Genomic DNA, 144,179 nt, shown 5'->3' with positions numbered 1-144,179 from the left:
TGTAATGAATGAGTTGGGGACAGTGAATAAGTACCCACTGTGATAAATGAGTAACTGACAGTAAACAGAATTCCACTGTGATGAGTGAGTAGGTGACTGTGAACTGGTTTCTAGTATGGTGAATGAGTGGGTGAAAGTGAAGAGCATCCCACTGTGGTAAATGAGTGGCTGACGGTGAAGAGGTTCCCACTGTGATGAATGAGTCAGCGACACTGAAAATGTTAGTCCTGTAATGAATGAGTGGGTGACAGTGAACAGGTTCCCACTGAGATGAATGAATGGGTGAGAGTGAACAAGTTCCCACTGTGATGAATGAGTGGCTGACAGTGAACACGTTCCCACTGTGATGAATGAGTCGGTGACAGTGAACTAGTTCCCATTGTTGAGAATGAATGGGTAACAGTGAACAGGTTCCCACTGTGATGAATGAATGGGTGACAGGGAAGAGATTGCCACTGTGATGAATGAATGGGTGGCAGTGAACAGGTTCCCACTGTGATGAATGAATGGGTGACAGGGAAGAGATTGCCACTGTGATGAATGAATGGGTGGCAGTGAACAGGTTCCCACTGTGATGAAAAAGTGGGTGACAATTAACAGGCTGCCACTCTGATTAGTGAGTGAGTGACGGTAAAAAAAGTTCTCATTGTGGTGATGGAGCGGGTGACAGTGAACAGGTTCTCATTGTGGTTCATATGTGGTTGACAGTGAACAGGTTCTCACAGTGATGAATGTGTGGGTGAAAGTGAACAGGTTTTTACTTTGGTAAATGAGTAGGTTACAGTGAACAGGTTCTCATAGTGATGAATGAGTGGGTGACAGTAAACAGGTTCCCACTGTAATGAATGAGTTGCTGACAGTGAACAGGTTCACACTGCAATGAACGAGTGGGTAACAGTAAACAGGTTCTGCCTATAATGAGTGAGTGGTTGAAAGTGAACAGGTTCCCATTTTGATGAATGAGTGTGTGACAGTAAACAGGTTCCTCCTGTAATGAATGAGTGGGTGAAAGGGAACGGGTTCCCACTGTGATGAAAAAGTGGCTGACAATAATCAGGTTCCCCTTGTAATGAATGAGTGGGTGAAAGTGAACAGTTTCCCACCGTGATGAGTGCGTGTTGACCATGAACAGGTTCCCAATGTAATGGAAGTGTGGGTGACAGTCAACAGGTTCTCACTGTGATGAGGGAGTGGGTAACAGTGAACAGGTTCCCACTGTGTTGACTGAGCGGGTGACAGTAAATTGGTTCCCATTTTGATGAGGGAGTGGGTGACAGTGAACAAGTTCCCACTGTGATGGGTGAGCGGGTAACAGTGAACAGGTTTTCACTGCGATTCGTGAGTGTGTGACAGTGAAGAGGTTCCCGCTGTGATGAGTGAGAGGCTGACAGTGAACAGGTTCTCACTATGGTGAATGAGTGGTTGAGAGTGAACAGGTTCCCACAGCGGTGAATAAGTGGCTGACAATGAACAAGTTCCCACTTTGATGAATGAGTGGTTTACAGTGAACAGGCTCCCACTTTGATGAGTGAGTGGGTGACAGTGAACAGGTTTCAACTTTGGTGAGTGAGGGGTGACAGTGAATAGGCTCCCACTGTGATGAATGAGTGGCTGACAAAGAACAGGTTCCCACTGTGATTAAAGAGTTGGTGACAGTGAACAGGTTCCCACTGTGATGTATAAGTGAGAGTGAACAAGTTCCAGCTGTGCTTAGTAAGCTGCAGACAATGAACAGATTTCTACTGCAGTGAACGAGTGGGTGACAGTGAACAGTTTCCCACTGTAATGAATGGGTGTCTGACAGTGAACAGTTTTGCAGTTTGATGAATGAGTGGTGACAGTGAACAGGTTCCCCTTGTAATGAATGAGAGGTTGACAATCAACAGGTTCCCATTGTGATCAATGAGTGGGTGACAGTGAACAGGTTCCCACTGTGTTTAATGAGTGGGTGAGGGTGAACTGGTTCCCACTATGGTGAAAAAGTGAATGACAGAGAACAGGTACCCACAGTAATGAGTGAGTGGTTGACAGTGAACAGGTTTCCACTGTGATGAATGAGTTGGTTATGGTGAATAGGTTTACACTGTGACGAATGTGTATATGACAGTGAACAGGCTCCCACTGTGGTGAATAAGTGGGTGGCAGTGAACAGGTTCTCATTGTAATGAATGAGTGGGTGAGAGTGAACAGGTTCTCACAGTGGCGAATGAGTGGTTGACAGTGAACAGGTTCTCTCTCTGATGAGTGAGTCAGTGAAAGTGAACAGGTTCCAACTGTGGTGAGTGAGTGGCTGACAGTGAACAGGTTCCCATTGTGGTGAATGAGTTCCTGACAGTGAACAGTTTCCCACTTTGATGAATGATTGGGTGACAGTGAACACGTTCCTTGTATGATAAATGAGTGAGTGACAGTGAATACGTGTTTACTGTGTTGAACGATTGTGTGACAGTGAACAGGTTCCCACTGTGGTGAAAGAGTGGCTGACAGTGAACAGGGTCCCATTGTGATGAGTGTGTGGGTGACAGTGAAACAGTTCCTCCTGTAATGAATGAGTGGGTGACAGTCAACAGTCTTCCACTGTGAAGAATGCGTGGGTGACAGTGCACAGTTTTTCACTGTGGCGAATGAGTGGGTGAGAGTGAACAGTATTTCATTGTAATGGGTGAGTGGGTGACAGAGAACAGGTTCCCACTGTGGTGATTAAGCGGGTGACATTGAGCACATTCTCACTCTAATGAATGAATGTGTGACAGTGTACAGGTTACTCCTGTTATGATGAGTGGGTGACAGTGAACAAGTTCTTACTGTGGTGACTGAGTGAGTGACAGTGAACAGGTTCCCACTGTGATGAATGAATGGGTGACAGTGAACAGGTTCTCACTGTCGTGAATGAGTAGGTATGAAAGAACAAGTTTCCAGTTTGGTTAGTGAGTGGGTGACGGTGAACATGTTCCCACTGTAAAGAGTGTGGTGGTGAGGGTGAACAGATTCCCACTATGGTGAATAAGTGGCTGACAGTGAATGGGTACCCACTGTGATGAGCGAGTTCGTGAGAGTGAACAGGTTCCCACTGTGATGAATATGTGGGTGACAGTGAACAGGTTCCCACTGTGAAGAGAGAATGGGTGAGAGTGAACAGCTTCCCCCTCTGGTGAATTAGTGGGTAACAGTAAACAGGTTCCTCCTGTAATGCATGAGTGGGTGACAGTGAACAGTTATCCAATGTGGTGAATGAGTGGGTGAAAGATAACAGGCTTTCACTGTGATGAGTGGATGAAAGTGAACAGGTTCCCACTGTGGTGAGTGAGTGGGTGACAGTGAACAAGTTTTCACTCTAATGAATGAGTGGGCGACAGTCAACTTGTTCCCACTGTGAAGAATGAGTGGGTGACACTGAACAGTTTTCCAATGTGGTAAATGACTAAGTGACAGTGAACGGGTTCCCACGGTGGTGACTGAGTGGGTGACAGTGAACAGGTTCCAACTGTGATGAATGCGTGGGTGACAGTGACCATGTTCTCACTGTGGTGAATGAGTGGGTGGGAGAGAACAGCTTCCCACTGTGGTGAGTGACTGGGTGACAGTGAACACGTTCCCACAGTGATGAGTGAGTTCGTGAGGGTGAACAGATTCCCACTGTGGTGAATAAGTGGCTAACATTGAAAGGCTAACCACTTTGATGAGTGAGTTGGTGAGAGTGAACAAGTTCCCACTGTGATGAATAAGTTGGTGACAGTGAACAGGTTCCCACTGTGATGAGTGATTGGGTGAGAGTGAACAGGTTTCCATTGTGATAAATGACTGGGTAACAATGAGCAGGTTCCCACTGTGATGAGTGAGTGGGTGAAAGTGAACAGGTTCTCATTGTGGTGAGTGAGTGAGTGAAAGTGAACAGGTTTCCTCTGTGATAAATGAGTGGGTTACAGTGAAAATGTTTCTCTGGCAATGAATGAGTGTGTGACGTTGAACAGGTTTCCATTGTAATGAATGAGTGGGTGACAGTGAAGATGTTCCCACTGTGGTGAATGAGTGGCTGAGAGTGTACAGGTTCTCACTGAGGTGACTGAGTGGGTGAGAGAGAACAGTTTCCCACAGTGATGAATGAGTGATTGACAGTGAACAGGTTCCCATAAGGATGAGTGAGTGGGCGACAGTGAACAGGTTCCCACTGTAATAAGTGAGTGCATGACAGTCAACCAGTTACCACTGTGATGAGTAAGTGGGTGACAGTGAACAAGTTCCCAATGTGTTGGATAAGTGGGTGATAGTTTCGCTGTGATTAGAGTGTGTGAAAGTGAACAGGTTCCCACTGTGATGAATGAGTGATTGACAGTGAAGGGGCTCCCACTGTAGTGAATGAGTGGGTGACAGTGTACAGGTTCCAACTGTGATGAATGAGTGTGTGAAAGTGAAGAGGTTCCCGCTGTGATGAATGAGTGGCTGACAGTGAACAGGTTTCCAATGTGGTGAATGAATGGTTGAGGTTGAACAGGTTCCCACAGTGGTGAATGAGTGGCTGACAATGTACAGCTTCCAACTGTGATGAATAAGTGGGTGATAGTGAACAGGTTCCCACTGTGATGAAGGAGTGGCTGATAGTGAACAGGTTCCCATTGTGATGAGTGAGTGGATGACAGTGATAAGTTTCCCACTGTGGTGAGAGTTTGGGAGACAATGTATAGGTTCCCAGTGTGATGAAAAATGGGTGACAGTGAACAGGTTCCCACTGTGATGAATCAGTGGGTGACAGTGAACTGGTTTCCACTGTGATGAGTGAGTGGGTGACAGTGAACATGTTCCCATTGTGATGAATGAGTGGCTGACTGTGAACAGGTACCCAATGTGGTGAATGAGTGGGTGAGAAAGGACAGGTTCCCCTGTGGTAAGTTAGTTTGTGAAAGTGATCAGGTTCCCTCTGTGATGAGTGAGTCGGTGAGAGTTCACAGGTTCCCACTGAGATTAATGAGTGGCTGACAGTGAAGGCGTACCCACTGTGATGAGTGAGTGGGTGAGAGTGATCATATTCCCGCTGTGCTGAACGTGTGGGTGACAGTGAACAGGTTCCCACTGTGATGACTGTGTGGGTTAGAGTGAAGAAGTTCCCAATGTGGTGAATTAGTGGGTAAGGGTGAACAGGTTCCCACTGTGATTAGTGAGTGGGTGACAGTGAACAGGTTCTCACTGTGATGAATGAGTGGGTGACAGTGAACAGGTTCTTACTGTGATGAGTAAGTGGGTGACAATGAACCGGTTTCCACTGTGATGAGTGAGTGGGTGACGGTGAACAGGTTTCCATTGTGATGAACGAGTGGAAAACAGTGAACAGTTTCCCACTGTGATGAGTGAGTGGGTGACAGTGAACAGATTTCTACTGTGATTAGAGAGTGGGTGACAGTGAACTGGTTCTTACTGTCATGAGTGAGTTGGTGACAGTGAAGAGTTTATCATATTGATGAATGAGTGGGTGACAGTAAACATGTTCCCACAGTGATGAGTGACAGCGTGACAGTGAACGGGTTCCCACTATGATGAATGAGTGGGTGACAGTGAACAGGTTGCCACTGTGGTGAATGAGTTGGTGAGAGAGAACAGGTTTCCACTTTGATGAGTGAGTTTGCTGAAAGTGAATAGGTACCCACTGTGATGAGTGAGTTGGTGAGAGTGAACAGATTCCCACTGTGGTGAATGAGTGGGTGACAGTGAACAGATTCCCATAGGGATGAGTGAGTGGGCAACAGTGAACAAGTTCCCACTGTGATGAGTGATTGGGTGACATTGAACAGGTTCCCACTGTGATGAGTGAGTTGGTGACAGTGAACAGGTTCTCACTGTGGTGAGTGAGTGGCTGGCAGTGAACAGGTTTACACTGTGATGAATGAGTTGCTGACAGTGAACCGTTTCCTACTGTGGTGAATGTGTGGGGACAGTGACTAGGTTTCTACTGTGTTGGATGAATGGGTGGCAGTAATCAGGGTCCTCCTTCAATGAATGAGTGGGTAACAGTTAACAAGTACTGACTGTGACGAATGAGTGGCTGACTGTGAACAGGATACCACTGTAATGAGTTAGTAGGTGGCAATGAACAGGTTTCTACTGTGGTGAAGGAATGAACAGGTTCCCACTGTGGTGGATTATTGGGTGAGAGTGAACAGGTTCCTGCAGTGATGAGTGAGTGGGTGAGTGTGAACACGTTCCTACCGTGGTGAATGGGTGGGTGAGAGTGAACAGGTTTCCACGGTAGTGAATGAGTGGCTGACAGTGAACATGTTCTTAGTGTGATGACGGATTGGGTGACAGTGGAGAGGTTCCCACTATTGTGAGTCAGTTGCTGACAGTGAACAGGTTCTCACTGTGCTGAATGGGTGGGTGAGAGTGAACAGGTTGCGACCATAGTGAATGAGTGGCTCACAGTGAACAGGTTCCCAATGTGATGAGTGAGTTGACAACAGTGAACATATTCCCACTGTGATAAATGAGTGGCTGACAGTGAACAGGTACCCCGTGTAATGAATGTGTGGGTGGTAAAGAACAGGTTCCAACTGTAATGAATGAGTGGGGGACAGTGAACAGAATCCCACTTTGGTGAATGAGTTGGTGAGATGAAACAGTTTCCCACTGTGATGAGTGAGTGGGTGACAGTGAAGAGTTTCCCACTGTGGGGTGTGTGTAGGTGACAGTGAACAGGTTAACACTGTGATGAGCAAGTGGCTGACAGTGAACAGGTTCCACTGTGGTGAGTCAGTGGCTGACAGTAAACAGGTTCCCTCTGTGGTGATTGTGTGGCTTACAGGTTACAGGTTTTTACTGCAGTTAATGAGTGGGTGAAAGTGAACTGGTATCCACTATGGTGAATGAGTGGCTGACAGGGAACAGGTTCCCACTGTGATGAGTGAGTGGCTGACAGTTAAAAGTTACCACTGTGGTGAATCAGTGAGTGACAGTGAACAGGTTTCTCCTGTGGTGAAGAAGTGTGTGACAGTGATCAGGTTCCTTTTGTAATTAATGAGTGGGTGATAGTGAACAGGTATCCACAGTGATGAATGAGTGGCTGACAGTTAAGAGGTTCCCACTGTGATGAGTGAGTGGGTGACAGTGAACAGGTTTCTACTGCACTGAAAGAGTGGGTGACAGTGAACTGGTTCCTCTTGTAATGAATGAGTGGGCGACAGTCAACAGGTTTCTACTGTGATGAATGAGTGGGTGACAGTGAACAGATTCCCACTGTGGTGAATAAATGGGTTAGAGTGAACAGGTTCCTACAGTGATGAGTGAGTGGGTGAGCATGAACAGATTCCTACTGTGGTGAATGTTTGGGTGAGAGCGAACAGGTTCCCACAGTAGTGAATGAGTGGCTCATAGTGAAAATGTTCCCACAGTGATTACGAAGTGGTCGACAGTGAAAAGTGTTCCCACTGTTGCAAATGGGACTCTGATAGTGAACAGGTTCTCACTATGCTGAATGGGTGGATGAGAGTGAACAGATTCCCACAGTAGTGAATGAGTGCTCGCAGTGAAAAGGTTTCCACTGTGATGAGTAGTTGGTGACAGTGAACAGGTTCCCAATGTGATGAGTGAGTTGCTGACAGTAAACATGTTCCCACTGGGGAGAATGAGTGGGTGACAGTGAACTGCTTCCCACTGTGGTGAGTGTGTAACAGTGAACAGGTTCTCAGTGTGATGAATGAGAGGGTGACAGCGAGCTGGTTCCAACTCTGTTGAATGAGTGGCTGACAGGAAACAGGTTCCCATTGTGGTGATTGGGTGACAGTGAACACGTTTCTACTGCAGTGAACAAGTGGGTGACATTGAACAGCTTCCCAGTGTGGTGACTGAGAGGGTTACAGTGAACAGGTTCCCATTGTGATAAATGAGTGGCTAACAGGGAACAGGTTCCTACTGTGTTGAATAAATGGTTGGCAGTAAACAGGTTTCTACAGTGGTGAATGAGTGTGTGACAGTCAAAAAGTTCCCATTGTGGTGAATGAGTGAAAAGGTACCCACTGTGATGAATGAGTGAATGACAGTGAAGAGGTTTCTCCTGTAATGAATGAGTGGGTGACAGTGAACCGGTTCCGACTGTGATAAATGAGTGGGTGACAGTGATCAGTTCCCATTGTGGTGAATGAGTTGGTGAGAGTAAACAGGGTCCCACTGTGATGAGTAAGTGGGTGATACAGAACAGGTTCCCACTGTGCTGTGTGAGTTGGTGATAGTGAACAGGTACCCACTGTGATGAATGAGTGGGTGACAGTGAACAGATTTCTGCTGTGGTGAATGAGTTGGTGAGAGTGAATGGTTTCCTACTGTGATGAATGAGTGGCTGAGAGTGAACAGGTTAGCATTGTGGCAAATGTGTGAGTGAGAGTGAACAGGTTCTCAATGTGGTGAATGTGTGGCTGATAGTTAACAGGTTCCCACTTTGATGAGTGGGTGGTGACAGTTAACAAGCTCCAATTGTGATGAATGAAGGGGTGACAGTGAACAGGTTTCCTCTGTGATGAATGGATGGGTGACAGTGAACAGGTTGTCACTGTGGTAAACGAGTGCGTGAGAGTGAACAGGTTCCCACTGTGGTGAATGCGTGACTGACAGTTAACATGTTCTTACTATGGTGAGTGAGTGGATTACAAGGAAGTTTCTTGCTGTGATGAATGAGTATGTGACAATTAATAGGTTCCCAGTGTGATGAATGTATTGGTGACAGTGAACAGGTTCCCACTGTGATGTGTGAGTGGGTGACAGTGAACAGGTTCCCACTGTGATGAATGAGTGGGTTACAGTGAACAGGTTCCCACTGTGACGAGTGAGTAGATCACAGTAGTCAGGTCACTATAGTGATGAATGAGTGGATGACAGTGAACAGGTTTTCACTGTGTTGTATGAGTGGGTGAGAGAGAACAGGTTCCCAATGTGGTGAGTGATTTGGTGACAGTGAACAGGTACCCACTGTGATAAGTGAGTTGGTGAGAGTGAGCAGATTCCCACTGTGTTGAATATGTGTGTGACAGTGAAGGGGTTCTTACTGTGATGAGTGAGTGGGTTAGAGTGAACTGGCTCCCACTGTGTTGAATAAGTGGGTAACAAAGAAGAGGTTCCCACTGTGATGAGTAAATGGGTGACCGTGAACAATTTCCCACCATGAAGAAAGCGTGGGTGACAGTGAACAGGTTATCAGTGTGATGAATGAGTGGGTTACAGTGAAAAGGTTCTTACTGCATGGAGTGAGTGGGAGACAGTGAAACTTCCCACTGTGATTAGTGAGTGGGTGACAGTATACAGGTTCCATTGTGATGAATGTGGGACACAGTAAACAGGTTCCCACACAGATGAGTGAGTGGGTGACAGTGAAAAACTTCCCTCTGTAATGATTGAATGGGTGACAGTGAACAGATTCCCACTGTGGTGAATGAGTAGGTAAGCGTGAACAGGTTCCCACTGTGATGAGTGAGTGCATGACAGTGAACAGGTTCCCACTGCGATGAGGGAGATGCTGACAGTAAACATGTTCCCTCTGTGGGGACTGTATGGGGGACAGGTTACAGGTTTCTACCGCTGTCAATGAGTGTGAGACAGCTAACTGGTTTCCACTGTGGTTAATGAGTGGCTGAGAAGGAACAGGTTCCCACTGTGATGAATGGGTGGCTGACAGTGAACAGGTTCTTACTGTGGAGAATGAGTGGGTGACAGTGAGCGGGTTTCTACTGTGGTGAAAAAAAGGGTGACAGTGATCAGGTTTCTCCAGTAATGCATGAGCGGATGACAGTGAACAAATTTCTACTGTGCTGAAAGAGTGGGTGACAGTGAACTTGTTCCCAGTGTGGTGAATGAGTGGCTGATTGTGAACAGGTTAACACTGTGATAAATGTGGGACACAGTGAACAGGTTCCCACACAGATGAGTGAGTGGGTGACAGTGAACAAGTTCCCACTGTAATGATTGAGTGGGTGACAGTGAACAGATTCCCACTATGGTGAATGAGTGGGTGAGTGTGAACAGGTTCCCACTGTGTTATGTGAGTGCGTGACAGTGAACAGGTTCCAACTGTGATGAGTGAGATGCTGACATTAAACATGTTCCCTCTGTGGGGACTGTATGGAGGACAGGTTACAGGTTTCTACTGCTGTCAGCGAGTGTGAGACAGTTAACTTCTTTCCACTGTGGTTAATGAGTGGCTGAGAGGGAACAGGTTCCCACTGTGATGAATGGGTGGCTGACAGTGAACAGGTTCTTACTGTGGCGAATGAGTGGGTGACAGTGAACAGGTTTCTACTGTGGTGAACAAAAGGGAGACAGTGATCATGTTTCTCCTGTAATAAATGAGTGGATGACAGTGATCAGGTACCTGCAGTGATGAATGAGTGGCTGACAGTTAAAAGATTCCCACTGTGATGTGTGGTTTGGTGACAGTGAACAGGTTTCTACAGTGGTGAATGAGTGGTTGACAGTTAACAGGTTCCCACTGTGGTGAGTGAATGACTGACAGTGAACAGTTCTCCACTATGATGAATAAGTGGATGACAGTAAAGAGGTTCCTCCTGTAATGAATGTGTGGGTGAGAGTGAACAGGTTCCAACTGTCATAAATGAGTGGGTGACAGTGAACAGGTTCCTCCTTTAATGAATGTGTGGGTGACAGTGAAGAGGTCCCCACTGTCATAACTGAGTGGGTGACAGTGAACAGATTCCCAAAGGAATGAATGAGTCTGTGACAGTGAACAGGTTACAACTGTGATGACTGAGTGGGTTACAGTGAAAAGGATCCCACTGTGGTGAATGAGTGAGAGATAGTGAAAACTTTTCACTTTAATGAATGAGTGGGTGACAGTGAACATGTTCCCACTGTGGTGAATGAGTGGCTGACAGTAAACAGGTTCACACTGTGATGAGTGAGTGGGTGACAGTGAACAGGTTCCCACTGTGATGAGTGAGAGGCTGACAACGAAGAGGTTCCCACTGTGGTGAATGACTGAGTGACAGTAAACTGATTCCCGCTCTGGTGAGTGAGTGGGTGACAGTGAACAGTTTCACACTGTGGCAAACGAGTGGCTGTCAGTGAACAAGTGTTTACTCTGGTGAACGAGTGGGTGACAGTGAAAAGATTCCCACTTTGGTGAATGACTGGCTGACAGTGAATAAGTTACCACTGTGATGAATGAGTGGCTGACAGTGAAGAGTTTCCCACTGTGATGATTAAGCGGGTGAAGGTCAACAGGTTCCCACTGTGAAGAATGAGTGGGTGAAAGTGAAGATGTTCCTTTTTTAATGAATGAGTGGGTGATAGTGAACAGGTTCCAACTGTGATGTATGTGTGGATGACAGAGAAGAGGTTTCCACTGTGGTGAATGTGTGGGTGACAGTGAACAGGTTCCCACTGTGGTGAATAAGCGGGTGAAGGTGAACAGGTTCCCACTGTGAAGAATGAGTGGGTAAAAGTGAAGAGGTTCCTTTTTTTAGTACATTAGTGCCTTACAGTGAACAGGTTCCCACTATGATGAATGTGTGGATGGCAGAGAAGACATTCTCACTGTGATGAATGAGTGGCTGACAGTGAACCGTTTTCTACTGCAGTGAATGAATGTGGAAAGTGAACAGGTTTCTACTGTCTTGAATGAATGTGTGATAGAAATCAGGTTCCTCCTGTATTGAATGCATGGGTGACAAGGATCAGGTACTGAGTGTGAAGAAAGAATGGCTGACTGTGAACAGGTTCCCACTGTGATGAATGAGTGTGTGGCAGTGAACAGATTTCTACTGCGGTGAACCAGTGGTTGACAATGAATAGGTTACCACTGTAACGAATGAGTGGCTGACAGTGAACAGGTTTCCACTGTGATTAATGAGTGGGTGATAGTGAACAGGTTCCCACTGTGGTGAGTGATTGACAGTGAACAGTTTCCCACTATGATGAATGAGTGGGTGACAGTAAACAGGTTCCTCATGTAATGAATGTATCGGTGACAGTGAATAGGTTCCCACTCTGGTGAATGAGTGGGTGACAGTGAACAGGTTCCCAAAGGAATGAATGAGTTTGTGACAGTGAACAGGTTCCAACTGTGATGACTGAGTTACAGTGAACAGAATCTTACTGTGGTGAATGAGTAAGTGACAGTGAACAGCTTCCCACTGTAATGAATGAGTTAAAGACAGTGAACAGGTTCCCACTGTGATGACTGAGTGGGTGACAGTGAACAGGTTCCCACTGTAGTGCATGAGTGGCTGACAGTAAACAGGTTCGCACTGTGATGAGTGAGTGGGTGACAGTGAACAGGTTCCTACTGAGATGAGTGAGAGACTGACAATGAACAGGTTCCCACTGTGGTGAATGAGTGGGTGACAGTAAACTGATTCCCACTGTGGTGAGTGAGTGGGTGACAGTGAACAGTTTCACACGTTGGTAAATGAGTGGCTGACAGTGAACAGGTTTCTAATGCAGTGAATGAGTGGGAGACAGTGAACAGGTTCCCAATTTGGTGAATGACTCACTGACAGTGAATATGTTACCACTGTGATGAATGAGTGGCTGACAGTGAACAGGTTCCCACTGTAGTGAATGAGTGAGTGACAGTGAGCAGGTTCCCATTGGGAAAAATGAGTGTGTGAAAGTGAAGAAGTTTCTTTTGTAATGAATGGGTGGGTGACAATAAACAGGTTTCCACTGTGATGAATGTGTGAATGACAGAGAAGAGGTTCCCACTATGGTGAATAAGCCAGTGAAGGTGAACAGGTTCCCATTGTGAAGAATGAGTGGGTGAAACTGAAGAGGCTCCTTTTGTAATGAATGAGTGGGTGACAGTGAACAGGTTCCCAGCGTGATGAATGTGTGGATGACAGAGAAGAGGTTCTCACTGTGGTGAATGAGTGGGTGACAGTGAACAGGTTCCCATTGTGATGAATGGGTTGATGACAGTGAACAGGTTTCTACTGTGGTAAATAAAAGTTTGACAATGAACATGTTCCCACTGTGGTGAATGAGTGGCTGGCAGTGAACAGATTCCCACTGTGCTGAATGTGTGGGTGACAGTGAACATGTTCCTCGTGTAATAAGGGTGGGTGACAGTGAATAAGTACTCACTGTGATGAATGAGTGGGTGAAAGTGAACAGGTTCCCACTGGGGTGAAAGAGTGGGTGAGTGAACTGGTTCCCACAGTGTTGAGTGAGTGGGTGAGCATGAATAGGTTTCTACTGCAGTGAACAAGTGAGTGAGAGTGAACAGGTTCCCACAGTAGTGAATAAGTGTCTCAGAATAAACATGTTCTTACTGTGATGACGGATTGGGTGACAAGGAATAAGTTCCCACTGTTGTGAATGAATTGTTGACAGTGAACAGGTTTTCACTGTGATGAATGGGTTGGTGAGAGTGAACAGGTTCCCACCATAGTGAATAGGTGGCTCACAGTAGCAGGTTCCCAATGTGATGAGTGAGTTAATGACAGTGAACCCATTGCCACTGTGAAGAGTGAGTGGCTCACAGTGAACAGGTTCCCACTGTGGTGAATGAGTGGGTGACAGTGAATAGGTTCTCACTGTGATGAATGAGAAGGTGACAGTGAACTTGTACCTACAGTAGTGAATGAGTGTCTCATAATGAACATGTTCTTACTGTGATGATGGATTGGGTGACATTGAACGGGTTCCCACTGTTGTGAATGAGTTGCTGACAGTGAACAGGTTCTCACAGTGCTGAATGGGTTGGTGAGAGTGAACAGGTTCTCACCATAGTGAATTAGTGGCTCACAGTAGACAGATTCTCAATGTGATGAGTGAGTTAATGACAGTGAACCGGTTCCCACTCTGAAGAGTGAGTGGTTGACAGTGAACAGGTTCCCACTGTGGTGAATGAGTGGGTGACAGTGAACAGGTTCCCACTGTGGTGAATGGGTGACAGGAAATAGGTTCTCACTGTGATGAATGAGAGGGTGACAGTCAACTTGTACCCACTGTTGAGAATGAGTGTCTGACGGTAAACAGGTTCTCATGACTGAGTGGCTGACAGTGAACAGATTACTACTGCGGTGAACGACTGGGTGGCATTGAAAGGCTTCCCACTGTGGTGAATGAGTGGGTGACAGTGAACAGGTACCCAATGTTATGAAAGAGTGGCTGATGGTGAGCAGGTTTCCACTGTGATAAGTGAGTGGGTGACAGTGAACAGTTTCCCACTGTAATGAGTCAGTGAGTGACAGTGAACTGGTTCCCCCTGTGATAAATGAGTGGGTGACAATGAATAGGTTCCCACTGTGATGAGTGAGTGGGTGACAGTGAACATGTTCCCACTGTGATGAATGACTGGCTGACAGTGAACAGGTTCCCAATGTGGTAAATAAGTGGGTGAGAGAGAACAGGTTCCACCTGTTGTGAGTTAGTCTGTGACAGTGATCAGGTTCCACTGTGATGAGGGAGTAGGTGAGAGTTCACAGGTTCCCACTGTGGTAAATGAGTGGCTGACAGTGAAGGGGTAGCCATTGTGATGAGTGGGTTGGTGAGAGTGAACAAGTTCCCACTATGATGAATGTGTGGGTGACAGTGAACAAGTTCCACCATGACGACTGAGTGGGTGGGAGTGAATAGGCTCCCACAGTGGTGAATTAGTGGGTAAGGGTAAACAGGTTCCCTCTCTGATGAGTGAGTGGATGACAGTGAACAGGTTCTTACTTTTTTTTTTTTTTTTGAGATGGAGTTTTGCTCTTGTTGCCCAGGCTGGAGTGCAATGGCGTGATCTCAGCTCACCACAACCTCTGCTGCCTGGGTTCAAGTGATCCTCCTGCCTCAGCCTCCTGAGTAGCTGGGATTACAGGCATCCACCACCATGCCCGGCTAATTTTTGTATTTTTGGTAGAGACAGGGTTTCACCATGTTGGCCAGGATGGTCTTGATCTCTTGACCTCGTGATCTGCCCGCCTAAGCCTCTCAAAGTGCTGGGATTACAGGTGTGAGCCACTGTGCCCAGCCACAGGTTCTTACTTTGATGAGTGAGTGGGTGACAGTGAACAGGTTCCCATTGTGATGAGTGAGTGGGTGACAGTGAACAGGTTTCCATTGTGATGAATGAGTGGGAAACAGTGAATAGTTTCCCACTGTGATGAGTGAGTGGGTGACAGTTAAGAGGTTTCCACAGTGATTAGTGAGTGGGTGACAGTGAACAGGTTCCCACTGTCTTGAATGAGTTGGTGACAGTGAACTATTTATTATATTATTAATGAGTGAGTGACAGTGAACAGGTTCCCACTGTGGTGAGTGAGTGACTGACAGTGAACAGGTTCCCACTGTGAGGAATGAGTGGGTGACAGTGAACTGGTTCCCACTGTGGTGAATTAGTGGGTGAGAGAGAACAGGATCCCACTGTGGTGAGTGAATTGGTGACAGTGAATAGGTACCCACTGTGATGAGTGAGTTGGTAAGAGTGAACAGATTCCCACTGTGGTGAATGAGTGGGTGACAGTTAACAGGTTCCCACTGTGATGAATGTGTTGTTGACAGTGAAGAGTTTCACACAGTGATGAGTGAGAGGCTGACAGTAAACAACTTGACACTTTGGTGACTGAGTGGCTGACAGTGAACAAATTTCTATTGAGCTGAAAGAGTGGGTGACAGTGAACTTCTTCCTAATGTGGTGAATGAGTGGCTGACAGTGAACAAATTTCTATTGATCTGAAAGAGTGGGTGACAGTGAACTTCTTCCTACTGTGGTGAATGAGTGGCTGACAGTGAAGAAGTTAACACTGTGATGAATGAGTGGCTGACAGTGAACCGTTTCCTACTGTGTAGAATGATTGACAGTAATCAGGTTCCTCCTGTAATGAATGAGAGTGTGAACAGTGAACAGTTACCGACTGTGACGAATGAGTGGCTGACTATGAACAGGTACCCTCTGTGATGAGTGAGTGTGTAGCAGTGAACAGGTTTGTATTGTGAACGACTGGGTGACAATGAACAGGTTCCCACTGTGCTCAATGAGTGGCTGACAGTGAACAGGTTCCCACTGTGGTGAATGAGTTGGTGACAGTGAACAGGTTCCTCCTGTATTGAAAAGTGGGTGACAGTGAACAAGTTCCCACTGTGGTGAATGTGTGGGTGAGAGTGAACAGGTTCCCACAGTGATGAGTGAGTGGGTGAGGGTGAACAAGTTCCTACTGTGGTGAATGAGTGGGTGAGAGTGAACAGGTTCCCACAGAAGTGAATGAGTGGCTTACAGTGAACATATTCTTAGTGTGATGACGGATTGGGTGACAGTGAACAGTTTCCCACTGTTGCGGATGAGTTTCTGACAGAGAACAGGTTCTCAATGTGCTGAACATGTGGGTGAAAGTTAACAAGTTCCCACCATAGTGAATGAGTGGCTCACAGTGAACAAGTTCCAAATGCGATGAGTGAGTTGGTGACAGTGAACAGGTTCCCACTGTGATGAGTGAGGGGCTGAGAGTGAACAGGTTCCCACTGTGGTGAATGAGTCGGTGACAGTGAACTGCTTCTCACTGTCGTGATTGAGTGGGTGACACTGAACATATTCTCACTGTGATGAATGAGAGTGTGACAGTGAATTGGTTCCCACTGTGGTGAATTGAGTGTCCGACAGTAAACAGCTTCTCACTGTGGTAACTGAGTTGGTCACAACGAACAGGTTTCTACTGCAGTGAACTAATGGGTGACACTGAACCACTTCCCACTGTGGTGAATGAGTGGGTGATAGTGAACATGTTCCCACTGTGATGAAGAAGTGGCTGACAGTGAACAGGTTTCCATTGTTATGCATGAGTGGGTGACAGTGAACAGTTTCCCACTGTGTTGAGTTAGTTGGTGACAGTAATTAGGTTCCCACTGTGGTAGGTGAGTTGGTGAGAGTGCACAGGTTCCCACTGTAGTGAATGTGTGGCTGACAGTGAAGGGGTGCCCATAGTAATGAGTGAGTGGGTGAGAATGAAAATATTTGCACTGTGATGAATGTGTGGGTGACAGTGAAAAGGTTTCCACTTTGATGATTTAGTGGGTGAGAGTGAACAGGTTCCAACTGTAGGGAATGAGTGGGTAAGGGTGAACTGGTTTTCACTGTGATGAATGAGTGAGTGACAGTGAACAGGTTCTTACCCTGATGAATGAGTGGGTGACAGTGAACAGGTTCTTACTGTGATGAGTGAGTGGGTGACAGTGAACTGGTTCCCATTGTGATGAGTGAGTGGGTGAAAGTGAAGAGGTTCCCATTCTGATGAATGAGTGAAAGGCACTGAACAGGTTCCCACTGTGAATAGTGAGTGGGTGACAGTGAACAGGTTCCCAATGTGATGAGTGTGTGGGTGATAGTGAACAAGTTCCCACCATTGTTAATGAGGTCGTGAGAGAGAACATGTTCCCACTGTGCTGAGTGAGTGGGTGACAGTGAACAGGTATCCACTGTGATGAGTGAGTTGGTGAGAGGGAACAGCTTCCCACAGTGGTGAATGAGTGGCTGACAGCGAACAAGAACACACTGTGATAAGTGAGTGGGTGAGAATAAACGGGTTCCCACTGTGATTAATGCATGTGTGACAGTAAACGGGTTCCCACTGTGATGAGTGGGTGAGAGTGAACCGGTCCCCCTGTGGTCAGTGAGTGGGTAACAATGAACAGATTTTCAATGTGATGAGTGAATGGGTGACAGTGAACAGGTTCCCACTGTGGTGAATGAGTGGCTGACAGTGAAAAGGTTCTCACTGTGCTAAATGGTTGGGTGAGAGTGAAGAGGTACCCACTGTAGTGAACGAATGGCTGACAGTGAACCGGTTCACACTGTGGTGAGTGACTGGAGGACAGTGAACATGTTTCTACTGTTGTGAAAGAGTGAGTGACAGTGATAAGGTACCTCCTGTAATGAATGAGTGGATGACAGTGAACATGTTCCCACTGTGATGAATGAGTGTGTAACAGTGGACAGTTTCCCACTGTGGTGAATGAGTGGTTGAGAGTGAACAGGTTCTCACTGTGGAGAGTGAGTGGTTGACAGTGAACAATATCTGACTGTGATGAATGTGTGGTTGACAGTGAACAGGTTCCTCCTGTAATGAATGGGTTTGTGACAGTAAACAGCTACCCACTGCAATGAGCGAGTGGGCGACAGTGAAGATGTTCCCACTGTGGTGAATGAGAGGGTGGCAGTGAACATGTTCCCAGTTTGATAAATGATTGTGTGACAGTGAACATGTTCCCACTGTGATAAGTGAATGGCTGACAGTAAACAGGTAACCACTGTGGTGACTGGGTGGCTAACAGTGTGCAGGTTTCTACTGCAGTGAACAAATGGGTGACAGTGAACTGTTTCCACTGTGGTGAATGAGTGGCTGACAGTGAACAGGTTCCCACTCTGGTGAATGAATGGTTGACAGTGAACAGGTTTCTACTGTGGTGAACGAGTGGGTGACACTGATTAGGTTCCCCCTGTAATGAATGAGTGGATGACAGTGAACAGGATACCACTGTGATGTGTGAGTGGGTGACAGTGAACATGTATCTACTGTGGTGAATGAGTGCTTGACAGTTAACTGGTTCCCACTGTGGTGAATGAGCAACTGACAGTGAACAAGTTCTCACTATGATGAATGAGTGGGTGACAGTGAACAGGTTCCTTTTGTAATGAATGGGTGACAGTGAAGATGTTCCCTCTGTGATAAATGAGTGGGTGACAGTGAACAGGTTCCCACTGTGGCAAATGAGTGGGTGAGAGGGAACAGGTTCCCACTGGGATGAGTGAGTTGGAGACAGTGAACAGGTAACCACTGTGGTGAATGAGTGGGTGACAGTGAACAGTTTCCCAGTGAAATGAATGAGTTTGTGACAGTGAAAATGTTCCCACTGTGATGACTGAATGGGTGATAGTGAACACTTTCCCACTGTTGTGAATGAGTGGCTGACAGTGGACAGGTTCTCACTTGTTGAATATGTGGCTGAGAGTGAATAGGTTCTCACCGTGTTGAATGAGTGACTCAGAGTGAACAGGTTTTTCACAGTAGTGATTGAGTGGCTCACAATGAAGAGTTTCCCACTGTAACAAGTGAGTGGGTGAGAGCAGACAGTTTCCCAGTGTGATGACTGAGTGGCTGGCAGGGAACAGGTTTCCACTCTGGTAAATGAATGGGTGACAGTAAACTGGTTCCTATCATGGTGAGTGAGTTGGTGACAGTGAACAGATTCTTACTGTGATGAATGAGTGGGTGACATTGAACAGGTTCTCGTTGTGATGAATGAGTGTGTGAACAGTGAACTGGTTCCCACTGTGGTGAACAAGTGGCTGATAGTAAACAGGTTTCCATTGTGATGACTGAGTGGCTGACAGTGAACAGCTTTCCACTGGGGTGAAAGAGTGTGTGAATGAGTGGGTGATAGTGAATTCCTTCCAACTGTGGAGAAAAAGTTGGTGAGTGAACAGGTTCCCACTGCAATGAATGAGTGGCTAAAAAATGAACAGGTTCTCAATGTGGTGAATGAGAGGGCAACAGTATGCAGGTTGTTACTGTGATGAATGCATGACTGACAGTGAAAAGGTTCCCTCTGTGTTGAATGTGTGGCTGACAGTGAACAGCTTTCTACTACAGCAAACGAGTGGGTGACAGTGAAAAGGTTGCCACTGCGGTGATTGAGTGGCTGATTGTTAACAGGTTTGCATTGTGGTGAATGAGAGGCTGGTAGTGAATAGGTTCCCACTGTGGTGAATGAGTGGGTGACAGTGAACCACTGCCCACTGAGATGAATGAGTGAGTGACAGTAAACATGTTCCCACTGTGGTGAATGAGTAGGTGAAAGTGAACAGGTTCCCACTGTGGTGATTGTGTGGCTAATAGTTAATAGATTCTCACTGTGATGAGTAAGTATGTGACAGTGAACAGGATGCCACTGTGATAAATGAGCACATGACAGTGACCAGGTTCCCACTGTGATGAATGAGTGGGTGAAAGTCAGCAGGTTCCCATTGTGGTGAATGAGTGGGAGAGAGTGAAGAGGTTTGTACTGTGGTGAATGCATGGCTGACAGTGAGCTGATTTTCATCGTGGTGAGTGAATTGATGACAGTCAACAGGTCCACACTGTGTTGAGTGAGTAGCTGACAATGAACAGGTTCTCAGTGTGATGAAAGAGTGAGTGACAGTGAAAACGTTCCCACAGTGATGAGTGAGTGGGTGACACTGAACAGGTTCCCACTGTGATGAATGAGTGGGTGACAGTGCACAGGCTCTTACTGTGATGAGTGGGTGGGTGAAAGTGAAGAGGTTCCCACTGTGATGAGTGAGGGGTGACAGTGAACAGGCTCCCACTGTGATGAGTGAGTGGGTGACAGTGTAGAGATTCCCACTGTGGTTAATTAGTGGGTGAAAGTTAACAGGTTCCACCGTGTTGAGTTAGTGGGTGACAGTGAAAAGGTTCCCACTGTGGTGAATGAGTGTGAGAAAGAAAACAAGTTCCCTCTGTGATGAGCGAGTGGGTGACTGTAAACAGGTTCACAATGTGATTAGTGAATGAATGACAGTGAACCGGTTTCCACTGTGATGAATGAGTGGATGACAGTGTACAGGATCCTCCTGTAATGAATGAGTGGGTGACAGTCAAAAGGTTCCCACTATGATGAATGAGTGGGTGACAGTGAAAAGGTTCCCACTATGATGAATGAGTGGGTGACAGTGAATAGTTTCCCACTGTGGTGAATGAGTATGTGAAACTGAACAGGTTCCCACTCTGCTGAGTGAGTATGTGAAACTGAACAGGTTCCCACTCTGCTGAATGAGTGTGTGAAAGTGAATAGGTTCCCACTATGATGGTGAGTGGATGACAGTAAAGAGGTTCTCAATGTGGTGATGGAGTCGCTGACAGTGAACAGGTTACCAATGTGATGAATGAGCGGCTGACAGTGAACAGGTTCCCACTGTGTTGAATGAGTGGGTGGCAGTGAAAAGGATTCTACTGTGTTAAAAGAGTGGGTGACAAAGACCAAGTTTCCCCTGTAATGAACGAGTGGGTGACAGTGAACAAGTACCCACTCTGATGGATGAGTGGTGGACAGGGAACAGGTTTCCACTGTGATGCGTGTTTTGGTGACAGGAAACAAGTTTCTACTGTGGTGAACGAGTAGGTGGCAGTGAACTGGTTCCAGTGTGATGAACAAGTGGCTGACAGGGAACAGATTCTCACTGTGCTGAATTAGAGATTGAGAGTGAACAGGTTCCCACAACAGGGAGTAAGTGGCTCACAGTGAAGAGGTTCCCACTGTGATGAGTGATTAGGTGACAGGGGACAGGTTCCCACTGTGATAACAGAGTGGATGAAAGTTAACAGGTTAAGACTCTGGTGAATGAGTGGGTGACAGTGAACAGGTTCCCACTGTGGTGAGTGAGTGAATGATGGTGAACAGGATCCAACTGTGAGGAATGAGTGGGTGACAGTGAACAGGTTCTTGTTTTCATGAAGGAGTGGGTGGCAGTGAACTGGTTCCCACTGTGGTGAATGAGTGGCTGACAGTAAACAGGTTTCCACTGTGATGCGTGTATCAGTGACAGTAAACAAGTTTCTACTGCGGTGAACGAGTAGGTGACAGTGAACTGGTTCCCACTGTGATGAATGAGTGGCTGACAGAGAACAGATTCTCACTGTGGCGAATTAGAGATTGAGAGTGAACAGGTTCCCACAACAGGGAATAAGTGGCTCACAGTGAAGAGATTCCCACTGTGATGAATTATTAGGTGACAGTGGAGAGGTTCCCACTGTGATAACAGTGGCTGAAAGTTAACAGGTTAATATCCCCTTTATCATTTTCAATAAAAATGATCATTTTCAATAGAAAATGATAAAGGGGATATCACCACCGATCCCACAGAAATACAAACTACCATCAGAGAATACTACAAACACCTCTATGCAAATAAACTAGAAAATCTAGAAGAAATGGATAAATTCCTTGACACATACACCCTCCCAAGACTAAACCAGGAAGAAGTTGAGTCTCTGAATAGACCAATAACAGGCTCTGAAATTGTGGCAATAATCAATAGCTTACCAACCAAAAAGAGTCCAGGACCAGATGGATTCACAGCCGAATTCTACCAGAGATAGAAGGAGGAACTGTTACCATTCCTTCCGAAACTATTCCAATCAATAGAAAAAGAGGGAATCCTCCCTAACTCATTTTATGAGGCCAGCATCATCCTGATACCAAAGCCGGGCAGAGACACAACCAAAAGAGAGAATTTTAGACCAATATCCTTGATGAACATTGATGCAAAAATCCTCAATAAAATACGGGCAAACCGAATCCAGCAGCACATCAAAAAGCTTATCCACCATGATCAAGTGGGCTTCATCCCTGGGATGCAAGGCTGGTTCAATATACACAAATCAATAAATGTAATCCAGCATATAAACAGAACCAAAGACAAAAATCACATGATTATCTCAATAGATGCAGAAAAGGCCTTTGACAAAATTCAACAACATTTCATGCTAAAAACTCTCAATAAATTAGGTATTGATGGGACGTATCTCCAAATAATAAGACCTATCTATGACAAACCCACAGCCAATATCATACTGAATGGCCAAAAACTGGAAGCATTCCCTTTGAAAACTGGCACAAGACAGGGATGCCCTCTCTCACCACTCCTATTCAACATAGTGTTGGAAGTTCTGGCCAGGGCAATTAGGCAGAAGAAGGAAATAAAGGGTATTCAATTAGAAAAAGAGGAAGTCAAATTGTCCCTGTTTGCAGACGACATGATTGTATATCTAGAAAACCCCATTGTCTCAGCCCAAAATCTCCTTAAGCTGATAAACAACTTCAGCAAAGTCTCAGAATGCAAAATAAAAGTACAAAAATCACAAGCACTCTTATACACCAATAACAGACAAACAGAGAGCCAAATCATGAGCGAACCCCCATTCACAATTGCTTCAAAGAGAATAAAATACCTAGGGATCCAACTTACAAGGGACGTGAAGGACCTCTTCAAGGAGAACTACAAACCACTGCTCAATGAAATAAAAGAGGATACAAACAAATGGAAGAACATTCCATGCTCATGGGTAGGAAGAATCAATATCGTGAAAATGGCCATACTGCCCAAGGTAATTTATAGATTCAATGCCATCCCCATCAAGCTACCACTGACTTTCTTCACAGAATTGGAAAAAGCTACTTTAAAGTTCATATGGAACCAAAAAAGAGCCCGCATCGCCAAGTCAATCCTAAGCCAAAAGAACAAAGCTGGAGGCATCACGCTACCTGACTTCAAACTATACTACAAGGCTACAGTAACCAAAACAGCATGGTACTGGTACAAAAACAGAGATATAGATCAACGGAACAGAACAGAGCCCTCAGAAATAATGCCGCATATCTACAACTATCTGATCTTTGACAAACCTGAGAAAAACAAGCAATGGGGAAAGGATTCCCTATTTAATAAATGGTGCTGGGAAAACTGGCTAGACATGTGTAGAAAGCTGAAACTGGATCCGTTCCTTACACCTTATACAAAAATCAATTCAAGATGGATTAAAGACTTAAACGTTAGACTTAAAACCATAAAAACCCTAGAAGAAAACCCAGGCATTACCACTCAGGACATAGGCATGGGCAAGGACTTCATGTCTCAAACACCAAAAGTAATGGCAACAGAAGCCAAAATTGACAAATGGGATCTAATTAAACTCAAGAGCTTCTGCACAGCAAAAGAAACTACCATCAGAGTCAACAGGCAACCTACAAAATGGGAGAAAATTTTCGCAACCTACTCATCTGACAAAGGGCTAATATCCAGAATCTACAATGAACTCAAACAAATTTACAAGAAAAAACAAACAACCCCATCAAATAGTGGGTGAAGGACATGAACAGACACTTCTCAAAAGAAGACATTTATGCAGCCAAAAAACACAAGAAAAAATGCTCACCATCACTGGCCATCAGAGAAATGCAAATCAAAACCACAATGAGATACCATCTCACACCAGTTAGAATGGCAATCATTAAAAAGTCAGGAAACAACAGGTGCTGGAGAGGATGTGGAGAAATAGGAACACTTTTACACTGTTGGTGGGACGGTAAACTAGTTCAACCATTGTGGAAGTCAGTGTGGCGATTCCTCAGGGATCTAGAACTAGAAATACCATTTGACCCAGCCATCCCATTACTGGGTATATACCCAAAGGACTATAAATCATGCTGCTATAAAGACACATGCACCCATATGTTTATTGTGGCACTATTCACAATAGCAAAGACTTGGAACCAACCCAAATGTCCAACAATGATAGACTGGATTAAGAAAATGTGGCACATATACACCATGGAATACTATGCAGCCATAAAAAATGATGAGTTCATGTCCTTTGTAGGGACATGGATGAAATTGGAAATCATCATTCTCAGTAAACTATTGCAAAGACAAAAAACCAAACACTGCATGTTCTCACTCATAGGTGGGAATTGAACAATGAGAACACATGGACACAGGAAGGGGAACTTCACACTCTGGGGACTGTTGTGGGGTGGGGGTGGGGGGACAGATAGCATTAGGAGATATACCTAATGCTAAATGACGAGTTAATGGGTGCGGCACACCAGCATGGCACATGTATACATATTTAACTAACCTGCACATTGTGCACATGTACCCTAAAACTTAAAGTATAATAATAATAATAATAATAATAAAGAAAAGCTTTCCACAGTGGTGAAAGAATGGGTGAGAGTGAACAGCTTCCCACCGTGGTGAATGAGTGGCTGTCAGTGAACAGGTTCCCACTGTGATTACTGAGTTTTTGAGAGTGACAGGTTCCCACTGTGATGAATGAGTGAGTGACAGTGAACAGGTTCACATTGTGATGCAGGAGTGGGTAACAGTTAAATTGTTTCCACTGTGGTGAATGAGTGGGTGAGAATAAACAGGTTTTCACTGTGGTGAGTGAGTGGCTGACAGTCAACAGGTTCCCACTCTGGGGATTGAGTGAGTGACAGTGAACAGGTTCCCAGTGTGATGAGTGAGTGGGTGAAAATTAATAGGATCCCAGTGTGATGAATGAGTGGGTGACAGTGAACAGGTTCCCATGGTGATGAATGAGAGGTTTACTGTGAACAGGTTCCCAATGTGAAGAATGAGCAGCTGACAGTGAACAGGTTCCCACTGTGATGAGTGAGTGAGTGACAGTGAATAGGTATCTACTGTGATGAGTGAGTGGGTGACCGTTTAAAACAGTTTCCCACTGTGAAGTGTGAGTGGGTGACAGCTAACAAGTTACCGCTGTGATGTGTGAGTGGGTGAGAGTGAACAGGTTCCACAGTGGTAATTGAGTTGGTGGCAATGAACAGGTTTTCACTGTGGTGACTGAGTGGGTGACAGTGAACAGGTTGCCACTGTGATGAGTCAGTGGCTGACAGTGAACAGGTTCCCACTATGATGAATAAGTTACTGACAGTAAAGAGGTTCGTCCAGTAATGAATAAGTGGGAGACAGTGAGCAGTTTCCCATTGTGGTGAATGAGTGGGTGAGAGTGAAAAGATTCCTAATGTGGTGAATGAATGGCTGACCATGAACAGGTTCTCACTGTGATGAGTGAGTGACAGTGAACAAATTCCCGCTATGATAAATGTGTGGGTGACAGTAAACAGATTTCCACTGTAGTGAAGGAGTGAATGACAGTAAACTGGTTCCCACTGTGGTGAATGAGAGGCTGACTGTAAACAGGTTCCCACTGTGGTGACTGAGTGGCTTACAGTGAACAGGTTTCTACTGTGGTGAATGAGTGGGTGACAGTAAATTACTTCCCACTGTGGTGAATGAGTGGGTGACAGTGAAACGGTTCCCATTCTGATGAATGAATGTCTGACGGTGAACAGGTTACCACTGTGGTGAATGTGTGGTCGACAGTGAACAGTTTCCCACTTTGATAAATTAGTGGGTGACAGTGAACATGTTCCCACTTTGGTGAGTGAGTTGGTGATAGTGAACAGGTTTCTACTATGGTGAACGAGTGGATGACAGTGAACAGGTTCCCAATGTGGGAAATGAGTGCCTGACAGTCAACAGGTTCCCACTGTGGTGAATGAGTGGCTGACATTGAACAGGTTCCCACCATGATGAATGAGTTGGTGACAGTAAAGACGTTCCTCCTGTAATGAATGAGTGTGTGACAGTGAACAGGTTCTCACCATGATGGTTCAGTGGGTAACAGTGAACAGGTTTACACTGTGGAAAATGTTTGGGTGAGAGTGAAAATGTTCCCACTGTGGTGAATGTATGGCTGACAGTGAATGGGTTCCCACTGTGATGAATGAGTTGGTGAAAGTTAACAGGTTCCCACTGTGATGAAAATGTGGGTGACAGTGAACAGGTTCCCACTGTGATGAATGATTAGGTGACAATCAACAGATTCCCACTGTGGTGAAAGAGAGGGTGAGGGGGAAAAGGCTCCTACTGTGGTGAAGGAATGACTGACAGTGAACAGGTTCCCACTATGGTGTGTGAGTGTATGACAGTGAAAAGGTTCCCATTATGATGAGAGAATGGGTGACAGTATATAGATTCCCAGTGTGATGAATGAGTGGGTGACAGTGAACAGGTCCCCACTATGATAAAAGAGTGGGTGACAGTGAGCAGCTTCTCACTGGGATGAATGAGTTGCTGACAGTGAACACATTCCCACTGTGATGAGTAAGTGGGTGATATTGAACAGATTCCCATTGTGATGAGTGAGTGGATGACTTTCAACAGGTTCCTGATGTGATGAGTGAGTGCTGGACAGTTAAGAGGTTACAATTGTTATGAATGCGTGGATGACAGTGAACGGGTTCCCACTCTAATGAGTGAGTGGCTGACAGTGAACAGCTCCCCACTTTGAGAATGTATGGGTGACAGTGAACAAGTGGTTAACAGTGAACAGGTTCCCATTATAATGAGTGAGTGGGTGACAGTGAACAGGTTCCCATTGTGATAAATGAGCGGCTTATAGTGAACGGATTTCTACTCTGATGAATGAGATGGTGACAGTGAACAGGTTGCCACTGTAGTAAATGAGTGGCTGACATGGGACAAGTTCTCACTGTGGTGAATGAGTGGGTTAGACTAAACAGGTTTCTTCTGTAATGAACCAGTGGGCCATGAACAGGTTCCCACTGTGGTGGATGAGTAAGTGACAGTGAACAGGTTCACACTGTGGTGAATGAGTGGCTGACAGTGAACAGGTTCTCACTGTGGTGAATGAGTGGCTGACAGTGAACAGGTTCTCACTGTGAGAAATCAGTGCGTGACAGTGAACTGCTTTCCACTGAGGAGAATGAGTGACTGACAGTGAACATGTTCCCAATGTTATGAGTGAGTTGGTGACAGAGAAAATGTATACACTGTGATGCATGAGTGGGTAACAGAGAACAGGTTTCCATTGTAATTAGTGTGTGGATGACAGTGAACACGTTTCCACTGTGATGAATGAGTGGGTGACAGTGAACAGGTTCTCACTGTGATGAATGAGTGGTTGAGAATGAAGAAGTTCCCACTGTGGTGAGTGAGTGGGTGACATTGATCTGGTTCCCATTGTACTGAGTGTGTGGGTGAAAGTGAAGAGGTTCCCACTGTGATGAATGAGTTGCTTATAGTTAGCGGGTTTCCACTGTGATGAATGAATGGGTGACAGTGAACAGGTTCCAACTGTGGGAAATGAGTGGCTGCCAGGGAAAAGGGTCTCATTGTAATGAATGAGTGGGTGAGAGTGAACAGGATCCCACAGTGGTGAATGTGTGGTTGACACTGAAAAGGGTCTTACTGTGATGTATGTGTTGGTGACCATAAACAGGTTCCCACTGTGATGAGTGAGCGGGGGAGAGTTAACAGGTTCCCACTGTGGTGAATGAGTGGCTGACAGTGAATAGGTTTCCACTGTGATGAATGAGTGGCTGACAGTGAACAGGTTCCCACTCTGGTGAATAAGTGGGTGACAAAGAACAGGCTCCCACTGTGATGAGTGATTGCATGAGAGGGAACAGTTTCCTTTTGTTATGAATGTGTGAGTGACTGTGAACAGGATTCCCACTCTGATGAATGAGTGTGTGACAGTGAAGTGTTTCCCACAGTGGTGAATGAGTGGGTGACAGTGAACAGGTTCCCACTGTGAGGAATGAGTAGCTCACAGTAAAGAGGTTCCCACTGTGATGAGTGAGTGGGTGACAGTGAACATGTACCCACTGTGATGAGTGAATGGGTGACAGTTAAAACTTTCCAACGGTGATAAGTTAGTGGGTGACAGTTAACAAGTTACCATTGTCATGTATGAGTGGGTTAGAGTGAACAGGTTCCCACTGTGGTCATAGAGTGGGTGACATTGAACAGGTTTCCACTGTGGTGACTGAGTGGGTGAGAGTGAACAGGTTCCCACTGTGGTGAAAGAGTGATTGACCATGAAAAGTATCTCACTGTGATGAGTGTGTGGGTGAGAGTGAATAGGTTCCCACTGTGATAAATGTGTAGGTAACCATTAACAGGATCCCACTGAGATGAATGGGTAGGTGACAGTCAACAGGTTCCCAATGTGTTGCATGTGTGGGTGAGAGTGAATAGGTTCGCACTGCGGTGAAAGAGTGGCTGACATTAAACACATTCCCACTGTGGTTAGTGAGTGGGTGAGAGTGAATAGGTTCCCACTGTGGTTATTGGGTGGCTGACAGTGAACAGGTTCCCACGCTGGTGAGTGAGTGGGCGACAATGAATATTTTCCCACTGTAATGAGTGAGTAGGTGACAGTGAACAGGTTCCCACTGTGGTGAGTGGGTGGCTGACTGAGAACAGCTTCCCAATGTGGTGAACAAGTGGGCGAGTGAACAGGTTCTCACTGTGATGAATAAGTGGGTGACAGTGAACAGGTTTCCATGGTGATGAATGAGTGGGTGACAGTGAAAAGTTTCCTCTTGTAATTAATGAGTGGGAGACAGTGAACAAGTTTGCACTGTGATGAATGAGTGGGTAACAGAGAACAGGGCCCCACAGTGGTGAATGAGTGGCTGAAAGTGAACAGGTTCCCCTTGTGGTGAACGAGTGGCTGATAGTGAACAGTTTCCCACTGTGATGAATGAGTTTGTGACCATTAACTGGTTCCCATTGTGATGAGTGAGGGGCTGACAGTGAACAGGTACCCACTGTAATGAATGTGTGGCTGACATTGAACAGGTTTTCATTGTGGTGAATAAGATGGTGACAGTGAAAAAGTTTTTACTGTGAGTGAGTGGGTGACAGTGAACAGGTTTTCACTGTGAGGAATGAGTGGGTGAAAGTGAACATGTTCTAACAGAGATGAAAGAATGGGTGACAATCAGAAGTTTCCCACTGTGCTGAATGAGTGGGTGAGAGTGAATAGGTTCCCACTGTGGTTATTGGGTGGCTGACAGTGAGCAGGTTCCCAAGCTGATGAGTGAGTGGGCAACAATGAATATTTTCCCACTGTGATGAGTGAGTAGGTGACAGTGAACAGGTTCCCACTGTGGTGAGTGGGTGGCTGACTGAGAACAGCTTCCCAATGTGGTGAACAAGTGGGCGAGTGAACAGGTTCTCACTGTGATGAATAAGTGGGTGACAGTGAACAGGTTTCCATGGTGATGAATGAGTGGGTGACAGTGAAAAGTTTCCTCTTGTAATTAATGAGTGGGAAACAGTGAAAAAGTTTGCACTGTGATGAATGAATGGGTAACAGTGAACAGGATCCCACAGTGGTGAATGAGTGGCTGAAAGTGAACAGGTTCCCCTTGTGGTGAACGAGTGGCTGATAGTGAACAGTTTCCCACTGTGATGAATGAGTTTGTGACAGTTAGCTGGTTCCCATTGTGATGAGTGAGGGGCTGACAGTGAACAGGTACCCACTGTAGTGAATGTGTGGCTGACATTGAACAGGTTTTCATTGTGGTGAATGAGATGGTGACAGTGAACAGGTTTTTACTGTGGTGAGTGCGTGGGTGACAGTGAACAGGTTTTCACTGTGAGGAATGAGTGGTTGACAGTGAACATGTTCTAACAGAGATGAAAGAGTGGGTGACAGTGAACTGCTTCCCACTGTGGTGGATGAGTGGCTCACAGCAAACAGGTTCCCAGTATGGTGCCTGAGTGGCTGACAGTAAACAGGGTTTTACTGCGGTTAACGAGTGGGTTACAGTGAACTGGTTCCCACTGTGGTGAGTGAGTAGCTGACAGTGAGTAGGCTGCCACTGTGATGAATGAGTGGCTGACAGTGAACAGGTTCACACTCTAGTGAATACGTGGGTGACAGTGAACAGGTTCCCACTGTGATGAGTGAGTGCATGAGATCAAACAGTTTCCTTTTGTAATGAATGTGTGAGTGACTGTGAAATGGTTCCCACTCTGATGAATGAATGGGTTACAGTGAAGACGTTCACACTGTGGTGAATGAGTGGGTGAAAGTGAACTGGTTCCCAATGTGAAGAATGAATGTGTGACAGTGAACAGGTTCCCAGTGTGATGAATGACTGGTTAAGGTGAACAGGTTCCCAATGTGGTGAATGAGTGGCTAACATTGAACAGGTTCTCATTGTAATGAGTGAGTAGGTGAAAGTGAACAGGTTCCCAATGTGGTCAATGAGAGGGTGACAGTGAAAAGTTTCCAACCATGATAAGTGACTTGGAGAGACTGAACAGGTTCCTACTGTGGAGAATGAGTGGCTGACAGGGAACATGTTCCCACTGTGGTGAAAGAGTGAGAGTGAACAAGTTCCCACTGTGGTGAATGATTGGCTGACATTTAACATGTTCCCTCTGTGATGAATGACTGGGTGACAGTGAACAGGTTCCAGATGAGATGAGTGAGTGGTTGACAGTGAACAGGTACCCACTGTGATGAATGAGTGGCTGACAGTGAACAGGTTCTTACTCTGATGAGTGAGTGGTTGACAGTGAAAAGGTTTCTACTGCAATAAATGTGTGGGTGACAGTGAACAGGTTCCCACTGAGGTGAATGAGTGGCTAAAAGTGAACAAGTTCCTACTGTGATGACTGAGTGTGTTACAGTTTACAGGTTCCCACTGTGGTGAATGAGTGGGTGACAGTGAACATGTACCCACTGTGGTGAGTGAGTGGGTGACAGTGAACAGGTTACCACTGTGATGCATGAGGTGGGGACAGTGAACAGGTTCTCACTGTGATGAATGAGTGGGTGACAGTGAACTCATTCCCACAGTGATGAATGAGTGGCTGACAGTAAGGTACTCACTGTGTTGACTGAGTGGCTGACAGTGAACAGGTTTTTAATGCGGTGAGCTATTGGGTGACAGTAAACTGGCTCCCACTGTGGTGAATGAGTGGCTGACAGTGAATAAGTTTTTAGTGTGATGAATTAGTGACTGACAGTGAACAGGTTCCCACTGTGGTAAATGAGTGGGTGACAGTGAACAGGTTTCCACTGTGAAGAATGAGTGGGTAACAGTGAACAGGTTTCTGGTGTAATGAATAAGTGCATGACATAGAACACATTCCCACTCTGATGAATGGGAGGACGACAGAGAAGAGTTTCCCAGTGTGGTGAATGGTGGGGTAACATGGAACAGGTTCCCACTGTGATGAATGGGTGGGTGACAGTAAACAATTTTCCACTGTGATGACTGAGTGGCTGACAATAAACAAGTTCCCACAGTGGTGACTGAGTGGCTGACAATGTACGGGTTTCTACTGCGGTAAACAAGTGAGTGAAATTGAACTGTTTTCCGCTACTGTGAATGAGTGTCTGAACAGGTTTCCACTGTGATCAATACGCTGGTGAAAATGAACAGGCTCCCACTGTGATGAATGAGTGTCTGACAGTGAACAGGTATCCACAGTAATGAGTGAGTGTGTGACAGTGAACAGGTTTTTACTGTGGTGAAAGAGTTGGTGACAGTGAACAGGGTGCCACTGTGGTGAATGCATGACTCACAGTGAGCAGTTTCACACTGTGATGAATGAGTGGCTGACAGTGAACAGAATCCCAATATGATGAGTGAGTTGATGAGACTGAACTGGTTCTCACAGTGATGAATGAGTGGGTGAAAAAGAACAGGTCCCACTGTGGTGAATGAGTGGCTAACAGTTAACAGGTTATCACTGTGGTGAATGTGTGAATGAGAGTGAACAAATTCCCACTGTGGTGAATGAGTGGCTGACATTGAACAGGTTCCCATTGTGATGAATGAGTGTGTAACAGTAAACACGTTCCCACTCTGATGAGTGACTCAGTGACAGTGAACAGTTTCCAAGTGTGGTGAGTGAGTGGGTGACAGTAAACTGGTTTCTACTGAGGTAAATGAGTGGCTGACAGTGATCAGCTTTGCACTGTGATGAATAAGTGGCTTACAGTGAAGAGGTTCCATCGTGGTGAATGAGTGGGTAACAGTGAACTGGTTGCTACTATGGTGAATCAGTGTCTGACAGTGAACAGGTTTCCAGTGTGATGATTGAGTGGCTGACAGTGAACACTTTCCCAATATGGTGAATGTGTGGGTGACAGTGAACAAGTTTCTACTGTGGTGAAAGAGCAGGTGACAACGAGCAGTTTCCTTCTGTAATGAATGAGTGGGTGACAGTGAACGGGTACCCACTGTGATGAATGAGTGGCTGACAGTGTACAGATTCCCACTGTGATGAGTAAGTTGGTGGCAGTGAACAGATTTCTGCTGTGGTAAATGAGTTGGTGACAGTGAACAGGTTCCCACTCTTGTGAATGAGTGGCTGACAATGCACAGGTTCCCACTGTAATGAATGAGTGGGTGACAGTGAACAGGTTCCTCTTGTAATGAATGTGTGGGTGACAGTGAAAAGGTTCCCATTGTGATGAATAAGTGAGTGACAGTAAACAGTTTCCCACTTTGGTGAATGAGTGGGTGACAGTGAACAGGTTCCAACTGTGATGAATGAGAAGCTGACAGGGAACAGGTTCTCACTGTGATGAATGAGTGGCTGATATTGAACCGGTTCACACTGGGGTGAATGAGTGGGTGACAGTGTACATGTTTCTACTGTGGTGAATGCGTGGGTGACAGTAATTAAGTTACTCCTGTAATGAATAAGTGGGTGACAGTGAACAGGTATTCACTGTCATGAATGAGTGGCTAACACGGAACAGCTTCCCACTGTGATGAGTGAGTTGCTGACAGTTAACATGTTTCTACTGTGGTTAACTAGTGGGTGACAGTGAACTGGTTCCCATTGTGGCAATTTAGTGACTGACAGTGAATAAGTTCCCACTGCAATTAATGTGTGGGTTACAGTCATCAGGTTCCAACTCTAATGAATAAGTGCGTGACAGTGAACAGGTTCCCAGTGTAATGAAAGAATGTGTGACAGTGAACAGGTTCTTCCTGCAATAAATGAGTGTTTGACAGTGAACAGGTTTCCATTGTGATGAATAGGTGGGTGACAGTGAGCTGGTTCCCATTGTCGTAAATGAGTGGGTGAGAGTGAACAGGTTTTCACTTTGATGAATGAGTGGGTAACAGTTAAAATTTTCCCACTGTGGTGAATGCGTGGGTGAGTGAACAGATTCCAACTGTGATGAATGAGTGGGTGACAGTGAACAAGTTCCTCATGTAATGAGTGCGTGGGTGACAGGGAACAGTTTTCCACTGTAATGAATGAGTGAGTGACAGTGAACAGGTTCCCACTGTGGTGAATCAGTGGGTGACAGTAAACAGGTTCCCACGGGGAAGAATGAGAAAGTGACAGTGAGCAGGTTCCTACTGTGATGAGTGACTGACTGACAGTAAAATGGTTCCCACTGCAGGGACTGAGTGGCTGATAGTGAACAGGTTCCTACTAAGGTGAACGAGTGAGTGACAGTGAACTTGTTCCCACAGTGGAGAATGAGTGGCTGAAATACAGGATGTTCTCACTGTGATGAATGAGTGAATGACAGTGAACAGGTTCCCACTGAGATGAGTGAGTGGCTGACAGTGAACTAGTTCCCACTGTGATGAATGAGCAGATGACAGTGAACACGTTCTCACTGTGATGAATGAGTGGGTGACAAAGAACTGATTCCTGCTTTGTTGAATGAGTGGCTGAAAGTAAACAGGTTCCCACTGTCATCACCGTGGGGCTGACCATGAACAGGTTTCGACCGTGGTGAACAAGTAGGTGACAGCGAACTGGTTCCCACTTTTGAGAATGAGTGGGTGACAATGAAATTTCCCACTGTGATGAATGAGCGACTGCAAGTAAACAGGTTTCTACTCAGGTCAACAGGTGGGTGACAGTGAACAGGTTTTCACTGCGGTGAGTGAGTGGCTGACAGTAAGCAGGTTACCACTGTGGTGAATGAATGGCTGACAGTGAACAGTTTCCCACTGTGATGAATGAGTGTGTTACTGTTAACAAGTTCTTCCTGTAATGAATGTGTGGGTGACAATGAACAGGTTCCCACTGTGCTGAATAAGTGGGTGAGAGTGAACAGGTTCTCAATGTGATGAATGAGTGGCTTACAGTGCACATGTTCAAAATGTGACTAGTGAGTATGTGAGAGTGAACAGGTTCCCACTGTGATGAATGAGTGAATGACAGTGAAAAAGTTCCCACTGTGATGAATGAGTGGGTGACAGTCAACAGATTACCACATGGTGACTGAGTGGGTCAGAGTGAATAGGTTCCCACTGTGGTGAATGAGTGGCTGATAGTGAACAGGTTCCCACTATGATGAGTGATTGGATGACAGTGAACAGCTTTCCACTGTGATGAGTGAGTGGATGGCAATGAATAGCTTGCCAGTGTGATGAATGAGTGGGTGACAGTGAAAAGGTTCCCACTGTGATGAATGAGTGGATGGCAGTGAAAAGGTTCCCACAGTGATGATTGAGTAGCTGACAGTTTACAGGTTCCCAATGTGATGAATGATGGACTGACAGTGAACAGGTTTTCACACTTGTGCGTGAGTGGGTGACAGTGAACAGGTTCCTACTATGATGAGTGAGTGGGTGACAGTGAATAGGTTCCCAATCTGATGAATGTGTGAGTGAGAGTGAACAAGTTTCCACTGTGATGAATGAGTGGGTGACAGTGAGCAGGTTCCCATTGTGATGAATGAGTGGCTGACAGTGGGCAGGTTCCCACTGGAGATAAACGAGTGGGTGACAGTGAACAGGTTCCTTCTGTAATGAAGGGTGGGTGACAGTTAACAGGTTCCCACTGTGATGAATGAGTGGGTGACAGTGAATAGGTTTCCAATGTGGTGAATGAGTGGCTGAGAGTTAACAGGTTTCCACTGTGAGGAGTGAGAGACTGAGAGTGAACAGGTTCCCACAGTGATAAATGAGTGTGTGACAGTAAACAGGTTCCTACTGTGATGAATGAGTGGATGACAATCAAGAGGTTCCCGATGTGGTGAATGAGTGGGTGAGAGTGAACAGGTTCCCACTTTGGTGGAATAGTTTGTGAGAGTGAACAGGTTCCCACTGTGGTGAGTGAATGAGTGAGAGTGAACAGTTTCCTACTGTGATAAATGAGTGTGTGACAGTGAACAGGTTCCTACTGTGGTGAATGAGTGGGTGAAAATCAACAGGTTCCCGATATGGTGAATGAGTGGGTGAGAGTGAACAGATTCCCACTCTGGTGAATGACAACCTGACAGTGAACAGGGTACCACTGTGATGCGTGATTGGCTGACACTGAACGAGTTCGCACTGTGGTGAATGAGTGGTTTAGAGTGAATAGGTTGCCACTGTGATGAGTGAGTGCGTGTGAGTGAACAGGATCTCACTGTAGTGAATGAGTGGGTGACAGTGAACAGGTTTCCACTGTGGTGAATGAATGAGTGAGAGTGACCATGTTCCCCCTGTGATAAATGAGTGTGTGAAAGTGAACAGGTTCCTACTGTGATGAATGAGTGGGTGACAATCAACAGGTTCCCGATGTGGTAAATGAGTGGGTGAGAGTGAACAGGTTCCCACTGTGGTGAAAGAGTTGGTGAGAGTAATCAGGTTCCCACTGTGGCGAGTGGCTGATAGTGAACAGGCTCCCACTGTGATGAGTGAGTGCATGTGAGTGAACAGGATCTCACTGTAGTGAATGAGTGGGTGACAGAGAACAGGTTTCCACTGTGCTGAATGAATGGATGAGAGTGAACAGGTTCCCATTGTGGTCAGTGAGTGAGAGTAAACATGTTTCCACTGTGATAAATGAGTGTGTGACAGTGAACAGATTCCTACTGTGATGAATGAGTGGGTGACAACAGGTTCTCACTGTGGTGAATAAGTGGGTGACAGTGAACAGGTTTCCACTGTGGTGAAAGAGTTGGTGAGAGTGAACAGGATTCCACTATAGTGAGTGAGTGAGAGTGAACAGGTTTTCCCTGTGATAAATGTGTGTGACAGTGAAGAGGTTCCTACTGTGATGAATGAGTGGGTGACAATCAACAGGTTCCCGATGTGGTGAATGAGTGGGTGAGAGTGAACAGGTTCCCACTGTGGTGAAAGAGTTGGTAAGAGTAATCAGGTTCCCACTGTGGTGAGTGAGTGGCTGAAAGTGAACAGGCTCCCACTGTGATGAGTGAGTGCATGTGAGTGAACAGGATCTCACTGTAGTGAATGAGTGGGTGAGAGTGAACAGATTCCCACTGTGGTGAATGAGTGGGTGAGCGTGAATAGTTTCCCATTGTGGAATGAGTGGCTGTCAGGGAACAGGTTCCCACTGTGGTGAATTAGATGGTGACAATGAATATATTTCTACTGTGGTGAACGAGTGGGTGACAGTGATCTGGTTTCTCTTGTAATGAAGGAGAAGGTGACTGTGAACAGGTATCCACTGTGATGAATGAGTGGCTGACAATGAAGATATTTCCACTGGAATGAGTGAGAGGGTAACTGAACAGGTTTCTGCTGCGGTGAATGAGTGGGTGAGAGTGAACATGTTCCCACTGTAATGAATGAGTTGCTGACAGTGAACAGGTTCCCACTCTGATGAATGAATAAATGACAGTGAACAGGCTCTTCCCATAATGAATGGGTGGGTGATAGTGAACAGGATCCCACTGTGATGAATGAGTGGGTGACAATGAACAGGTTCTCACTGTGGTAAATGAGTGGGTAAGAGTGAAGAGGTTCCCACTTTGGTAAGAGAATGGGTGACACTGAAGAGATTCCCACTGCAGTGAGTGAGTGTGTGACATGGAATTGGTTTTCACTGTGAAGAATTAGTGGGTGACAGTGAACAAGTTCCTCCTGTAATGAATGAGTTGGTGACAGTGAACAGGTTCCCAATGTGATTAATGAGTGGATGGCAGTGTTGTGGTTCCCACTGTGGAGAATGAATGGGTGACATTCAACAGGTTCCCACAGTGATGAGTGAGTGAATGACAATGAACAGGTTCCCACTGTGATGACTAAGTGACTGACAGTAAACAGATTCCACTCTGATGACTGCATGGCTGACAGTGAAAAGGTTTCTACAGCGATGAATGAGTGGGTCACAGTGAAATGGTTCCCACTGTGGTGAGTGAGTGGCTGATGGAAAACAGGTTCCCACTGTGATGAATGAGTGACTGACTGTGAAAAGATTCCTACTCTGGTGAACAGGTCAGTGACAGTTATCAGGTTCCTCCTGTAATGAATGAGTGGGTGACAGTGAAGAGGTACCCACTAGGAGGAATGAGTGGCTGTCTGTGAACAGGTTCTCCCTGGGATGAGTGAGTGGGTGACAGGGAACAAATTTCTGTTTCGGAGAACGAGTGGGTGACAGTGAAACGGTTAACTTTGGTGAATGAGTGCCTGACAGTGAATGGGTTCCCACTGTGATGAATGAGCAGCTGACAGTGAACAGGTTCTTTTTTCAATGAATGAGTGGGCGACAGTAAACAGAATCCCAATGTAATGATTGAGTGGGTGACTGTGAAGAGGTAACCACGTTGGGGAGTGAGTGGGTGACAGTGAACAGGTTCCACTGTGATGAATGTGTTGGTGTCAGTGAACAGGTTCCTTCTGTAATGATTAAGTGAAAGTGAACAGGTTCCCCTGTGATGAATGAGTAGGTGACATTGAACAGGTTCCCACTGTGATTAATAAGTGGGTGACAGTGAATGGGTTCCCACTGTGATGAGTGAGTCACTGACAGTAAACAAGTTCCCACTGTGGTGACAGACTGGCTGATAGTGAACAAGTTTTTAATGCTGTGAATGAGGGGGTGACAGTGAAATTGTTCTCACTGTGGTGATTGAGTGGCTGAAAGAGAACTGTTTCCCACTGTGATGAATGAGTGGCTGACAGTGAACAGGTTCCCACTGTGGTGAGTGAGTTGGTGACAGTGAACTGGCTTCTACTGTGATTAATGAGTGGTTGACAGGATCAGGTTCCTCCCATAATGAATGGGTGAAATGAACAGGTACCCACTATGAAGAATGAGTGGGGGACAGTGAACAGGTTCTCGCCTGATGAGTGAGTAAGTGACAGTGAGCAGGTTTCTACTGTGGTGAATGGTTGGGTGACAGTGAACAGGTTCTCACTTGATGAGTGAGTAAGTGACAGTGAGCAGGTTTCTACTGTGGTGAACGAGTGGGTGGCAGTGAACAGTTTCCCACTGTGGTGAAAGAGTGGCTGACAGTGAACAGGTTCCCACTGTAATGAATGAGTGGGTAACAGTAAAGAAGTTTCTCCTGTAAGGAATGAGTGGGTGACAGGAATAAGTTCCCACTGTAATGAATGCATTGGTGACAGTGAACAGGTTCCCACCGTCATAAATGAGTGGGAGTGAAAAGGTCCCCACTGTGATGAATGATTGGGTTCAAGTGAACAGCTTCCTACTGTGATAAGTTAGTGGGTGAGAGTGAACAGGTTTCCACTGTGGTGAGTGAGTGGGTGAGAGGGAAGAGGTTCCCACTGTGATGAGTGAGTGTGTGACAGTCAACAGGTTCCAACTGTCAGGAATGAGTGGATGAGAGTGTACAGTTTCACACTGTGATGAATGATTGGGTGCCAGTGAACAGGTTCCCACTGTGATGAGTGAGTGGGTGACACTGAATAGGATCGCACTGTGGTGAGTGAGTGCCTGACAGGGAACAGTTTCCCACTGTGGTGAATTAGTAACTGACAGTGAACAGTTTCCTAGTGTGATGAAAAAGGAGAGACAGTGAAAAGTTTCAAACTGTGAAGAATGAGCAAGTGACAGTGAACAAATTCCTCCTGTAATGAATTATTGGGTGACTGTGAAGACGTTTCCACTGTGATGAATGAGTGGGTGAGATTGAACAGGTTCCCACTGTGATGAGTGAGTGGTGACAATGAATAGGTTGCCAGTGTGATGAATGAGTGGGTGACAGTAAGCAGGTTTCCTCTGTGATGAATGAGTGGGTGACAGTAAGCAGGTTTCCTCTGTGATGAATGAGTGGGTGACAGTTAATAGATTCCTCCTGTAATGAATAAGTTGGTTACATCCAACAGATTCCCAATGTGATGAGGGAGCTGCTGAGAGTGAACAGGTTCCCACTGTGGTGAATAAGTGGGTGACAGTGAAGAGGTTCCCATTGTGATGAGTGAATGGGTGATAGTGAACAGGTTTTCACTGTGGTGAATAAGTGGCTGAGAGAGAAGAGGTACCCACTGTGGTAAATGTGTGACTGACAATGAACATGCTCCCAGTGTGAGAAATGAGTGGGTGACAGTGAACAGGTTCCCACTGTGATGAGTGAGTGGCTGACTGTAAGCAGGTTCTTAATGTGGTGACTGAGAGGCTGACAGTGAACAGGTTTCTACTGTGGCAAATGAGTGGGTGTCAGTAAACTGGTTCCCAACTTGGTGAATGACTGGCTGACAGTGAACATGTTCCCACTGTGAAAACGAGTGGCTGACAGTGAACAGGTTCCTCCTGTAATGAATGAGTGGGTGACAGTGAACAGGTTACCACTGTGGTGAATGTGTAGATTATAGTGAAGAGGTTTCCACTTTAAAGACAGAGTGGGTGACAGTGAATAAGTTCCTCCTGTAATGAATGAGTGGGTGACAGTGAACAGGCTTCCACTGTGATGAATGCGTGGGTGACAGTGAACAGGGTCCCACTGTGTTGAATGAGTGGCTGACACTGAACTGGTCCCCACTGTGGTGAATGAGTGGCTGGCAGTTAACAGGATCCCACTGCGATGAATGAATGGCTGACAGTGAACAGGTTCCCACTGTGCTGAATGAGTGGATGACAGTGAACAGGTTTCTACTGGGGTGAATGAGTGGGTGAGAGTTATCAGGTTTATACTGTAATGAATGAGTGGGTGACAGTGAACAGGTACCCACTGTGATGAATGACTGGCTGACAGTGAACATTTTCACACTGTGATGAGTGAGTGGGTGACAGTGGACAGTTTTATACTGCAGTGAATGCATGGGTGACAGTGAACAGGTTTCCACTGTGGTGAATAAGTGGCTGACAGTGAAGAGTTTCCCACTGTGATGAATGAGTGGGTGACAGTGGAAAGTTTTCTACTGCAGTGAACGAGTGGGTGACAGTGAACAGGTTCCCGCTGTTGTGAATCAGTGGCTAACATGAACAAGTTCCCACTGTGATGAATAAGTGGGTGACAGTGAACCGATTTCTCCTGTAATAAATGACTGTGTGACAATGAACAGGTTTCCACTGTGATTAATGAGTGTGTGACAGTGAACAGGTTCCCACTGTGGTGAATGTGAGGGTTGGAGTAAAGAGGTCCCAACTTAGATGAAAGAGTGGGTGACAGGGAACAGGCTTGTACTATGATGAATGCGTGTGTGACAGTGAACAGGGTCTTACTGTGGTGAATACGTGGGTGACAGTGAACAGTTTCCCACTGTGCTGAATGAGTGGTTGACAGTGAAGAGTTTCCCACTGTAATAAATGAGTGGTTGAGAGTGAACAGTTTCCCACTGTGGTGAATGAATGGGTGCCAGTGAACTGGTTTCTACTGTGGTGAATGAGTGGGTGACAGTAATGGGGTACCTCCTGTAGTGAATGAGTGTGTGACAGTGAACAGCTGTCCACTGTCATGTATGAGTGGCTGACAATGAACAAGTTCTCACTGTGATGAGTGTGTGAGTGAGTCAATAGGTTTCTACTCTGGTGAACGAGTGCCTGATAGTGAACAGCTTTCCTCTGTGATGAATAAGGGTATGACAGCGAGCATGTTCCCACTGTGATGAGTAAATGAGTAACAGTGAACAGGTTTCTACTGCGGAGAACATGTTGGTGACATTAAAAAGGTTCCCACTATGGTGAGTGAGTGGCTGACAGTGAATAGCTTCCCAATGTGATGAATGAGGGGCTGACAGTGAAGAGGCTCCTCCTGTAATGAATGAGTGGGTGACAGTAAACAGGTTCCCACTGTGATGGATGAGTGGGTCAGAGTGAACAGGTTCCCACAGTGATGAGTGAGTTGTTGATAGTGAACAGGTTCCTACTGTAGTGAATGTTTGGGTAAAAGTGTCCTTTTTCCCACTATGATGAGTGAGTAGGTGACAGTGAACAAGTTCCCACTATGATGAATTAGTGGGTGACAGTGAGCAGGTTCCCACTGTGAGAAAGGAGTGGGTGAAAGTGAACAGGTTCACACTGTGATGAGTGAGTGGGTGACCCTGAACAGGCTCCCACTGGGGTAAATGAGTGGGTGAGAGTGAATAGGTTCCCACTGTGAGGAGTGAGTTGATGACAGTGAATGGGTTCCCATTGTAATAAATGAGTGGGTGACAATGAATAGGTTCCCACTGTGAGGACTGTGTGGGTGACAGTGAACAGGTTCTCACTGTGATGAATTAGTGGGTGACAGTGAACAGGTTTTGAATGTGATGAATGAGTGACAGGGAAAAGGTTCACACTGTGATGAGTGAGTTGGTGACAGTGAACAGGTTCCCAGTGTTTTTAGTGAGTGGCTGACTGTGAACAGGTTCCCTCTGTGAAGAGTGAGTGGATGACAGTGAAAAAGTTCCCACTGTGATGATTGAGTGGGTGACAATGAACAGGTTCCCACTGAGGTAAATGAGTGGGTGAGAGTGAACAGGTTCCCACAGTGATGAGTGAGTTGGTGACAGTGTACATATTCCCACTGTGGTGAATAAGTGGGTGAGAGTGAGCAGGTTTCCACTGTGATGAATGTGTGGGTGACAGTGAACAGGTTCCCACTGTGAGGACTGAGTGGGTGACAGTGAACAGGATCCCACTGTGATGAATGAGTGGCTGACAGTGAAGAGGTTTTCACTGTGGTGAATCAGTGGGTGACAGTGATCAGGTTCCTCCTGTAATGAATGAGTGGGTTACAGTGACAGGTACCCACTCTGATGAATGAGTGGCTGACAACAGGTTTTCACTGTAGTGAGTGGTGACAGTGAACAGGTTTCTACTGAGGTGAACGAGTGGGTGACAGTGAACAGGTTTCCACAGTTGTGAATGAGTGGTTGATAATGAACAGATTCCCACTGTGTAGACTGAGTGGGTGACAGTGTACAGGTTCCTCCTGTAATGAATGAGTGGGTGATAGTGAGCAGGTTCCCAATCTGATAAATGAGTGGGTGACAGTGATCAGGTTCCCACTGTGGTGAATAAGTGTGTGGGAGTGAACTGTTTCCCACTGTGGTGAATTTGTGGGTGAAAGTGAACAGGTTCCAACTTTGATGATTGAGTGGGTGACAGTGAACAAGTTCCCAGTGTGGTTAGTAAGTGGGCGACAGTGAACATGTTGACACTGTGATGAATAAGGGGGTAATAGTGAACAGGTTCCCAGAATGTAATGAATATGTGGGGGACAGTGAACAGGTTCCCACCGTGGTAAATGAGTGGCTGACAGTGAACAGGTTCCCACTGTGATGAATGAGTGGAAGACAGTGAACAGGTACCCCCTATGTTGAGTGAGTGGGTGACTGTGAAGAGGTTCTCACTGTGATGAATGTGTGGGTGAAAGTGAACTGGGTCCCACTGTGGTGAATGAGTAATTTACAGTAAAGAGTTTCCCAGTGTGGTGACTGAGTGGCTGATAGTGAACCGGTTTTTACTGCAGCAAATGAGTGGGTGACAGTTAACTGGTTCCCACTATGGTGAATGATCAGGTGACAGTAAACTGGTTCTCACTGTGAAGAATGAGTGGGTGACAGTTAAATGTTCCTCTTGCAATGAAGGGGTGGTTGACAATGAACAGGTTCCCACTGTGATGTGTGAGTGGGTGACAGAGAAGAGGTTCCAACTGTGGTGAATGAGTGGGTGATAGTGAACAGGTTCCTGCTGTGATAAGTGAGTGGGGTAGGGTGAACAAGTTCCCAGTCTGATGAGGGTGTGGCTGACAGTAAACTGGTTCACACTGTTCTGACTGAGTGGCTGATAGTGAACAGGTTTCTACTGCTGTAAATGAGGGGATGACAGTGAACTGGTTCCCACTGTGGTGAATGAGTGGCTGACAGGAAACAGGTTACCAATGTGGTGAATTAGTGGCTGACAGTGAATTGGTTCCCACTGTGCTGAATGAGTAGATGACAGTGATCAGGTTCCTGCTGTAATGATGGGATGGGTGACAGTGAACACATTCCCACTGTGATGAATGAGTGGATGACAGTGAACACGTTCCCACTGTGGTGAATGAGTGGGTGACAGTGAAGAGTTTCCCACTGTGATGAGTAAGTGGCTGACAGTGAACAGGTTTCCACTGAGATGAATGAGTGGGTGAGAGTGAATAGGTTCCCATTGTGATGAATGAGTGTCTGACAGTGAACAGATTCCCACTGTTGTGAGTTTGTGGGTGACAGTGAACAGGTACCCACTGTGGTGAATGAGTGGATGACAGTGAACAGGTTTCCTCTGTGATGAGTGAGTGGCTGACAGTGAAGAGGTTCCCACTGTGGTGAATGAGTGGGTAACAGTGAACAGGTGGTGAATGAGTGACAGTGAACAGGTTCTCAGGGTGCTGAATGTGTTTGTGATAGTGAAATGGTTCCCAATATGTTGACTGATTGTTCAACAGTAACAGGTCACCAATGTGGTGACTGCGTGGCTGACAGTGAACAGGTTTTTACTGCTGTAAACAAGTGGGTGACAGTGAACTTGTTCCCACTGTTGTGAATGAGTGGATGACAGTGAACAGGTTTCCTCTGTGATGAGTGAGTGGCTGACAGTGAAGAGGTTCCCACTGTGGTGAATGAGTGGGTAACAGTGAACAGGTACTCACTGTGGTGAATGAGTAAGTGACAGTGAACAAGTTCTCAGGGTGTTGAATGTGTTTGTGATAGTGAAATGGTTCCCAATATGTTGACTGATTGTTCAACAGTAACAGGTCACCAATGTGGTGACTGCGTGGCTGACAGTGAACAGGTTTTTACTGCTGTAAACAAGTGGGTGACAGTGAACTTGTTCCCACTGTTGTGAATGATTGGATGACAGCGAACAGGTTCTTACTGTGAAAATGAGTGTGTGACAGTGAAAGGTCTTTCGTTTAGTCTCTCAATTCATACAAAACTGCATCCAGGCCATCGCCAATCATTCCATATGGCAGTTGCTGCTTCTAACAACCCCACAGTACTATCAGGTACCCCAAAATCTCCCCATAGCCTAAACTTCTATTCCTCATCCTGTTATACTCCTTCTCACCTTCTCACCTATTATACTCCTTCTCACTCCTTCTCATCTTTATACTCCTTCTCACCTTCTCACCTTTAAGACTAAGCCAATGATGAGCTCCTGGCAGCATCCGGACAAGACCAAGCTTCCATGCAACACCCCTTCCAAATGGCTGTCCAAACATACTTCCAGGCCTGCTTCACCCATTCCTCTAAACCCTAACCTCTTTAGGACCTGTTGTCTCTAAAAACAACCTTCTTCAGGCCTTGTCCTCCAAGATTTTCCCCACCCCCAAAATCAAAGATCTCTGGATTAAAAATCTACAACGCCTGGATTGACAGGTGTCAAATCCTCACCCATGGTGTCCTCAGTCCTACTCATACAAAAATTACCAGCAATATGCATATACAGGACTAGTTCCACATATCTGGCATTCAGATGAACATCCAGGACAATATATGGTCTGTCGTTGGTTGTTAGAAGGCCTAGGACATTTCTCTCTTTGCCAGCCCCAACTTATTCCAGGATACAGGGACTATTGTACTTATTATCTTTCCTGTATAAGGTCTGCAATCAGGACTATTGAACTCTTCCATTCAAAACTCCACTCACACCTTTAGGAAAAAGGGAATATAATAGACTTTTGGCTTCACCCCGGGGATCCTATTTGTAGGATGGAAAATGGAGACAAAAACTTTAGTATATAAAACATTATTCTTACCTTGGCCTAAAAACTCACTGCCACCTACCTAAAAGCTATTATGCTTAATTGCGATTTTTAGAGAATTTATTATATTAGGACAATTCCAAGCTCAAAAATATGCTAGCTGATGCCTTGTTTGCTACACAGAATAGTACCCAAAAACTTTCTAGACCAACTCACTATAAAATTAAATTTTCTTTAGGTGTTCACACCACCCCTAAGTCATGCCTGAAGCAGCCCTGAGAAACTTCACCCCTACCCCAATTATCCTCAGTAAAAACTTACATTTTCTTTATCTTATCTTGTAACTTTATATTTTATAAATAAAAAGACAGGAATGTCAGGCCTTTGAGCCAAAGCTCAGCCATTGTAACCCCTGTGACCTGCACATACACATCCAGGTGGCCTGCAGGAGCCAAGAAATCTAGGGCAGCTGAAAAAACACAAAACAAGTAAAAGAGCTAGTTCCTGCCTCAACTGATTAACCAACGTTACACCATTACACCATTGTGACTTGTCCCTGCCCTACCTTAACTGATCAATCGACCTTGTGACCTTCTTCTGGACAGTGAGTCTTATTATCTCCCCACCATGTACCTTGTGACCCCCTCCTCTGCTAACAATAGATAATAACCACCTTTTACTGTAATTTTCCGTTACCTACCCAACTCCTATGAAGCAACCCCTTCCCCATCTCCATTTGCTGACTCTCTTCAGACTCAGCCCACTTACACCCAAGTGAATAAACAGCCTTATTGCTCACACAAAGCCTGTTGGTGGTCTCTTCACACGGACACGTGTGACAGTCATGAGGGCCCTTCGCAACTGGGCTCCAGGAGGTCAACTTATTTTTGCGATTGTCTATTGATTTCAATAACAAATGTAGAGGAATAGATTGAAATAGAGATTTCTCCAAAACAGCACTGAATGAACACCTCAATAGGCTCACACAACTTGTTCCAGGACTTGGTGATCACTGTTTGTGTCCACGCTCATATAGTTTAAATTTAATATTTAACTTTGCCTCCACACCAGACTATGGAGGATTCACCACCAGACCAAGAAGCAACAGGCTGGACTCCAGAGTTGAACACCACACTCATCAGACTATGGAGGATTCACCACCAGACTGGGAAGCAACAGCTTGGGCTCAAGAGTTGGTCATCCATCCTTGCACAGTTAAGGAGAGGTCTCATGAAGCTTCGGTGTTGTCTGGGGCCCTAGCTCTTTTTGTAATGAGTTGTTTGGTATGAGGCCCAGTCATGAGGGCCCTTCGCAACTGAGCTCAAGGAACACAAAAAGGTCAACTTGTTTTCTTGTGATCGTCTATTGTTTTTCAATAACTAATGTGTAGGAATAGACTGAAATAGAGATTTCTCCAAAACAGTGCAGGATGAACACCTCAAGAGGGCTCACATAACCTGTTTCAGGACTTGGTGTCTATTTTTTGTGTCCATGTTTAATTGAGTTCAAATTTATTATTTAATTTTTCCTCCACAAATTCCTCTGTCTTGATGAATCAGCTCTCTCTGGGCAAAGGGCAAGGGGAACCCCTTGGGCTGTTACACGACCTCTGCCTCCTGGGTTCAATCAATTCTCCTGCCTCAGCCTCCGGAGTAGCTGGGACTACAGGTGTGCACCACCGTGCCTGGCTAATTTTTTGCATTTTTAGTAGAGATCGGGTTTAACTACGTTGGCTAGACTGGTCTCGAACTTCTGACCTCAAGTGATCTGCCCACCTTGGCCTCCCAAAGTGCTGGGATTACAGGTGTGCACCACTGCATCTGGCCCTAAATGATTTCTTTCTATCTCCTATAACAGTTTGAAATTACTTAACGGTTGTTTCAAATAGAAAAAAAATAAAAAGAATGTAGAGAAAAAGAAAATATAAAAAGATAAAAAAATTACAAGAGATTGCAAAATACATATGTAAATCTCGAGGTCAAAAATGACGAATTTGATTTATTTTTAAGGTTTTATTAAAATTAGCTTTAGTATTGATAATATGCTATTACCAAAGTAAAAGTTGATTTTCTCTTGAACGAAAATTTTATGTATTATTAATATGACAGCAAAGTACTTCTGTTCACCTTTTGAATATATTCAAAAAGACTGAGAGTGAAAGAGATAGAATTTTCTCATGTTCTGGGGTGGGCCTGGCTCAGCTCAGGGAGGAAGCCCTGCCTGAAAAGGCTGCAGCTTAGGCTGTTGCTCTTTCTTCACTCAGCCCAGCACCTGATCACATCTTCTGTCACTCAGGGCCTGAGGGGGCGGGACCTTAAGCATTATCCAATCAGGAACCCTGGGCTGGAAACCGTCCAATCAGACACTCAGCTGGAGAGAACAGAACAACTTCTGGGTTTGGCGCGGACTTTGTCTCTTGCTGCAGCAGGAGCTCCAGGTCTCGTCTTCAGTCCTCTGTGTCCTCTGCTCCTAGAGGCCCAGCCTCTGTGGCTCTGTGTCCTGCCGGTATTGGGAGATCCGCAGCTAAGATGCTGGGACCTTCTGGAAGCCTAGAAATGGTGAGGGTGCCAATTGGACATCCCAAGAGAGGGGAGGGACTGGTTGGAATCAGTGGGAAGTGGCTGTGGTGGGATTCAGGCCTCCCCGAAGTCAGCTCCACAATCCGCGCCCTGAGGTGTCCTTGTCCAGCTCAGCCTCAGTCCCATTCAGCCATAAGATGGCGGCTCCGCTGACAGGCAGGCCCCTGGGCACCCAGTCTCTTCCCTGTTCAGTGACTGTGCACTGGCCTGGAGCCCTCTCTGGGCAGCTCTGCACCCGCAGCACGGTGTCTCTCCCAGATTGTGCAGGGACCATGGGAGGGTCATCAGGGGAGAATCTTCTGTCAGGGTGCAGGTTCATGAATGGGAAGAGCTTTGATCCATGGGGTTCACAGCTTCTCTTTTCTCCTATTCAAAATTTGTGGGGCCAGGCGCAGTGGCTCACTCCTTTAATCCCAGCATTTTGGGAGGCCCAGGTGGGTGGATCACTTGGGGTAAGGGGTTGTTAGGACAACCAAGATCCTTTTCAAAGACTCAACTTCCTGGTGATAAGTTGTAAAAGTTGTAAATCAACCACACCGCTTCTTCTTCCCTCTTCTCCCTTTCTCGCAAATCGCGCATTTACCCTATTTGGAAAAAGTCTGGGTCTAAGTCAACCGGGATCAGCTTAGATTGTTTGCTAGTGTTATATTTAAAGCTATTTTATTATTCTAGGCCATCTGGCTGGTACGTCCTAATTGCTTAGCTATCCCTTTGATGGCGTCCTTAGTGCAATTTGTGAATTGTTGCTGATTGTGATAGATATAGTGTATTTAGTTAACTTTTTTATTTATAGTTACCTACCAGAAAAACGTGGATTTAAATTTTGTAGCTATTTGATTTTGTGCTTTAAACTTATTTGGCACGTCTCACAGGACCTTAATAGCACTTACGTAAACCTGAGGATTAAAGGATTTATAAGGAGTTTCCCTTGGCCTGCAGTGTTTTGTTTTTACTTTTTTTAGATTGATGAAATGCCAGGGTGAATGGGTTAGCCAACTGGATTAGAGCACAAGTACTGCTCCAATTATTTGGCAGTGTCCAGTAAAGGTCCTCCACAGTACAACCATACATTTGCTTGGGGATGGCTACGCATGGACTGATGGTCAAGCTCTTGGAAAGGATTGAGCTCTTTGCATCCTTTTATGCTTCCAAGGAACACCGCATTGTCCCCTTGCTGTGAGAGGCACGAAGTAAACTTGGCATCTAGAGGTGGAAGCTGGATTGCCCTCAGGGGCTGACTCTCAGGGTGTTGAATTTCAGGAAATAGCAGAGAGAGAGCTCAGCATGATGGATTATCCGAAGCAATGGGTTTCTGAAAGAGAGGCCCCATACAGTCCATATTTGGTTGACAAGAAGACCATCTGAGTGGAAAGGGGATAATCTGGGCCTCTGGCCTATGGTGTGAACAAGCATAATAATCACTTTTTAAAAAAGTCTAAACAGAATATTTAATCCATTCCAACCAGGCATTTGCATCTTGATATTTTATCTTGATGGCTAAGGTCTGTCTTAGATCTCTTATTTTTACAATAGACACCCTAGTTTTATTATTAGATGTAGGAGCAACCGGTGTGGGATCTAGAACTGAGGCTACTGAAGAAGGGGAAGATGGGGGAATGATGCATATTTTAAAAATACCTAGGGGGTCTTTTCCATTTATGTCAATCCCCATACCATAGAAGCGACTAAGGGCAGGTCTAGAGTTAGTTAAGGTGGAGGTAGTGATAGAGAGAAGGACAGGGTTTCATTGATAAGGCTGACAGTTAGAAGGGGTAGTTCTTTTTGTGAAATAGATGAGGGGTTTTAGATATGCACAAACCTTTTTCCTGGAAGTCCAACTTTGCTCCTGAGTAGTTTAAAGGATGTAGTCCCATTTACTACAAGGTTTCCAGGCTGTAGGAGCAGAAAATTGACGTCTTAGCTACAGGTGATTACAACGATGAGTGCCAGGGGTAATTGTGTCAATTAGAGGACTGGGACATAAATATTTGTGTGAAAAGGCTAGCTGTCATTGATTTTTTACATTTCCACAATGTATGACAGAGCAAGCATTAAAAGCAATGGTCTGAGGTGAGTCAGACTTAGTAACATTAATAAAAAAGGAGTTAGTAAGGGAATAAGGAAAGGAAAGGAAGCAATATAGAAGGTATATGAAAATTAAGCTTTTTTTAAACTTTAACTTAGCAGGGCTTGATCCTAGTATGGTAACCCATGATTCTGATGAGGAATATGTTTTCTTGACTCGGGTATGGTGGGTCCATTCTTTCTCGGCTGTGCAGATGGCAGTCTCAGTAGTTAACAGCATAAGATAGGGTCCTTCCCAGGCTGGCTTGAGTTTTTTCTTTCCTTTCTAGCTTTTGATGAGGACTTGGTTTTCAGGCTAGTGCTGGTGTACTGGAAATTCTAGCGGTGGTACTTGTGTTAAAAGACTTTTAGTTTTGAGGGAAGGGAAAGTGGAAGATAAATTAAGTATGTAATTTCTGCTGCATATCCTGGGGCTTGAGGACCCATGCTGATGGCTCCGGCTCCATTCCTGCTTAGCGCTGTCCAGGGGATACTGTGGCCCTGCCCCCTCTTAAGGTCTTGGCCTTCTTGTGACCTTCACTGTCCCCGCGTGCTGTGGCCTTGGGGATGAGGGGACTTGTGACTTACCCGGCCGCCCTCGGGCCTTAGGAAAGCTAAACATCATTTTATATTTGACAATGATTTTTGTATGATTTTATACCAGATAAGTTAAATTTTACCTTTATATTAATGTGCTATTAATGTTAAACTTAATTTTAATAAAATCTTGTAGACATTGTTTATTCATTTTTAATGTCTGCCTATAAGGTAAAATTTTTATAGACTCTTTTTAACCTTTTATAATTTTTGTTAAAGAGCAGGTTAGTGCTTTAAGAAAAATCTATTGTGCTTTTATTTTAATGTCCAGTTCACAGGAAAACTGGATGATACCCCTTTAACTTTAGCCAATATGTTTTCACACAGAGTTTCCTTTACAATTAATATTTTAAAACTTGCTTAAACCTCTAAAACAAAATGTTTTTTAACCTTTTAATGTAGATAAAAATCCATATTCTTATGCCTCCTTATAATCCTTTTCTTAAAAGTATATTTATTTTTCTTTTTTTTTCTAACTCACTTTTATTTACTTGTTTTTTATTATACTTTAACTTCTAAGGTAAATGTGCACAATGTGCAGGTTTGTTACATAGGTATACATGTGCCGTGTTGGTTTGCTGCACCCATCAACTTATCATTTACATTGGGTATTTCTCCTAATGCTATCCCTCCCCCAGAACCCCACCCCCTGACAGGCCCCGGTGTGTGATGTTCCCCCCCGCCGTGTCCAAGTGTTCTCATTGTTCAGTTCCCATCTATGAGTGAGAACATGCAGTGTTTGGTTTTCTGTCCTTGTGATAGTTTGCTGAGAATGATGGTTTCCGGCTTCCTCCATGTCCTTGCAAAGGACATGAATTCATCCTTTTTTATGGCTGCACACTATTCCATGGTGAAAATTATATTTTATTTTTCTTATGTATCTTGTACATAAACTGTTTTTTTGAATAGTTTTACATTCAGGAGGCCTAATTACTTTTAAATTATATAATATTTCTCTCATAAATTCCCTTTTATAATTTTTCTTATGACTTTCACAATCTTCAACATGTTTTAACTTTCTGCCTTCCTTTTACACTATTTCTTTTCCTAGTTTCACCCTCTGAGTCTTTCTTTGATTTCTCTCTTCCAGTCTCTCTCTTACTTATTATTTCCCTCTATTTCTCTCTCTCTCATTTGTGCTCCTTTTTGTCTCTCTCTCTGTCGTGCCCTGTTTCCTTTTTCCCTCCCGAGTTCTCTGGCGGGGCTGGGCAATGGCATAGGCCCCACCTCTGTGAAAGTGCTGCCATCTGTTTCTCCTGGTTTTTATTTTTTTTCCGATTTCCCTTTTTACTTTCTTTCTTTTTTCCTACACTTAGTTTCTCAGGCTGGGTGTGATTTGTGTGGCTGCAGTCTGGGTGCTGGGCCATCACTGGCCCACAGGCTTGGAAGGTGCCTGGCGCAAGTTGCAAAAATTGTGTCCTTTCACCTACTCTGCTCTACTCCTGCTACTGGTCCCCACCCTCTTTTTCACATAGAGCTGGGCTGGGAAAAGGGACTTAACCCTTGGCATGCCTGGCTGTCTGGCGCTGCGCTTACTGTTTTTGCTCTCTTTTACTTTGACGTCTTCTCCTAGTTTCTTTTTCCTCTCTGTGGTCTTTCTTTTGCCTCTAACAGCCACCTGCTGATTTCCCCCCTCTCCTTCCCCTTCCCCAGGGGAGTGACTGGTGGCAATGGAGCTTAGCATTTTTCTTTCCCCAAGAAGAGGGGAAAGGGAAGTTTTGAATTCTTTTTTTTACTACCAGAGGTTTATGTGAGGTTCACCCCCGCCATGGGGATTTCTCACCTCTTTTTGAGGTTCAATCCCCACATTGGGGATTTCTTACCTCTTTTTGAGGTTCCACTCCCCCAGTGGGGATTTCTTACCTCTTTTTGAGGTTCAACCCTTCCAATGGGGATTTCTTACCTCTTTTTGAGGTTCAAACCCCCCAAATGGGGATTTCTCCCCTCTTTTCAATCTCCAAGATATCCCAGCTAAGGAATATTTCACAGCCCCCCATGGTTTTCTTTCCCTAGACCCGTCTAAGGAATGATTTACCACCCCTGCAGTTTCTCTCCTTGGTATATCCTAACCAAGGAATGTGTTACGGCCCTGCAGCTTTTTCCTTAGTCCCAACCACAAAGGAAATACTTTAGCAGCTCTCCCGGTGTTTTTTTTTTACCTCGGTCTGTGCACAGAGTTTTCTGGTTCATGTGGTATGTGAGAATCCTTTGCTCCTGGTCACTGGTCAGGTTTTTTTTTTTTTTTTTCTGCATTGGTGAGAGTCCAGGTTTATTTGTCACACTGGGTGGGTCTTGACTCCTTATCCCTGAGGCCACTGCAATGAGGCAGAGGAGCACGCTTCCTCATGAGAGAGGATGGGAGACCACACCTGGAGGAGAAGGTATCCCCATACAGGCCAACAAAATTGTTAGAAATGCTTGTTCCCCGGTGCCATAACGAAATAGCACTTGAACATAAGTTTAATTTTATCAGCAAGGCCATTTTTACTTTCTGCAGAAAGGGTACACTCATTAGTAGTTTCATCATGAGAGTACCCTGAACAAAGGAGACAGGGTTGTTTATAACCTGAAGCATCCACCCTACTGCTGTGTCCAGTTTCCAAAGGCTGGAACAGGATCTCATATTCTGTATTTGTCCCAATTGGCTAGCAACTTAGAACTTTTTAAAAGAGGCAAAGGCAGACGAGAACAAAGGAAGGAGGAAGTACTTGTGGAATGCTGAGAAAGGTAAAAACACCTTCAAATAAGGAAAAAGAACAGGCTATGGCCTAATGCTTGCTTGGACCAGTATAAGCATGTCCAGGAAATATTTAGGCTAAATTGTGGGAGTTAAGAACATAAAGTATATTGATTTCTTTATTACAGCTATCAGATATTTGAGAATGTTAGCACAGGTTTTTGAATAAATTTTGCTTTTTTTAAGTATTATACTTTAGTTCTAGGGTACGTGTGCACAATGTGCAGGTTTGTTACATATGTATACATGTGCCGTGTTGGTTTGCTGCACCCATTAACTCGTCATTTACATTAGGTATTTCTCCTAATGTCATCCCTCCTCCATCCCCCCACCCTATGACAGGCCCCGGTGTGTGATGATCCCCCCCGTGTCCAAGTGCTCTCATTGTTCAATTCCCACTTATGAGTGAGAACATGCAATGTTTGGTGTTCTGTCCTTGCGATAGATTGCTCAGAATGATGGTTTCCAGCTTCATCCATGTCCCTACAAAGGACATGAACTCATCATTTTTTATGGCTGCACAGTACTCCATGGTGTATATGTGCCACATTTTCTTAATTCAGTCTATCAGTGATGGACATTTGGGTTGGTTCCAAGTCTTTGCTATTGCGAATAGTGCCACAATAAACATACATGTGCATGTGTCTTTATAGTAGCATGATTCATAATCCCTTGGGTATATACCCAGTAATGGGGTTGCTGGGTCAAATGGTATTTCTAGTTCTGGATCCTTGAGGAATCGCCACACTGTCTTCCATGATGGTTGAACTACTTTACACTCCCATCAATAATGTAATAGCGTTCCTATTTCTCCACATCCTCTCCATCACCTGTTGTTTCCTGACTTTTTAATGATCACCATTCTAAATGGTGTGAGATGGTATCTCACTGTGGTTTTGATTTGCATTTCTCTGATGACCATATATCGATACTTCCTATCCATGAGCATGGAATGTGCTTCCATTTGTTAGTGTCCTCTTTTATTTCTTTGAGCAGTGGTTTGTAGTTCTCCTTGAAGAGGTGCTTCATATCCTTTGTAAATTGGATTCCTAGGTATTTTATCCTCTTTGTAGCAGCTGTGAATGGGAGTTCACCCATGTTTGTCTGTTATTAGTGTGTAAGAATGCTTGTGATTTTTGCACATTGATTTTGTATCCTGAGACTTTGCTGAAGTTGCTTATCAGCTTAAGGACATTTTGGGCTGAGGCGATGGGTTTTCTAAATATACAATCATGTTGTCTGCAAACAGGGACAATTTTTTTTTTTTTTGGAGATGCAGTCTCTATTGCCCAGGCTGGAGTGCAGTGGCACAATCTTGGCTCACTGCAAGCCCGCCTCCCAGGTTCACGCCATTCTCCTGCCTCAGCCTCCTGAGTAGCTGAGACTACAGGCACCTGCCACCATGCCTGGCTAATTTTTTTGTATTTTTAGTAGAGATAGGGTTTCACCATGTTAGCCAGAATGGTCTCGATCTCCTGACCTTATGATCCACCCACCTCGGCGTCCCAAAGTGTTGAGATTACAGACGTGAGCCACCGTGCCTAGCCAAACAGGGACAATTTTGACTTCCTCTTTTTCTGATTGAATACCTTTTATTTCTTTCTCTTGCCTGATTGCCCTGGCCAGAACTTCCAACACTATGTTGAATAGGAGAGGTGAGAGAGGGCATACCTGTCTTGTGCCAGTTTTCAAAGGGAATGCTTCCAGTTTTTGCCCACTCAGTATGATACTGGCTGTGGGTTTGTCATAAATAGCTCTTATTATTTTGAGATACATTCCATCAATATCTAGTTTATTGAGAGGTTTTAGCATGAAGTGCCTTTGAATTTTGTCAAAGGCCTTTTCTGCATCTATTGAGATAATCATGGAGTTTTCGTCTTTGGTTCTATTTATGTGATGGATTATGTTTACTGATTTGGATATGTTGAACCAGCCTTGCATCCCAGGGATGAAGCCAACTTGATCATGGTGGATAAGCTTTTTGATGTGCTGCTGGATTAGGTTTGCCAGTATTTTATTGAGGATTTTTGCATTGATGTTCATCAGGGATATTGGTCTAAAATTCTCTTTTTTTGTTGTGTCTCTGCCAGGCTTTGGTATCAGGATGATGCTCTTGTCATAAAACGAGTTAGGGAGGATTCCCTCTTTTTCTATTGATTGGAATAGTTTCAGAAGGAATGGTACCAACTCCTGTATGTACCTCTGGTAGAATTCAGCTGTGAATCTGCCTGGTCCTGGGCTTTTTTTGGTTGGTAGGCTATTAATTATTGCCTCAATTTCAGAGCCTGTTATTGGTCTATTCAGAGATTCAACTTCTTCCTGGTTTAGTCTTGGGAGAGTGTATGTGTTGAGGAATTTATCCATTCTAGATTTTCTAGTTTATTTGCATAGAGGTGTTTATAGTATTCTCTGATCATAGTTTGTATTTCTGTGAGATGGGTGGTGATATCCCCTTTATCATTTTTTATTGCATCTATTTGATTCTTCTCTCTTTTCTTCTTTATTAGTCTTGCTAGTGGTCTATCACTTTTGTTGATCTTTTCAAAAAACCAGCTCCTGGATTCATTGATTTTTTTGAAGGGTTTTTTTTGTGTCTCTATCTCCTTCAGTTCTGCTCTGATCCTAGTTATTTCTTGTCTTCTGCTAGCTTTTGAATTTGTTTACTCTGGCTTCTCTAGTTCCTTTAATTGTGATGTTAGGGTTTTGATTTTAGATCTTTCCTGCTTTCACTTGTGGGCATTTAGTGCTATACATTTCCCTCTACACACTGCTTTAAATGTGTCCCAGAGATTCTGGTACATTGTGTCTTTGTGCTCATTGGTTTCAAAGAACATCTTTATTTCTGCCTTCATTTCGTTATTTACCCAGTAGTCATTCAGGAGCAGGTTGTTCAGTTTTCATGTAGTTGTGCGGTTTTGAGTGAGTTTCTTAATCCTGAGTTCTAATTTGATTGCACTGTGGTCTGAGAGACAGTTTGTTGTGATTTCTTTTTTTTACATTTGCTGAGGAGTGTTTTACTACCAATTATGTGATCAATTTTGGAATAAGTGTGATGTGGTGCTGAGAAGAAGAATGTATATTCTGTTGATTTGGGGTGGAGAGTTCTGTAGCTGTCTGTTAGGTCCACTTGGTCCAGAGCTGAGTTCAAGTCCTGGATATCCTTATTAACCTTCTATCTCATTGATCTGTCTAATATTGACAGTGGAGTGTTAAAATCTCCCACTATTATTTTGTGGGAGTCTTTCTCTTTGTAGGTCTCTCAGGACTTGCTTTATGAATCAGGGTGCTCCTGTATTGGTTGCATATATATTTGGGATAGTTAGCTCTTCTTGTTGAATTGATCCTTTTACCATTATGTAATGACCTTCTTTGTCTCTTTTGATCTTTGCTGGTTTAAAGTATGTTTCATCAGAGACTAGGATTGCAAGCCCTGCTGTTTTTTGCTTTCCATTTGCTTGGTAGATCTCCCTCCATCCCTTTATTTTGAGCTTATATGTGTCTCTGCACATGAGACTGGTATCCTGAATACAGCACACTGATGGGTCTTGACTCTTTATCCAATTTGCCAGTCTGTGTCTTTTAATTGGAGCATTTAGTCCATTTACATTTAAAGTTAATATTGTTATGTGTGAATTTGATCCTGTCATTATGATGTTAGCTGGTTATTTTACTTGTTAGTTGATGCAGTTTCTTCCTAGTCTCGATGGTCTTTACATTTTGGCATGATTTTGCAGTGGCTGGTACTGGTTGTTCCTTTCCATGTTTAGCACTTCCTTCAGGAGCTCTTTTAGGGCAGGCCTGGTGGTGACAAAATCTCTCAGCACTTGCTTGTCTGTAAAGTATTTTATTTCTCCTTCACTTATGAAGCTTAGTTTGGCTAGATATGAAATTCTGGGTTGAAAATTCTTTTATTTAAGAATGTTGAACATTGGCCCCCACTCTCTTCTGGCTTGTAGAGTTTCTGCTGAGAGATCCGCTGTTAGTCTGATGGGCTTCCCTTTATGGGTAACCCGACCTTTCTCTCTGGCTGCCCTTAACATTTTTTCCTTCATTTCAACTTTGGTGAATCTGACAATTATGTGTCTTGGTGTTGCTCTTCTCGAGGAGTATCTTTGTGGCGTTCTCTGTATTTCCTGAATCTGAATGTCGGCCTGCCTTGCTAGATTGGGGAAGTTCTCCTGGATAATATCCTGCAGAGTGTTTTCCAACTTGGTTCCATTCTCCCCCTCACTTTCAGGTACACCAATCAGACGTAGATTTGGTCTTTTCACATATTCCCATCTTTCTTGCAAGCTTTGCTTATTTCTTTTTATTCTTTTTTCTCTAAACTTCCCTTCTCCCTTCATTTCATCTTCCATCGCTGACATCCTTTCTTCCAGTTGATTGCACTGGCTCCTGAGGCTTCTGCATTCTTCATGTAGTTCTCAAGCCTTGGTTTTCAGCTCCATCAGCTCCTTTATGCACTTCTCTGTATTGGTTATTCTAGTTATACATTCTTCTAAATTTTTTTCAAAGTTTTCAACTTCTTTGTCTTTGGTTTGAATGTCCTCCTGTAGCTTGGAGTAATTTGATCGTCTGAAGCCTTCTTCTCTCAGCTCATCAAAGTCATTCTCCGTCCAGCTTTGTTCTGTTGCTGGTGAGGAACTGCGTTCCTTTGGAGGAGGAGAGACGCTCTGCTTTTTAGGGTTTCCAGTTTTTCTGCTCTGTTTTTTCCCCATCTTTGTGGTTTTATCTACTTTTGGTCTTTGATGATGGTGATGTACAGATGGGTTTTTGGTGTGGATGTCCTTTCTGTTTGTTAGTTTTCCTTCCAACAGACAGGACCATCAGCTGCAGGTCTGTTGGAGTACCTGGCCATGTGAGGTGTCAGTCTGCCCCTGCTGTGGGGTGCCTCTCAGTTAGGCTGCTCAGGGGTCAAGGGTCAGGGACCCACTTGAGGAGGCAGTCTGCCCGTTCTCAGATCTCCAGCTGCATTCTGGGAGAACCACTGCTCTCTTCAAAGCTGTCAGACAGGGACATTTAAGTCTGCAGATTTTACTGCTATCTTTTTGTTTGTCTGTGCCCTGCCCCCAGAGGTGGAGCCTACAGAGGCAGGCAGGCCTCCTTGAGCTGTGGTGGGCTCCACCCAGTTCTAGCTTCCCGGCTGCTTTGTTTACCTAAGCAAGCCTGGGCAATGGCGGGCACCCCTCCCCCAGCCTCGCTGCCACCTTGCAGTTTGATCTCAGACTGCTGTGCTAGCAATAGGTGAGACTCCCTGGGCATAGGACCGTCCGAGCCAGGTGCAGGATATAATCTCCTGGTGCGCCATTTTTTAAGCCCATCGGAAAAGTGCAGTATTCGGGTGGGAGTGACCTGATTTTCCAGGTGCCATCTGTCACCACTTTCTTTGATTAGGAAAGAGAACTACCTGACCCCTTGCGCTTCGCGAGTGAGGCAATGCCTCACCCTGCTTCAGCTCTCACACAGTGCGCGCACCCACTGACCTGTGCCCACTGTCTGGCACTCCCTAGTGAGATGAACCTGGTTCCTCAGATGGAAATGCAGGAATTCACCCGTCTTCTGCGTCGCTCACACTGGGAGCTGTAGACTGGAGCTGTTCCTATTCGGCCATCTTGGCTCCTTCCCTTAATTTAATTTTCTACTGAAATGTTTTATTTTTTATTTTCTTTTGCATACTTTCTATAAATATTATCTTTGTAATCGTCTTGAAAACTGGAGATTACATACATCATAAAGTTAAAGCAATATAAATCTCATAACAACTTCAATTGAATAGAAAAACTATGCCTCTATTTTCCTGTTGATATTAAAATTATTTTATATGTTGTATCTATTAACAGATTTATGAAGTTATATATTATATAAAAAACTTTTAACAGTTTTATGTACCATAAACGGTTTTATGTACATTTTTTTTTTGAGATTGAATCTTGCTGTATTCATTAGGATAGAGTATAGTGGTGCAATCTTGGCTCACTGCAACCTCTGCCCCCTGGTTCAACAATTCTTCTGCTTCAGCCTCCCAAGTAGCTGGGATTACAGATGCCTCCCACCAAGCCTGGCTAATTTTTTGTATTTGTATTTTTTTATTATACTTTAACTTTTAGGGTACATGTGCACAACGTGCAGGTTAGTTACATATGTATACATGCACCATGTTGGTGTGCTACACCCAGTAACTCGTCATTTAACATTAGTTATATATCTCCAAATGCTATCCCTCCCCACTCCCCACACCTCACAATGGGCCCCAGTGTGTGATGTTCCCCTTCCTGTGTCCATGTGTTCTCAGTGTTCAATTCCCACTTATGAGTGAGAACATGCAGTGTTTGGTTTTGTGTCCTTGCAATAGTTTGCTGAGAATGATGCTTTCCAGCTTCATTCATGTCCCTACAAAGGACATGAATTCATCATTTTTTATGGCTGCATAGTATTCCATGGTGTATATGTGCCACATTTTCTTAATCCAGTCTATCATTGTTGGACATTTGGGTTGGTTCCAAGTCTTTGCTATTGTGAATAGTGCCGCAATAAACATACGTGTGCATATGTCTTTATAGCAGCATGATTTATACTCCTTTGGGTATATACCCAGTAATTGGATTGCTGGATCAAGTGGTAGTTCTAGTTCTAGAACCCTGAGGAATGGACACACTGACTTCCACAATGGTTGAACTAGTTTACAGTCCCACGAACAGTGTAAAAGTGTTCCTGTTTCTCCACATCCTCTCCAACACCTATTGTTTCCTGACATTTTAATGATCGCCATTCTAACCGGTGCGAGATGGTATTTCATTGTGGTTTTGATTTGCATTTCTCTGTTGGCCAGTGATGATGAGCATTTTTTCATGTGTCTTTTGGCTGCATAAATGTCTTCTTTTGAGAAGCATCTGTTCATATCCTTTGCCCACTTGTTGATGAGGTTGTTTGTTTTTTTCTCATAAATTTGTTTGTGTTCTTTGTAGATTCTGGATATTAGCCCTTTGTCAGATGAGTAGATTGCAAAAATTTTCTCCCATTCTGTAGATTGCCTGTTCACTCTGATGGTAGTTTCTTTTACTGTGCAGAAGCTCTTGAGTTTAATTAGATCCCATTTGTCAATTTTGGCTTTTGTTGCCATTGCTTTTGGTGTTTTAGACATGAAGTCCTTGCCCATGCCTACGTCATGAATGGTATTGCCTAGGTTTTCTTCTAGGGTTTTTATGGTTTTAGGTCTAACATTTAAGTCTTTAATCCATATTGAATTAATTTTTATATAAGGTGTAAGGAAGGGATCCAGTTTCAGCTTTCCACATATGGCTAGTCAGTTTTCCCAGCACCAGTTATTAAATAGGGAATCATTTCCCCATTTCTTGTTTTTGTCAGGTTTGCAAAAGATCAGATTCTTGTAGATATGGGGCATTATTTCTGAGGGCTCTGTTCTGTTCCGTTGGTCTATATCTCTGTTTTGGTACCAGTACCATGCTCTTTTGGTTACTGTAGCACTGTAGCATAGTTTGAAGTCAGGTAGCGTGATGCCTCCAGCTTTGTTCTTTTGGCTTAGGATTGACATGGCAATGTGGGCTCTTTTTTGATTCCATATGAACTTTAAAGTAATTTTTTCCAATTCTGTGAAGAAAGTCATTGGTAGCTTGATGGGGATGGCATTGAATCTATAAATTACCTTGGGCAGCATGGCCATTTTCATGATATTGATTCTTCCTACCCATGAGCATGGAATGTTCTTCCATTTGTTTGTATCCTCTTTTATTTCGTTGAGCAGTGGTTTGTAGTTCTCCTTGAAGAGGTCCTTCATGTCCCTTGTAAGTTGGATCCCTAGGTATTTTATTCTCTTTGAAGCAATTGTGAATGGGAGTTCACTCATGATTTGGCTCTCTGTCTGTTATTTGTGTATAAGAATACTTGTGATTTTTGCACATTGATTTTGTATCCTGAGACTTTGCTGAAGTTGCCTATCAGTTAAGGAGATTTTGGGCTGAGACAATGGGATTTTCTAGATATACAATCATGTCATCTGCAAACGGGGACAATTTGACTTCCTCTTTTCCTAATTGAATACCCTTTATTTCCTTCTCCTGCCTGATTGCCCTGGCCAGAACTTCCAACACTATGTTGAATAGGAGTGGTGAGAGAGGGCATCCCTGTCTTGTGCCAGTTTTCAAAGGGAATGCTTCCAGTTTTTGCCCATTCAGTATGATACTGGCTGTGGCTTTGTCATAGATAGCTCTTATTATTTTGAGATATGTCCCATCAATACCTAATTTATTAAGAGTTTTCAGCATGAAGGTTGTTGAATTTTGTCAAAGGCCTTTTCTGCACCTATTGAGATAATCATATGGTTTTTGTTACTGGTTCTGTTTATATGCTGGATTATGTTTATTGATTTGCATATGTTGAACCAGCCTTGCATCCCAGGGATGAAGCCCACTTGATCATGGTGGATAAGCTTTTTGATGTGCTGCTGGATTCAGTTTGCCAGTATTTTATTGAGGATTTTTGCATCGATGTTCATCAGGGATATTGGTCTAAAATTCTCTTTTTTTGTTGTGTCTCTGCCAGGCTTTGGTATCATATTGATGCTGGCCTCATAAAATGAGTTAGGGAGGATTCCCTCTTTTTCTATTGATTGGAATAGTTTCAGAAGGAATAGTACCAGCTCCTCCTTGTACCTCTGATAGAATTCAGCTGTGAATCCATCTGGTCCTGGACTTTTTTTGATTGGTAAGCTATTAGTTATCACCTCAATCCCGAGGCTGTTACTGGTCTATTCAGAGATTCAACTTCTTCCCGGTTTAGTCTTGGGATGGTGTATGTGTTGAGGAATTTATCCATTTCTTATATATTTTCTAGTTTATTTGCGTAGAGGTGTTTGTTGTATTCTCTGATGGTAGTTTATATTCCTGTGGGATTGGTGGTGATGTCCCCTTTATCATTTTTTATTGCGTCTATTTGATTCTTCTGTTTTCTTCTTTATTAGTCTTGCTAGTGGTCTATCAATTTTGTTGGTCTTTTCAAAAAACCACCTCCTGGATTCATTGATTTTTTGAAGTGTTTTTTGTGTCTCTATTTCCTTCAGTTCTGTTCTGATCTTAGTTATTTCTTGCCTTCTGCTAGCTTTTGAATGTGTTTGCTCTTGCTTCTCTAGTTCTTTTAATTGTGGTGTTAGCGTGTCAATTTTAGATCTTTCCTGCTTTCTCTTGTGGGCATTTAGTGCTACAAATTTCCCTCTACACACTGCTTTGAATGTGTCCCAGAGATTCTGGCATGTTCTGTCTTTGTTCTCATTGGTTTCAAAGAACATCTTTATTTCTGCCTTTCTTTCGTTATGTACCCAGTAGTCATTCAGGAGCAGGTTGTTCAGTTTCCATGTAGTTGAGCGGTTTTGAGTGAGTTTCTTAATCCTGAGTTCTAGTTTGATTGCACTGTGGTCTGAGAGACAGTTTGTTATAATTTCTGTTCTTTTATATTTGCTGAGGAGTGCTTTACTTCCAACTATGTGTTCAATTTTGGAATAAGTGCGGTGTGGTGCTCAGAAGAATGTATATTCTGTTGATTTGGGGTGGAGAGTTCTGTAGATGTCTATTAGGTCTGCTTGGTGCAGAGCTGAGTTGAATTCCTGGATATCCTTGTTAACTTTCTGTCTCGTTGATCTGTCTAATGTTGACAGTGGGGTGTTAAAGTCTCCCACTATTATTGTGTGGGAGTCTAAGTCTCTTTGTAGGTCTCTAACACTTGCTTTATGAATCTGGGTACTCCTGTATTGGGTGCATAAATATTTAGGATAGTTAGCTCTTCTTGTTGAATTGATCCCTTTACTATTATGTAATGGCCTTCTTTGTCTCTTTTGATCTTTGTTGGTTTAAAGTCTGTTTTATCAGAGACTACAATTGCAACCCCTGCCTTTTTTTTGTTTTCCATTTGCTTGGTAGATCTTCCTCCATCCCTTTATTTTGCGCCTGTATAATATCCTGCAGAGTGTTTTCCAGCTTGGTTCCATTCTCCCCATCACTTTCAAGTACATCAATCAGACGTAGATTTGGTTTTAGTAGAGATAAGCTTTCACCATGTTGGCCAGGCTGTTCTTGAACTTCTGACCTCAGGTGATCCACCCACCTCAGCCTCTCAAAGTGCTGGGCTTACAGGTGTGAGCCACAGCATCCAACTGGAAGTTACTTTTTATCTCACTATTCACAACGTTTCATATCAATACAAAGATTGACACATCTACATATAAATATACATAGGAAGACAAAAACCCACAGAGAATTATATAAATATTTCTATATAAATATTTATGTATACAAAACATATTCCCCAAGCGATATTTTTAACCTTTTAGCATGCTCTAAAGATGCTAATGTAGAATTAATTTTTCCTTCTTTAGCTAAATAACATTTCAGAATGGAACATATCAACAAAGCTCTATCTTCAAGGGCAAGTCCACAGAAATAAGCTGAAAATAAAGTCATGTAACACATCTGTCCAGGACAGTATTTCAGCACCCTGCATTTGGTACATGTTCCGTTCACATGCACCATTTGGCGCCTGTCTTGACAAAGTCACAGTCACCATTTAGATAATTGGATGATTGGATCCACCTGGACTGAGCTACTTGGCTGGTTGAAATCACCAAGGCTGTGCAAATTGGCTGATTGCAATCACCCGGTTTCTGCTCATTTACTTATTTAATTGATCTTGGCTTCAGGGGTAGCATACAGAGATGTCTTCTGACCTACTTTTTTTCTGTGGCTTTTTTCTGAGAGTCGTATGCAGAAATAAACATTACATAGACATAACCATGTGACTCATTTTGTGTGTATATGTTTAATGAGCCACCTATTTTATATCTGTATGTACAGAAAGAAGCCTATAAAATAAACTTGATCAGAGGTTATTTCCATTTTCTTTCCAAACAGGTTAGATAAATTCAATCAGCTACTGAGCTCAGTGAAGATTTATTCAAACCAAGCCATACACCACATTTTTTAAAATAAATGTAAAAATGTGTTTAATAACGTGGCTCCTGGGTGTTTTTAATTCTGGTCTCATTAAACCAGCCCGGTGAGCTTCTTTTCATCTTTCTGGAAACTGCCAGAAATGCTTGACACCAGTGGGCTGAGCCTTCCTCACAAAGATTTGACCTGGCAAATAGAGCCACCTGTGACACTTCAGCGAATGTTCACTATCACCCATTTGAAATGTGGCCAAGTACCATGTACCCTTATATTTGCTTCCATGATCACCACCTGTCTTCTAAAAAGAGACCTAGACTAATATTTTCTTACCATAAATACCCAACTTCTGCCACAAAGACAAAAAGACAAGAGTGTGATTTTACATGGCACACTCTGGGGAATACACACAGTTCTTGTCTTGATGAAAGTTCTAAAGAGAAAGAGTAAGTATTCTCATATTTAGGTTAGAACCTTTGGACTGGGGCTGGCTCATCTCTGACCTTACGTACAACAATAAAAGAAAAGTCAACCCTGATATGGCAGTAAATAACTCCAATGGCCTTAGAAAATTTGTATCATCCAGAAGTGCACAACAAAGTTCAGTGCTTCCTTTGAATATATTAAGTGCAGCAGGATGTATATCAGAGCATTCCTCTATTTCTGTACTATTCTAGAAATAGTATTCTACAGGGAAAATATTTTATGCATGTATGAAAGGTTTTGTATTACTGTTTGTAGCAATACCTATCAATACTTCCACAGTCAACATCTTTATTCTGTATGAATATAAATACAAAGATTGTTACAGCTTCAGATATTTTATATATATATATTTATATATACTTAGGTATATATATATTTATATATACTTAGGTATATATATATTTATATATACTTAGGTATATATATATTTATATATACTTAGGTATATATATATTTATATATACTTAGGTATATATATGAATATATGTACACACCTGGTAGATACATAAACGCAAACTTATATGAATGTGTCTATGTAAATATTAATGTATACATAAAATATTTTCCCACTTTTTAAAATATAGAGCATATACTAAGGATGCAGATGTAGAATTAATTGCCTTCTGTTTTTTTCAATAGCATAACAGAATAAAACATAGCCATACAATGTTGTTTATATAAACAAAAACCTTCAGCTTCAGGTTTCAGGTCTTGTAAATAAGCTGACAGTAAAGCTGTGTGGTACATACTGTCCAGCTTAGCATATAGGGCCCTGCATTTCTTCTTGGTGTGCCTGGGCTATTTATATTTACCATTTTGGGCATGCCTTAATGAATTGGCAGCTGCTAGATAATTGGCTGATTAGGATCACCTGGACTGAGCTAATTAGCTAATTGAATTCACCTGGATTGATCAATTGGCTGATAGAAATCACCTGGGTTAAGCTGATTCACTGATTGAAATCACCTGGGCTGAGTGACTCGGTGGTTTAAAATCACCTGTGCTAAACTAATTGGCTTATAAGATTCACATCAGCTGAGATAACTGGCTGATTAATATCACCTGGAGTAAGTTAGCTGGCTCTTAAAAATTACCTGGGCTAATCAGCTGGGCTGAGCTAATTTGCTGATTGGATTCTCCTGGGATGTGCTAATGGGCTGCTTGGAATCCCCAGAGGTAAGCTAATTGGCTGATTTAAATTATCTGAGCTGAGATAATTTATTCAGAAAAGTTCAACACTTGGCCCAGCCAGTGGCTCATGCCTGTGATCCCAGTACTTTGGGCGGCCAAGGCAGAGGGATTACTTGATGTCAGGAGTTCGAGACCAGCCTGGCCAACATGATGAAACCCCATCTATAGTAAAACTGTAAAAATTAGCCAGGTGTGGTGGTGGGCGCCTGTAAGCCCAGGTACTGGCAAGGCTGAGGCAGGAGAATCACTTGAACCCGGAAGGTGGAGGTTGCAGTGAGCCGAGATTGTGCCATTGCACTCCAGCCTGGGCAAGAGTGAAACTTTCTCTCAAAAAAAGAAAAAAATATATATAATATATTATATTATATATTATATGAAAATATACATTATATATTATATAAAAATATATATTATATATAATATATATTTACATATACAAAATATATATTCATATATAAATATACATATATATTAAATATATATTACATATATATTTCTATATATTATATATAATATATATTTCTATATATTATATATAATATATAAATATATGATATATCATATATTTGATATATATCTCATTATGATATATATCTCATATATATGAGATATATATCATAAATATCTCATATAGATCATATATACATATATATATCATATATGATATTATATATATTTATATATGACATATCATATATTTATGTATTATATAAATATAATTATATTTTAAATATAATTATATATTTAAATTATATATTTAAATATATAATTTAAATATAATTATATATTTAAATATATAATTTAAATATAATTATATATTTAAATATATAATTTAAATATAATTATATATTTAAATATATAATTTAAATATAATTATATATTTAATATATAATTTAAATATAATTATATATTTAATATATAATTTAAATATAATTATATATTTAATATATAATTTAAATATAATTATATATTTAATATATAATTTAAATATAATTATATATTTAATATATAATTTAAATATAATTATATATTTAAATATATAAACATATAAATAAATATATATTATATAATGTAAATATATATTTTATACATTATATATTATATATTATTTTTATATATTATATTTATTATATATTATATATTTATATATTATATATATTTTATATATATATACTGTCAGAGGATAACTTGAAGTATTTTAAAGATGTTCTCTAGGAATCTAAAACTATTTTTACTTTTAGTTTCTATAAATATTTCTTAAGCATTTTTAATTTCCAAAAAAAACTTTTACATAATGTCAGTTTCATTTTTCTGAAGAATTTAAATAGAGTAAAATTATACACATCAGAAAACCTACTTTTCTGGTAATGGATCAACTTAATTTTCAGAACATATATGTTAAACTTCACAAAATTTTATGCTGACCAGTTTGCTCAGTAGCCTCTTACATACAACTGGGAGAGATGACACAAAGACGTAGCGTTCATGTTGGGTGAGAGATTAAATGACTACCAGTAGCTAATTTCTGTTTTACTAACAAATGTTGATTTTCATTTCCATATTGTCTCAAGTTATCTTAATAATGAAGTAATAAACTTTATCCAGGAAATTTCAAAAAACTTATCTTTTAATCAGCCATAATAGTATGCAAAAACAGAGAAATGAAGGTTAACAGTCATAATTTATATATTAAAATTAAAATACTTCTAGAGATAAAGACGGGAAAGGAGAAAGAAATATACAAACAAATGAAAGGCAGCCTGGTGAACATGGTGAAAGCCTGCCTCTACTAAAATTACAAAAATTAGCCTGGTGTGGTGGCTTACACCTGTAACCTCAGCTACTCAGGAGGCTTAGGCACGAGTATCACTGAACCTGGGAGGCAGAGTTTGCAGTGAGCAGAGATCACGCCACTGCACTCCAGCATGGGCGACAGAATGAGACTCCATCTCAAACAAAGCAAAACAAAAACAAAATCAAAATAGAAGGAAGGAAGTGGATTACTCACAATAGCTAAGGTATGAAATCAACCTAAGTGTCCATCAATAGGTGAATGGAAAAAGAAAATATGGTATGTGTACACAATGAAATGATATTCAGCCCTTAAAAATAAGGTCTTGTTATTTGCAACACCATTCATGAACCTGAAAGACATTATACTAAGTAAAATAAGTCAACACGGAAAAAAACAGAAAACATAATCCTTTTTTTTTTCTTTTTTGAGGTGGAGTTTTGCTCTTGTCACCCAGGCTGGAGTGCAGTGGCACCATCTCCACTCACTGCAACATCTGCCTCCAGGTTCAAGAGATTCTCCTGCCTCAGCTTCCTCAGTACCTGGGATTACAGGCACTTGCCACCATACCCAGCAAATTTTTATATTTTCTGTAGAGATAGAGTTTTCCCATGTTGGCCAGGCTAGTTTCAAACTCCTGACCTCAAGTGATCCACCCACCTCGGCCTCTCAAAGTGTTGGGATTACAGGCATGAGCCACTGTGCCTGACTCATATAATCCTATTTCTATGTAAAGTGTAAAAAAAAATTTAAACTCATAGAAGCAGACAGTACAATAATGAAACAAAAAAAATCCCCTAAGAGGTTTTTTGTCTGATAAAGAGAGCTTCTTCATGATCTTTCAGGGATTTTTTTTTTTTTAATTTTCTGCATTCTCCTGTTCTTCAGCCAATGGTTGAAAAAAGATACAGAGAAGACACATTTGCCTTTTATCCACTTCACTTCCTCTTACTATTAGTCAATGTTGGTACAGCCGAGAATAGCTATTTTCTGGGAGGACAGCCACTTCTCAGCAATATTTGAATGCTTTCTTCACTTTATATCAGTGAAAAACAGGCCAGCAAGTCCTAGGAAAGCACAAGGTGCTATTGCTACTTTAACAATGATCAGGCCGAGCATGATGGTTCACGCCTGTATTCCCAGCACTTTGAGAGGCCGAGGTGGGTGGATCACAACGTCAGGAGTTCGAGACCAGCCTGGCCAATATGGTGAAACCCTGTCTCTTCTAAAAGTACAGAAATTGCTGAGCACAATGGCTCATGCCTGTAATCCCAGCAGTTTGGGAGGTGGAGGGCAGTGGATTGCTTGAGGTCAGCAGTTTGAGACCAGCCTGGGCAACATGGTGAAATCTGGTCTCTACTAAAAATATAAAAAATTAGCTGGGCGTGGTGGCAGGTGCCTGTAATCCCAGCTTCTTAAGAGGCTGAGGCAGGAGAATCACTGGAACCTGGAGGCCAAGGTTGCAGTGAGCCATGATTGTGCCACTGCACTCCAGCCAAGATGACAGAGTGACTCCTCTTAAAAAAAAATAAATTAGCTGGGCATGGTGGTGGGCACCTGTACTCCCAGCTACTAGGGAGGCTGAGGCAGGAGAATCATGTAAACCAGAAAGTTAGAGGTTGCAGGGAGCCAAGATCATGTCACGGCACTCCAACCTGGGTGACCTAGTGAGACTGTCTCAAAAAAAAAAAAGTTATTATGAAATCATGAATAGCACTTGTTTGGTTGCTACTCCCATGTCAAACAATGTTATTTGGCTTAAGGTACTGGTTTTTATTTTATTTTATTTTTGAGACGGAGTCTTGCTCTTGTTGCCCAGGCTGGAGGGCAATGGCATGATCTTGGCTCACTGTAACCTGTGTCCCCAAGTTTCCCACAATTCTTCTACCTCAGCCTCCCCAGTAGCTGGGATTACAGGCACCTGCCACCATGCCCGGCTAATTTTTTGTATTTTTAGTAGAGATGGGGGTCTCACCATGTTAGTCAGGCTGGTCTCGAACTCTAGACCATAGGTGATCCACCTGCCTCAGCCTCCCAAAGTGCTGAGATTACAGGCATGAGCCACCACATTCAGCCTGGTTTTCTTTTTTTTTTTTTTTTTCTAACTACCGGTAATATAAAATTCTTCACTAAGAAGACTTTATCTTATTCAAATGTTTTGAGATTTCATTGACATTTAACTCTCTGAATTATCTGGAATATTGAAATTTTCCATGAACTCAAATTGATTACCATAGATAATCTTTCAGTAAAAGCTTTTCTGAGGCAGAGTAAGATTTATAACATTTTATTATCATATGGAAGATGTGTATTAGCCATGTTTTCGGTAATCACTCTGAACACAGCACTCTCTGTTCCAAGTGCAAAAAGTAAAGTAGAGGTTCCTCTTCAAAGACTTTCCTCCCCATCTAATTAGGAATAAACAGTAACTTCTCTTAGAAGCAAAATTTATTCAAAGTCCTGTGCTAACATTCTCAAATATCTGCTAGCCATAATAAAAAAATCAATGTACTTTCTTCTTAGCTCCCACAATTTAGCCTAAATATTTGCCCTGACATGCTTATACTAGTCCAAGCAAGCATTAGGTCATAGCCTGTTCCTCTTCCTTATTTGGTGTTTTTACCTTTCTCAGCATCCACAAGTTACTTCCTCCTTCCTTCATTCTCCTCTGCCTTTGCCTCTTTTAAAAAGTTCTAAGTCGCTAAACAATGGGGGGAAATACAGAATTTGAGGTCTTGTTTCAGCCAGTGAAAACTAGACACAGTAGTAGAAAGGATGCGTCAGGTTATAAATGACCTTGTCTCCTTTGTTTGATGTACTTTGATGGCAAAACTGCTGAAGAGTGTACACTTTCCGCAAAAAGTAAAAATGGCCTTGCTAAGAAAATTAATGTTCGAGTGCTATTTCCCTATGGCACCAGAGAACAAGCATTTCTAACCCAGTATGCACCCTGAGTAACTGAGGAAGAATTGGTATCTCTGTAAAAAGGTAGAAGAAAATGCTGAGTGGAGGTGCACCACACTGCACATCAGTGCTTTCCACATGCACCTATTAGGGTCTTAATTTAATTGGGCTGTTATTTGCATAGCTAGATACTTACTAAATTTAGTCATACTATTTTTTAGCAGCTAATGGCATCTGTTACCCATTAATTTTATCCATTTGCTTTTTTGAAAAACAAATCTTTTGTTAATTCACTCTAAATTGAGACTACATTTACAATCTTCAATTTTTCAGTGTTGAAGTAAATCAGAGTAGAGCAATGTGTGTATATAATGTGCATTTTCCTGCCTATCAAAATTCTTCTGGCCGGGCACAGTGGCTCATACCTGTAGTCACAGCACTCTGAGGTCAGCTGTTCAAGATGAGCCTGGCTAACAAGGTGAAATCCCATCTCTACTAAAGATACAAAAATTATCCGGGCATAATGGTGGTTGCCTGTTATCCCAGCTACTCGGGAGGCTGAGGCAGGAGAATCGCTTGAACCAGGGAGGCAGAGTTTGCAGTGAAATGAGAACACACCATTGCACTGCGCTTGGGTGACAGAGAGAGAATCCATCCTTCATTTACTTGGAAACCCTGGGAAGCCACCTATAAAATATTCCCTTTGAATAGTTTATCCAGGATTTTAGATTTCAAAAGGTCAAAAACAATCATTGAGCAAAGCCAAAATCTTTCTGTTTCTCATTAGTCATCTGGCCATTTCCGTAAGTATGGCAATTACGCCAAGCCATTGAAAAGATGACAATATTCAAGGTGTTTAGTTTAGCCAAGCCATTGAAAAGATGTGGTTTTGGTTAATTTTATCCCATTTCAAATGTTTTCTCTAGTTGTTATTTTGTCCTGTGACTCTAAAAGAAACTGTCTACTAACTAATCATACATTCAAAAAATATTCATATTAAGGTGTTTACAGTTTAATCTTGTATTACAGTATAGTAGAATCCTCTATAATTAGAAGTTAATTATAAATTCATTGTTTTTAAGGTTTTTGAAATGTGAAAACAATTAGGTACGCTTTTTGAAATAAGTACAATTCTAGGACATTACCCACTGGTCTTCATGGTATTTCTGTAATGAGTACTATAAAACTGGGTCACCAGAATGGTGCAGACATGCTGATTAAAACAGAGTGAGTTCAGCATTGCTGGTAGACTATCAGTATCCCAGAGGCTGATCATTCACTACAGCTTACTAAATATTGTTCTATGATGCCAGTGAACACTTTTACTTAGGTTACCCTTTTCCTACCATTAATGTGGTCCTGTTGTGGTCTCCTGTTTCTCTTAAGCTATCCCAGATGAGAGGTGATTATTTCTTGCATGAATGAAAGTCCCTTTTTTACCCTCTGCCATAAGATCCTCTTATTCTCCTTACTGAAATCAACATGCAGGAGGCAGGAATGATGACAATATACAAACATGTTTCCTGTTATGTGGCCACCATAAGCAGCTTACAACATGTTCCACCAAGAAGTCACTTACTTTCAGGCCAGCAGGGGTGTTTTTCTATGACGTGTCTCTTTCTCTCAAAACCACATCTGATTAAGTTTAGCACAAGCAGGATAATCTCCATTTTGATAAACACAAAGGCAACACATGAGTAACCTAATTTCATGAGTGATTTCCCACCACAGTCACACGTTTCTACACTCAAGAAGAAAGTATTACACAGCTGGTGTGTAACAGACTGGAAATTCAGGGTATTATCTTAGAACGTTGTCTACCCACATAAATAAACTTTTAAAATAGTCTTTTGCCTGTCACAGTGGCTCATACCTGTAATATCAGCACTGTGGGAGGCTGAGGCAGGCAGATCATGAGGTCAGCTGTTTGAGACCAGTCTGGCCAACATGATGAAACCCCGTCTCTTCTAAAAATATGAAAACTAGTCGGGCGTGGTAGCACACACCTGTAATCCCAGCTACTAAAATGGCTGAGGCACAAGAATTGCTTGAACTCAGGAGGTGGAGGTTACAGTGGGCTATCATGCCACTGCACTCCAGCCTGGGTGACAAAGCAAGACTCCATCTTGAAAAAGGAAAAAAAAAAGTCTTTCTGCTGCTTTTGTTATCTACATAAACAAAGGTATCAACTGGATATAATAATTAACTACTTTCCAGTTTTATTCACTACAAATCTTAACATATTTTTCTGGCTCATTTTTCCTTTATGCACCATTTTATATGTTCACACACACATAGAACAATAAAAATATATTCAATTATTCAATTTTGGTTGAATGTTCATTAAAATAGGTGTTAAAATGATTTTTTTGTTTGTTTGTTTGAAGAGGGGTTTTATTGTTGTACTCAAGAGTGTTGTTTCTGGAGACAAAGTTGCCTGTGCTTTAATAAGCAGATTCCGGGGAGAATCCGAATCATAAGCCATAACATTTTACACTAATAAATTGAATACAAACCAGAAAGTATAGATTTGCTTTTAGCATTTTCAAGGTGTTTAGTTTTGTTAATCATCTAATTAAAATGATTTGTTTTGTTGCAATAATTGCTCTTTCCTTCTGAAAATATGTACAAACTCATACTCACAAAAACACTCGCTTCATAATTTTCATACACCTAAGGTTTATCTTCAGAGTAATATGAGTATATTTAACCCTATGTAAATTAAAACTAAAAGTCTATGTGCTTGCAGGCAGAGAGACAACATGTTCAAAGACAGCTATATAACAAATATTTATTAATAAACTTTCAGAACTCAGAAATGTATGGACTTTATTTCTATTTCTTTTTTTTTTTTTTTTTGAAATGGAGTCTCACTCTGTCATCCATGCTGGAGTGTAGTGGTGCGACCTTGGCTCACTGCAACCTCCACCTCCCGGGTTCAAACAATTCTCCTGCCTCAGCCTCCAGGTGTGCACCAAGATGCCTGGTCAATTTTTGTATTTTTAGTAGAGAAGGGGTTTCACCATGTTGGCCAGGCTGGTCTTGAATCCCTAGCCTCAAGCATTCCACCTGCCTTGGCCTCCCAAAGTGCTGGAATTACAGGCGTGAGCCACTGCACCTGGACATATTTTATTTGTATTTTTGTATAATTATTATAACCATAAAAAAATCCTGTAGTCAATAACAATTTAATTGTACATTTTAAAATGAACAAAAGCATATAGTTACACTTTTGGTAATACAAAGGATAAACGCTAGAGGTGACGGACACCTTATTTACCCTAATGTAATTACTGCATATTGTAGGCCTGAGTCAAAAGATGCCATATAAGGCATAAATACATACACATACTATATACGCACAAATACAAATAACAAATTTCAAGAAGAAAATAGAGTAAAAATTTAATCTGTGGGAACAATATTCTTTAACTCATTTGCAGTTTAAAGCCACGGGCAAAGTGATTACTAGAAATGTTATTCCACTATATGCCAAATTGTGTATTGTTACCATCTTGTAGCTTCACCCTTGAGTAAGGTAGGATCGTTTAAAGTTAGTGGCATAATAATGCTTCATTAAATGCACAGTAGTATTAACATGGTTAAAAAATAATAAAATTAAGTTCACACATAATCTAACTTTTTTGGGGGGGGTGGACGCAGTTTTTTTCTTTTTGTCCAGGGTGGAGTGCAATGGCAAGATCTTGGCTCACCACAACCTCTGCCTCCCTTGTTCAAGCAATTCTCCTGCCTCAGCCTCCTAAGTATTTTTAGTATTTTTTGTATTTTTAGTAGAGATGGGGTTTCTCCATGTTGGTCAGGCTGGTCTCGAACTCCTGACCTCAGGTGTTCCACCCACCTCGACCTCCCCAAGTGCTGGGATTACAGGCATGCGCCATTGAGCCCAGCCCTAGCAATTTTTAAATGTACTGTATTTCATTACATAAAAGTACAATTAGTAAAATAATATACTATTTTATTTTAATATACTTTTAACTATAATTATTTCCTTGTGACACTATAATGTAGAAAAGTATTGCTCTGAACATTTACCTTATACTTAATAGAGGTTTACTACAAAGAACCTCTCCACTTATATTTTCATTATGCATCTTACATTTTAATGTCCTTATTCTTTTATAGAAAAGGTCATAATGTCCAAATAATTTTTTAAAATATCTAATATCTCTAATGCAGAAGCAATTGATCACATGCTTTCACATGTGAATAAAACAGGAATAAATTAACAGCATGAAGTAATTTGAAAGCTGTATTATATCATTATTCAGTTTTCAAAAAATTTTATTCAAGGAAACAAGTGTAATTTCAATGTAATTACAATGCTTCCAAAAATCTCTTTTCAAAGTTACATACAAATCATTTATCTAAAAACTGTAGTTGTGGATTAGTTTTTATACTCAACACTCTGATTTAGTGTAATGTCTTAAGTGTCAGTGCCTTAGTTATTCTACTGTAAATTCTGACATTTATATACATTCTATTTTGAATTGTTTTTATATTTACTGCATCTGCAAAATTATACTTTAGTATAAACTCTCTGGTGTTTTCTAAGCTGTTGTTTCTGAAAAAAAAAAAGTGTTTCTAAACTTATTACATTTGCAGGACTAATCTCCAATATAAATTCCCTGATGTTGAACAAAGCTTGAGCAATTGCTTCACTGTTTTCCTCTGGTACAAATGTGTGCAATAAGATCTGTGATACAAGTAAATGCACTATAACCCCCTTTATAGTTGTAATAGTTGTCTTCAAAATAAATACTTTTCTTCATTTTAAAGGCTTATAGATTCTGAAAGATTTTTTAGACAGTAATTGCACTTTTAATGCTTTTATTAAAAGGAACCTTTTTATGTTAAGATGTGAGTAGGAATTAATGGGTTTTCCATATTCCTTATATTTGTACAATTTTTCTCAAGGATAATAGCTTTCCTGTGAAATAAGGGGTAAGAACTGATTAAATGTTTTGCCACATTCTTCAAACTTGTAGGAGTTTTGCCAGTATGACAGTAGGAGTTTTGCAGTCTTACCTACAATCAAGTGTGGCAACCACATAAAGGCTATGTCACATTATATATAATTCTAGGGTTTCACACCATAATAATTATTGTTATATATAGAGAATTTGGAGGTGTTGGTAAAAGCACTGTCACATGTTTTTTAGGTTTGTAGAGTTCTTCTTCAGCAGGAATTATCACCAAATCTCTTAAGAATTAAGAAATGGTGGCCAGGCATCATGGTTCATGCCTGTAATTCCAGCACTTTAGGAGGCCAAAGCAGGTGGATCGCCTGAGGTCAGGAGTTTGAGACCACCCTGAAAAACATGATAAAATTGCATGTCTACTAAAAATATGAAAATTAGCTGGGCATGGTGGTAGGCACTTGTAATCTTTTTTAATTTTTTTATTTTATTATTATTGTACTTTAAGTTTTAGGGTACATGTGCACAATGTGCAGGTTTCTTACATATGTATACATGTGCCATGTTGGTGTACTGCACCCATTAACTCATCATTTAGCATTAGGTATATCTCCTAATGCTATCCCTTCCCCCTCCCCCCAACCCACAACAGTCCCCGGAGTGTGATGTTCCCCTTCCTGTGTCCATGTGTTCTCATTGTGCAATTCACACCTATGAGTGAGAACATGCAGTGTTTGGTTTTCTGTCCTTGCGATAGTTTGCTGAGAATGATTTCCAGTTTCATCCATGTCCCTACAAAGGACATGAACTCATCATTTTTATGACTGCATAGTATTCCATGGTGTATATGTGCCACATTTTCTTAATCCAGTCTATCATTGTTGGACATTTGGGTTGGTTCCAAGTCTTTGCTATTGTGAATAGTGCCACAATAAACATATGTGTGCATGTGTCTTTATAGCAGCATGATTTATAGTCCTTTGGGTATATACCCAGTAATGGGATGGCTGGGTCAAATGGTATTTCTAGTTCTAGCTCCCTGAGGAATCGCCACACTGACTTCCACAATGGTTGAACTAGTTTACAGTCCCACCAACAGTGTGAAAGTGTTCCTATTTCTCCACATCCTCTCCAGCACCTGTTGTTTCCTGACTTTTTAATGATTGCCATTCTAACTGGTGTGAGATGGTATCTCATTGTGGTTTTGATTTGCATTTCTCTGATGGCCAGTGATGGTGAGCATTTTTTCATGTGTCTTTTGGCTGCATAAATGTCTTCTTTTGAGAAGTGTCTGTTCATGTCCTTTGCCGAATTTTTGATGGGGTTGTTTGTTCCTGTAAATTTGTTTGAGTTCATTGTAGATTCTGGATATTAGCCCTTTGTCAGATGAGTAGGTTGCGAAAATTTTCTTCCATTTTGTAGGTTGCCTGTTGACTCTGATGGTAGTTTCTTTTGCTGTGCAGAAGCTCTTGAGTTTAATTAGATCCCATTTGTCAATTTTGGCTTTTGTTGCCATTGCTTTTGGTGTTTTAGACATGAAGTCCTTGCCCATGCCTATGTCCTGAATGGTATTGCCTAGGTTTTCTTCTAGGGTTTTTATGGTTTTAGGTCTAACATGTAAGTCTTTAATCCATCTTGAATTAATTTTTGTATAAGCTGTAAGGAAGGGATCCAGTTTCAGCTTTCTACATATGGCTAGACAGTTTTCCCAGCACCATTTATTAAATAGGGAATCCTTTCCCCATTGCTTGTTTTTGTCAGGTTTGTCAAAGGTCAGATAGTTGTAGATATGCGGCATTATTTCTGAGGGCTCTGTTCTGTTCTATTGATCTATATCTCTGTTTTGGTACCAGTACAATGCTGTTTTGGTTACTGTAGCCTTGTAGCATAGTTTGAAGTCAGGTAGCGTGATGCCTCCGGCTTTATTCTTTTGGCTTAGGATTGACTTGGCAATGTGGGCTCTTTTTTGGTTCCATATGAACTTTAAAGTAGTGTTTTTCAATTCTGTGAAGAAAGTCATTGGTAGCTTGATGGGGATGGCATTGAATCTATAAATTACCTTGGGCAGTATGGGCCATTTTAATGATATTGATTCTTCCTACCCATGAGCATGGAATGTTCTTCCATTTCTTTGTATCCTCTTTTATTTCATTGAGCAGTGGTTTGTAGTTCTCCTTGAAGAGGTCCTTCACATCCCTTGTAAGTTGGATTCCTAGGTATTTTATTCTCTTTGAAGCAACTGTGAATGGGAGTTCACTCATGGCTTGGCTCTCTCTTTGTCTGTTGTTGGTGTATAAGAATGCTTGTGATTTTTGTACATTGATTTTGTATCCTGAGACTTCGCTGAAGTTGCCTATCAGTTAAGGAGATTTTGGGCTGAGACAATGGGGTTTTCTAGATATACAATCATGTCATCTGCAAACGGGGACAATTTGACTTCCTCTTTTCCTAATTGAATACCCTTTATTTCCTTCTCCTGCCTAATTGCCCTGGCCAGAACTTCCAACACTATGTTGAATAGGAGTGGTGAGAGAGGACATCCCTGTCTTGTGCCAGTTTTCAAAGGGAATGCTTCCAGTTTTTGCCCATTCAGTATGATGTTGGCTGTGGGCTTGTCATAGATAGTTCTTATTATTTTGAGATACATCCCATCAATACCTAATTTATTGAGAGTTTTTAGTATGAAGTGTTGTTGAATTTTGTCAAAGGCCTTTTCTGCATCTATTGAGATAATCATGTGGTTTCTGTCTTTGGTTCTGTTTATATGCTGGATTACATTTATTGATTTGTGTATGTTGAACCAGCCTTGCATCCCAGGGATGAAGCCCACTTGATCATGGTGGATAAGCTTTTTGATGTGCTGCTGGATTCAGTTTGCCAGTATTTTATTGAGGATTTTCACATCAATGTTCATCAAGGATAGTGGTCTCAAATTCTCTTTTTTGGTTGTGTCTCTGCCCAGCTTTGGTATCAGGAAGATGCTGGGCTCATAAAATGAGTTAGGGAGGATTCCCTCTTTTCCTATTGATTGGAATAGTTTCAGAAGGAATAGTACCAGCTCCTCCTTGTACCTCTGGTAGAATTCGGCTGTGAATCCATCTGGTCCTGGACTCTTTTTGGTTGGTAAGCTATTGATTATCACCTCAACCCCAGAGGCTGTTATTGGTCTATTCAGAGATTCAACTTCTTCCTGGTTTAGTCTTGGGAGGGTGTATGTGTTGAGGAATTTATCCATTTCTTCTAGATTTTCTAGTTTATTTGCGTAGAGGTGTTTGTAGAATTCTCTGATGGTAGTTTGTATTTCTGTGGGATCAGTGATGATATTCCCTTTATCATTTTTTATTGCATCTATTTGATTCTTCTCTCTTTTCTTCATTAGTCTTGCTAGCGGTCTATCAATTTTGTTGATCCTTTCAAAAAACCAGCTCCTGGATTCATTAATTTTTTGAAGGGTTTTTTGTGTCTCTATTTCCTTGAGTTCTGCTCTGATTTTAGTTATTTCTTGCCTTCTGCTAGTTTTTGACTGTGTTTGCTCTTGCATTTCTAGTTCTTTTAATTGTGATGTTAGGGTGTTAATTTTGGATCTTTCCTGCTTTCTCTTGTGGGCATTTAGTGCTATAAATTTCCCTCTACATACTGCTTTGAATGTGTCCCAGAGATTCTGGCATGTTGTGTCTTTGTTCTCATTGGTTTCAAAGAACATCTTTATTCCTGCCTTCTTTTCGTTATGTACAAAGTAGTCATTCAGGAGCAGGTTGTTCAGTTTCCATGTAGTTGAGCAATTTTGAGTGAGTTTCTTAATCCTGAGTTCTAGTTTGATTGCACTGTGGTCTGAGAGTTTATTATAATTTCTGTTCCTTTACATTTGCTGAGGAGTGCTTTACTTCCAACTATGTGGTCAATTTTGGAATAGATGTGGTGTGGTGCTGAAAAAAATGTATATTCTGTTAATTTGGGGTGGAGAGTTCTGTAGATGTCTATTAGGTCCGCTTGGTGCAGAGCTGTGTTCAATTCCTGGATATCCTTGTTAACTTTCTGTCTCATTGATCTGTCTAATGTTGACAGTGGGGTGTTAAAGTCTCCCATTATTATTGTGTGGGAGTGTAAGTCTCTTTGTAGGTCACTCAGGACTTGCTTTATGAATCTGGGTGCTCCTGTATTGGGTGCATATATATTTAGGATAGTTATCTCTTCTTGTTGAATTGATCCATTTACCATTATGTAATGGCCTTGTCTCTTTTGATCTTTGTTGGTTTAAATTCTGTTTTATCAGAGACTAGGATTGCAACCCCTGCCTTTTTTTTTGTTTTCCATTTGCTTTGTAGATCTTCCTCCATCCTTTTATTTTGAGCCTATGTGTGTCTCTGCACGTGAGATGGGTTTCCTGAATACAGCACACTGATGGGTCTTGACTCTTTATCCAATTTGCCAGTCTGTGTCTTTTAATTGGAGCATTTAGCCCATTTACATTTAAAGCTAATATTGTTATGTGAGAATTTGATCCTGTCATTATGATGTTAGCTGGTTATTTTGCTCATTAGTTCATGCAGTTTATTCCTAGTCTCGATGGTCTTTACATTTTGGCATGATTTTGCAGCAGCTGGTATCAGTTGTTCCTTTCCATGTTTAGTGCTTCCTTCAGGAGCTCTTTTAGGGCAGGCCTGGTGGTGACAAAATCTCTCAGCATTTGCTTGTCTGTAAAGTGTTTTATTTCTCCTTCACTTATGAAGCTTGGTTTGGCTGGATATGAAATTCTGGGTTGAAAATTCTTTTCCTTAAGAATGTTGAATATTGGCCCCCACTCTCTTCTGGCTTATAGAGTTTCTGCCAAGAGGTCAGCTGTTAGTCTGATGGGCTTCCCTTTGTGGGTAACCCGACCTTTCTCTCTGGCTGCCCTTAACATTTTTTCCTTCATTTCAACTTTGGTGAATCTGACAATTATGTGTCTTGGAGTTGCTCTTCTCGAGGAGTATCTTTGTGGCGTTCTCTGTATTTCCTGAATCTGAATGTCGGCCTGCCTTGCTAGATTGGGGAATTTCTCCTGGATAATATCCTGCAGAGTGTTTTCCAACTTGGTTCCATTCTCCCCCTCACTTTCAGGTACACCAATCAGAGGTAGATTTGGTCTATTCACATAGTCCCATATTTCTTGGAGACTTTGTTTCTTTTTAATTTTTTTTCTCTAAACTTCCCTTCTCACTTCATCTCATTCATTTGATCTTCAATCACTGATACCCTTTCTTCCAGTTGATCGCATTGGCTCCTGAGGCTTCTGCATTCTTCACGTAGTTCTTGAGCCTTGGCTTTCAGCTCCATCAGGTCCTTTAAGCATTTCTCTGCATTGGTTATTCTACTTATACATTCGTCTAATTTTTTTTCAAAGTTTTTAACTTCTTTGCCTTTGGTTTGAATTTCCTCCTGTAGCTCGGAGTAGTTTGATTGTCTGAAGCCTTCTTCTCTCAACTCATCAAAGTCATTCTCCATCCAGCTTTGTTCTGTTGCTGGTGGGGAACTGCGTTCCTTTGGAGGAGGAGAGGTGCTCTGCTTTTTAGAGTTTCCAGTTTTTCTGCTCTGTTTTTTCCCCATCTTTGTGGTTTTATCTACTTTTGTTCTTTGATGATGGTGATGTACAGATGGGTTTTTGGTGTGGATGTCCTTTCTGTTCGTTAGTTTTCCTTCTAACAGACAGGACCCTCAGCTGCAGGTCTGTTGGAGTTTGCTAGAGGTCCACTCCAGACCCTGTTTGCCTGGGTATCAGCATCAGTGGCTGTAGAACAGCGGATTTTTATGAACCGCAAATGCTGCTGCCTGATCGGTCCTCTGGAAGTTTTGTGTGAGGAGTACCCAGCCGTGTGAAGTGTCAGCCTGCCCCTACTGGGGGGTGCCTCCCAGTTAGGCTGCTCAGGGGTCAGAGACCCACTTGAGGAGGCAGTCTGCCCGTTCTCAGATCTCCAGCTGTGTGCTGGGAGAACCACTACTCTCTTCAAAGCTGTCAGACAGGGACGTTTAAGTCTGCAGAGGTTACTGCTGTCTTTTTGTCTGTGCCCTGCCCCCAGAGGTGGAGCCTACAGAGGCAGGCAGGCCTCCTCGAGCTGTGGTGGGCTCCACCCAGTTCTAGCTTCCCAGCTGCTTTACCTAAGCAAGCCTGGGCAATGGCAGGTGCTCCTCCCCCAGCCTCGCTGCTGCCTTGCAGTTTGATCTCAGACTGCTGTGCTAGCAATCAGTGAGACTCCATGGGCATAGGACCCTCTGAGCCAGGTGCAGGATATAATCTGGTGTGCCATTTTTTAAGCCCATTGGAATTGCGCAGTATTAGGGTGGGAGTGACCCGATTTTCCAGGTGCCATCTGTCACCCCTTTCTTTGACTAGGAAAGGGAACTCCCTGACCCCTTGCGCTTCGTGAGTGAGGCAATGCCTCGCCCTGCTTTGGCTCATGCACAGTGCACTGCACCCACTGTCCTGCAGCCACTGTCTGGCACTCCCTAGTAAGATGAACCTGGTACGTCAGACGGAAATGCAGAAATCACCCATCTTCTGCGTCACTCAGGCTGGGAGCTGTAGACAGGAGCTGTACCTATTCAGCCATCTTGGCTCCACCCCCCATAATCTCATCTACTAGACAAGCTGAGGCAGGAAAATGGCTTGAACCCGGGAGGCAGAGGTTTCAGTGATCCGAGATCATCACATTGTATTCCAGCTTGGGTGACAAGCATGAAACTTCATCTCAAAAAAAAAAAAAGAATTGATTGAAAATTGTTATAGGCTATGCCACATTCTTCACAGATGTAGGGTTTCTATCCAGTATGAATTATGTGTAATAAGGGTTGAGAACTTCCTAAAAGCTTTGTCACATTCTTTATATTTGTAGTGTTTGTGTTCCATAAATTCTCATATTTAGTAAAAGTTGATAGCTGGTTAAAGGCTTTCCCACATTCATCAAACTCATAGGGTTTCTCTCCAGTATGAATTATCTTATGTCTAGTAAGGGCAGAGGAGTGTCTAAGGCTTTGCCACATTTTCACATTTGTAGGGATTCCCTCCCATATGAATTATCTCATGTCTACTAAGGTTTGAGGATGAAATAAAGGCTTTGCCACATTTATTGCACTTGTGTGGTTTCCCTCCAGTATGAATTTTCTTATGTGAAAAAAGGGTTGCGGGATGATTAAAAGCTTTGCCACATTCTTCACATTTGTAGGGTTTCTCTCCAGTATGAATTCTCTTATGTCTAGTAAGGGTAGAGGAGTACTTAAAGTCTTTGCCACATTCTTCACATTTGTAGGGTTTATCTGCAGTATGAATTCTCTTATGTGTAGTAAGAATAGAGGAGCACTGAAAGGCCTTGCCACATTCTTCACATTTGTAAGGCTTCTCTCCAGTATGAATTTTCTTGTGTTTAGTAAGGTTAGAGGAGCGGTTAAAGGCTTTGCCACAGTCTTCACATTCGTAGGGTTTCTCTCCAGTGTGAATTATCTTATGTGTAGTAAGAATAGAGGACCGACTGAAGGCTTTGCCACATTCTTCACATTTGTAGGGTTTCTCTCCAGTATGAATTCTCTTATGTTTAGAAAGGGGAGAGGAGTGCTTAAACACTTTGCCACATTCTTCACATTTGTAAGGTTTCTTTCCAGTATGAATTATCTTATGTGCAGTAAGGGAACAGAAGTACTTAAAGGCTTCACCACATTCTTCACATTTGTAGGGTTTCTCTCCAGTATGGATTATTTTATGTTTAGTAAGGGTAGAGGAGTACTTAAAGCCTTTGCCACATTCTTCACATTTGTAGGGTTTCTCTCCAGTATGAATTCTCTTATGTGTAGTAAGGTGTGAGGACCAATTGAAGGCTTTGCCACATTCTTCACATTTGTAGGGTTTCTCTCCAGTATGAATTATCTTATGTGTAGAAAGGGAAGAAAGGTACTTAAAAACTTTGCCACATTCTTCACATTTGTAGGGTTTCTCTCCAGTATGAATTCTCTTATGTGTAGTAAGGATAGAGGAGCGCTTAAAGGCCTTGCCACATTCTTCACATTTGTAGGGTTTCTCTCCAGTATGAATTTTCTTATGTGTAGTAAGGTTAGAGGAGCGGTTAAAGGCTTTGCCACAGTCTTCACATTTGTACCGTTTCTCTCCAGTATGAATTATCTTATGTGTAGTAAGGTGTGAGGACCGGTTGAAGGCTTTGCCACATTCTATACATTTATAGGGTTTCTCTCCAGTATGAATTTTCTTATGTGTAGTAAGGGTTGAGGACTTGTTAAAAGCTTTGCTACATTCTGTAAATTTGAAAGGGTTTTTTCCAGTATGTCTTGTCTTATGTCTGTTTGTATTTGAAAATTGATGAAAGACCTTCCCATGTTTATCACATTGAAACATTTTGCTTTGGGTAGTTGTCAAACATTGGTTAAGTCCATTATAACCTCTTTTGTGCACTTTACACTTATCCACACTTTCACAGCCTTTTTTTAACTGCAAATTATCATGTCCACATTTTTTATGTCTTCTCAGTATCAGTTTTTGGAAAGAATCTTTTATGCTGTGCTCTGGCCAAAGGTCTTGGTTAAAATGAGAACACAAAACTGAAAGAAACCATAAAAACACACTTCACTTGCTAGACTCAGATAAATATACTTTACAAATCTAACCTATAAAATTATACAAACTACATAAACAAGATGACGTAGCAAAATATCACAAGCTGTAATTTCTTCCTGGACATATAAATGTAACAAAAACATACTGCCCAAAATACATTTGTAAAAAATTTATAAATGAGTTAAGTGTATGAAGGGCCCAAGGTGAGTACAATGCAAAGAGCCACATAGAAGAAATAAAAAAGTCTGTTACTTATACCCAACAGAGCTCTTCCTGCTCTCCAGTATAACATTGTGCCTTTAAAAGTAAATTGCTGGTCAGGCGTGATGGCTCACACCAGTAATCTCAGCACTTTGGGAGGCTGACATGGGTTGATCATGAGGTCAGGAGTTCAAAGGCAGCCTGGCCAAGATGGTGAGAACCCATCTCTACTAAAAACACAAAAAACTAGACAGGCATGGTGCAGGCACTTGTAATCTCAGCTACTCAGGAGGCTGAGGCAGAGAATTGCTTGAACCCAGGAGGCAGAGGTTGCAGTAAGCTGACATCATACCACTGCACTCCAGCCTGGGTGACAGAGTGAGACTCTGTAATGGCAGCTATTGTAGTGACCAAGATCATGCCTCTGAACTACAGCATAGGTAACAAGGCAAGACTCTCTCTCTCTCTCTCTCACACACACACATACACACACAAATGTAAACTGCCAAATCCTGGTTTCTTTTAAAAAACAGGAAAAATATTGGCACATACATCTTAATTTTTGGCTTTTAGGGGCTTTTCTAGACACTGGTAAATGTCTCCCATGACATAAAATGCTGAAGGAAATGACGATATAAGTTGGATTAACAGTTTGAGTCTGCTGAGTCTAAACATAAATGTCACAGAAGCAGAGATACTGCCCTACCCCAAACAGGGAATAAGTCTAGCAAGTGATTACTGATTATTAAGAAGAAATATGAATAAGCCAATTTAACTAAACAATAAACACAAAATTTTAGACAAGACACAACCTAAAAACATGTTTGAGAAATTCCCAAAATCTCTAGCCATGACAATTGATTTCAGACTATGCCAGAATAAAGTTATATCTTAAAGATTCTAACAGGTAGCTTTTTGTTAATGTCCAAAGCTCAATCAAAGATTACAATTAATACAAAATATTAGAGCAACATGGCCCCATCAGTGAGTGAAGATTGTACCTCTGCACTACAGCCTGGACAACAGAGGAAGCCTGTCTCAAAAATATAATAAAATAGGGTGGGCAGGATGGCTTACACCTGTAATCCCAGCACTTTGAGAGGCCAAGGTGGATGGATCATTTGAGGTCAGAGGTTCAAGATTAGCCTGGCCAACATGGTGAAACCTTATCTCTACTAAAAATATAAAAAAATAGCCAAGTGTGGTTGTGAGCACCTATAATCCCAGCTACTGAGGAGGCTGAGGCAAGAGAATTGCTTGAACCTGGGAGATGGAGGTTGCAGTGAGCCTGCACCACTGCACTCCAGTTGAGGTGACAGAGACAGACTCTGTCTCAGAAAATAATAATAAAATAAATAAAATAAAATAAAATAAATTGAATAATATTCAGTAAGTTAAACAGGAACACAGGCAACTACTGAAGATCAGAAAAATGAGAATAACAACCAGAAACATTTAAATAGCAAAAAACAAAAATCGTGCATATAAAAATACAAAACATAATTGGAAAATTTCTTTAAAAATGTACACACCAAGATATTTATAACAAACACACATAATAAGCAAAATTTCAAAAATCACAGATAAGAGAATTTTGGGAGCTGTAAGATAAAAATGATGTGTCATTTATAAGCATAGTCTCATGATATAACAAGTGAATTTATCAAAAAAATTTTTGCAAGTGAGAAGGAAACTGTGATATTGTTAAAGTTAAAATAATAATTTTTAAAAAGCTGTCAAGTGAGAATAATAGCATCACCACAATTTTACTACCAAATAGAAGGAAGCACTTCCAAAATAACCAAATCCTGAGAATGTATATTGCCACTGCATATGCCTGACATATCAAAGATGGTGAGTTTCCTCCACTGAAAATAACATAGTGAAAGAAAACAACCCATAATCATATGAAAATATGTAACTTTCTGGGAAAGATATGCACATACACAAAAATGGAATTTCTTAACATTATCATAATGGTGCAGAAAACATTTTTAATTGTTCTCTAAAATTTAAAAGATAAAAACTATAGAAATTATTATAAACATGTTAATGAATATACAAACATAAAAAATATAATTGGCAAACTCAATAACAAAATAGAAGGCAGATGTAATGATGAAAAATTTTTGTATGAAACTGAAGTTGATTTTTTACCACATTTAAATATATTGTTGGATCTTTTAGAGGTTTTATGTAATCCCAGAAGGTACCACTTAGAAAATGTCTGTACAGATACACAAAAGAAAATAAGAAAGAAACTGAAAGCATGTCAATACAAAAATAAAAAAAAAGACAGAGAAAATGAGAGACAAAGACACAAGAATAAAATAAAACAATAAAATAACATAAGTTTTTCTTTTGCAGAAAACTATTTAAATATATATAATTATCTCTCCAAATCAAGAGACATACTTTAAATAAAAAGGTTTATTAAAAAATTTTAAAAATCAAGATTCAACTTGCCTTTTTACAAGAGTCAATTGAGATCTAATGATAAAAAAAGACCGAAAGTGGCAAGATGGAAGTAGAAATTTCATGTAAATATTAACCAAATTAGAGCAAAAGAGCTCAAAATAATATTACACAAGCTGCATCTTAAGTAAGAAAATGTCATATTTTATAAAATGTACTTTAAGTCAAAACTTCAAGAAGACAAAGAAGGGCTTTAAACAATATATGTATTCTTTCACTGCGAATCTATGACAAATTTGTTTATACATGTATGTATTTGCATGTGTGTGTCTCAGATTAGAGTTTCAAATATATAAAGCAAATACAAAATTGAATACACACAGAGAGCAATATAATTATAGTAGGATATTTCAATACTTCATTTTCTGTAATAATAAAACAAGACAGAATATTAATAAGGGAACAGAGGACTAGAAGGCAGTAAAAAACAATTATTTCTAATGAAGGTATAGAGAACACTCCTCAACAACATCAGGATACACAGCCTTCTCAATAGCTCATACAGCATTCTCCTATATAGACCACAAGTTAGGCCAAAAATGAAGCCTTAACACATTTTTTAAAACTGAAATTTTATAGATTACTTTCTATGACAAAAATGGAATTAGAGTATAAAACAATAATATAAATAATTGATAAATTTACAAATATATGGAAATGAGAAAACACACTCTTGAGCATGCACTTGTTCAGAAAACTGGGCTGTGTGCAGTGACTCACACCTGTAATCCCAGCACTTTGGGAGGTCGAGGTGAGTGATTTTAACTCCACCTCAAAAACAAACTGAAAAAGAAATAATATTGTGAAGATGTCTGTACTGCTCAATTTAATCTACAGATTTAATTCAATGTTTTTCAAATGTCTCATTGCATTTTTGAAGAAATAAAAACAGCAAATCCAAAAGTATATGGAATTTAAAGAGACAATAAAGTACCCAACAATCTACCAAAAAGGAACAATGTTGGAGGCATTACCATTTCTGATTTCAAAACACATCAAAAAGCTACAGAATTAAAATAATTTGTTATGAGTATAAAGGTGAAAAAGTAAACTAATAAAACAGAAGGCAGCACATATATTAGCTTTTGCATAATTACTGCATTGTTACTGAAAGCTAATAGTAAAAGCAATGCAAATTTCTGTCACCAAATCATTCAGTAGATACAAAAATACAGGACTCTCATTAAACTACTTAATGAAATGAAATGTAATCTTTGAAATGTAATCTTAGGACTTTGGATGGCCAAGGTGGGCCGATTACTTGATCCCAAAAGTTCAAGATCAGCCTGGGCAACATGGCAAAACTCTGTCTCTATGAAAAATACAAAAAAAGCTAGCTGGGTGTGAGGGCACATTCATGTAACCCAGCTACTTGAGAGGCTGAAATGAGAGGATCATCTGAGTTTGGGAGGTTCGAGCAGCCGTGAGCCATGCAAACAGCCTGGTTGACAGAGTGAGACCCTATCTCAAAAATACATGAGGCCGGACGCAGTGGCTCACACCTGTAATTCCAATACTTTGGGAGGCCAAGGTGGGCAGGTTACCTGAGGTCAGGAGTTCCAGATGAGCCTGGCCATCATGGGAAAACCCCATCTCTACTAAAAATGCAAAAAATTAGCCAGGTGTGGTGGCATGTGCCTGTAATCCCAGCTACTTGGAAGGCTGAGGCAGGAGAATCGCTTGAACCCAGGAGGTGAAGATTGCAGTGAGCTGAGATTGCACCATTGCACTCCAGCCTGGGTAACAATAGTGAAACTCCATCTCAAAAAATAAAATAAAATAAAATAAAATAAAATAAAAAATAAATGAATATATGCATAATGAAAATATTTTAAAAAGATATAGAATGCCTGAGTGGTTTTTTAAAAAGCATACACTATGCTCCCTACAAGAGACTCATTTTAGCATTGAGTCAAATAGGGTGAAAGTAACAGAATGAAAAAAAGTTATGTACCATGAAAATAGTAACCACAATTGAGTAAGGTGGTCATAATTATATTAGACAGAATATGCTTTAAGTCAAGTACGACCATGGGACAATGACTGATATTATATTATGGTAAAGTGAATTAATTTAGCAGGAATCTATAACTATAATATTTATCTATCTATATGTATATGTGTATATAACATCAGGGCTCCAAAATATATAAAGCAAATATTGACAAAAGTGAAGCAAGGCATACATAGCAACATAATAATTGTAGACAGCAAGAACCCATTTGCAATTAATAAATAGAAAATTCAGATAAAAACTAAGAAAGAGAAAACTGTGACAATATTATAGACCATATTAATTATTTTGCATATAGAGCAATACTTGAGAGTGCATAATTTATAAAGAAAAAAGGTTTATTTGGCTCACAGCTCAGCAGACTGTACAAGAAGTGTGTGTGTCAGCATGTGCTTCTAATGAGGATTTCAGGAAGCTTAAAATCATGGTGGAAGGTAAGGAATAACTGGATATATTATATGGTAAGAGACAGAGCAAGTGTGAGGTGAAGAAGCCATGTTCTTTTAATGAACCAGCTCTTATTTGAATTGATAGAGTCTAATCTTTTTGGTTGCCAAGAGTATGTACCAAGCCATTCATGAGAAATTCACCCTCATGACCCAAATATGTCCCACCAGGTCCCACACCCAACATTGAGGATTTATATTGCAGATTATAACTGGCAGATTCACAAATATGTGAATATGAAACACACTCTTCAACATATTCTTGCTCAGGGGGCAACAAATTTTATTTTTCAAAGATGTCAATACAACCTACAGTTAAAAGCTATGGAACTTAAACAATGTGATACACAAAGACAAACAGATAAAAGAACAGAATAGAGAGCTCAGAAATAAACCGTTCTGTATATGATCAAATGATCTTCCACAGAGTTGCCATGCATACAAAATAGAGAGAAATAATCTCTTCAAAAAATGATGTTGAAAACTGAATGTCAACACTGACAAAATAAAGTTGGATTATTTCCTTGAATGATACAATAATATATTTTAAATAAAATACTTAGACATAAAAATAAACAAATGGGAAAAAGCATTTGAAAAAACACACAAAATTACTAATTTGTAGAGAAATGAAAACAAAAAACACAATACCAACAAAATCGCCTCACACTCATTAGGTGTAATAAAAATAAAATCCATGTTGATTGCTGGTGGAAAACAAAGACACAGCCATTATTTTAAATGTTATAAATATTCCTCATTTATAAATCTATATCTAAAATATGTAACACAGGCCAGGTGCAGTAGCTCAAGCCTGTAATCCTAGCACTTTGGGAGGTTGAGGTGGGCAGATAACCTGAGGTCAGGAGTTTGAGACGAGCCTGGCCAACATGGTGAAATACCATTTCTACTAAAAACACAAAAATTACCTTGGCGATGTGACGTGCACCTGTAATCCCAGCTACTTGGGAGGCTGAGGTAGGGGAATCACTTGAACCCAGAAGGCAGAGCTTGCAGTGAGCCGAGATCGCACCACTGCACTTTAGCCTGGGCAACAGAGCAAGATTCCATCTCAAAAAAAAAAAAAAAAAAAAAAAGAAAGAAAAAGAAAGAAAGAAAGAAAACAACAACAAAAAAACAAAATATGCAACACAGGACCTGGAAGACATAATTGAAAATACATGTATTTTGTACCAGTATTCACAAAAGCCAAAAGGCCAAACCACCATATATCTCTTGATTTATAAACACATCAAAAAATATAACATACACATACAATGGAATATTATTCCACTTTAAAAAGAAAAATCTTGTCACATTTTAAGATGAACATTGAAAATATTATGCCACCTGAATTAATCCAGTAACAAAATTATGGATACTGTATGATTCCACTTATATGAGATATCTGAAGTAGTCAAAATCATAAAATCAGAAAGTGGAAGGTTTGTCTGTCAAGGGCTGGAAAGAGTGTAAAATGAGCAGTTGTTACTTAATGGGCATTGAGTTTTAGTTTTACAAGATGTAAAGTTTCTAGAAGCCTTTTGCATGACACTGTGAATATAATTAACATGCCTGAAATGAACAGCTCTTTTTTTGAGACGGGGTCTCACTGTGTCACCTAAGCTAAAGTGTAGTGGCACAATTTTGACTCCCCCTCAATCTCCCAAGTAGCTGGGACCACAGCTGCACACCACCATGCCTGGCTATTATTAATTTTTTTTATAGAGGAGAGTCTCCATATGCTGCCCAGGCTGGTCTCAAACTTTTGGGCTCCAGGTATCCTCCTGTCTTGGCCTCCCAAAATCCTGGGATTACAGATCAGAGCCACCACCACGCCTGGCCCTGAAATGTACACTTCAATAGATTTAAGATGGTAAATTTTACATTATGTGTTTTTAAAACAATTTTTTTTTAAAGAAAAACTGAAAAAAAAATTACATATTTTTTTGAAAATTACCTTCAAATCACAAAAATGTTTCTCTCATGAAAGGAAATACATATTAATCACTAAACACATGGTAAAATAAGACTATCCCCATGAGTACTTACTTAGACAAGATAAAACTACCATGGAAAATAAGCTAAGAAAGAGTATAAGATAAGCCATAACTAAAATTGGTGTCATATTTATAGATAAACAGACATACATATGTAACCTGATTGTGACAGACATGCATAATTTATCTCTTAAACCTAAAATTGACTTAAAGTATACAAGCAGAATTGCAAATTGTCTAAAATTATAATACATAAGTAAAACCAAAACACCCAATAAACTAATGGTAAGAAACCTACACTGAGGCCAGGTGCAGTGGATCATAACTGTAATCCCAGTACTTTGGGAGGCTGAGGTGTGCAAATCACGAGGTCACCAGTTCCAGACCAGACTGGCCAATATGGTGAAACCCCATCTCTTCTAAAAATACAAAAATTAGCCAGGCATGGTGGCGCACGCCAGTAGTCCCAGCTACTCAGGAGGTCAAGGCAGAAGAATCACTTGAGCCCTCGAGGAAGAGGTTACAGTGAGCCAAGATCACGCCAATGCACTCCAGCCTGGGTGACAGAGCAAGACTCCATCCAAAAAAAAAAAAACCTACACTGAAAAAACACACTAATATAAAACTTCAAAACAATAATAAATGTTTACTCATAAAATCTAGCATGCAACATTGATGTATTATTAAAAAATTGTCAGGCCAGGTGTGGTGGCTCACAACTGTTATCTCAACACTTTGGAAGGCCAAGGCAAGCAGATCACCTGAGGTCAGGAGTTCAAGACCAGCCTGGCCAACTTGGTGAAGCCCTGTCTCTACTAAAAATACAAAAATTTGCCAGGGGTGGTGACACATGCCTGTAACCCCAGCTACTTGAGAGACTGAGGCATGAGAATTGCTTGAACCTGGAAGGTGGAAGTTGCAGTGAGCCACGATCACACCACTGCACCGCAGGCTGGGTGACAGAGTGTGACTCCATCTCAAAAAAAATAAAAATGTTTCTAGGTAACTGAAATATTTAACTGTTAGTGTGTACTCACTAAATGCAGGTATTTTGAATCATTGGCATGCCCTGTGTGGCAGTAAAATTTCAGAGAATATGCAGTATAATTATAAATAGAAGATTCTAATGAGAAACTTAAAAATTAGCATTTTAAGGAAACTAGTTACTTTTAATGTTTTAAATATATGGTATTTTTACACAAAATAAAACAGCTATAATCAAACTTTAGAAGCAAAGAGTAGCCTTACATTGTTAAATTTAAAATTATATAATTTGCAGAATAGGGTTAGACCTTCTGATATGTAAAACAAATATTGAGAAATAAACTATGTTATTATTTAGATATAGGCTAAAAAAAAGATGAAAATCCTTTAATTCCTTTTTGCCTGCAGCAAACTTAAATTCATAAGTAATTTAATTTTAGTAATATGGGTCCCTATGAGTTATCTAATTTACTTCAGGCATACCATGCAAATTCTAGCACATTGTCCTAAATATCTGAATCTAAATTTACAGACAAATCTGAAAGAGAAAATAGAAAGTAAAAATGTATAGGGAGAGTGACATCAGTAAGATGAAAAGATTAAAAGTCCCTATTTTCATATTCCCTTACGCAAAAAAAAAGTCAGCCATCTCTGACAAAAATGCCTTTATGAGAGAAATAGGCATTATGGCTCACACCTGTAACGACAGATACATGGTACATTAACGTTGGAGAACTGCTTCAGGCCAGGATTTTGAGACCAGCCTGGGTTATGTAGCAAGACCCCATCTCCAAAATACACGCCTCTAAGAGAGATTTGAGATCCAGGGAGGGAGTTGTGAAATGCTGCTAAAGCTTAAGATTGAGAAGTGTTCTATTCAGAAGAGAACCTGCCCTTAGTCAGGTGGGAAACTGCAGGACCCCTACTCATGGCTACAGACCAGATAGGGTTCACCCAACTTGGTCCCACTGAGAATTCTGAACTTACTCTGTAACCAATCCAAACTCCTCCCAGTCAGAGTCTGGCAGAGGTCCTGACATTCAAGAGACCTGGATGAAGGCACCCATTTACAACAATGTAGGCAGGCCTGCAGACTTTGGACTTTACTGGGATCCCTGAAGCGGTTCTATGACTCAGTTTCAGTTACCTGAGCCAAGTTTATGGTCAGTTCTGCCTACATAGAAACCCACACAATTGGGCAGGGTGCAGTGCCTCACACCTGTAATTCCAGCAATTTGGGAGGCTGAGGCAGGCGGATCGCCTGAGGTCAGGAGTTCAAGACCAGCCTGACCAACATGGAGAAACACCTTCTCTACTAAAAATACAAAATTACCCAGGCATGGTGGCGCATGCCTGTATTTGCAGCTACTTGGGAGGCTGAGGCAGGAGAATCACTGGAACCCAAGAGGCGGAGGTTGTGGTGAGATGAGATCGCACCATTGCACTCCATCTTGGGCAACAGGAGCAAAACTCCATCTCGAAAAAAAAAAAAAAGAAAAAAGAAACCCACACAGTTCCCTAAGGAAATGCTTCTAAAATCAGTTTATGAAAACTTGAAGAGGTGTTTACTCCATCAAATTCAGACACCAATACAAAACTATATTGTGTCCATTGTCAATGCTTCTATTTGAATGTAGTAATGGAAGTATGTGGCAGAAGAATTATTCACAGAAATTAAAAAATCCAGCCAGGCATGGTGGCTCATGGCTGTAATCCCAACATTTTGGGAGGCAGAGGCGGGCAGATCATCTGAGGTCAGGAGTTTGAGACCAGCCTTGCCAACATGGTGAAACACCGTCTCTACCAAAAAAATACAAAAAAGTAGCTGGGTGTTGTGGTGAGCACCTGTAATCCCAGCTACTCAGGAGGCTGAGGCAGGAGAGCCACTTGAGCCCAGGAGGCGAAGGTTGCAGTGAGTCAAAATCACACCATTGCACTTTAGCCTGGGCAAAAAGAGTGAAAGCCCCTCTCAAAAAAAAAAAAAAAAAAAAAAAAAAAAAGTTGCTGGTTGTAGATCACACAATTTTATATTTAAAAAACCATAAACAGTACATTAAAACCTGTCTAAACTAATAAATACACTCAGTAAATTAGCAAAATATAAAATTAAACACACAAGTATATGTATGGTTTCTTACACTTAAAACAAACTATCTGATGAGGAAGAAAAAATCTTATTTAATATAGCATTAAATAAATTCCTGAGAAAAAAATTAACCAAGGAGGTAAAAAAAAGTTTACAATAACAAAATAAAAAAATTAGAAGATAAAAATTAATTTTAAAATATTTTATGTCAATGAATTAAAAGAATATTATTAAAGTATCATATTATCCAAAGTGATTTATAGACTCAATAATCTTCCTATTAAAATTGCAGTGTTTTTTTTTACAATAATGGAAAATACAATTCTAAAATTTACATGAAACTAAAATAAACTTTGAATAGCCAAAGCAATCTTGAGGAAAAAGAAGAAAACAGAATATCGTACTTACAATTTCAAACTATATTTCAAGACTATATAGTAATAAAAATAGAATGGACTGTGCACAAAAATGAACAAAAAAAAATGCAACAGAAACTACTACTCTTACAAATTTCAGACCAGATACACAAAGAAAACTAAAAAATAGTTTCAGTTTCTCAAAATTAGGAAGATATTTGTGTGTCCCCAAAACAATGAAAAAGCAGCTGGATTGTGCTGTCTCTTATATGCCATGAAGAGGACTTTGGCTCTCACTGTGAATGTGAAGGAAGCTCACTGAGAGAAAAGTAGAATTTTTAGAGAATTTAGAAGCATAAGACAATATGCCCCTTTGTGACAGCAAAATTTAAAACAACAAAAACAAAAACAAAAACAAAAAACAAAAAAAACAGCTGCCCAGAAGTTCCTTTGGAACACAGCTTCCAGAATCACACCTTAAGGACTGGCTTTCTCTTTGACCTTGGACTTCTTACTGTGTTGTCTGTTGTATTCATTTTCACTCACACCTACCTGAGGGGTTGGCTACCATCTCATGTCTCTTCATAGTCGAAGGTTTTTTTCCTTGCTCCAGATGGGTGATGAGGTCTGGCTTTGAGACAACAATACCTGTTTTATCAAAAATAAATAACATGAACCTTGCTCACATTCTCCAATTACAAGCTAGTAATGTGCTCAGGAAAGATGATGTGATAAAATATTCTAGTAAATTAATAACAAAATACAAATTTGTAACAGAGATTTCTAAATATTTAGAAAATACTTCCAATTTGCCTGGTGCAGTGGCTCATGCCTGTAATCTCAGCACCTTGGGAGGCCGAGGCAGGCAGATCCTAAGGTCAGGAGTTTGAGACCAGCTTGGCCAGCATGGTGAAACCCCATCTCTACTGAAAATACAAAAATTAGCCGAGCATAGTGATGTGTGCCTGTAGTCCCACATACTTGGGAGGCTGAGGCAGGAGAAACTTGGGAGGTGGATGTTGCAGTAAGCCCAGATTGCACCACTGCACTCTAGCCTGGGGAACAGAGTGAGACTCTGTCTCAAAAAAAAAAAAGAAAAGAAAAGAAAATACTTTCAATTTGTAGGTTTCCTAATTTTACTACCTGGTACTACTGAATCAAAACTTGGTGGTGGCAAGTAGATTTTCAGGTGGAAGCTATAATATTTTAAGTCAGTAAATTTCTGGAATTACCACTAATTTAGAGTGAAGAATATAACTCACCTCAGAAATGTGGAAAGTTTGTATTAAGATGAAATATCTTGAAGAAATTTTTTTCTTTCTTTTTTTTTTTTTTCTTCCTTGAGACAGAATCTTGCTCTGTTGCCCAGGCTGCAGTGCAATGTCATGATCTCAACTCACTGCAACCTTCACCTCCTGAGTTCAAGTGATTCTCCTGCCTCACCCTCCTGAGTCCTGGGATTATAGGTGCATGCCACAGCCCGCAGCTAATTTTTTGTACTTTTATTAGAGTTGGGGTTTCAGCATTTTGGCCAGCTGGTCTCAAACTCCTGGCCTCAGGTAATCCCCCTGCCTCAGCCTCCCAAAGTGCTGGGATTACAGGCATGAGGCACCAAAGTAATTCTTTTCTAAATGAACAAATTCTGAAGATTTTCTTGAAAAACTGGATCTGAAACTCTTTTATAAAAAGAATAAATTACTAACATTCTACAAAAAAGAGAAATAAAACAATTTGTGTATATTATGAGTTATGTATTAAAGTTTTTCTCACCAAGAAAGACCAGGTTTCTGTAGTTCTCTAACATCACATCCCTATATAAATTCCGCTGTGCCATGTCCAGGCAATGCCACTCCTCCAGAGAGAATTCTATGGCCACATCTCTAAATTGCAATGGCCCCTGAAAAATATACACACACACATTTTCACCAAGTGGTTATGGGCGGAATTTTTAATTTGACTTAAGGTGATATGAGAGAGTAAAGATAACTGGTTCTGACTTATAGGACTGACTAAAGTTATCCTATAAAATAATTTTCAACACAGAAATATTCTCTAAAGTATTCTCTAACTCTGAGAAAATAAAGGAACATAAGATCCACAACATCAGTTCATATATTTTTCTAGAAAATAAACTATAAAATTAAGGGCATGAACACAAACATGTACATTTTTGAGTGCTATATTTACATCATATGGAATGAGTTGTGAATATTTTTCAGATGAAAAAGGCATGTTTTAATATGTACAATAAGCTGAAGACCTTGTTATGCAGGGTTTTCTTCCAGAAGATCTGGAATAAAGTCTGATTTTTTGAATTTCTAGCAAGCTAACCAATAATGTCAATGTTTTTGGCCCAAGAAGGATATTTTGTCAAACATCCAGTAAGTGGAAGAGCCTGTGTTTTTTCCAGTTTTTCTGGCCTGTAAACAAAGATAAGAGCCTTAATTTTCCAAAGAAAAATATGTAGAAAAAAAGAAAAAAGAACAGCTGCCAGATTAAATATGATTGTTTGTTCACATCAGCTGCATAATGAAACTTAATAATGAAGAGAAAAATAATTAGCTATATAGTAAAAAAAAGTCTGTCAGAGACTTATTTAAGCAAGTGAATCATTAACCATTAACTGCACTATGACAACTTTTTATGATGTGTTAATGCATACAGAAGAATACAGCATCACTATTGAAATATTCCTTTTTAAAAAAAGCAAATAAAATCTGAATGTAATCAAAAAGAATCATCAGTTTTATGCAAACCTCAAAATACAGATACCTCCTATGTTCTGTAATTTTTAGTAGTAATATTAAGCAGGCTTCATTAACACCCTAGAAAGCAGGTATCTCCTAATAATTTTTTTCAGAATTTCTGGGTAATAAATGCCATCACATTTAAATGAGCAATTTTCTTTTCTTTTTTTTTTTTTTTGAGATTAAGTCTCACTCTTGTCCCCCAGGCTGGAGTGCAATGGCACGATCTCAGCTCACTGCAACCTCCGCCTCCTGGGTTCAAGTGGTTCTCCTCCCTCAGCCTCCCAAGTAGCTGGGATTACAGGTGCCTGCCATCACGCCAGGCTAATTGTTATATTTTTAGTAGGGACGGGGTTCCACCATGTTGGCCAGGTTGGTCTCGAATTCCTGACTTCAGGCGATCTGCCTGCCTTGACCTCCCAAAGTGCTGGGATTACAGGCATGAGCCACCACGCCCGACCTAAATAAGCAATTCCTTAATCCTGTTCAGCATACAGCTAATGGAACACATGAATGGAGCCTCAACATTATATTTTCTCCATCTTTACTAAGGACCACAGTTTTCCCCAATAGAAATCTTGAGTATCCACATCTTTCCATGTTCAACAGCCACAAAGGGAACATTTTTAATATTGCAGATCATAAATTCCTGTTGATAAATCTGCATGGCGTATAAGAAGTTATGATGTAGAGAATGAAGAGAAGGCTCTGGGATACAGGGAAGAAATATTTTTCAGACACGTTTGACTATCATAAGAATTTTAAGAAGTACTTAAACCAAACTCCTTAGGGAGGAAAAACACAAGTAGAGAAGTAAAAGTTTTCAAGTACTAGATACATGGCATTCCAGGAGGCAGAGTGGACATAGCTTTTCAGCTGAGGCATGTTTACCTGAAGCCTTTTTTTTTTTTTCTCTTTCTGTATCTCCTCCTTCTCTGGAATTCCTTCTCAGATGAGATTCTCTGGACAAATTACCCCTGCATCTTGAGAATATGCCTTTAAAGGTGTCAGTGCCACATGTTTACCAGCTAGCATGGCATCAATTGGCAGAAAAAGACAGAAAAATCCATCCATTTCTATCCTTTAAAACAGAAGAGATTCAGGAGCAATGAGCTGCTCCATGAAGATGAAAATATAAGTTTCTCCTTTCCTGTCCTCAGGTGCCCTCCCCTGCCACAGACACCAGCAATTTCTGCCACAGTAATGGAAATATGCACCACACTGACCTGTCCCTACCAAACCCAAATAGAATAGGCCCTGTGACCACCCTTTAGCGCAAAGGTGGAATTTAACTCTCATGAATGTATTTTGAAGCCTTCATACTTGATTCTGGCCTCACCTTAGAGTCACATGAGGCCCTTCATTAAAACAACATGGATGCTTCCACCCAGAACAATAAACAGAAGCTGTGGGGAGGGCACAAGAGATTTCTGCAAATTGGCCATGTGATCCTAATGAGAAGCCTGGGCTGATAATCACTAAGCTAAGCATTGCCTCTCAAGCTTTAACAAGCTTATAAATCACTTGGTAATTTTGGCCCCACTTTATGTAATGTAATTCTGCAGGTTTGAAAAGGGTCTATGCATGGGTGTTTTAAACAAGTCCCCTGTCAAAGCTGATGTTGCTCCCCATTGGTGCATTATTTACATTAGTTAGAGAAGCAGGCACAGCACAGGATCCCTTACACTTGGCACTCTTGTCACAACCAAATACTTCTGGTACAAACAAGGAGAGGAAACAGAAGGCAGCAATGTCTGAATAAGTCTGTATTTTAAAAACAACATGTACACATGTACTAATGCAATGTTTATTAAACAGATACTGTGTGCTCAAGAGCATGATACAGAGCACTGTGCTGGGCATAACACATTATGTGATTTAATTCTCATAACATCCTGGGAGCTGGTACTAAGGGTTTAATAATTTCCAGGATTTCAAAAAAGGGCCCAGTATCTCTATTTCTTCTTCTGTTCCTCTGTCATCAATTTTTTTTAAATTATAAGGAATAAAAGCTAAATACAGACAGATGAAAGAGATACAGAAAGAAAGAGGTTAATGTAGTTTAGACAAAATTTTATTCTCTTTATATTTACTTTTTTGTGACTTATGGAGCAACTACTGGATCTGCAGGAATAGAAAACAAGTGTCTAAATATAATGTCTCTGCAAACACTGGTTTTAATAGAACATTTAAAATCTAGGACCCTAAAATACATACGTTATTTATCCCATTTATCTGTTTTTGGGTTTCAAGAAATTGTGAACACCAGCTCTAGAAAGGCAACAGGATTCACCAGCCAAAACTCTGATCTCTTCTAATCAGTTCTCTGAGGAAAGACTCCAAGGTATGGTCAGACCAAAGTAAGGCCTCCAAAAAGGGTGAATCTGAACAGGTCTGAGGCAGGGTGGGGACTCTATGTAGAATTCTTCCCTCTATGCCACTGCAGTACTACCAGTTTTCTTTTTTCAAAGGTTACCTAAAAGAAAAACTTAAATCCCAGAATTTCTGTAATTTTAATATTTTCTAGCCACTGTCCTGTCAACTTTATGCTACATACTAATACGCAATTTAAACAAATCCTTTAAGGTTTTCTAGGGTAACTTTTTTTTTTTTAAATAGATGAAGTCTCACTCTATTGCACAGGCTGGAGTGCAGTGGTGCCATTTCAGCTCACTACAAGCTCTGCCTCCTGGGTTCAAGTGATTCTTCTACCTCAGCCTCCCGAGTAGCTGAAACTACAGATGTGTGCCACCATGCCCAGCTAATTTTTGTATTATTAGTAGAGACGGCGTTTCACCACATTGGTCAGGCTGGTCTCAAACTCCTGACCTTGTGATCCACCTGCCTTAGCCCCCCAAAGTGCTGAGATTACAAGCATGAACAACCATGCCCAGCCTTTCTAGGGTAATTTTATTAGAAAATAAATATGTACACTTAGCAAGGTAAAAGAAATAGAAATTATATGGCCAGGCGTGGTGGCTCACACCTGTAATCCCAGCGCTTCAGGAGGATGACGCGGGTAGATCACGACATCAGGAGTTTGAGACCAGTCTGACCAAGATGGTGAAACCCTGTCTCTACTAAAAATGCAAAAATTGGCTGGGCATGATGGCCAGCACCTGTAATGCCAGCTACTCAGGAGGCTGAAGCAGGAGAATCACTTGAACCAGGGTGGCAGAAGTTGCAGTGAGCCAAGATCACACCACTGTACTCCAGCCTGGGTGACACAGACTCCGTCTCAAAATAAAAATTATAATAATCCTTCTGTTCATAAATATGCCTTGAGATGTAGACATCAGAAGTCGCAATATAAACAAAGTAGACTAAATAAAGCCCAAGATTTTGGACACATGTGTTTATTGTACCAACCATATGATGCATAATTATTTATCCAGTTGCTAGTCTAGACTAAACATTTCTGGACTGTAGGAACCATGACTGCTTCATGGTTTTTTAATGGCTATATGAAATTGAAGCAACTAGTTTATCTGTTTGGGTCTCCAGATCTCCTCCTTCTTTATCATCCAAGTAACAGGAAACTGGAGAAACTCTCATCTGGGTAGCAACCAAAGATACCTCTTGTATGAGGGGATGAAAAAACACAGGATGACTCATTTCTCTTACACTGAGACAGAAGCAGAATTAACCACTCTTGTCAGTCTAACACAATTCTGCTCTGAACATCCTCAAATACCTCAAAGACACCTAGGTGATTTTGAGGGAATTCCCAGTGACCCTGGGCTGATGGCCCAATGATCAACCAGGCTGGAGAGACTCAGGCTGATTCTAAATAGAAAATGGAACTGCCCTGGTGGAACTCCAGAACCTGGAACACCCATTCTGATTTGCTAGCTCTTGGGTAAAGGAAATAACAAAAATAACTCTTCTCCAGTATTCCACTTTACAGGTAATTATAGTTGTGATCATGGCTCTGGATACTTTGTGGCCTTGATCTCTCATGCCTAAGATGCTTATTTACACTTACAAATTCTGCCATCAGATTCTATTTCCTCCTGGAGCCTCTCACATCACTGTAGCAGGTCAATGAACAAGATGTGAAAAATCTCAAAGAGCCACACTCCCAAAATGGGGCTGTAAGATGTTTAGGTTGACATCTCACAACGCAGAAAATGCCTTTTGTTAGTTTTCTGTACATTTTCTATCCAAAGTCCAGGCTTTTTTGTAAATCCCAGGCAGAGGCCAGACCTTAATTGCAGATTCTAGGTAGGATCAACCTGGCTCTGCATCCTTTGATGTTACAGCAAGTGGAATACAATCTAAGTAGAGATCCCCTCATAAAGGCTGCTCTAGCACATTCTAAATGATAAGTCTATATATATATAAGAAAAGGCTGACACAACATGAACATAAGTAGACAGTTTATTTGGGTCAAGTTTAAGGATCATAACCTGGGAGCAAAGATTCAAGTTGCCTGGAATCTACACTTTAATTAGGAGCAATTACAAGAGGATTTGTAAAGACAACAACAGAGGGACAGAGAGTGGGCTGACACAAAGTTGTTTTTCAGAAATTTTTATTTATAGAAATAGCATTGATTATTAATTAGATATATATCATAATGGTTTAGGGTATAAAATATAGTGTCCAGGCCAGGCTCAGTGGCTCAAGCCTGTAATCCCAGCACTTTGGGAGGCCGAGGTGGGCAGATCACTTGAGGTCAGAAGTTCAAGACCAGCCTGACCAACATGGAGAAATCCCATCTCTACTAAAAATACAAAATTAGCTGGTCATAGTGGCATATGTCTGTAATCCCAGCTACTGGGGAGGCTGAGACAGAAGAACTGCTTTAACCCAGGAGGCAGAGGTTGCAGGGAGCCAAGATTGTGCCATTGCACTCAGCCTGGGCAACAAGAGTGAAACTCCATCTCAAAAACAAACAAACAAAAATATAGTGTCCAATGTGGCATGATTAGTGTCATTTATAGCTACTTGTGCCAATAGCGAACAGTTTCAAGAGATTAATACATAGTTAATAGGAGGATAAAGATGTAACTGCACTTTTATTTTAATGTCTCTCTGAGTTTGATAACCAAAAGGACTTGCATTTTTCAGATAAAAGTTTTTTATTTCTCAAATCTCACGACCTGGATTCAAAATTTGAAGCTGCAGATTTATGGCCTGAATGGCTGGAGTAGCAGCAGGTATTACCTGTACATTTGTGGGCATTTTGGCAAGAGGAGGAAGAAGAAAGTGGAGATTCTCATGTCTCTATGTCTACTCAATGCACACATTTACTCTGATTGGGTTTCTGGGCTCCATATTCTCTGAATCAGTTTCAGTCTGAAGATACAAGAGTCAGTGAAAGAGGTACAATGATTGATTGCTGCCCGTGAAGTTTGTAGAAATTTGATCTAGCCTCTCTAGAAGTGATTGTAGAGAACTCTAGATACCAAATAGGCAGAGACACAATTCTGCCTGCATATTTAGGGGACAGCGTGCACTTTGCTGCACAAGTATAAGTTGACTGGAAGCCTGAGAGGGAAAGTCCCCTCTAGAGTAAATTCTGGTTGGCACCTTATGTGTTTATATCACATCTGGTAATTCTAGACAGTGTTTGGAAACAATAATTAAAAGAAAAATTGGGCTGGGAGTAGTGACTCACACCTGTAATCCCAGGACTCTGGGAGGCTGAGGTGGGCAGATCAACTGAGGTCAGGAGTTTGAGACCAGCTTAGCCAACACAGTGAAACCCCATCTTTACTAACAACATGAAAATTAGCCCAGCACAGTGGCAGGTGCCTGTAATCCCAGCTACTCAGGAGGCTGAGGCAGGAGAGTCACTTGAACCCGGGAGCTGTAGGTTGCAGTGAGCTGAGATCATGCCACTACACTCAGCCTTGGTGACAGAGTGAGACCTCTATCTCAAAAAAAAAAAAAAAAAACAGAAAAAGAAGAAAAATTTTCTCCAGCCCCAGAGAAGCTCCAGCCCCAGAAAAAGAAAATGGTTTCTTCAGCCCCAGAGAAAGAAAATGGCTTTCTTACAAAATTAAACTTGAAAGTGACATACATCATGGTCAATATGTTTAACAGATTACAAAGATGGAAAGATGGTCACCATAATTAGTCCACAAGTAGAAGAATTTATAGCACCATGTCACACATAGTTCATCCTAAAATCACCTGGAGATGGAAGAGGGCATCTGGGTATGCTAAATGCTTATATCCAATGACAAATAAACTTTCCACATCTTCAGAACAGGAGGTAGTTTAGCAGCTTGAAGCCCAGTGGCTGCTGAAGGTAGGCTTTCACTCTGCTACAAAAATGGTTGAATAGGATTCTCTCTTTGGCTATTTACATTTTAGAGCAGTGGCTCTGTACTCCCTGGCCCTGGGCTACAGCACTCCTGCTTGCTTTCCCCTGGTTGCTGGTCTCCTCTCTTGACCTCTACTATCTGCCACTGAGGCACAGCCCAGAGCACAGCTCACATTTTATGTGAACTACATTTGCCACAGCAACACTCTAATGTCACAACAGAGAGTGAGGCCTGAGCTGCAGGAGGAGAGCCTGCAGGCCTCCTAGGTAGAATCATATCTTCACAATAATGAAACTGGGAGCAGTGTTTCAGCCTCACTTTCTACTTATAATGGTGACATGGAAAAAATATTGAATTTCCAACATGAGTCCAGATAGAGATAACATCAGAAGTTTTCACTGTGACAACCCACCTCATTCAGACACCACGGGATACTAGTAAGGCTTCTGAAACAGACAAAGCATTGGAGAGAAAAACAGATCTCCCTCTGAGCAAGATAATTTTGAGAGAAGGAAGTTAAAAAGATCTTAAGAAAAAGGTCAGATTAGATATAAGATTGTTAAGTCAGCCAGAAAATATTCTCCTAAAATAAATTTCTCTCGAAACACTCAAAGTGTATAGCTACTCTCACCATGAGAAACATGAGCATTAGGAGGGTGCAGATTTTCAGAAAGAATAATTTTATAAAGTTTCTTTTCCATCTCTGCTGCTGTCTCATCTTCTAGCCATTGAATGGGGGTTCTATATTGAAATACATCTGACAACTTCAAACAACACTTTTTGATGAAGAAATAGAATCTGATTGTGTTCGTATAGTGGAATATATTAGAACTTGCAACATAGCTAACTGAAGAGGTATTATGGTGTTGGGGTGGCCACATCACCTGTCTTTATCTGTCCTGTAATAGGAACATACCAATTTAGTGAAATAAAAGATACCTAAATTGTGTTTACTCATTGTTATCCCTATTGAATAAAGTAATAAATATGTCAGACAAATATCTACTGTAATAATTTGGTAGTAAATTTTCTCTGGCTATTAGATATAAATATCTAAGTATGAATAATTTCAATGAACGTCATAGTATATGTACCATTTTTAAAAACTGTAACTATACTTCAGTTAAAACACTTTATATTTCAAAAGTATAAATTACAATATTAAAATAACCATTTAAGTGATTCAAAGTAAGTATTGTGGCTTTATATTCATAATATTGTAGAAAATACTGCTTATGGCTCACCCCTGTAATCCCAGCAACTTGAGGCTGAGATGGGTAGATCACTTGAGGTCAGGAGTTCAAGATCAAGCTGGACAACATGGTGAGACCCTATCTTTACTAAAAATACAAAAACTTAGCCAGGCATGGTGGTGTGCACTTGTAATCCCAGCTACTCAGGAGGCTGAGGCAGGAGAATCACTTGAATCTGGGAGGCAGCAGTTGCAGTCAGCTGAGATCACGCCACTGCACTCCAGCCTGGGAAACAGAGTGAGAGTCTGTCTCAAAAAAGAGGAAACACTGTTTAATTTATATGAATGCAGTTTGTCTACAAACACTAAACATAACTATGCTAATTGTTCTGAAGTAATAAATAGAAAACAAGGTACAACTACAGATTGCACTGTTGAGTTCATGCATTGAACTGTTCTTGCATTTGCAGTATTAGTACTTCAGCCTGCAAATATTGGATAATTACCTTGGATAATCAGGTTTCTGTCAAAGAAACTTAGTATCTTTTAGTCTTTATCATTCTGTATTGCTAAATTTAATTTTATCTTTGTGCTATGCTTCTGTGTGCTCTTAAATGAGTTTTAACTAAACAAATCTGTGTCTACCTTAAAGGACTAAAAATGAAAAAAATAAACTTTTCAGAAGCAAAAACAAAGCAATAAATCTGAAGTACCAGATAAAGATAATCTGGAGTCATAAAAAATGAAAAAGGTTTATTTAGCGGTTAATATGATTTACATATATTTCAAAAAAGCAGAGAAAAACATCTACATATAATCTAAATCCCTTAAGAACAGACGGAATAGCAAAATTTGTTTTGGAACTTTTTAAAGAGTTTTGAACTCTTGGACATCTGAATTTTTCACACTGTATGCACTTCAAAGAATGTTTATGGGGAAAAAGGAGAAGAGAGAAAGATGTTATAAAAAATCCACGAGTGCACAAGACCAATGCAACAGAATAGAGAGCCCAGAAATAATGCCACCCTCCTATAACCATCAGATTTTTGACAAAGCTGACAAGAGGAATGCAGCAAGAATTCTCTATTTAACAAATGGTGCTAAAATAACTACCTAGCACTATGTAGAAGACTGAAACTAGATCCCTTCATTACACCATATACAAAAATCAACTCAAGATAAATTAAACACTTTAATGTAAACTTAAAATTATAAGAAAATCTGCACGATAACCTAAGAAACACCATTCTAGACACAGAAACTGGCAAAGACTTCATGATGAAGCTACCAAAAGCAATTGCAACAAAAGCAAAAATTGACAAATGGAACTTCTTCACAGCAAAGGAAACTATCAACAGAGGAAAAAGACAACCTACAGAATGAAAGAAAATATTTGCAAACTTTGCCTCTGACAAAGGTCTAATATCCAGAATTTATTAAAAACGTATACAAGTTTAAAAGAAAAAACCAAACAACTTCATTAAATTGTAGGCAAAAACACAGATTCTTTTCAAAAGAAGATATACATGTGGCTAACAAGCATATGAAAAAAATGCTCATTACTAATCACTAGAGAAATTAAAAGAAAAACCACAATGAGATACCACCTCACACCAGTCAGAATGGCTATTTTTAAAAAGTCAAAAAATAACAGATGCTGGCAAGGTTGCAGAGAAAACGGAATGCTTATACTCTGCTGGTGGGAGTGTAAATTAGTTTAACAACTGTAAAAAGCAGTGTGGCGGTTCCTCACAGAACTAATAACAGAATTATCATTTGACCCAGAAATCTCATAATTGGGTATATACCCAAGGAAATATAAATTATTATATTATAAAGACACATCCACATGCATGTTCACTGCAGCACTATTCACAATAGCAAAGACAAGGACAGGCCCTAAATGCCTATCAATGGTAGACTGGATAAAGAAAATATGGTATGGTCAGAAGCGGTGGCCCATGCCTGTAATTCCAGCACTTTGGGAGGCCAAGGCAGGTGAACTGCCTGAACTTAGAAGTTTGAGAACAGCCTGGGCAACATGGCAAAATCCTGTCTCCACGGAAAATACAAAAAGAAAAATTGGCCAGGTGTGGTAACGCCCAGGTGTAGTCCTAGCTTCTTGGGAAGATGAGGTAGGAGAGAATTGCTTGAGCCTGGGAGGTTGAGGTTAAAGTAAGCCAATATCACGCCATGGCACTCTGGCCTGGGCAATAAGTGAGACTCTGTCTCCAACTATAAAATAAAATAAAAGATTTAGTCAAAACAAAATATGGTACATAAACATCATGGAATACTCTGTGGCCATTAAAAAAAAAATCATGTCCTTTGCAATAACATCAATGAAGCTGGAGACCATTTTTCTTAGAAAACAAATGCAGAGGCCTGGCGCAGTGCTCACACCTGTAATCCCAGCACTTTGGGAGGCTGAGGTGGGTTGATCACTTGAGGTTAGGAGTTGGAGACCAGCCTGCCCAACATGGAGAAACTCCGTCTCTATTAAAAATACAAAATTAGCTGGGCATGGTGGAATGCACCTGTAATCCCAGCTACTCATGAGGCTGAGGCAGGAGAATCACTTGAACCTGGGAGGTGGAAGTTGCGGTGAGCCTACATCACACCATTGCACTCCAGCCTGGGCAACAAGAGTAAAACTCCGTCTCCAAAAAAAAAAAAAAAGATAAAATAATGCAGAAACAGAAAACCAAATGAATGTGTTATCATTTATAAGTAAGAGCTAAATAATAAGAACACACGAACACAAAGAGGAGAACAACAGACACTGAGGCCTAGTTGAGGGTGGAGGGTGGGAGAACTCAGAGGATCAGAAAACATACCTGTTTGGTGCTATGCTTAGTATGTAAGTTAACAAAATAATCTGCACACAAAACCCCCATGACATAATTTTACCTGTAAAAGAAACCCACGTGTACCCCGAATCAAAAATAAAAGCTAAAATAAAAAATTAAATCCCTGGGCAGGAGAGAGTGCAATGCAGGTGAGAGGACTGATTTTTGCTGCAGATAGTGGTCCCAATGCAGCCATACTCTGATTTATTACTGTGTGCAGGCAGATGAGATTATGAACAGCTGATCCAAAATGGTAGGTTGGTGGAGAAAACTGGTTGCTGCTGCAGATTTAGCATCTGTGGATGGGGATATGCCAGGAGACTTGCAGAGACTTGTGGGTTCTTGGCAAGAAACACTAGGGTCAAAAATGCCATGGTGAAGTTTCTGAGGGTGGTGCCTAGTCCTGGGAGGAGTGTGGACGTGTCAATGTCTAGTGTGTGTGTTTCTGAGTGGGTGGGAATCTTGTGGTGGCAGCTGTGGGAAAAGGGGATCTGTAATCCGAGCTCCTGTCCTCTAAGTTTTCAGTCCTCTGTCACCCTGGGAGAAGACCTGAATCACAGGACAATGGGCAGTGTGACAGCCTGTGTATGGGAAAGCAGAGCTCCCATTCCCAAACACCTAGAGTTTTATTCCAGGCCAGGCCTCTGTGATATCTTTTTTCTGGCACCAAATCTGTAGAGTTAGCTGAACATTAAACAATTCTCCAACACCAACTTATTGTCTAACATTTGAATTCTGACACCACCCAGAGTCAACACAGACCCTGATTCAGAGCTTGGTCCCACAACACTGTCCTCACTGCAGATGCCAGTCAAAAACCCCATGGGCCCATCTATGCTTCTGAGCTACTGTTTAAAAACTTGTTAGTCCCATAACCTCTCTGAATTTTAATAATCTGGTAGAGCTACTCACAGAACTTAGCAAAACACTGTAGTTATGTTTACCAGTTTAATATGTGAGACGCAGCCCAGGAAAAGCCAAATGGGAGAAATGCATAGAACAAAGAAAAGAAATGGGGAAAGATGAAACACATAGATAATACTGGAAAATGTTTGTGATTAATAAAATTCTCCATTCTTTGTGTGCTCCAGGAACAATTTATGCAAACAAACACTCTTCCCATTATGACTAAGATAGTGCTCTCTTTTCTTACCTATCACACAGGCAGACACACGCTCTGCACATTTTCTCCTTTTTCTCATTAAAAAAACAGCTGAATTTGTCTTCAGTGCTCAAAATAAAATATTTCTTCACTTTGTCACCCAGGCTGGAGTGCAGTGATGCGATCTCGGCTAACAGCAACCTCCACCTCCCGGGTTCAAGCAATTATCCTGCCTCAGCCTCCCAAGTAGCTGGGATTACAGGTGCCCATCACCACACCTGGCGAATTTTTGTTGTTTTGGTGTTTTTTTTTTTTTTTTTGAGACAGAGTTTCACTCTCGTTGCCCAGGCTGGAGTGCACTGGTGCAATCTCAGCTCAGTACAACATTTACCTCCCGAGTTCAAGCGACTCTCCTGCCTCAGCCTCCCGAGTAGATGGGATTACAGGCATGCACCACCACACCTGTTGAATTTTTTTTTTTTTTAGTAGTGATGGGATTTCTCCATGTTGGTCAGGCTGGTCTTAAACTCCCAACCTCAGGTGATCCACCCACCTCAGCCTTCCAGTAATTTTTGTATTTTTAGTAGAGACAGGATTTCATCATGTTGGCCAGGCTGGTCTCAAACACCTGTCCTCAGGTGATCCGACTGCCTCAGACTCCCAAAGTGTTGAGATCACAGGCATGAGCCACTGGACCCGGACTAAAATAAAATATTTCTTAATCATACTTTTCTTAAGTTTATTTCCCTCCCTCAGGCTCCTGAACTTTGAGCTACCCTCAGTCTGAGTCAACATACAACCCCATTTTACATTCCTCCTAAGAACATGCTGATTTCAGGATAAGACATCCTCTGATCTAAAATCTGACTTTTTCACTCTCCATTTGCCATTCACCTCCCACCTCCTTTCTTATCTTGTTTACCTCTCCCTAAAAAAGAAAGCCCTTTTCTGCCTACATCTTTGCAAGCCATAAAGATCTTATATTTAGTTGGTACTTTCTCCTGTTGCAATTTTTTTTTGGAATTCATTTTTTTTTACATAAATCTAATGTTTTTATTTTACAAAGTATATAAAGTGCCACAAAACATAACGACTGCATCATCAGTAAGACCCTCTCAGTTTCCTTTCATCTTAACCTCAACTGCATCTGCCTGTGGGACCCCAGCTTTCCAGGGCTCTGTAGCTTCTCTCAGGATAAAGGCTCCTTCTATGGCTGGGGTGAGCAGGCTGGACACCTGCAGGGGAGGCTCCCCAGAAAAAACTGAGTCTTCAATATCCAGTTGCAGGCTTAATATTAGCCTTAGCTTGGAGTCACTAGGTTCAAGCTTTAATTTCCATGTCAGAATTATTCACTTAGTTTTTGAAACTATGTGTTTGAAAAATCCAGGGAAATTACTCAAACGCGGTGTTTACATAAGGGAAGGAAATTTTAAGGTTCTTACTTTTTTTTTTTTTTTTTTGAGACGAAGTCTCACTCTGTGGCCCAGGCTGGAGTTCAATGGCATGATCTCGGCTCACTGCAACCTCCACCTCCCGGGTTCAAGACATTCTTGTTCCTCAGCCTCCCAAGTAGCTGGGAATACAGGCATATGCCACCACACCTGGCTAACTTTTGTATTTTTAGTAGAGATGAGTTTCACCATGTTGGGCAGGCTGGTCTCAAATTCCTGACCTCAAGTAATCAACCTGCCTAGGCCTCCCAAAGTGCTGAGATTACAGGCATGAGCCACTGCACCTGGCTAAGATGCTTGCATTTTATACCCCTATAAGAAAAGCATATATATCTACTTCTTTCAGACAATATATGTATTATTTTATTATTTATCTTAAAAATAATGCAGTAGGCCAGGCACTGTGGCTCACGCCTCTAATCCCAACACTTTGGAAGGCCAAGGTGGGTAGATCACGAGGTCAGAAGATTGAGAACATTTTGGTCAACATGGTGAAACCCTGTCTCTACTAAAAACACAAAAAAATTGGCTGGACGTGGTGACACACACCTGTAATCCCAGCTACTTGGGAGGCTGAGGCAGGAGAACTGCTTGAACCTGGGAGGCAGAGGTTGCGTGAGCCGAGATCACGCCACTGCACTCCAACCTGGTGACAGAGTGAGACTCTGTTTCAAAAAAATAAGTAAATAAATAAAATAATGTAGTAAAAAATTAGTCATATGGGAACATTTCTAGAAGGTACCATGTTTCATCACTTAAAATTTAGCATTTAACTCAGAACTCAAAATAAAAGGATATAGAAAAAATTTACCCTGCAAAAAGAGGAACTAATGTGTTGATGAATCCATGTAACTCCTCAATTATCTACCACATTTTCCTGTGGAAATATATTCATTGTCTACAGCCAAAATGGAAGAGAGATTTTCCCTATATTTTTCCTTGGTAACTAGCATTCCTGGCAAACATGGTGAAACCTCATCTCTACTAAAAATATGAAAACTAGCTGGGAGTGGTGGCGCTTGCCTGTTGTCCCAACTACTGGAGAGGCTGAAGCAGGAGAATCGCTTGAACCCATGAGGTGGAGGTTGCAGTGAGCCAAGATCTGACACTGCACTCTAGCCTGGCGACAGAGCAAGACTCCGTGTCAAAAAATAATAATAATAATAATAATTAATTGAGGAACATGGGGGACACTTGAGGCCCCGCTTGGGACACATGTGAAAAATGCCAGGGAAAATCAGTCCCCTGTGGGATGTGAAAATAATTAAGTGGCAGGCAATTAGACTGAAGAGGCTCTAGTCCCCGGATTTCTATTTCTAAAAAAAAAAAAAATCTAAGCTCAAGTGCATTTTTTGGCAAATTACTACATTAGGGGAAACAAAATTCAGGCTTCAACAACTATAAACTGCCAATTAAGCTCTAATTACATAACCAGGAAATTTCCACCTTGATTGTACAAATTAAGAAACTACATTACTAAACCTAACAAATTATTGAATTTGGTTTTCCTCATCATGCATTTTATAAATGTCTTTTCTTCAAGCCTCTCCCATGGACCACAAACTACAAACTATAGCTGGGTGCTTTACAATTCTTGAATCACTCTTTGATTAAATTGTTTGATATTTTTGCAGTGACTCCCATAATTTTTTTTTTTTTTTTTTTAGACAAGAGTCTTGCTCTGTCGCCCAGGCTGGAGTGCAGTGGCAGGATTTCAGCTCACTGCAACCGCTGCCTCCCGGGTTCAAGCGATTCTCTCACTTCTGCCTCCCGAGAAGCTGGGACTACAGACATTCGCCAACACATCCACCTAATTTTTGTATTTTTAGTAGACAAGGGGTTTCCCCATTTTGGTCAGTCTGGTCTTCAACTCCTGACCTCAAGTGATCCGCCCGCCTCGGCCTCCCAACATGCGGGGATTACAGGCGTGAACGACCGCGCCCGGCCCCATACAATTTTAATAGCAGAAAAGAGAAACTGTGAACCCCACAGACCAAAGCTCTTCCCATTCATGAACCCGCACCGCGAGTCAGGATTCTCCCCTGAAGACCCTCCGGTGGTCCCTGCACAATCTGGGAGAGACACGGCACTGCGGGTGCAGAGCTGCCCACAGAGCGCTCCAGGCCAGGGGCACAGTCACCGCGCGGGGAAGCGACAGGACGCCCAGGGGCCAGGCTGTCAGCGTAGCCGCCATCTTATGGCTGAACGGGACTGAGGCAGAGCTGGGTAAGGAGAATTCGGGGTGCAGATTGTGGAGCTGACTGAGGGGAGGCCTGAGTCCCGCCACAGACACTTCACCTCTCTCGGGATGCTGGACCGGCACTCTCACCATTTCTAGGCTTCCAGGGGGTCCTGGCGTCTTAGCTGTGGATCTCCCAATACCTGCAGGACACAGGGCCACAGAGGCTGGGCCTCTAGGAGAAGAAGACAGAGAGCAGTGAAGACACGACCTGGAGCTCCAGCTGCAGGGAGAGACAAAGACCCCGCCAAATCCGGAAGCCGTCCTGTTCATTCCAGCTCCGTGCCTGATTGGACGGTTTCCAGCCCAGCGTCTCTGATTGGCTAATGCTTAAGGTCCCGCCCCCTCAGACACTGAGTGACAGAAGATGTGATCAGCTGCTGGGCGGAGTGAAGAAAAGAGTGACAGCCTAAGCTGCAGCCTTTTCAGGCAGGGCTTCCTCCCAGAGCTGAGCCTGGTCCATGCCAGAGCATGGGAACATTTTATCTCTTTTTTACTCTCTGTCTTGTTGAATGTATTCAAAGGTGAACAGAAGTATTTTGCTGTCATATTAATAATACATAAAATTTTTGTTCAAGAGAAAATCAGCTTTTACTTTGGTAATAGTGTATTAACGATTAAAGCTAATTTTAATAAAACCTTATAAATAAATCAAATTTGTCATTTTTGACCACTCCAGATTTACATATATATTTTGTAATCCCTGTAATTTTTTTATCTATTTATATTTTATTTTTATCCACATTCTTCTTATTTTTTCAACTTGAAACAACCTTTAAGTAATTTCAAACTGCTATAAGAGATAGAAATAATTTAGGGTCAGGCACAGGTAGCTCATGCCAGTAATCCCAACACTTTGGGAGGCCAAGGTGGGTGGATCACTTGAGGTCAGGAGTTCAAGACTAGCCTGGCCAACATGGTGAAACCCCATCTCTACTCACAATGTAAAAAGTTAGCTGGGTATGGTGGTGCACATCTGTGGTCCCAGCTACTCCGGAGGCTGAGGCAGGAGAATCACTTGAACCCAGGAGGTGGAGGTTATGTAACAGCCCAAGGGGTTCATTTTGCCCTTTGCCTAGACAGAGCCAATTCATGAAGACAGGAGAATTTGTGGAGGAAAAGTTAAATGTTAAATTTGAACTCAATTGAACGTGGACACAATGGTCACCAAGTCCCAGAACAGGTCCTGGTTGTGAGCCCCTGAGGTGTTCATCCAGAGCTGTATCAAAGAAATGTCTATTTCATTCTATTACTATACATTAGTTGTTGAAAAACAATAGACAATCACAAAAACAACTTGACCCTTTTGTGTTCCGTGAGGCAAGTCCCAAATGGCCCTCCTCACTGGGCCTTATGCCAAACAACTCGTTTCCCACACAGAACATTTTTGGCATCACAAACAGGATTTGAAAACAAAAGTGGGCCCCTTTTTGACCAGAAGGATAGGGCTGGAGGCTCAAGGACTTCCCATATCCTGGGATGGGATCACTCCCAGTTCTCCTTTGTGATTGAATGGTTCAGGGGAACTGGCCTTTGTGGGAATTGGGAATCTAAATTAGTGCAATTTAAACCTTTGACTGTGTGTGAAGTGCTGCGGGGGATTCCAGTCACCAAAGGAGATGCTGAGGGAAATCTCACAAAGTGGATAGTGTTTGATTGCTGCTTATAAGTTAATGTGTCAAGATAGGGGCTGGTTGCTACAAGAGAAATGTAAGCTGGAAAAGGAAAATGCTAATCTGACTTCCGGACTGGCCCTGGCCCAATGCCAGTCAATGTCTTGACTGATCAGGCTCAAAGCTATCAGCCTATTGCTGAAAAAAGCAGCTGTCCAGGTGGCCCAATCAGGGTAAAACTGAAGAACTAGTCAGCCGGGGCTTGGAGCATGTAAAAACCCAGTTCCTATCTCAAAAATGGGAAATTAAGCCTAGTAAAATTAAGGACCTGCACAAAGTGTAAAATTCTTTGGCATCCTATGGAATGCAAAGAAATAGTCCACTTCACCAAAGGCTAAGGCTAAAATACTATAATTTGCAACCCATACCACTAAGAAGGAGGCCCAGAAATGTATTGGCTTGTTTGGATTCTGAACACATCATATTCCTTACTCGGGTAACATTTTACAACCTCTGCATGCAGCCACTAGAAAAAGGTATGACTCTCACTGTGGAGAGAAAGACAGCATGGCTTTTGAACAAGCTAAACAAGCAGTGCAACTGGCCCTGGATCTATGGCCTATATGGGATGGGCCTGACGAACTGCGAGGAACTGTCGTAGATCAACATGCTAATTGGAGCCTTAGGCAGAAACAAGATGGAAAGAGGGTACTTTTCATGTTTTGGACCCAGAAACTGCCAGAGGCTGGAAAAGCTTATTCCTCTTTTGAGAAGCAATTGTTAGCTTGCTATTGAGCTTTGCTGGAAATGGAACACCTCTGCTTCAACCACGATGTCTTTATGAGGCCTGAAATTTCTATTATGACTTTGGTCATGAGTTCCCCCAAAACCCACCAGATAGGGCATGCCCAGAAAGTAGCATCATAAAATGGAAATGGGACATACAAAATGGACATACAAAACCAGGCTAAGCCAAAATCATAGGGGGTATCACTTTTACATGAGGATGTGGAAAACCTGCGAGCTCAGGAAACAACCGAGCAAGTCCTGCAGATAGGGAAAGAAACACCCCCCACACACACACATCAAATGGGGCAAATCCCTTAAAGAACTAAGCCCAGAGGATCAGAAACATGCTTGGTTTACTGATGGATCCACCAAATACATTGGTGGGAATCAATGCTGGAGGGCTGTGGCTTATAATCCTGTTAAAAACATAAGCATTTCTGATGAAGGAAGGGGTGGGAGCAGCCAGTTAGCTGAACTAGTAGTCGTTCCTCCGAGCTATTCAGGAGGAGGCCAGAGGGATTTGTTACTTTTATATCAACTCTTTGTCAGTAGCAAATGGTCTTACTACCTGGGTGCCCAAGTGGCAACGAAACAAATGGTTAATGCGGAATAAAGAGGTTTGGGGAAAACAATATTGGTAAGGTATCTGAATCCTGGTGCATACTCCCATCATCACTGTGTTCCATGTTTTTTTATTGTTGTTTTTTGTTTTTGAGACGGAATCCAGCCCTGTCACCAAATTGAAGTGCAGTGGTGCAATCTCAGCTCACTGCAACCTCCATCTCCAGGGTTCAAGTGATTCTTCTGGCCTCTGCCTCCCAAGTAGCTTGGATTACAGGCACAGGCTGCCACACCCAGCTAATTTTGTATTATTTTTTATTTATTCATTTTTTAGATGCAGTCTCACTCTTTCATTAGGCTGGAGTGCAGTGGCACAATCTGGGTTCACCACAACCTTCATGTCCCAGGTTCAAGCAATTCTCCTGCCTCAGCCTCCCGAGTAGCTGGGACTACAGGCACACACCACCATACCCAGCTAATTTTTGTATTTTTAGTAGAGATGAGGTTTCACCATGTTAGACAGGATGGTCTCCATCTCTTGACCTCCTGATCAGCAGGCCTTGGCCTCCCAAAGTGCTGGGATTAGAGGTATGAGCCACCATGCTCAGTTTATTTTTGTAATTTTAGAGACGGGGTTTTGCCATGTTGGCCAGGATGGTCCCAATCTCTTGACCTTGTGATCTGCCCACCTCAGCCTCCCAAAATGCTGGGATTACAGGTGTGAGCCACTGTGCCTGGCCCTGTTTTCCATGTTGATGCTAGTGTGTCTCTGCTTCCTCTTGACAGACTATTTAATCAGCAGGAAGATCAACAGGCAAAAATTTCCACCATAACTGTGATCTTGAATGTGGGTAAATGGATTACAACATGTTCAAGCCTTGCAATGAGAAGCATAATAATGTATGGTGGAATAATTGATAGTGATTACCGGGGAGAGTTAAAGGACATTTTATACAATACCACTCCAGATTCTTTTGCTATAAAACCACAGATGCTGGTTGCTCAATTGTTAGTGGTACCTTGTCCACAATTAACCCCTGAGGAAATCTTTGCCCAACAGAGGCTACATACAGAACTTGGGGATTCAGATCCCCTGGTACAGGTAGCTTAAATCCTGGAGCCAAAATATGGGTACAGCGTCCATCAGATCCCAACCCTAAGGCTGGTGACCTTGTAGCTATGAAAGCAGAAAATGAAGGCATAGTACAATTTCCAAAAGATGAAAAACAATATGATGTTCCCCTCTGTTTTTGTTATTACAGGGAGTAACCTATCTACTAATGGTCAGCACCTGTGTCTTTGTGTCTGAGGCCAAGAATAAATTCATCAACTTTTTAGCCACCGCTGCAACAGAAGCCAACTGCAATCAATGTTGGCTATACGTGGAGTTGCTAGAGGCCGCCAAAAATGGTCTACCTTGGAGAATCATCCCTGACAACATTTCTGAATGGCTATGTTGTTACCAATGGGGCTGCAACAACAGCACTTGCAATCCAACCTGGACTTCATTTGACCACACTAAAAAATCAATCTTTGCCAAGTCAGACAAAAGATGAACTCCACCCTCACCTTGCACTGAAAGCCTTGGTATTCTGCCCAATGTTCCTGGGATGGTATATACTACGAAACTTCTGTGCTGGTGGCTGGATTCCATATAGCCCCTGCTTTGTCTAGAGGCCTTAAATGGCTCCTCTAATGTTACTCTGGGGTTTCTCCACTCAATTGTCAACACATACTCCAAATCAACAACATTGCACCCAATGAACCACAATCTCTTTCCTATTTTAATAAGAGATTAGTACACTATGATTACAATAGCTCCATTGCTGTCCCCTGGGGGGCCCTCTGGGTATGCAGATCCTATCGGTGGTGATACTGCCCCCACTTTGGATAGGGAGATGCACTTGGGGGTGACCATTAATTCTATTCACCATCCAGGATAATATTCCCCTCCCCAGTAATCTAGATGCTTACAAACATCGCTGGTTACAAATGTGCTGGACTCTCTGGTGGTGGTACCCTATCACAGTATTCTCCCCCTGCCGCTGGTACAATCTTGCTTCACCAACAAATTATAATATTTAGCTTACATGTAGAAAAAGCTCTTAATGATAGTAGCACTGGACTTATGTTGTTATCAGTTGAATTTGCTCAGCTGTGTATTGTTGTGTTGCAAAATCAAATGGCATTAGATATGCTTACCACAGCCCAAGGAGGGGTTTGCGCCTTACTGCATACTAAATGTTGTGTGTATATTCCTGGCAAGTCTCACAATATTACTCTGCTTGCAACGCCATGTGGGGTTTAATTTTTATTAATTGTGCCTTTAATTCTCCTGTGCTTACCCTGTATCTGTAATCTATATCAACTATGCCTTCCCGATGTATCCGTAAGGGTATTTTAATACAATTGAATATCCAATTGAGGCCGAATGTAGCGGAAAAGTTAAATATTAAATTTGAACTCAATTGAACGTGGACAAAAATAATGGTCACCAAGTCTCAGAGCAGGTTGTGTGAGCCCCTTTAGGCATTCATCCGGCACTGTTTCAGAGAAATTTCTGTTTCAATCTATTCCTATACGTTAGTTACTGAAAAACAATAGCCAATCACAAAAACACGTTAACCTTTTTACAGGTTTGAGCCACCATGCCTGGCCTTGGATGAGGTTTTTGTGGGTACTTTTTTGTTGTTGATGCTGTTGTTCCTTTCTGTTTGTTTGTTTTTCTTTCAATGGTCAGGTACATCTTCTGTAGGGCTTCTGCAGTTTGAGGGGGGTTCACTTCAGGCCCTATTAATCTGGTTCACTCCCATGCCTGGAGATGTCACTCAAGGAGGTTGGAGAAAAGCAGAGTCTGCTCCTTCCTCTGTGATCTCTGATCTCAAGAGGCACCAACCTGATGCCAGTAAGATCGCTCCTGTATAGGGTGTCTGACAACCCCTGTTGAAGTGTCACCAGTTGGGTGGCATGGGGAGCAGAACCCATTTAATGAAGCACTTTGACTGTTCCTTGGTGGAGGGGGGTGTTTTGCTGGGGGGAAACCCACTCATCTGGGCTGCTCAAATTCCTCAGAGCTAGCAGGAGGAAAGGCTAAGTCTGCTGGTCCACAGAGACTGCAGCCACCCCTCCCCCTAGGGGTTCAGGCCCAGGGAGATCAGAGTTATGTCCCTGAGCCCCTGGCTGGAGATGTTGGAGTTCCTGCAGGGAGGCCCTGACCAGTGAGGAGAGATGGGTCAGGGTCAGGCCTGAAGAGACATTCTGGCCACAGTCTGCCACAGCCCATGTGTTGGGCTGTGGGGGACACCTCTTTAGACCAAGCTGTCCAGTTTTCCTGGATCCAGCAGAGGAAAAGTGAGGCCAGGAGCTATAGAGATGGCTGCTTCCCTTTCCCCATCCAGGGACCTTAGCCTGTTAGGCAGTTTCGAGTCCCAGTGCTGGCTGCTGTCCCTCCCTCAAGGAGCTCAAACAGCTTAGACAGCAGCCAACTGCAATGGTGGTGCTGGTCTCCCCCGCCGTGGGAACTCGGCAGGCTTAAGCAGATTCTACCTGACAGGCTGTTCATAATCTGCTCAGCTCCAGGGTTGTGTCAGGCATAATAAGTTCCTCTTCAAAGGGTAACTTCCTTGTTGTTTGTTCTCAAAATCAACTTCCTTATACCTTCCCGCTCCTAGCTACCTGCTCTGTAAACATCTCTTCTCCCCAGTCGCAATCCGTACCCCACATCTCTTCCTTATTTGGAAGAAGTCCTCCTCACTCCTAGTTACCTGCTCTGTAAACAACCTTCCTGCCAGTCTCGATTTAAAATAGCCATCGAGTTAGCTTAGACTGTGCGGTCTGACTCCAGCCGATGGGGGCAGCACACAGAACTAGGGACTGTGTTAGGGATAAAAACTCCTTCCCTCTCTTGTATGCTGTGCTCTCAAAACAGCCAGAGACATGACTGGCACCCTTCTGCAGAAGTAAATGTGCCTTGCCTTGCTGAGAAATTCCTTGTTTCAGTGCTCATGTTCTTTGCGACTCTGAGCTCTTGCTTCCAACAGTTGGGACCTTAGGTTCCGGTGGTGTGGGTTCATGAGTGGAATCTTCTAATCCGTGGGTTGCATAGTTCCATGGAAAAAGCAGTTTCCCAGGATGGGTAGCATGCTCACTCACTGCATCCCTTGGCTGTGGGGTGGGGGCTCCCCAGGCCCATATGGGTGTCAGGTGGGCTGCCACACCACACTGCTCTTCCTTCCTCTCCATGGATCACACCAGCCACCTAGTCAGTTCTGATGAAAGAACATGGAGGTACCTCAGGTTATGGTACAGCATTCACACACTGTTATGGTTCTTTTTTATGGGATGCCGCTTCTAATCAGCCATCTTGGCCCTGCCCCTGTAGCAGGATGAGCCACAGACAAAACTCCTCAGACACCAAATTAAAGAAGGAAGGGGATTATTCGGCCGGGGACATCGGTAAGACTCCTGTCTCAAGAGCTGAGCTCCCCGAGTGAGCAATTCCAGTCCCTTTTAAGGGCTCACAACTCTAAGGGGGTCTGCGTGAGAGGGTCATGATCGATTGAGCAAGCAGGGGGTACATGACTGGGGGCTGCATACACTGGTAATTAGAATGGAACAGAACAGGATAGGGATTTTCACAGTGCTTTTCTATACAATGTCTGTAATGTATGGATAACGTAACCAATTAGGTCAGGGGTTGATCTTTAACTACCAGGCCCAGGGTGTGGCGCTGGGCTGTCTGCTTGTGGATTTCATTTCTGCCTTTTAGTTTTTACTTTTTCTTTCTTTGGAGGCAGAAATTGGGCATAAGACAATATGAGGGGTGGTCTCCTCCCTTACCCCCACCAATTTTTCTTTGAAAGGCTAATAGAATTCAGCTGTGAATCCACCTGATTCTGAACATTTTTTTTTGGTTGGCAATTTTTAAAATTATTATTTCAATCTTGCTTCTTGTTATTAGTCTGTTCAGAGTTGTTTTTTTTTAATCTAGGAGGATTGTACATTTGCAGGAATTTATTCATCTCCTTTACATTTTCTAATTTGTGCACATAAAGGTGTTCACAGTATCCCTAAATGATCTTTTGTATTTCTGTGGCAGCGGTTGCAATATCTTCCGTTTCATTTCTAATTGAGCTTATTTGGATCTTCCCTCTTCTTGGTTAATGCTGTTAATGGTCTATCAATTTTGTTTATCTTTTCTAAGAGCCAGCTTTTCATTTCATTTATCATTTGGATTTTCGTTGTTGTTGTTTCAGTTTCATTTAGTTCTGCTCTGATCTTTGATATTTCTTTTCTACTGCTGGGTTTGGGCTTGGCTTGTTCTTGTGTCTCTAGTTCCTTGAGGTGTTATCTTACATTGTCAACCTATGCTCTTTCAGACTTTTTGATGGAAGAACTTGATGCTATGAACTTTCCTTTTAGCACCACTTCTGCTGTATCCCAGACGTTTTGATAGGTTGTGCCATTATTATTGTTCAGTTCAAAGAATTTTTAAATTTCAATCTTGATTTCATCCAAAGATCATTCAGAACCAGGTTGATCTTAAATTTAATTATTTATTTAATTTCCATGTATTTATTTAATTTCTACAATTTATTTAATTTCCATGTATTTGCATTGTTTTGATGGTTCATTTAGAGTTGATTTTGAATTTTATTCCATTGCAGTCTGAGAGAGTAGTTGATATAATTTTGATCGTCTTAAATTTATTGCGACTTGTTTTGTGACCTATCATATGTCTATCTTGGAGAATGTTCCATGTGCTGATGAATAAAATGTATATTCTGCAGTTGCTGTGTGGAATGTTCTGTAAATATTTGTCAAGTCCATTTGTTCTAGAGTATAGTTTAAGTCCATTGTGTTTTTTGTTGTTATTGTTGACTTTGTCTTGATGGCTTGTCTAGTGCTGTCAGTAGAGTATTGAAGTTCCCCATTATTATTGTGTTGCCATTTATCTCTTTTCTTAGATCTAGTAGTAATTGTTTCGTGAATTTGGGAGCTCCAATGTTAGGTGCATATATATTTAGGATTATGATATTTTCCTATTGGACTAGTCCTTTATCATTATATAATGTCCCTCTTTGTGTTTTTTATTTTTTACCTGTTTTTGCTTTAAAGCTTGTTTGTCTTATGTAAGAATGGCTACTACTGCTTGCTTTCAGGGTATCAGGGTACGTTTACATGGAATATCTTTTTCCAATCCTTTACCTTAAGTTTATGTTAGTCCTTATGTGTTGGGTGAGTCTCTGGAAGACAGCAGATATTTTATTGGTAAACTCTTATCTATTCTGCTATTGTGTATGTTTTAAGTGGAGCATTTAGGCCATTTACATTCAACATTAGTATTGAGGTGTGAAGGACTATTCTATTCATTGTGCCAGTAGTTTCCTGAATACCTCTTATATTGTGTTATTGTTTTATAGGCCTTGTGAGATTTATGCCTTAAGGAGGTTCTATTTCAGTGTATTTTGAGGTTTTGTTTCAAGATTTAGAACACTTTTTAGCAGTTCTTACAGTGGTGGCTTGGTAGTGGTGAATTCTCTAAGCATTTGTTTGTCTGGAAAAGACTGTATCTTTCTTCATTTATGAAGCTTAGTTTCACTGAATACAAAATTTGGGCTGATGCTTGTCTTGTTTAAGGAGGCTAAACATAGGACCCCAATCCCTTCTAGCTTGTAGGGATTCTGTTGAGAAATCTGCTGGTAATCTGATGTGTTTTTCTTTATAGGTTACCTGATGCTTTTTTCTCACAGCTCTTAAAAATCTTTCCTGTATATTGACTTCAGATAACCTGATGACTGTGTGCCTAGGTGATGATCTTCTTGTGATGAATTTCCTTGGAGTTCTTTGAACTTCTTGTATTTGGATGTCTAGATCTCTAGTAAGGCCAGGAAAGTTTTTCTCAGTTATTTCCTCAAATAAGTTTTCCAAACTTTTAGATTTCACTTCTTCCCTGGGGACACCAATTATTCTTAGGTTTGGTTTTTTACATAATTCCAAGCTTCTTGGAGGTTTGGTTCATTTTTTAAATTCTTTTTTGTCTTCGTTAGATTGGGTTAATTCAAAAGCCTTGTCTTTGAGCTCTGAAGTTCTTTCTTTTACTTGTTTGGATCTATTTTTGTAATTTTCTACTATGTTTTGCATTTCTCTAAGTGTGCCTTTCATTTCCAGAAGTTGTGATTTCTTTTTATTTATGCTATCTATTTCTCTGGTAATTTTTTTCACCCATATCCTGTATTTTAAAAAAAAAATTCTTTCAGTTAGTATTTATCTTTCTCCAGTGCCTCTTTAAGTGGCTTAATAATGGACCTTATGAATTCTTTTTTCTGCAATTCAGAGATTTCTTCTTGGTTTGCATCCATTGCTAGGGAGCTAGTGTGGTCTTTCCAAGGTGTTAAAAAATTTTTCCTTTGTTATGTTACCAAAATTGTTTTTTTGGTTCCTTCTCATTTGGGTTTTCTATGTCAGAGGAAAGAGCTGAGGCTCTAGGCTGCTGTTGAGATTATTTTGTTTCATGGGGTGATCCCTTGACATGATAGTCTCCCCTTTTCCCTTGGGATGGGGCTTCCTGAGAGCCAGGAATTGTTATTGATCTTCTGGGTTTAACCACCCAGTGGAGCTACTGGGCTCTGGGCTGGTACTGGGGAGTGTCTGCAAAGAGTCCTGTGATGTGATCTGTCTTCAGGTTTCTCAGCCATGGATTCTACCACCTGCTCTGGTAGAGGTAGCAGGGGAGTAAAGTGGACTCTGTGAGGGTGGTTGGTTGTAGTTCTGTTTAGTGCACTGTTTGTTTTTTTTTTTTCTTTTTTTGGATGCTGGTTGTTCTAGCAGTGAAGTTGTCACATGAAAGACTGAGGACTTCTGGTTAGCCAGGATGTTACAGGTGATGGAATTAGCTGTTGTTTTCTCCTTTATTGGAGTGAGGTTGTTCTTTTTTTTTTTTTTTTTTTTTGAGATGGAGTTATGCTCTTGTTGCCCAGGCTGGAGTGCAATCATGCGATCTTGGCTCCCCGCAATCTCTGCCTCCCAGGTTCAAGGGATTCTCCTGCCTCAGCCTCCCAGGTAGCTGGGATTACAGGCATGCACCACCAAGCCTGTCTAATTTTGTATTTTTAGTAGAAACTGGATGTGGTTTCTCTATGTTGGTCAGGGGGGTCTGGAACTCCTGACCTCAGGTGATCCACCCATCTCAGCCTCCCAAAATGCTGGGATTACAGGTGTGAGCCACACCACCTGGTTGGGGTTCTTTGATGAGTTGATGTAATGGCTTGAGTTGGTTGGCCTCCAACCTGGAGGTGGGATTTTCAATACGGCATCAGCTGTGGTAGTATAGGGTGTAGGCAAGCTTGCCATTGGGTCACCTGGATAAGTATTCAGGTTTCTCAGGCAATGGGTGGGAACATAGAGCTCCCAAGAGAGTATGTTTTTTGTCTTCAGCTACCAGCATGGGTAGAATAAGGGCATCAGGCGAGGACAAGGTTAGACATGTCTGAGCTCAGACCCTCCTTGGGTGGGGCTTGCTGCAGCTGCTGTGGGGTTGGGAGTATGGTTCTCAGGCTAATGGAGTTATGTTCCCAGGGGGATTATGGCTGCCTCTGCTGTATCATACAGGTCAGGATGGAAGTGAAGGAAAGCCAGCAGTGACAGGCCTCACTCAGCTCCCATGAAGCCAGCAAGGCCAGTTTCACTCACACCCTACCCAACAAACAGCACCAAGTTTATATCCAGTCCATGAGCAGTACTGAGATCTTGCCCCAGGCTATAAGCCTCCCCATTGAGAAAGCAACCTGGGCTTTCAGGCGCCACCCCTCACCACCTGCCATGGCTTTTGTGCCCGTATCTGTGCTTCTCATTCACTGTCCCCTCATCGATTCTGCCAAGGAACATTGACACTAGGTCAAAATTCTTACGGGGTTTAGCTGGAAGTTTTCTTCTCCCTGTGGCCCTTCCCCAATTCCACTGGCAGCCCTTCCCAAGGATCCCTGTGAGATAAAGTCAGAAATGGCTTCCCTGAGGATCAAGAGTGCCTATGGGGCTCTTCCCACTGCTTCTGCTTTTATATTTTGCTTGGCTCTCTAAATTCATTTCGGCCCTAGGTAAGGCTAAATCCTTCTCTGGTAATCTGGATTTTCAGGTTTTGAGTATGTGTGTTTAGAGGTGAATGTTCCTTCTCTTACACTTTTGGCACTTGCTGTTTTTCAGTTGTCTCACAGAGGTTGCAGTGGCAAGCCACTTCTGTCAAAGAGTCTGTGCATTCTTTTGGTTTTCCTGGTATGTTCCTATGGTAGTTCTTGGAGTAAAAGTTCATGATGAGAGTCTCCACATGCTGTTCTGTCCATCCAAGCGGGAGATACAAATTAATCCTGTCTCCTGGCTACCTTTTTTTTTTTTTTTTTTTTGCCTTCTGAGAGAGAAATATTGATTGACTCTTCATCACAGATTTTAAAAAAAGATCAGTAAGCATTCTCTCTCTTTCTTTATTGTTTCAAATAGAACTCTACTTTTTCTTCAGGCTACTGATTTAATTTCTTATTATACATTTATTTATTTATCTGTTTCTTATTGACTGTGCTCACCACTAGACCAATTGCAAATAATTGAACTGCAGAAATATAGGGTAAGTCTTTCATAAATGATTACTCATTAACTATAAATCCACAAAATTTTCATGTTAACATTCATCTGATCTGCCCTCATTTGGCCTGCTACAGAATGCTTGAAGTTAGATTAAAAATAATCTACTGATAAATATTCATTGATAGAACACTGAAAGGTGAAGCCTACTGGTGAAAACGTTGTTCCTTCATTACCAGAAATGAAGTAGATACATTTATTTCTTGACTTGGTATTATGCTTCATTTGTGTGTGTGTTTATTTTTATCCAGTACCATGCTATTTGCTTACTGTAGCTTTTTTTTGAGACAGGTTTCAGTCTGTTGCCCAGGGTGGAGTGCAGTTGCTTCATCGTGGCTCACTGCAGCCTCAACTTCACAGGATCTAGGAATCCTCTCACCTCCGCATCTCAAGTAGCTGAGACTACGGGTTTGTGCCATTAAACTCTGCTAATTTTTCTATTTTTTGTAGAGATGGTGTTTTGCTATGGTGCCAAGGCTGGTCTAGAACTCCTGGACTCAAGCAACCCACCTTGGCCTCCCAAAGTGCTGGGATCACAGGTGTGAGCCACTGCACCTGGCCTTACTGTAGCTTTGTAATATATTCAGAAACCAGGTAGTATGATGCCTCCAGCTTTGTTGTTTTTCCTCAATATTGCTTAGGCTATTCTGGGTCTTTCATGAATTGATAGAGATTTGATAATTACTTTTTAAATTCTGAGAAAAATATAATTGGAATTTTTATAAGGATTGCATTAAATCTGTAGATCACTTTGGGTAGTATGGACATTTTTACAATATTAATTCTTTCAATTCATAAGCATGGTGTATCTTTCAATTTTTTAGTGCCTTCAATTTATTTAATGTTTTAGAGTTTTTAGTGTATAGATCTTTTACCTCTTTCAATAAATTTATTTCTACGTATTTTATTCTTTTTTATGTTTTTGTAAATGAGATTATTAATCTCAATCCCTGTCTACACATCTATTCAACTTCAACAGATTTAGAGATTAAACCAAATACATGTGAAAATGCAGGAGAGGGAAGAAACTCAAAGTTTTCTAGTTTTGTAAAATACAGGTGCCCAGTTTAGCATCCTGTGTCATGCCTTATGGTGCCAAGCATCACATTAAGCTTAAACTTAAGCTCAAATTGACTTCTTATTTGGGATAACCCAAGGATAGAGAAATTCATCATCCTGATTTTACACAGATGGAGACTGCTGTTTAGAGAGAATAAATGAATATACAGAATCACATGGCTGGTACACAGTAAACTGGAACTTCTAGAAGAAACCATCTGACCTTGAACTTGAAATGAGCTGGGCAGCTTCTTACCATCTGTCTATGAAAAGGCCAGAGATACCAGAGGGTGGCCTTTGAGTCTTTGGTGAATAGGTGAAAACTTCAAATGTTGATACTCAGGAGGAAGGAGTTAGATTGACCCAACACTTGATGGAACACTTATTTTTAACTTAATGCAGCCATAAAAGTGTTTATAACATTTGGGGCTTTGAGTTCTTCAATTAAGGCAGAATTTCTATAGAGTATACTTTTCCCTATAAAATGTATTTAGCCACTGATAACTCTATGTAGCTCTGTGAAATATGTGCTTATTAGACAGATCAGGTGTTTTGGCTATGAATAAGATGAATAATTGTGTTTGTAATAAAATATATTTATAAATAATTTTGATTCTGAATATTTAAAAACTATTAACTATTGTTTGAATATGTCTTTGTCCAAAACATATATATACATTTTATATAATATATAGAATATATGTATATATATAATACACACATAGATAATCATATGTAATATAGATGGTAATATAACTGTACCTTCTGTGGCTATTATGAGCTTCATTGGTCACCAGCTCCAGGATATGGGGCATCAGGTACTCAAGAGTGGCAGCAAGAAACATAAGCATGGAAGAGTCCAGGCACTGGGCACAGCAGATCTCCCACAAGAGGTGTCCAAACATATCATGGAGAACTGCAGCTCTGCTCTTGCTAAGAAGGTGAATCTGCACTTTTTTTTTCTTTTTTTTTTGAGAAGAAGTCTCTCTCTGTCACCCAGGCTGGAGTGCAGTGGCGCTATCTTGGCTCACTGCACGCTCCACCTGCCAGGTTCTACCAATTCTCCCGCCTAAGCCTCCCGAGCAGCTGGGACTACAGGTGTGCGCAGCCACGCCCAGCTAATGTTTTTGTATTTTCAGTATAGATGGGGTTTCACCATGTTGGCCAGGCTGGTCTTGATATCCTGACCTGGTGATCTGCCCGCCTCAGCCTCCCAAGTGTTTGGATTAGAGGCATGAGCCACCGCTCCTGGCCTCTTTTTTTTTTTTTTTTTTTTTGAGACCGAGTTTTGCTCTTGTTGCCCAGGCTGGAATGCAATTGCACGATCTCGGCTCACCACAACATCCGCCTCCCAGGTCCAAATGATTCTCCTGCCTCAGCCGCCTAAGTAGCTGGGTAGGCTGGTCTCGAACTCTGAACCTCAGGTAATCCACGGCCTCGGCCTCACAAAGTGCTGACATTACAGGCATGAGCCACCGTGCCCGGCTATTTTTTTGCTTTGTTTGTTTGTTTGTTTTTAGACAGAGTATCACTCTGTCGCCCAGGCTGGAGTGACGTGGCATGAGTTCAGCTCAGTCCAACCTCTGCATCCTGACTTCAAGAGATTCTCCTGGCTCAGTCTCCTGAGTAGCTGGGATTACAGGCTCAGTCTCCTGAGTAGCTGGGATTACAGCCACCATGCTCAGCTAATTTTTGTATTTTTAGTAGAGACCAGGTTTCACCATATTGGTCAGGGTGGTCTTGAACTCCTGACCTCGTGATCTGCCCACTTGGGCCTCTGAAAGTTTTGTGATTACAGGTGTGAGCCTGGCCATTTGACTCTTTTTTGCACTGGTTATCATATCGGCTGATTCCTCAGATGTTAAATAAATATTTTAATATGTGTTCCTATCTTTATGAGTGTCACGAATTTATAATTTTTTAAAAAACTATGTTTTAAGCACTTTTTATGTCACACTGATATGCCTAATGGATTTATCTACCAAAAGCACCCAGATTTCTATGACAGAGGGTTACACAGTTGAACCTGGGTGTTTTTATTTGAATATCTAGGTGACTAAAGCTTCAGTAGAACTTTGTGGACTCTGTTTTCATTTTAGTTTCAATTTTCCTTTCAGCTAACTTAGTGTTTCAGTGTTTTTCTGCTGCATTTAGAGCATATTATCTAGTCTTTATCATTGGCAACAGTGGCTTGAAGTTTGTTTATAAAATTATGTTTATCGAGATAAAATTCACATAACATCAAATTCAATATATTAATTATTTTCAGGTTTACACTTCAGTATCTTTTTGTGTATTCACAATGCTTTACAATCATTACCACTAGGTAATTTTAGAACTGTATAATTAACAAAAAAAAATCTCCACACCCATCATTCAGCCACTTTCTATTTTCCCTACCAGCCTCTGGCAACCATTAATCCACTTTCTGTTTCAAAGGATTTGCCTATTTTGGGAATTTTATACAAATGGATTCATAAAGTACATGACCCTTTTTGTATAGCTTTTTCCATCAAGCATAATGTCTTTAATATGTATCCATGTTGTGTCCCATATTGGCACATCATTCCTTTTTCTGGTGGAATACTATTGCCTTGTATACTACATCACATTTGTCTATCTAGTCCTCCATGGATAGGCATTTGCACTGCTCTCACTTTTTGGCCGTAACAAATAATGTTTCTATGGACATGCATATACATGTTTTTGTGTGGACCTATTTTGATTTCCGTTGAGTATATACTCAGAAGTGGAATTGCTAAGACATGTAGTAACTCTATGTTAACCTCAGGAAGAACTGCCAAAATGTTTTCCAAAACTGCTGCCTAATTTTGCACTCTATGAGGGTTTCAATTTTTCCACATCTTCACCCACACTGATCTGTCTTCTGAAATATACCTGTACCCATAGGTATGAAGTGATATATCACTGTGGTTTTGACTTGCATCTTTCTAATGAATAAAGATGTTGTGCATCTTTTCGTGTGCTCATTGGCCACTTGTACAGAATAAAAATCTTGGAGCCACTGGTCCAGATTATGAGTCTCAAACACATGTTACAAACAGATTTTCGGTGCTCCACAAGAAATAGCATTCATCAAGGCAAATTTACTTCTATAAAAGGGTGCACCTCGCAAATTCAGCAATGGCAAGGGCACACAAAACAAAGGAAGTGCGAGTTTTTATTATCTCTAATGCAGCTTCTACTTCTGTGTCTTTCCTCTATCGGTTAGGGTTGGACCGCACAGTCTCAACTAGCCCCAACTGGCTAAATACTTCAAATTTTTTAGATAAGATAGTCACGTAAGGGAGTTAAGAGAGAGAGAGAATGGGGTCCATTATGTGGGAACTAGGAAAGCAACCTATTCTCTAATAAGGAAAAGAATGCAGACTGGGACTTGGGTTGTAGCAATTTCATGCATGTCTAGGCATAGTTAGGTAAGTTGGTGCACAGTTGAGGTAAGGAATAGTTGGAATTATAGAATAGAGAATGGGGAAACTGGATAAGCTATTTGAAGAGGGAACCTAACTGTATCTAACACACAAACACCATGGAATGATGATAATGTTGTGCATAGTAATCTTGTAATTCTGTTATTATCTAATGAAGAACAGTATCTTAAATCTTTTTTCTTTGAATTGTTTTTACTGTCCAATTTCCCAATCACATGCATAGAAAAAATGGTATTTATCAGTGTATTTCCAATCCAGGACAAGATGTTGGGGGACCCAATATATTTGGGGGTTTGTAGTTTCAACTGTGCCCACCTGGAGTTCATGGGGCTGACAATGATGGCTGGAAGATACTCAAGAGGGAGGTGGTGGCAAAGCACACACCTCTGCCCACTCTGTGAACATAGAAAACATGTTTGCATGCAATATCACTGAGGAAATGCTTGAAATTAAAAGAAGTCATTGTCTGTGAAGCTGCTTTGGAGAATATGACCAAGATGTTGGCTATAGCCAGGTGCTTGAGAATCAAATCTGTGGACTTTAATATCCACCTGGTATAACAAAGTGGCAAAAAAATAAATTCCTCAATAATCCAACTGTTGTCTGAGAAAAGAAGATCATTCCTATTTCCAAATTCCTGGAGGCCTTTCATTATTTTCCAATTACTAATATTTTCATTCAGAGTGAGAATATCCTGCATTGACACATAAGGTCTGTTTTATTGTGGCAACTGAAATGGACTATTGTTCACATACCATTGTTTCCAACTTAAAACTTTGTTTTTAAATTCCACTTTTCTTTCACTAAGATTTTTTCTATTCTCTCTCTCTCTATATATGTGTATATATACACACACACACATAAACACACATATATATATTTATAAATTATTTGCATTAGGCCTGTGCTTTTCAAAATAAATTCCAGTGGTTGATATCTAGCTCACATGTTGTCAGGCATTTTCTATTTTAGTAATTTAGTTTTCACCTATATTATTTCATTGAAATACACTTGAATCAAATATAAAACTTTAATATGAAAGATCTCACTGGCTTTTCTTGGAAAAACCTTTAATATGAAAGATTCCATTGGCTTTTCTTGGAAAAACCTTTAATATGAGAATGCCATTGGCTTTTCTTTATTATTATAACTATATATAGTGTGATAACCTTATATATATAGCATTATAAAACTACTATATTAATGTGTTATATTAATATGTTACATACAATTTTTACAACAACTCTATGAAGTGGTTTATTATTCTGATTTTACCTATGAAGAGGGCTTAGACGAAAATAGGATAAATGACATTTCTAAAATCACCTCCTTGTAGGAGGCAGTTTCAGGAGTTGAAGATGCTTTTAACTATTATGCTGTCTCAACGTCAGATATATTTTTTTAAAAATCCACATATTTTAAAAACATTTTTGTATCTCTTGTTAGTTGTTTAAAGAATGTTTGTACATATTTATTTAATATTGCAATATGAAAATTTAAAATTTAACTAGGATTGCATAATTTATTGGCAAATATTATCTATAATGATTCAAAGATTCAAGGAGAATATAAATGTTCTGATTTAGCATCATCTTAAAATAAGTGGAATTTATCAAATGCAAAAATGGTTTCCTCTTGGAATTAAAACAGAAGACTTTTTCAACTTAACCAAGAAGGAGCACATAATGGAATGCCTATTAAGAAAAGGGGCTTGAGGCCAGGCACCATGGCCTGTAATCCCAGCACTTTGGGAGGCTGAGGTAGGCGGATCACGGGGTCAAGAGACTGAGACAATTTTGGCCAACATGGTGAAACCCCGTCTCTACTAAAAATACAAAAATTAGCTGGGCATGGTGGTGCATGCCTGTAGTCCCAGCTACTCAGGAGGCTGAGGCAGGAGAATGGCACTCTAGCCTGGCACCAGGGCTAGACTCCATCTCAAAAAAAAAGAGAAAAGAAAAGGGAAACATGAGTAGAATGTAAAATTTGTAAAATATTGCATAGAGAAACTGAATTATCATAATTATATGGAGAAAATTAGTATTTGTGAATGCAAAATATCAAATAAAATTATGTCAGGGGGATGAAAGATCTCTGCAATTAGAATCACAAAACAATGCTGAAAGAAATCAGAGAAAGCAATAAGTAATGGAAAAACATTCCATGCTCATGAATAAAAAGAATCAATGTTGTTAAAAAGGCTATACTGTCCAGAATAATTTACAGATTCAATGCTATTCCTATCAAACTACAAATAATATTATCCCCAGAATTCATTCTAAAATTTACATAAAATCAACAGAGTCTAAATAGCTGAAATAATCTTAAGCAGAAAGAACAAACCTGGAGGCATCACACTTCCCGACTTCAAACTACATTACAGGCTGCAATAATCTAAATAACATGGTACGGGTAAGAAATCAGACACATAGACCAATGGACCAGGTTAGAGAACCCAGATATAAAACCACCCATTTATAACTATCTGATCTTTGACAAACTTGACAATAACAATCAATGGGGAAAGAACTTATTCAATAAATGGTGCTGAGATAATGGACTAGCCATATGCAGAAGTTTGAAACTGGACCTCTCTCTCTTGCCATGTACAAAATCAACCTAACATTGATTGGAGACTTAAATATAAAATCTAAAACTGTAAAATCCCTTGAAGAAAACCTAGGAAATACCATTCCGCACATAGGTCTTGACAAAGATTTCATGATGTTGACTCCCAAAGCAATTGCAACAAATACAGAAACTGACAAGCAGGACCTAATCAAACTTAGGAGCTTCTACACAGTGAAAGAAACTATCAATAAAGTAAACAGACAACCTGCAGAATGAGAGAAAATATTTGCAAACTATGCATCTGAAAAAGATCTAATATCCAGAATCTATAAAGAATCATAAATAAATCAACAAGCAAAATATAAACAATCTAATCAAAGAATGAGCAAAGACATAGACACTTCTCAGCCAGGCACAGTGGCTCATGCCTGTAATCCTAGCACTTTGGGAGGCCGAGGTAGGTGGATCATGAGGTCAGGAGTTTGAGACCAGCCTGGCCAACATGGTGAAACTCCATCTCTACTAAAAATACAAAAATTAGCCAGGCACAGTGGTGGGCGCCTGTAATCCAGCTACTTGGGAGGCTGAGGCAGGAGAATTGCTTAAGCCCAGGAGGTGGAGTTTGCAGTAAGCTGAGATCCTGCCACTGCACGCTAGTTTGGGTGACAGAACAAGACTCCATCTCAAAACAAAAACAAAAACCAGACACTTCTCAAAAGAAGACATACACACAGCAAAAGAGCACATTAAAAAAGGCAAACATTGCTAATTATTAGAGAAATGCAAATAAAAACCACAGTATTATATTGGTGAGGATGCAGAGCAAAGGGAGTGTAAGTTAGTTCAGCCACTGTGGAAAGAGCAGTGTGAAGATTTCTCAAATAACTTTAAACCGTTTGACACAGCCATCGAAATATGGTATGAGGTCACCACTTCTCCTGTTGTCCTTCTCAGTTTCTCCCCAACCTCCCCTTTTCCCTAGTTTATAAGACAGGAGAAAAGGGAGAAAGCAAAAAGTTGAAAAGAAACAGAAGTAAGATAAATAGCTAGACGACCTTGGCACCACCACCTGGCCCTGGTGGCTAAAATAATAATAATATTATTAACCCCTGACCAAAACTATTGGTGTTATCTGTAAATTCCAGACACTGTATGAGAAAGTACTGTAAAACTTTTTGTTCTGTTAGCTGATGTATGTAGCCCCCAGTCATGTTTCTCACGCTTACTTGATCTATTATGACTTTTTCATGTAGACCCCTTAGAGTTGTAAGCCCTTAAAAGGGCTAGGAATTTCTTTTTCGGGGAGCTCGGCTCTTAAGACACGAGTCTGCTGACACTCTCGGCCGAATAAAAAACCTCTTCCTTCTTTAATCTGGTGTCTGAGGAGTTTTGTCTGCGACTCGTCCTGCTACACTATTACCAGATATATACCAAAGGGATATAAATCATTCTACTATAAAGACACATGCACACATGTGTTCATTGTAGCACTTTTGACAATAGCAAAGATATGTAATCAATCTAGGTGCCCATCAACAGTGGACTGAATGAGAAAAATGAGGCAAATGTACACCATGGAATACAAGTCAGCCATAAAACAGAATAAAATTACGTGATTTGCAGCAACATGGATACAGCTGGAGGCCATTATTATAAGCAAATTAATGCAGGAACAGAAAACAAAATACTGCATGTTCTCACTTATAAATTGAAGCTAAACATTGAGTACACATGAATTCAAAGAGGAAAACAATAAACACCAGGTTCTACTTGAGAGTAGAGGGTGTGAGGAGGGTGAGAATAAAAAATCTACCTATCTGCCAGGCACGGCAGCTCACACCTGTAATCCCAGCACTTTGGGAGGCTGAGGCGGGTGGATCACCTGAGGTCAGGAGTTCGAGACCAGCCTTGCCACCATGCTAAACCCTTGTCTCTACTAAAAATACAAAAATTGGGCCAGGTGCGGTGGCTCACTCCTGTAATCCCAGCACTTTGGGAGGCTGGGATGAACGGATCATAAGGTCAGGAGGATGAGACCATCTTGGTCAATATGGTGAAACCTGGTTTCTATTAAAAATACAAAAATTAGCCGGGCATGGTGGCATGCACCTGTAATCCCAGCTACTCAGGAGGCTTTGGCAGGAGAATCGCTTGAACCTGGAGGCGGAGGTTGCAATGAGCCAAGATCACGCAACTGCACCCAAGCCTGGGCAGCAAGAGCAAAACTCCCTCTAAAACAAACAAACAAACAACTTATCAAGTACCATATTCACTATCTGGCTGCTGAAATAATGTGTACACCAAACCCCAGAGACATGCAATTTACCCATTTCACAAACCTGCACATGCACCCTTGAACCTAAAATAGAAGTTGGAAGAAAAAAGCATAAATAAAATAAGATTCAGAAATTGAGTAGATGAAACAACTATGATTTTAAAAACAGTTTTCTTCCTTTTCTAAAATATGGATGTTAATAGATGTTCTGGATCTTCAGCCCTCATCTTGGACCATGAAGAATGGAAAACAAATGTCAGGGGTGATGGAGCAGAGACATCCCTAAAGGCTTCCTGAAGCTGCCATACCAGCCCAGGTATGCCTAACTCCTGACTTTTTATGTGAAAAAAAAAAAAAACTTGTGTGTTTTAAGTCAGTATGGATAGATCGCAATTATTCATAGCTAAATAAAGTGAAATGAGCTGTTGCACTTGAAAAAAAAATAGCAATATTTTGAAAAATTCGCTCCAGTTACAATTTACCAATAATAATTACAGCTCTTTGCCAGGTGTGGTGGCTCCTTCCTGTAATTTCAGCACTTTGGGAAGTTGAAGCAGGCGGATCACCTGAGGTCAGGAGTTTGAGACCAGCCTGGCCAAGATGGCAAAACACCGTCTCTACTGAAAACACAAAAATTAATCAGGTGTGGTGGTGCGCGCCTGTAATCCCAGCTACTTGGGAGGCGGAGGCAGGAGAATAGCTTGGACCTGGGAGGTGGAGGTTGCAATGAGCCAAAATCATGCCACTGCACTCCAGCCTGGGTGACAGAGTGGGACTCCTTCTCAAAACAGAAAAAAACAAACAAGAAAAATGATTACAGCTGTCTATTGTCCCCAGAGAAATGAAGGAATTTGGAACAGGTTTTTCTCATCTATGATTTCTGAAGAAAGAAAGAGGCTCACATGGAGGGAGAGGGAAATGCTGAGTGTGATATACGAAGAACAGACAGTGAAGTCAGTGTGTCTTTCTGGGTTCTGCGCTTCCTTTAAGTGTTCCTCTGCTAAAAAGCAAATTTTCTGTGAATCTTCAAATTCCTGAGCAAAACTATTCTTTTTTTTTTTTTGAGACGGAGTCTTGCTCTGTCGCCCAGGCTGGAGTGCAGTGGCCTGATCTCGGCTCACTGCAAGCTCCGCCTCCTGGGTTCACGCCATTCTCCTGCCTCAGTCTCCCAAGTAGCTGGGACTACAGGCGCTCACCACCACGCCCGGCTAATTTTGTATATTTTTAGTAGAGACAGGGTTTCACCGTGTTAGCCAGGATGGTCTCGATCTCCTGACCTCATGATCCGCCCGCCTCGGCCTCCCAAAGTGCTGGGATTACAGGCTTGAGCCACCGCGCCCGGCCCAAACTATTCTTTAATATTTAATCAGGAAATGTGAGTATATGAAAAGCTTGAGGCCGGGCGCGGTGGCTCACGCTTGTAATCCCAGCACTTTGGGAGGCAGAGGTGGGTGAAATCACCTGAGGTTGGGAGTTTGAGAACATCTTGACCAACATGGAGAAACCCTGTCTCTACGAAAAACATAAAAAATTAGCCGGGTGTGGCGGTGCATGCCTGTAATCCCAGTTACTTGGGAGGCTGAGGCAGGATAATCGTTTGAACACGGGAGGCGGAGGTTGCAGTGAGCGGAGATCACGCCATTGCACTGCAGCCTGGGTAACAAGAGCGAAACTCCACCTCAAAGAAAAAAAAAAAAACCTTGAGTAGAATATGTGAAAGGTTACAGTGCAAAAAAAACCTTGAAATTACATATTGATATAAACATAAATGGGGCAAATATGTGCAATTTAATGTAAACTAACATGCAAATGTTGATTTATTTTAGGAATAAATGTTATCAGCATTTATCCTCACAGAGTTAGAGATTCTAAACTGTTCAATATTTACAGAAGAAACAGAGACATATCTCAAAGGGTTATTCTCACATAGAAAAACACCAACATTATATACTTGAGAGAGAAATTCTACTTATTAAATAGTTGATAAACTGTTGCTATCTAGACTGTTCAAGAGTTTAAATGTAGGCAATCTTCCCACTACTTATGTGTAAGTGTTCATAAGAGGGATATGAGAACTTTGCTTAGCAAACACATATAGAATATTACAGTCATATAGAACATACAAATATAATGTAAAAATTTTAAATATTGGAAGCCATTGTGTCAGCACACTAAAACATATAATTATATTATGATCCAGGGTACTTTATGCTAGAAATGCAAGTGAGATTTAGCATTTGGAAATCCACTAACAAATTAGTTAAATAATTTAAACCAATAGAATGTCATGTTTCATGTTCATAGCTATAAATAAAGACATTACCAGAATTCTACAGAAAAATTTATATATATATTTCTACATATATATATATATATATATTTATTTATTTATTTATTTTTTTAGATAGAGTCTCGCTCTGTTGCCCAGGCTGGAGTGCAGTGGTGCGATCTTGGCTCATTGAAACCTCTGCCTCCCAGGTTCAAGCAACAATTCTGCCTCAGCCTCCCAAGTAGCTGGGACTATCGGTTTGTGCCACCACACCCAGCTAATTTTTGTATTTTTGGTTGAGATGGGGTTTCACCATATTGGCCAGGCTTGTCTCAAACTCGTGACCTCGTGATTCACCTACCTCGGCCTCCTAAAGTGCTGGGATTATAGGTGTGAGCCACTGTGCCTGGCCTGGAAAATTATATTTTTAAAAAATTAGTAAGGATTTAGCAGAAAGTATTTCTGAAAAACATGAATAACAGATAACTGTACAAGTAAAAGTTAGTGGCAATACATATTTGAAAAGGAAGATTCAACAGAATTGGGTCAATGATCTTTTAATCAGTTTAAAAATTGAGTTGAATCCAACAGAGACACCATCTTATTATGTTCTGAAAATAGAAATTTTACTGCAAAGAAGAATAAATGAATAAAGATATACATAAAAAGCATAAAGGCTCACGCCTGTAATTCCAGCACTTTGAGAGGCCGAGGTGGGTGGATCACCAATGGTCTGGAGTTGGATACCAGCTGACCAACATGGTGAAATCCCACGTCTACTAAAAATACAAAACATTAGCTGGGCATGGTGGTGCATGCCTGTAATCCCAGCTACTTACGAGGCAGAGGTAGGAGAATCGCTTGAACCCGGGAGGTGGAGGTTGCAGTGAGCTGAGATCACGCCATTGCACTCCAGCCTGGACAAAAAGAGCAAAAACTCTGCCTCAAAAAAATAAAAATAAAAAAAGAAAGAAAGAAATATGAAGTAACATCTTCTGTCATGTGTTATAAGGAATTGAAAAGTTAAATAATGTAGTTTTAATTTATGAACAGATTTAGAGACAAATGGAATATAAAATTCAAAAATAGTATGAAATATATATGAAATGTAGTGTATGACAGATGCAGCAGTAGTGAAATTGATGTGAGGTCAATGTGTCTCACTGGAGACTAAAGCCCACATATATGCAGTGAGGACCTTGTCTCCCAATGTTTTATTTTTGCATATCTGATGTTTTCACATATGCGGGGAAGAGGTTTAATATTTGATTGTCTTTGGCTATGGTCTGATGGATGAGTTTCTCCTGACTCAATAAACATTGTAACCTGTTCTCAGAGTTCACAGTATGTCTCATGGTAAACATAGATGCTACTACTGTCTGCAAAGGTTGACCATCTACAACAGACACTCTTGCTCTGTTTGGGAATAGGTATGTATTGTTTCAGTAGTTATTTTCAGTTGGTGAATTTTCTGGGGGACGCCCCCATGCCCTTGTCCCACATGAGGTAATTGTCTTAAAGTAGTTCAGGAAGGACAACTTTGCGTAGACTCTGGAATGGGCTGCTTCAAAGTAGGATACTCCATATAACCTATATTCTAATATGCAACCAACAAAAGACAGTACATTTTTTGTGTGTGTGTGAAAAAAAGCTTTTAGAGAAAATAGGCAAGGCATGGTGGCTCATGCCAATAATTCCAGAACTTTGGGAGGCCATGATAGGAGTATCACTTGAGGCCAGGAGTTTGAGATTAGGCTGGGCAACATAGGGAGACCTAGTCTCTATAAAAAAAAGGAAATTAATAGAGCATGTTGACACAACTGTACTCCCACCTACTCAGGAGCCCAAGGCAGGAAGATCACCTGAGTTTAGGAATTCCAGGCTACAGTGAGCTATAATCACACCACTGCATTCCAGCCTGAGTGACAAAGTAAGATCTTGTTCATAAAAAAAATTGAAACAAAGATTCTTTGTTATAAGAAATAAAACTAATCTTAAGTAGATGTGCTATAATGTAAATTAACAGATGTTTTATGCCTATATTGAAACTTTTGTTTGTTTGTTTGTTTGTTTTTGAGATAGAGTCTCACTCTGTCGCCCAGGCTGGAGTGCAGTGGTGTGATCTCGCCTCATTGCGACCTCCGCCTCCCGGGTTCAGCTGTAATCCCAGCCACTCAGGAGGCTGAAGAAGGAGAAATAACATGGTGAAAGTACCAATAAACATGGTGAAATACCATCTCTACTAAAAATACAAAAATTAGCCTGGCATCGTGGCACATGCCTGTAGTCCCAGCTACTTGGGAGGCTGAGGGAGAAGGATCACTTGAACCTGGGAGGTGTAGGTTGCAGTGAGCCAAGATGGCATCACTGAACTCCAGCCTGGGGGATGGAGTGAGGCACTTGTCCTTAAAAAAAAAAAATACTTTTATCTAATGAAAGAAATCAGAAGGAGCAAAGAGTAGAAAGATATACCATGATCATGAATGCAAATATTCCATATTGTTAAGATGTCAGTTCCTCCTAGCTAGATCTGTGATGCACTACAACCTTAAACAAAATTCCATGAACTTCTTTTGGGGCTACTGAAAAACTGATTCTGAAGTTTACATATAGAGGCAAAAACCTACATGCGGAGGCAAAAGACCTAGAATAGCCAACACGATATTGTAGAAGAATAATAAAATTGGATGATTGAGACACTACTCAGCTTCAAGATTAAATATAAAGCTACAGTAATCAAGACAGTGTGATATTGGTAAAAGAACAGACAAATCAGTTGATGGAAAGAATGCGGAGCCCAGAGGTAAGCCCATATTAATATACTGAATGAATCTTTGACAAAAGACTAAAGGCAATACAATGCAGCCAAGAGAATCCTTTCAACAAATGATGCTAAAACAATTGGACATCCACATACAAAAGCATGAATCACAAACATTACATCCTCACAAAAACTAACACAAATGGATCACAGACCTAAATTTAAAATGCAACACTATAAAATTCCTAGAATGTAATTAGGAGAAAATCTAGATGACCCTGGATTTAGCAATTATAATTTAGATAATATACCACTAGTTCATTTTCTGAAAGTAAAATATCGATGTCAAATTTACCAAAATTAAGCATTTTTGCTCTGTGAAAGACACTGTAAAGAGAATGAAAAGAAAGACACAGTATGGAAGATAATATTTGCAAAAGATATATCTGATAAAGATTGTTATCCAAAATATAGAAATAATTTTCAGACAACAATAAAACAAACGACCTGACTAAAAAATAAAAATAAAGAGTGAGCCAAAGACCTCAATCAATACCACACCTGAGGGCAGCAGGAATGAAATAACCACAGGTAAACCACTGCTTACTACTGTTGCCCACCTTTCTTTCAGAGAACAGACAGTGAACAAAGGATGATGGGGCAACAAGAGAAGAAAACTCTATGTCTTCAGATCTCTACACTGTCTGGACCTTTAATATTTACTAGGAAGAAAATAGATTAAAGCAAACTTATTTTGCTATTTGGCCTTGACACTAATGGTCAGGCTGGGGTTATCCGTTTTCTCCTGTGGTGTGGGAAACTGAGTGAATATAGCGCCAATCACATGCATACATGTCCACATGTATTTCTGCATTTCTTTTATTTTCTTTATTTTTTGAGACGGAGTTTTGCAGTTGTTGCCCAGGCTGGAGTGCAATGGCATGACCTCAGATCACAGCAACCTCCACCTCCTGGGTTCAAGTGATTCTCCTACCTCAGCCTCCTGCTGAGTAGCTAGGATTACAGGTATGTGAAACGACGCCCAGCTAATCTTTTGTATTTTTAGTAGAGAGGGGGTTTCTCCATGTTGGTCAGGCTGGTTTCAAACTCCCAACCTCAGGTGATCTGCCCGCCTTGGCCTCCCAAAGTACTGGAATTACAAGCATGAGCCACCACACCCAGCAATATTTCTGCATTTCAAAAAAAAACATTTCTGCATTTCTCAACATTATCTTACAAGACATCTAACTTTAAATAGGGGAAAATATCAGTACTTTTATGCTGCTCAGCATTAGAAGGTAACTAGTAACAAACCTGTCATTAAATCTTGGCATTCTATCTGCACTGGGTGCACGTATTAGTTAGCTATGCAGCATAACAAACCATCCAAAACTGATTAGCTCATAATTGAACTGCTCAGCCATTTAGGCTGGACTCAGTGGGGCCATTCTTCTGTTCTCAGCTGAGCTTCTTTAGACATGTATCATGAGCTGCTCATTGACTAGGAAGGCAGCTGTGCTTCTATCTGTGAGCTTCTGCTTCTGGGGCTGTCAACAGGGGCAACTTGCTTCTCCTCCCCATGGTATCTTATCCTCCAGCTGGCTAATATGGGCTTGTTTCATGAAGATGGCAGCATTCTGAAAGAAAAACAGAAGCAGGCCCAGCATGGTGGCTCACGCTTGTAATCCCAGAACTTTAGTAGGCCAAGGTGGTTGGATCACCTTAGGTCAGGAATTTGAGACCAGCCTGGCCAACATGGTGAAACCTTGTCTTTACTAAAAATACAAAAATTAGCTGGGTGTGGTGGCACATGCCTGTAGTCCCAGCTACTCGGGAGGCTGAGTCAGGAGAATTGCTTGAACCTGGGAGATGGGGGTTGCAGTCAGCCAAGATCACGCCACTGCACTCCAGCCTTGGTGACAGAGAAAGACTCCTTCTCAAAAAAAGAAAAAAAAAAGAGAGAAAAGAAAAACAGAAGTAGCCAAAACTATTTGAACCTAGGCCCCAAAATAAGACATTGTCATGTTCCCAGGTTTCTACTGCCCTAAGCAAAAAAGGCCAGCCAGATCAAGTGTTTGGAAAATAGATTCTGAATCTTGATGGGAATGGCTGTAAAAGCACCTGGCAATGGACATGAATACAGGAGGGATGAAAAATTGCTACCATATTTGTAATCAGTATCCTTCTGCTGTTGTTTGTCTCTTTGTTTGTTTGTTTGTTTGTTTGTTTTGAAAGGGAGTCTCACTGTTGCCAGGCTGCAGTGCAGTGATGCCATTTTGGCTCACTGCAACCTCCGCCTCCTGGGTTCAAGCTATTCTTGTGCCTCAGCCTCTTGAGTAGCTGGGATTACAGGCCCACACCACCACACCCAGCTAATTTTTGTATTATTAATAGAGACAGGGTTTCACCATGTTGGCCAGGATGGTCCCCATCTCCTGACCTCATGATCCACCCGCCTCGGCTTCCCAAAGTGCTGGGATTACAAGCATGAGCCACCACACCCAGCCCATTCTGCTTTTTCTGCATATGTGGTCTGTAGAACTCTTCCATATCAAGAAATTGTCTGAATACCCACAGCTACTACGTGGCTGGGATGGGACTCAGGATCAACTCTGACTCCAAAGCCTATGTACCTCCATGGATCACAGTATTCAAGTAGCTGTCCTAGACTCTTAAAATCCTGGAGAGTGACACTTCAAAAATAGAAACCAGATTGCTTTTAGATTTGTGCCCACATAGTACTGTTTATTGTTGGGAATAATCTCAAGCAATTACTGAAGCACATGGTGGCTCACATCTGTAATCCTAACACTTTGCGAGGCTGAGATGGGAGAATCACTGAAGCTCAGGAGTTCAAGTGCAGCCTGCAACATAGTAAGATCCTGTCTCAATACAAAACAAATTTAAAAAATTAACCAGGCATGATGATACTCAGGTGTCTAGGGTAGGAGGATTGTTTAAGCCTGGAAGGTGGAGGCTGCATTAAGCCATGATTGATTACACCACTGCACTCCAGCCTGGGTGACAGAGTGAGACTCTTTCTCAAACAAAACAAAACAAAAACAAAAAAGAAATTGCAAAAGCATTTTGAAAGAACATAGAATAACTTGGAAAAAATAGCTGACATAGCTGATATGGAATAATTTGGAAAACATAACTTATTTTTGATAATCAAAGTCCAACAACATATAACTTATTTTTTTATCATACAAAACATTTGAAAACTTTTAAATGAAAAAAACTTCAGAGAAATTAAGTTTCACATAGTTTAATTGAGCAAAGAATAATTTGCAAATTTTAAGCAGCCTATGGGTCCCGAGTAGCCTCAGAGAGACTCCAGCACAGCCACGTGGAAAAAAAGATTTATATACAGAAGAAGCAAAGTGACATACAGAAAATAGAAATGAGGTACAGAAACAGCCAGATTTATTACAGCTTGGGATTTGCCTTATTGGAATATGGTTTGACCAGCTGATGTTCTTTTATTGGCAAAAACATAGTGGTTGGTACAAGAATAAGTTACAATCTATTTACATATTCAGCTAGGTTTTAGTTTACTGTGTACAGAAAATCCTGTTAACAAAATTAAACATAAAAGCGATCAGCTTTAGGCTATAATTAATTTAACAATATCTCCCTTTTGGTTATCTCCTCAATTTCAAGAAATTAAACAAAACTTCAGGCGTTGATATTACTTTGTCACCATCAAAAATGTACTTATTTAGTCTCATATTCCACTGTAAAATAGCAGAACTGTGGGTTTTATAAAGTGAAAACAAGTACTTCAGGTTATTATTTTTTAAAATGATTACAGTAGAGGAGACCTCCTTGTATCGAAATCTGCTTTTCACCAAAGAAAAACAAGACCTGGCTAGTTTTAGAATCCACCTATTTCTTTAAACTTTCAGTTTGACTATGTCGCATTCAACATGAATGACTCTATTTTTGTTTGGTTTGGTCTGTTTGAGCCTAGTGAACAAGCTCAGTCCAGAATGATGGCCTCCAATAATTTTGTTTAAAAAATGTCCCCCTTTTGATTAGGTTTTCACATAGGTCAGAGTGTGACCAAAACTCAGCGTCTTAGTGTCACTCTCAGTTTCCATTATTTTTTATTTCCGTTCTTATCAGGTCATTCATAGGTTATGGTGTTCTCATGGTCAAATACATTTTCAAGTTTTCATCATTCGAGTTAAAGAGAGACCACTTGACATTCTAGAGATGACTGCATGCAAAGATTTATAACTTTTGAGAGAATAGAATGCAGTAGGGAGACTATATTTTGATTATCAGGAAAATAATATCAAGAGTTAGAAGTACGATTTTTTTTTTTTTTGAGACGAAGTCTCACTCTTGTCACCCAGGCTGGAGTGCAGTGGTGCGACCTCAGCTCACTGCAACCTCTGCCTCCTGAGTTCAAGTGATTCTCCTGCCTCAGCCTCCCAGGTAGCTGGGGTTACAGGCATGTGTCACTAAACCTGGCTAATTTTTGTATTGTTAGTTGAGACAGGGTTTCACCATGCTGGCCAGGCTGGTCTCGAATTTCTGACCTCAGGTGATCCACCTGCCTCGGCTTCCCAAAGTGTTGGGATTACAGGCGTGAGCCACCGCACCCGACCAGAAGTATGCTTTTTAACCAAGGTTCCCATGAACCAACCAACTAAGATTAAATAGATCAAACAGTTAGCTAGTTAAATGGTCTACTCATTTCAACCAAGCAGTCTGTTCATTAATTTCCTACAACTGAATCTCTGTAATACTCGATGTATTTCTC

At 41.3% G+C, this 144,179-nt stretch overlaps 1 protein-coding gene and 1 pseudogene across 3 annotated transcripts; both read right to left on the bottom strand.

Annotated features, from left to right (window-relative positions):
- Positions 1–79,276: 79,276 nt before the first annotated feature.
- On the bottom strand, positions 79,277–112,731 carry ZNF66 (zinc finger protein 66). 3 transcript variants are annotated; one of them, XM_063801424.1, is made up of 5 exons: positions 112,516–112,731; positions 96,341–96,467; positions 95,123–95,218; positions 82,472–83,992; positions 79,277–82,389 (listed from the first exon to the last, which is right to left on the bottom strand). In XM_063801424.1, the coding sequence occupies exons 1-5, from the start codon at positions 112,696–112,698 to the stop codon at positions 82,208–82,210; spliced, it is 2,109 nt and encodes a 702-aa protein (XP_063657494.1). In that variant the 5' UTR covers positions 112,699–112,731; the 3' UTR covers positions 79,277–82,207. The 3 variants fall into 3 exon arrangements, with proteins under 3 accessions (XP_063657494.1, XP_024207556.2, XP_063657493.1); XM_024351788.3 differs by having other exon boundaries at positions 79,277–83,992; positions 112,516–112,729; XM_063801423.1 differs by lacking the exon at positions 96,341–96,467 and having other exon boundaries at positions 80,974–83,992; positions 112,516–112,698.
- On the bottom strand, positions 129,475–130,153 carry PANTROV1R-PS264 (vomeronasal 1 receptor panTroV1R-ps264 pseudogene; annotated as a pseudogene).

This window comes from Pan troglodytes, chromosome 20, assembly GCF_028858775.2.
Source record: "Pan troglodytes isolate AG18354 chromosome 20, NHGRI_mPanTro3-v2.0_pri, whole genome shotgun sequence".
Taxonomy (NCBI): Eukaryota; Metazoa; Chordata; class Mammalia; order Primates; family Hominidae; genus Pan; species Pan troglodytes.
The sequence above is the reverse complement of the archived record's forward strand: the minus strand, read 5'-3'. Positions and strand labels throughout refer to the sequence as shown.

Bases quoted from the DNA above. Each gene is read 5' to 3' on its own strand.
- ZNF66 (XM_063801424.1), bottom strand. From the start codon at position 112,698: ATGAACAGGACGGCTTCCGGATTTGGCGGGGTCTTTGTCTCTCCCTGC. The intron at 95,219-96,340 runs GTGAGAAAAACT...TTGATAAAACAG, and splicing joins CAGAAACCTGGTCTTTCTTG to GTATTGTTGTCTCAAAGCCA. The intron at 82,390-82,471 runs ATGAGATAATTC...CCCTTACTAGAC, and splicing joins ATCCTCAAACCTTAGTAGAC to ATAAGATAATTCATACTGGA.